Source organism: Hyperolius riggenbachi, chromosome 4 (assembly GCF_040937935.1).
Source record: "Hyperolius riggenbachi isolate aHypRig1 chromosome 4, aHypRig1.pri, whole genome shotgun sequence".
In the NCBI taxonomy this organism is placed as follows: Eukaryota; Metazoa; Chordata; class Amphibia; order Anura; family Hyperoliidae; genus Hyperolius; species Hyperolius riggenbachi.
Genome location: NC_090649.1, coordinates 72377272 through 72521450, shown reverse-complemented (window position 1 = coordinate 72521450; position 144179 = coordinate 72377272). Strand labels below are relative to the sequence as shown.

The following is a 144179-nucleotide window of genomic DNA, read 5'->3' as shown; positions in this document are numbered from 1 at the left end:
TTTACTACAACCCATCTGAAACCTAGCAGTTCAAGAGGATGTTGTCTCAAAGTGGAACTTCCCTATAAGTTTTCGTGCTGGGTCCCCTAAACTAGAAAAGCGCCCTCAATTTGACTAGTCAAGATGCAATTGCAGACATTTGCATGAATTTGCCCTACTGCTGTTCCACCCTCTACACACATTCTGGTCTAGAGATGGTCAGTGAGTAGGGATGATCAAATATATTGATGCACATTTTTATGCAAACATATGCAGCTTGAAAATGGACCGATCAACCTGGGTTTAAATTGATTGGCCCATTTTCAAACTGCATACATTTGAATGAAAATTTGCATAATTTCAGAAGAATTTGCATATCTTTGATCAGCCCCATCAGTGAGATGCTACTAGTGTCAAGTTGATACAAATTTTATGTTCATTTTATGCAAATGTATGCAGATCAAAAATGGACCAGTCAAAAGAATCAACTACTGGAGATGGTCAGTAAGATGCTATTTTAAGTTGATGCAGGATTATTTGAGTTTCTGCTTTGGAGTAGGGATGATCACAGATATGCAAATATTTGCAAATTTGTATGCAAATTTATTCAGCTTGAAAATGGACCAATCAATTTAAACCCAGGTTTAAACTGATTGGTCCTTTTTCAGGCTGCATATATTTGCATAAAAATGTGTATAATTTTGTAAGTATTTGCATCTCACTGATCATCCTTACTTGGGTGATCTATAGCAAAAATCTGCTTCTAATCTAGATTATTATATTGGGCTCTATTCACAATCACACTTGCAGTAAGGCCTCAAACCCACTAGAGCGATTTTCTGAGCGTTTAGGGAGCGATTCAAACCACTAGCGATTTCCCTAAACGCTAAGCTGATAATGGATGGGCTAAATTCCACTGGAGAGATTGCGATTACCAAATTGCAAAACGCAGGACATGCAGCATTTTTAGCGTTAGCGTTTCTGAAATGTAAAGTATATAAACGCTGGCATAATCACTCATCAAAACCTACACAGAGCGATTTCTAGCGTTTTGAAGTTACTGCACACTAACAAAATTGAAAGGACCAAATCAGAATTAAAATCGCAAATTACTACACAACCGCTGGCAAATTGAATACACTTTAAAATCGCTACTGAAAATGCTCATGAAATCGCTTGCAAACCGTTCATACAAAACGCTAGTGATTGTGATTAGCGATAGCGTTTTGTAGTGGGTTCCAGGCCTAAGGCCAGAAACCCACTAGGAGCGATTTCTAATCGCTAGTGATTTGAAAAAGCTCTTGCTAATGCAATGCTATGGGGGATTTTTTTTAAAAATCACATCGCTCAAGTGGGATCACCCCCATAGCTTTACATTAGCAAGAGTTTTCAAATCGCAAAGCACTCAGAAAAATCGCTCAGTGGGTTTCTGACCTAAGGGATTTAAGGGCGCTATATTTTCGGCAGTGATAATTTCCACCTGTTTTCTGCATGTGGAATATATGCAGAAAAAAAATGGGGAAACATGCATAATCAGGTAATTAAACATGCGGAAACCATGATGAAAAAAAAAAAAAGTTGCAGTAAAAAAATTGTCAAAAAAAAAATTAAAGCCCAGCAAACATTGCTCAAGGCTCCAGACTCCATTTAAATCAATGGTAAGCAAAATAGATCACCAAGCAGTGGCATCCCTTTAATAGGGCGCAGGGGGGCGTTGCGCTTCGGGTGACGTCCACTGAGGGGGTGTCAAAAACGTCAGCCAGCCCAATAGCCCATTATTTAAAACACCTGGCTGTCTATTGTCATGCACAGATGGAGGTCCGCGCTCAATTGCAGCCTCTTTCCGTCTAGGTACACAAACCTCCTCCACTCCGGCAATAGGAGTGCTGCGCCTGCGCTGCCTGATTTGTCTGGGAGACTCGGCCCCGCCTCTGCACGTCATGTGACATCGAGACTTCCGCTTAAATTCCGGCTTCCAGTCCCTTGTTGCATGCTGGGAGGGCTGCCGGAGTGGAAGTGGGCGGCAGAGGCGTTGGGCACCGTGCGGACCGGCCTGGCATCATGGAGCCATGAAATGAGGAGGCGGGTAGTAGTGGAGGAACGGAGCGTGGTACTCGGCGGCCATCCGGGACCAGCAGTAAAGTCTGACTGGCAGCAGCACTTCGCTAGCAGCACGCATGTGGTGGACCAAGCCAGTGTGGGCGCACAATGGATGCTGCAGCTTGCTGCATGACGCCAGTGACCAGCCACCCCACCAAGTACCATGCTATCGCTATGCGCCATTTCCCTCTTCTTGACTTCACAGTGACTGCTGGAGTCACTTGAGTTCGGCGGGGCGAGAGAGAGAGAGAGAGAGAGAGGCAAAAATGCGGGCCACCAGTCTGTCAGGAGGAAAGCCTGCCCTGACCTTGCTGGAGAGACACAACTGACTGGACTCTGGCACCATCATGTCTGAGGCCCTTGAAGACTCACCAATCAGCATCCATCACCCGTGTGACCCCACAAGTAAGGTGTGTGTCTGTGTGTGTCTGTGTATAAAATGCCATGTGCAGCCATTGAACCAGTCAGCCAGATGACCCAAGTGCACTAGTATGCAGAGAGCAGACCAGAGTAGCAGTGGATAGAGCCAGCCAGTGCCAGGTTGGTATGAGGTGGGGATGGGCTTGGGCTGCTAGTGCCAGAACATGTTTGCACATGCTGTTTGCATGAATGGTGGTGGTTGATTATTGCATCATGTGATTGTCATGTCACCAGAGCAGTGGTTATAAGATTGATTGTGTGTCTGATAGACCGTGCTTGCAGATGGATCATGATTGCATGTAACCAGACTAGCAGTGTTAGTCCAGAGGCTGCTATGTTGGGTGGAGGGAGCTGGAGCCAGGGCCCGCCCGCCGGTGAGGCGGGTTCCTCAGGCAGCAGGAAGTGGCGGGGCGCCACCCGGCTGCTATCTCTCCGGCCTCCGCTGCCGGAAAAATGTTTTTACTGGCAATGTATCCAGCCGGTAATTTGGACTGTTCCACAAGAACAGAGGGGAGACGCCTGATCTGTTACCTGTGGTCCGTGGCCCACTAGTGGTCCGCAGGACATTTTACAGTGGGCCGCGGCTTCAGACTGATTTTTAACTTTCTCAGTGTCATTTTTAGTTTCTATGCACGGCCGCGGCCGTGCACGTCATAGTTCGCCTGTCCGCCCCCTCAATCTGTGGCCAATCAACCCCCCTGAAGCACTGGCGAAGAACTTCATCTCGGAGGCGCCAGTCCTGCCTCCATCAGTGGGGCAATCATCGCAGCGCTCGGAGGCCTTCAGTCACGCCCCCTCCATACTCGTGGCCAATCACGCTCTTCCTCAAGCGGCATCACTGCGGGCAGCGACTTTGGTCACAGATACAGATGCAATTGGGCGCCATTAGAGGTGTGAGCTGACGCTGGGAGCCTGACTCTGGGACAATGGAAGCCGGTCACTGGGAGCCTGACCCTGGGACACTGGGGTAACTACTTGCTACACTGGGCTAACTGTAGTAGCTATACTGGGCTAACTGTAGTAGCTATACTGGGCTAACTGTAGTAGCTATACTGGGCTAACTGTAGTAGCTATACTGGGCTAACTGTAGTAGCTATACCGGGCTAACTGTAGTAGCTATACCGGGCTAACTGTAGTAGCTATACCGGGCTAACTGTAGTAGCTATACCGGGCTAACTGTAGTAGCTATACCGGGCTAACTGTAGTAGCTATACCGGGCTAACTGTAGTAGCTATACCGGGCTAACTGTACTTGCTATACTGTGGTAACTATACTAACTATATCGGGGTAACTATACTACCTAACTAACTATACTGGGGCAACTATAGTCCTTATACAGGGGCAACTGTGTTAGCTACCTATACTGGGGGCAACTATACCTAGATACCTACTTACCTATATACTACACTCAAAATCTGGGAAAAAATGGGGGGGCTGCAGCCTCCACTAACCACGCCCCCCCCCCCCAAACGTCCCCCCCCCCCCGGGCCCCAGAGAAAAGTTTGGTCGGGATAGTGGGCCCCGGGCTCAAAAAGGTTGGGGACCCCTGTGTTACAGTAATACTTTTCTCCCTCAGGCTCCCTCTACCATGGTGCTGTTCCTGTTGATACGTCCAGCGTACTCTACGTGACGTCTCTGTGGAGCCTGAGGAAGCCTGTCAGGAGGGAGTGCTGAGCAGCCTGCGCGGACTGAGAGCCGAGGAGTTCTCTGTAAGCAAAAGTGATGGCAGAGGCAGCCGAGGAGAGGAGCCTGAGTCTCTCCATCCCCCTCCCCTTGGTTACCGTGACCTCCATGTGTCTGCAGTCAGCCTGGTAAGCTATCAGCTCACATTCCTTTATCTCCTGACTTACTTCTTCCCTCTGCCTGGCTATTCATTCCTTCTCTGCTCTCCTCAGCTTGGCAGATTTATTGCTGATGCTGCCTGTGTGTAAATTTACACCCTTTCCCTGCTGGTTACTTGTTTTATTTGCTGCAGGACAGCCCCTTGTTTTCCTGTATGGATATGTGTATTTTTTTTTATTTTTTTTGTGGTACTACGTCCTGGCTCATTGCTGCTAATGGCATTTAGGACAACTGTAATATAATTAAAAAATAACTTACCTGGGGCTTCTACCAGCTCCTTGCAATCACTGTGTGCCCGCATCGGGACAAAATGATCCTCGGGTCCCCCGCCGCGGCTCACTTTAGTTTTTTCCGGTCAGGCGCGGCCACTGCGCTTGTGCGTTCCTGGCTGCACATGACCTCACTCCCACTCAGGTCCCCGGGAGTGCAGGGCCGTATCTATTAAGAGGCACCCGTGGGCCGGTGCCATGGGCGGGTCCTCGGGGGGGCGGGTGGCCACTAGTTCAAATAATAATACTTTTTTTTATTTTTTTTCCCCTTATGACATTTTTTTTTCTATCATTTACATTTTTTTTTTGGGGGGGGGGGGGGAGCGCCGCTGCAGCAGCCAGCAGTTACAGTTCTTACTGTTTGCAAGCGCTCCCCCCCTGCCGCCACCATCCACAATGGTTTCCTCTGGTCACGTTCTCTGTGCGCTCTGACTGACTCTCATCGCACAGTGATGAGCCAGCCAGAGCAGGTGGAGCCACTTGCACGTACAGGGAGGGGGGCGTGGCTTGACATTGAGTCTGAGACAGCAGGGCAGGCTATGAAATACATTGGCTTCTGATGCTCCGCCCCCCCAGCCGACTAGCCGAGCCCGGGTAAAGTGACTCCTCCTCAGCTCCATTTTACATCACGCAGGAGGAGGACAGCAACACATGAGATGGTCGGGTCGGGAGTCACTCGATCGGGAGCCATGTGAAGCAGCTGCTGCAGCCCAGCCCAGCCCCCAGCTACCCAGCCCAGCCAGCTAGGCAGACAGGTCACCCTCGCCCAGCCCAGGGTCACAGGCAGCAGGCCCCAGCCGCCCAGGCAGCACAGCAGGCCACCACCAGCTACCCCACCCCAGGGTCACTCGCAGGCCCCAGCTGCCCAGGCAGCACAGCAGGCCACCACCAGACCAGGCGGTGGCATGCAGCGTTTCCCTCGCGCACCGGACTAAGTAAGATATTTGTTGTAGTCAAGTTCCTGGACAAATCTGCTGACATTATTGCACGTATTTCTGAATTTGCTGACATTATTGCACGTATTTCTGATCAAATCTGCTGACATTATTGCTCAAATCTGCTGACATTATTGCTCGTATTTCTCATCAAATCTGCTGACGTTATTGCTCGTATTTCTCATCAAATCTGCTGTCGTTATTGCTCGTATTTCTCATCAAATCTGCTGTCGTTATTGCTCGTATTTCTCATCAAATCTGCTGTCGTTATTGCTCGTATTTCTCATCAAATCTGCTGTCGTTATTGCACGTATTTCTGATCAAATCTGCTGACGTTATTGCACGTATTTCTGATCAAATCTGCTGACGTTATTGCACGTATTTCTGATCAAATCTGCTGACGTTATTGCACGTATTTCTGATCAAATCTGCTGACGTTATTGCACGTATTTCTGATCAAATCTGCTGACGTTATTGCACGTATTTCTCATCAAATCTGCTGACGTTATTGCACGTATTTCTGATCAAATCTGCTGACGTTATTGCACGTATTTCTGATCAAATCTGCTGACGTTATTGCACGTATTTCTGATCAAATCTGCTGACGTTATTGCTCGTATTTCTGATCAAATCTGCTGACGTTATTGCACGTATTTCTGATCAAATCTGCTGACGTTATTGCTCGTATTTCTGATCAAATCTGCTGACGTTATTGCACGTATTTCTGATCAAATCTGCTGACGTTATTGCACGTATTTCTGATCAAATCTGCTGACGTTATTGCACGTATTTCTGATCAAATCTGCTGACGTTATTGCTCGTATTTCTGATCAAATCTGCTGACGTTATTGCACGTATTTCTGATCAAATCTGCTGACGTTATTGCTCGTATTTCTGATCAAATCTGCTGACGTTATTGCTCGTATTTCTGATCAAATCTGCTGTCGTTATTGCTCGTATTTCTGATCAAATCTGCTGTCGTTATTGCTCGTATTTCTGATCAAATCTGCTGACGTTATTGCTCGTATTTCTGATCAAATCTGCTGACGTTATTGCTCGTATTTCTGATCAAATCTGCTGACATGATTGGGCAGATATGCCGACATGATTACATGTATTTTCTGGTCAAATCTGCCACGATTGAATATATTTTCTGGGCAAATCTGCTCACATTACGTGTATTTTCTTGAGAAAACCTGCACAATTATGTGAATTTTCTGGGGAAAGGGTCACCAACACTTGGGCCCACTGTCTTTGCGTTGCACTTTTAAAGGGAACCCAAGGTGAGAATAATATTTTAAGCAATACCAGTTGCCTGGCTGCCGTGCTGATCCTCTGCCTCTAATTCTTTCAACCACAGACCCTGAACAAGCATGCAGCAGGTCAGGGGTTTCTGACAATATTGTCCGAACTGACAAGATTAGCTCCATGCTTGTTTCTGGCGTAATTCAGTTCACTACTGCAGCCAAATAGATCAGCAGGGCTGCCAGGCAACTAGTATTGTTTAAAGGGTCACTTAAACCAAATAAAAAAAATGAGTTTTACTCACCTGGAGCTTCTACCAGCCCCCTGAAGCTGTCCGGTGCCCACGTAGACTCGCTCTGATGCTCCTGGCCCTGCCGGCAGCCACTTAAGGTTTCGGCGACAGGAGCAGACAGACCGGAAACGCGAGTGATTCTTCGCATTCCTGGCCGTAATAGCGCCTTCTATGCTGTTATATGATATATGCTATATCAGCATAGAGGGCGCTATTACGGCCAGGAACGCGAAGAATCACTCGCGTTCCCGGCCTGTCGGCTCCTGTCACCAGAACCGGAAGCAGGGCCAGGAGCATCGGAGCGAGTCTACGTGGGCACCGGACAGCTTCAGGGGGCTGGTAGAGGCCCCAGGTGAGTAAAACTTTTTTATTTGGCTTAAGTGTCCCTTTAAAAGGAAATAAATATGGCAGCCTCCATATCACTCTCACCTCGGGTTCACTTTAAATTAGTTAGCTTTACCCTCATCCGGGCATGGCCACGCCCATTTTTGCCGCAGTGCGGTTATAGCCACAAAAATTGGTCCAGCACCTGCATAGCACCCCCCCAAAAAAACCCTGGAGCCACCACTGACTGTACTTATACTAATTATTTATATAGCGCCAACATATTACGCAGTGCTGTACAGAGTATGTATTGTCTTGTCACTAACTGTCCCACAGTGGGGCTCACAATCTAATCCCTACCATAGTCATGTGCATGTAAGTATCGTAGTCTAGGGCCAATTTTTAGGGAAAGCCAATTAACTTATCTGTATTGTATGTTGTTGGGATGTGGGAGGAAACCAGAGTGTCTTAAGGAAACCCACACAGACACAGGGAGAACATACAAACTCCTTGCAGATGTTGACCTGGATGGCATTTGAACCTGGAACCCAGCGCTGCAAGGCGAGAGCGCTAACCACTACGCCACCATGCTGCCATACTACTATACTGTATTGTACTGCCATCTTCAGCAGTACTTCACAGAGTATGTAGTCATGTCACTGACTATCCTCTGAGGAGCTTACAATCTAATTCTGCCATAGTCTAATGTCCTACCATATTATTTGTATTTATATAGCACTGGCATCTTCTGCAGCACTTTGCAGAGAACAGCCATGTTCCTGACTTTTCTCAGGGGAGCTCACAATCTAATACCTTTTTTTTTTGGGGGGGGGGGGGGACTTTTCCTACTTGCTTTTTTAGGGTCACTTTACTCATACCTGGGGAGAAAACATGGCCCCACCGACTTTGGGCTGCACTCTTACTAGGAAATTTTAATTGACCACACCCACTGTTATGGACACGCCCACTGCATTCTGTGGCCACGCCCATTCTTCGCCGCTTCGCGCGCCGCCAACATCCTCCTGGGCGGGGGGGGGGGCGTCGTAGGTTTGGGGTGCCTAGGGGAGCCCAAACCCTAAATACAGCCCTGCGGGAGTGTCCTGCAGAGGTGCAGTACGTTTTCTCGTACTGTGGCGGATGCTCTCGGCTATGTGAGCTGGAGTCAGGAAGCCCGTGGCCAGGGCCGCACAAGCACAGTGGCGGCGCCTGACCGGAAAAACAAAAGTGAGCCACGGCGGGGACCTGAGGGTCGTTTTGTCCCAATGCAGGCACACGGCGATTGCAGGGGGCTGTTTAGAAGCCCCAGGTAAGTTAATTTTTTTTTAATGATATTACAGGTGTTCTTTAACAATTACCATATTTACCACATCTACATTCTATATTTTCAGGGGACATTAGCCCTAATGTCGATCTTTGTACGCCGGCCAATACAACATGCACCATCTTCTTCACGCGACCGGCAGCTTCTGCTCACTTTGTAATTCTTGGCAGTCATGCACATGTGTGCCGCAATGCATGCTGGGAGATGTAGTCCATGGATGCAAGTACAGTGTTGTACTCGCATCCAGGGACCTCATCTCCCAGCATGCATTGTGGCATGCATGTAACTATGCCTGGAATTATAAAAGCTGATAGAACCTGGTGATCAGGTGGAGAAGATGGCACATGTTGTATGGGCTGTAGGTAAGTAATGGTGCTCTACCCAGCGGCACACATTATGAACCTCCCTTATGTTATAGCCACACCATACAATGTTTTGGCAGATTTACCTGCCAGATCGATTATTTCCGGCATGTCCGATCTGAAGATCGATTGATTTTCTGAATATTTACTCCTATGGAAATCGATCAGAAAATCACTCAGAAAAATCGATCTTCAGATCGGACATGCTGGAAATAATCGATCTGGCAAGTAAATCTGCCAAAAAATTGTATGGTGTGGATACAACATTATGGGAAGGTTAGTTTTTAGTAAACACAGAACAGTAAATGCCAGTGCTCCAGTCACTTCTAAGGATACTTGTTATTCTGGGCGGGCTCACTCTTTGAATAACATTGCTACTTTATCTAAAGTACATTTGGGCCTGTCCATGGCCAAATATGACCATGGGCACTTTACATTGTATGGTCACAGCCACTTTTTTTAGTGTGTGGTAATGCATATTTTTTTGCTACGTGTGCATAGGTATCTACATAGCACTGTCACTTAAAAGTTTCTAGAGCTACCCCTGCATAGTCATGTCACTGACTGTCCTCATAATCTAATCCTACCATAGTTACAGTCCAATGTCCTACCATATTATTATTATGTACTTATATAGCAATAACATCTTCTGCAGCACATTACAGAGTACATAGTCATGTCACTGACTGTCCTCAGAGGGGCTCACACTCTAATCCTACCATAGTCCTAGTCTAATGTCCATACCATATTGTGTTGGTTGGGTCAGGTGCACCATGTGGAGAGGAATCGTCACGATTCCTCTCCACACCCAACCAACACACTGTCTCAGCAAACCAACTCGGTCCCACTCCCTGGATTATACATGATTCATTTAAATCCTCTAACACATCCACTTTTAAGATGAGGGTTAAAGCCTGGTACACACTTTCAATTATGGTTGGCCAATCACTGACCAATTTTACCACCTGCATCATGTAGTATGAGGCTGGGCAGCAGATATTGCACACTAAGAGCAGATTATGTAGGTATCCCTTATACTACATGAAGGCAGGTGGTAAAATTGGTCAATGGTTGGCCAATCGTAATTGAAATGGTGTATCAGGCTTAGTTCCGATAAGAAAGACAGGAGGGAGAACAAGCAGATGGAGACAGACCGGGATACACACCAGCAGGTCCAGTGTGAAACTGAAGCCGTCTTCTTTACATTTTGTTTTAAGGAAAGGGGGGGGGGGTATTGGCCAGGTGGGGGGGAGGGATGTGTACCCGGGGGGGGGGGGGGGGGGAGGGGCCTTCACGATCTTTGCCTCAGGCAGCAGAAAGTCCAGGACCGGCCCTGGCTGGGGCTTACCAAACATGCATGAATGGATTGATTGATTACTGAATGTCCTGTCTCAGTCACCTCCAGAGCACTGGTGTGAACCAGAGGCTGATTGATGCTGGGTACACGATGCGATTTCCTGCTCGATTTGTTATTCGATCGATAGCCGCAGTAGTCGATTCGATCAAAAAATGATCGCTCGATCCCGGTTTTCGCCTCCACACGGAAACAATTTCTTGCGTTTTTTCACTTCTAATCCATCGTTTTATGATAGATTTGTATTTAAAGAAATTTGATTTATGCGATCGACCGGAGAGGCGTGTGATTTGGGGGGTGGTGAGGTGATATGATCGAGATTAAATCGTAAAGTGGGCGTGGACAAAACAATTGTAGGAGGATGGGTTGAGGACAGCTTCAGTGCTTTCATTGTCCCAGTGCAGTGTGGATCATTGCTATTTTCTGGGCTAATCATGTCTGATGTAGACCGTCTACGCTGTGCAGTAGCTCTGTTGTGTGTTGCAGAGCACACTAGAGTGGCAAAGTAAAGGAAGGCCAAGAGACAGTGGGCAAAAGAGAAATAATTTTGACCACATGACGTAAATCCAGGAGTTGCGGGAAAATAACCCGGAAGATTTCCGCAACTACATGCGAATGACGGACGAAAGCTACAACCATTTGCTGGAGAGACTGCGTTCAAGGATTACCAAGCAGGACACGGTTATGCAGGCGGCTATCACAGCAGAACAACGCCTGTCTGACTCTGCGATTCCTGGCCACTGGTCGATCCTATGCGGACTTGAAGTTTACTTCAGCCATTTCCCCGCAGGCACTCAGTCACATTCCTGAAACCTGTCAAGCCATTGTATCAGAGAGGATGGGAGAGTACATCAAGGTATGTGTTCACTGTTTTATGATTTTCATCATTTATCTATGCAGCAAACAAAGTATAAGTGCACACCAGTGTAGTGTATAGACTATTGTGTCCCATGATTTTGATGGCAATGTTGGTTGATTGAAAAAGCTGTATAGCAGACTGTCCCTCCACCATTTAGTTGGTGGACAAGCAGCATACATTATAAACAAAATGGTGGTGGGGCAGTAGGCGTGTAGTGTGACCAATCAGCACACACACTGGGTGTGTGTGGTGTGTGTGTGTGGGGGGTGTGGCAACAATAATGGTGTAGTAACTTGGCTGTCCATGGGAGGTAGAGGTATAAAGCAAACATCTTGCCAACTTGGGGAGGCTGTATAAATAAGAATATAGGTGTTGCTTGTTGTGGGTTTAGATTTGGACATTTGCCTAGCGGGGGGTGGGGGGCCGGTAATGAGGCACATGCAAGCAAGTATGGTGGGGGAGGGGGGGGGGGTGGAAGAGAATATGTAGGAACACATCTGTATATCTGGGTGTAATAAGATAATTGTGATAATTTTGGATCAACCTCGACCACATCCACTACAGCCAAGTTACCACTGTGTTACGACAAATGCAAAGAAGCAGTGGAGACCTATATCTGTATACACATCCCTACTTTTTTTTTTTTCCCATTCACGCAGGTGCAGTCTGTGGACACCCGCGAACAAGCTGACATGCCTACCTCAGCCTTTCTGGCTCCTGAACCTTACACATCAGAACCAACCGCTGGAAGTGTGGATAAAAGCAGCACACCTCAAAGAAAAGGAAAGCGGAAACGCGGACCTGCAACCGAAACAGAAGAGTCCCCCTTCATGGCCATGGCCACCAACTTGGCCTAACAGAATGATGTTTCCAACTCTTTCTCAAGGCACATAGCCAATCAGATGAGGAGAATGAGGGAAGATCAAAGACTTATATTTGAGATGCTAGTACAGGACAATATGTATAAGGCGCTGCAATGTTCATTGGTAGATGCACCCGCGAGTGAGGTCGCCACTGCAAACTGTACACGTTGCAATAGACATGGATACTCAGTCTCAGGGCTTAATACCACCATCTCAGACTGCTGGGTACTCTTACCACCAGCTGCACTAAATAGCTGGTCGGCCGTCAAAATTGTTCAAAATTTTCTATTCCTCGTTTTGTTGTTTATTTTTTTAAAGTTATTGTAATGCTACATTATATGGTTGGTAAATAAAGTTTGCTGTTTTGGTATTCTACCACAATATTAATCGCTTAAGTGATATTACATTATAGGGTTCAGCTTGCATACCAATTGTCCATTCACATTCCGCGCGAGCGGGCGCTTCCTGCCAGTTCACGGAGCGGGGCTAAATGTAAACACAGGAGACTAATCTCCATTGTTTACATTTTACGGCGCTGCTGTCACAGCAGCGGCGTGAAGATCGGCCATCCCCGGCCGGGGATCGCCACCATGTGACAGCCGAGAGCCTGTCAGAGGCTGCACAGGACGGATCGCGTCCTGTGCAGCCTGGGAAGAGAGATGAGGGAGAGGGTAATTTCAAAGCGGAGGGGGGCTTTGAGGCGCCCCCCCCCACTACACACTTGTGCGCAGGGGTGATCAGACCCCCCCCTGCACATCATACCCATAGGGGGGGGGGAAAGGTGGGAAGTCTCATCACCCTGCGCGATACCTGGGCTGTGCTGTGGGCTGCAGAGCCCACCCAGCACAGATAAAAAAATCAGGCTGGTTGTTAAGGGGGGTAGGACTGTGGTCCTTAAAGGGTCTCCCAAAAAAAAAAAAACCCAGTTTCTCACCTGGGGCTTCTAACAGCCCCCTGCAGCTTTACCGTTACCTTGATGTCACTCCCGATATCCCTGTTGTCCCCAGCAGATATTTCCGGGCCCGCCATCAGGCTGCTGGTGCGACCTTTTGTGTTGCAGCGCTATTGCAGATGGGAGCTTAAAGACCATCTGAATAGCGCTGGAACGTAAACAAAAGTGACGTTGATGGCAAGGTAAAGCTGCAGGGGCCCTGAAGCTCTGCAGCCCTGCAATCTAACTCACCCCCTTTTATTGGCCCTAGGGGGACATGTCCCGGGGGAGGAGCTGCCACTTGCTCCTCCCCCCCCCCCCTTCTTCCACTCGGCTTCCTGTATTGTACAGGATGGAGATCTGTCCTGCTAGCCGCAATCGCGAAGCTCTGCACAGTTAACTGGCAGGGAATGATGGCGTATGTTCACTGCCGTTCCCTGTAAAAATGCAGCCAATTGCCGTTGATAGGACGTGGGGCTACCGCCGCAAGCACGCCCATGGACGTGGATAGGTCGTACAGTGGTTAAATTAGCGTGACAAAATGTTGCATTATGGATACTGTATGGTAACACATTGCTGGTTACGCTACCTAGTAACGCAGACACTTAGTTCATTTTATATCGCAATGAAAACACTACGTCTCAGTGTGAATATGCCCTACTCAAAAGTATACATAAACATAAAGGTATGACTATATAGGAATGTAGTAGCGCCAGCAATGGTTTTCCTATGGGGAAGTTTCCCATTGCTGCGCTGCAGTCAGTTCCGCTTATTGCTGTACACTCATGATTTTTATAATGAGCGGAGCACAGAAAGCTGAAGTGACAGCCACGCAGCAATGGAAACTACTGTGAACCTGCCCTACCACTTTCCTTGCAGCCCTGCTGTCCTAATTGGCTGCAGTACTGCAGTTGTGTTGAGAACCTAGTAATCATGTGCTAAGGAGGAAGTACTGTTCGTAGTACACTCCCTCTCCAATGATTGACTACTCCCACTATATAGATTACATGTTTAGTAGGTGGGTCCATGGAAATGCCTACTCTACCACTATCGAGCTGCCCGATCGAAATTCGATTTTAATTACGTCGAAAATCCATACAAACGCTCTATTATGCATATTTCGATCGACTATTTCCAACATGTTCGATCAGATTTTGATGGACAATATATTCGATTTGGTGCTTTTGATAAATTATATTCGATTGCCTCCAAAATGTATCTTCGATCAAATGAATAGCAAATCAAATGGGAAATCTCATTGTGTGTACCCAGCATGAGGCTGCTGGTATGAGGGGGGCTTGGGCTATCTGAGCAAGCCAGGCATGAATGGATGATTGATTCCTGGATTCTTTTAATGGCTAATCTTGGTGAGAATGAGATCACTTGCTTGTGCGCAATGCAGCATTGTCACTGTCATCTCAATGTAATGGTAAGGGCTCTTTCACATTAGGGCAGATTTTCTGCGTTTCAACGCAAAGGATAAAGTTTGCGTTACCCAAGGTGAAATGAAAGTCCATAGACTTTCATTTTAGCTTTCACAAAACGTATGCTTTGAGCGTTCTCCAACGCAAGCTCTGATGTGAAAGAGCCCTAAGCCCTGCCATGGTTGTAACAGTGTTATAATATGCTGTAACCTAATGTATTTATATAGAGCAGCACTGACAAATCTTCGGGACTTTGGAGTCGAGTGAAGGCGCGTACATGCCAGATTTTTTAAAACTACGGGTGGTCGTTCTGACAGTTTCCACGTGAGTACAGGCTATGAGCGAATCAGTCTTAGCAGTCTGACGGCCTGTACTCACTTGGAACTGTTGTCAGAATGGTCGCCCTGCGGGCAGGTGTGATGAACCGTAATTTGAAAGTCTGGTGTGTGTATGCACATTTAGTAGCAAAATCCTGGCTCCTCAATTTAGGTTTCCACAGACTGCTAGACTGAATTAGACTGAAGTCTAAGTTGCAAATTACTGTTTTAACATTTAAGGTATATAACATAAAAAGCATCTCTTCACTGCCAGCGCAACCAGTAATTTTAAAGGGAAACTGAAGTGAGAGGCTTCCAAATGTGTTCACTTTTAAACAGTACCAGTTACCTATAGACCCTGAACAAGCATGCAGATCAGGTGTTTCAAGTATGACATTGTCAAATATGAACAGATTACCAAAATGCTTGTTTCTGGTATGTGAATCAGACACTACTGCAGGCAAATAGATCAGCAGGGCTGGCAGGCAACTGGTATTGTTTAGAAGAAAATAAATATGGTATCTTTTTTTTTTCTTCAGTTGTCATATAACGGTTGTGCTGAGGAGGGTCACCTTGAACTACGTCCTCTCTGCTGTAAAGGTTACGCAACAGTATAATATTTTGGTTCTTTTCCGTTAGCCAGGCGCATCCAGTAGGTGGCGACAACTCCACCAGAGTTACACGTTTCCCTAATATCCATGCCGGCCTGGAGGGGGAATAGTAATTAGCGCCACCTGCTGGATGCGCCCGGCTAACAGAATAGTACCAATATTTTAAAGGGAATCTTAAGAGAGAGATTGGTGTATCCTAAACAATGCTGGTTGCTTGGCAGTCCTGCTGATCTTTGGCTGCAGTAGTGGCTGAATCACACCTGAAACAAGCATGCAGCTAATCCATCCAGTCTGACTTAAGTCAGAGCACCTGAACTGCATGCTTGTTGAGGAGCTGTGGCTAAAAGTATTAGACATTGGATCAGCAGGAGAGTCAGGCAACTGGTGGTATTTTAAAAGGAAAAATCAATATCCTCAGTTAGGCTCACTTGAAACAAAAAACCTCTGTTATAGCTGATACAAATCCTACAATCTTCATGGTTTCTAGTACTTCCTAATTCATGGAAGCAGACATTTTGTTAACATCCTGTGGTTTTGAATGAGTTTATCTGCCATCTCTGCAATGGCATGGGACACAGCTGGCAATGTCATGTGACACAGGAGAGATCAAATTACAACTTGTGATTAGACCCAACTGAGGGGGAATTAAACTGGCTAAAACATTGATTTTCCTTATGTTCTGTGCAATAGTTCATGTCCACTTTAAGGACAGAGGAAGGTACACTCAACTAAAGTAGTAGGAACACCATACCAATACAGTGTTTGAACCCCTTTCACCTTCAGAATTGCCTTATTCTACGTGGCATGGATTCAACAAGGTGCTGAAAGCTTTTTTTTTTTTTTTTTTTTTAGAAATGTTGGCCCATATTGATAGGATAGCATCTTGCAGTTGGAGTTTTGTGGGATGCACATCCAGGGCACGAAGCTCCCATTCCATCACATCCAAAAGATGCTCTATTGGGTTGAGATCTGGTGACTGTGGGGGCCATTTTAGTACAGTGAAATTGTCATGTTCAAGAAACCAATTTGAAATGATTTGAGCTTTGTGACACTATTATCCTGCTGGGAGTAGCCATCAGAGGATGGGTACATGGTGGTCATGAAGGGATGGACATGGTCAGAAACAATGCTCAGGTAGCCTGTGGCATTTAAATGATGCCCAATTGGCACTTAGGGGCCTAAAGTGTGCCAAGAAAACATCCACAGTGGTAACAAGGCATGATGGACCCATGTTCTCATTCTGTTTATGCCAAATTCTTACTATCGAGACTCAGACTAGGCAACATTTATCTACTCTTCAACTGTCCAATTTTGGTGAGCTTGTGCAAATTGTAGCTTTTTTTTCCTATTTGTAGTGGAGTTGAGTGGTACCCGGTGGGGTCTTCTGCTGTTGTAGCCCATTCGCCTCAAGGTTGTGCGTGTTGTGGCTTCACAAATGCTTTGCTGCATACCTCGGTTGTAACGAGTGGTTATTTCAGTCAACGTTGCTCTTCTATCAGCTTGAATCAGTCCGGCCATTCTCCTCTGACCTCTAGCATCAACAAGGCATTTTCACCCGTAGGACTGCCGCATACTGTATGTTTTTCCCTTTTAACACCATTCTTTGTAAATCCTAGAAATGGTTGTGTGTGAAAAGACAACTTTACTTACGGTAACGTCTTTTCCAGTAGTCAGAAGGACAGCACCCCTGGATGAGACCTGTCTCCCTCCCCACCGTGGACAGGAACTGCAAGATAAAAGATTTGCATAACAGATAGGCAGCAGTATAAGTAAGAGTAACCTACCCTAAAGCCTCAGTTAATACAATAGATGACACGGACCATAGCCCATTACTTACATGATAGTTACTCCACCCAAGAAAGGGCGGGTTGCAGGGGTGCTGTCCTTCTGACTACTGGAAAAGACGTTACCGTAAGTAAAGTTGTCTTTCCCAGAACGTCATTGGACAGCACCCCTGGATGAGACGATATACAAGATATTAGTCTTAGGGAGGGACCACTGCCTGCAACACCTTCCTTCCAAAAGAAAGGTCTGTTCCCGCCGATACATTCAGGCGATAGTGTTTTACAAAGGTATTCTGATTCGACCAGGTAGCAGCTCTGCAGATCTGATCTATAGAAACCCCTGCCCTCTCTGCCCAGGAAGTTGATATTCCTCTTGTGGAATGTGCTCTGATGGGACATTTCAACTGTTTCCCCTGCGTCTGATATGCTGAAGTAATTGTCTGCTTTATCCATCGTGCCAATGTTGCCTTTGAAGCCTTGTTTCCTCTGAATTTTCCGGCAAATAGAGTAAACATAGTCTCTGTTTTCCTCCAGTGAGCTGTTCTATTCAGGTAATGTAACAGGCATCTCCTGACATCGAGACAATGCAATTTCTTCTCCTTATCATTGGTAGGATTCTCACAGAAGGAAGGTAAGAAAATTTCCTGATTCCTGTGGAAAGAGGAGACTACCTTTGGTAGAAAAGCCGCATCAGGGCGAAGCGTAATTCTATCTTCCGAGATGATACAGTAAGGTTCTTTAATTGATAATGACTGAAGCTCACTTATTCTTCTAGCTGACGTAATTGCCAATAGGAAGGCTGTCTTTAAAGTGAGGAATTTGTCTGAAATTTCCGTTAAAGGTTCAAAAGGGGACTCACATAACCCCTGTAATACAGTATTTAAGTCCCAAGCAGGAACTCTGCTTCTTATTATAGGTTTTAGTCTTTTTAAGGCTTGAAAAAAACGTATCACTAAATCTTCCTGAGCAAGACGTTTTTCTAGATAAACACTGATGGCGGACACCTGAACCTTAAGTGTACTTATACTTAGGCCTTTCTTATATCCGCATTGCAGGAATTCCAAAACTGATGTAAGCGAATCCCTGTCACAAGATCTTTCTAAACACCACTCACTAAATACCCTCCAGGCTTTTTGATATATTGTACGCGCAACTTTCTTCCTACTCTGTATCAAAGTCTCTGATAGGCCATCTGAGAACCCTTTTGCTTTCAGCATGCCCCATTCAAGTTCCAAGCTGAAAGGTGTAGTCTTGCCAGATCCGGATGCTGGACTGGACCCTGCGATATTAGGTGTGGAAGAAGAGGAAAAACAATTGGATCTGAAACTGCTAATTTTTTCAGATATGTGAACCATGGCCGCTTCGGCCAAAGTGGAGCTATTAGGATTACTCGGGCCTGATCCTGGACAATCTTCTTTATCACTCTTGATAAAAGTGGTATTGGCGGAAAGGCATACATCCTTGCAATCCCCCAATCCACCGTAAAGGCGTCCAACTTCCATGGGAGATCCTTTGGAAACAGAGCACAGAACTGATGACACTTTGCATTTCCCCTTCTTGCAAAAAGGTCTACTTCGGGATATCCCCACTGTAATGCCACCTGGTGGAATATCTCCTGATCCAGAGACCACTCGTTCGGATCCAGTTTTTTTCTGCTTAGGTAATCTGCCACCTGGTTCGATGTACCCTTCAAGTGTATTGCTGTTAGAGATCTGAGATTCTTTTCTGCCCAAAAAAGGATTCTCGCTGTCGTTTCCCATAAGCTTTGACTCCTCGTGCCTCCCTGCCTGTTTAAGAAGGCTACCACACTCCTGTTGTCTGTCTCTATTTTGACATGGCAGTCTGTGATCTGATGGTTGAAATGACACAATGCTTGCCATACTGCTTCCAGTTCTCTGCTGTTTGAAGATTGTGACCTCTCTGCAACACTCCATTTCCCCTGAGCTGGTTGAGAGTTGAAGTGGGCTCCCCAACCCCACAAGCTGGCATCGGTTGTAATTGTAACTTGTTGTGGATAATTCCACAGACGACCTGGGGAAAGGTGTACTGCTTTCTGCCACCACAGAAGAGAGGCCTTTATATTCTGTGGAATGATGAGCTTTTTGTCTAGAGACGCTAGAGACCTGTTCCATGACCTTAGAATCCACGACTGGAGAAACCTTGAGTGGAACTGGCCCCATTGTACTGCCGGGAAGGAGGAAGTCAGAATGCCTAGCACTGCCATAGCTTTCCTTAAAGATATGCTCCTTGATTTCTGAAAAGACAAAACATTATTAAAAATAGTATTGATCTTCCTATCAGGTAAAAACAATCTTTCTTCTCTGGTGGAAATACAGAAACCCAGGAATTCTAGTCGCTAAGAAGGGTTTAGGGAAGATTTATTCCAATTAATTATCCACCCTAAGTCCTGGAGAAGGCATATAGTTTTAGAAAGCTGAGAACTAACAGAGCTGGCGGAAGCACCCCATAATAGGAAATCGTCTAGGTAACCAACAATATTAACCCCCTCTAACCTAAGAAGGGCTAGAATTTCAGCTGTAACCTTAGTAAATAACCATGGAGCTGAAGATAATCCAAAAGGTAAGGCAATAAATTGAAAGTGTCTTACCTTCCCTTCCATCCACACGGCAAACCTCAGATACTGTTGAGAAGAGAGGTGGATTGGTAGATGTAGGTAAGCATCCTTTAAGTCTATGGTTGCTAAATAATCGTTGCTCTGTAAGAGATGAATCACAGATCGAATGTTGTCCATTCTGAACTTTCTGTATTTTACAATTAGATTCAGAGTTTTTAGATTTAGAATAAATCGATAATCCCCCTGAGGTTTTTTTACCAGAAAGACTGGGGAGTAAAACCCCTGTTCCCTTTGAACTCTTGGAACCTCTCGTATTACTCTTTTTTGAAGGAGTGACCTCACTTCTGCTTGGAGTGCAATTCTTATGGATTGATTTCTTGGGCAAGGAGTTAGGACAAAGTTGTGAGGGGGGGGGGGGGGGTTGAGTGAATTCTATTCTGTAACCTTCTAGCACGATATTTAGTAGCCACTGGTTCTGAAGAAGTTGTTGCCATTTTTCGAAAAAATGTGACACTCTCCCCCCCACCGGAATGATGGCGTCATTGTTTGTCTGTCTTTTTGGCACTAGTGGTGCCAAAACGCGGTTTTTGTTGTCTATAAGGGGCCCATCTCTTATTTCTGGAAGACTTGTTTTCCGGCTCATTTTTTGAGGGGCCCGAAATGGTCGTCTATTCTGAAATGGCCGCTTCCTAGGAAAATTTTTCTTACTGTCTGCTGTACGATCTAGAGTGTCATCCAATCTAGACCCAAACAAAAGCTTTCCTTCACAAGGGATACCACAAAGTTTAGATTTGGACGAGATATCTCCGTTCCAGGTCTTAACCCATACACCCCTTCTAGCAGAGTTAACTAACGCTGTGGTCCTAGCAGTCAGCTTTACGGTATCATCCGACGCATCAACCATATAATTAGATGCATTCATAATTTTTGGGAAGTCCCCGAGCATTTCTTCTCTAGAGGCTCCATTAGCGATTTTAAATTGTAAGTCTGAAAGCCATGTTTTTAAGGATCTACTAACTGCTGTAGATGCTATTGCTGGTTTGAAGGTTAATGAGGAAGATTCCCAGGCTCGCCTCAAAACGTTATCCATCTTTTTATCTATCGGGTCTTTAAGATTCCCGAAATCCTCAAACAATAAGTCAGATCTTCTAGACACCCTAGAAAAAGATGGATCCAGCTTTGGCGGAGGACCCCAGCATTCCTGGTCTTCAGGAGAAAAGGGATAACGCCTGGATAAGGACTTAGGCCAAAAGGCCCGCTTCTCAGGATTATCCCATTCCTTCTTAATCATAGTTTTTAAAGTAGAATGGACCGGAATATAATGTGACTGGGGGTCCGCCAAACCTTCATACATCTGATCCAGGGGAGTTAATGGTTTCTGTTCAGATTTTATGCCCATAATTTCATGCATGGAGGACAAAAGGTCCTTCATTAAGTCAGGGGAAAAGGCAAACTTCTGAGGCCTATCTGTACCCTCTATTCCTTCCCCTTCAGGTATCTCCTCTAATTCAGAAATTTCTCCTTCTGAAAGTTCTGAACCTTCTGCATCACTATCTCTATTACCGCTTGCCCCTGCCGGCTCTGTATGCGGAGTTGGGACTAGAGGAGGTGCAGCATTGATATTGGGCACAATAGGAAGCATACTGCTGGGGCCAGGCATATCCGCAGAGCTAGGAGCTGTGGTTTGAGCCGAAATAGCAGAATCCTTATTTTCCTTAATGGCAGTAGACATTTCTGCCCTCATCCAGCCCATCAGATCCTTAAATATAACCGGGGATTCATCCTTTACTAGCTTATTAGTACAGTCCTGACAAAGCTTCTTTGAAGATGAGGATGACAAACGACTAAAACAAATGGCACATTTCTTCCCAGATTTGCTAGACCCACTGGATCCATGACTAGATTGCCCAGTAGCTGCTTTATCCGTTTTGTCATGTTTTTCATGTTTTTCAGGCTATAAAAAACAAATAGACAAATACTTCCATTAGTATCCCCTATATATATATATATATATATATATATATATATATATATATATATATATATATATATAATGTCCAGCATGATAACATAAGTACTTGCCAGAGAGGGGTCTTGGGCAGGCCTGGCAGACTGCGCAGGAGCTGACCCAGCTGCGTCCTCCATGCTCACAAACAAACAGAGTGAGAAAGGGATCTTTTAGCATATATAACCCTGAGGGTTCTGACATCACCTGAGGGGCGGTCCTGCTGCTTTACATAATTAATGATCCTTAGCGCCCAGCTGCGGCACCTGCCGACAACAAACATTGCCCCCAATAAAATACCTGAGTGAATCAGCTGCAGCTGATTCACCATCACCGCCGCAGCCTGCCGCGTCTTCTGAGTCACTTGCGTGACTACTTCCGGGTTGACCCGGAACTTCCTCCTTCGCGCGCATGCGCGTATATGTCTGCTGCCTCCGTCGGAGAAGCCTCCCACACGCTGCAGGACTCTGGCTGTTTCACTGCACAGCTTGTTTCCTAGAGTCCTGCTAGCCGCTGCCCCCGAACGCCTGCCGTGGATAGCACCCTGGAGACCTCTCCCTCCGCATCCCGTCCGGGACAGGAAACTGAACTGAGGCTTTAGGGTAGGTTACTCTTACTTATACTGCTGCCTATCTGTTATGCAAATCTTTTATCTTGCAGTTCCTGTCCACGGTGGGGAGGGAGACAGGTCTCATCCAGGGGTGCTGTCCAATGACGTTCTGGGAAATCCCCAGTAACTGAGCAGATTGTGAAATACTCAGACCGGCCCATCTGGCATCAACAACCATGCCACGCTCAAAATTGCTTAAATCACCTTTCTTTCCCATTCTGACATCCAGTTTGGAGTTCAGGAGATTGGGCTCTATTCACTAAGGCCTAGTGCACACCGGAGCGTTTCCGCTGCTGTTTGTGATCTGCTTGCGGGTGCGGATCCGCTAGGGTAATGTATTTCAATGGGCTGGTGCACACCAGAGCGGGAGGCGTTTTGCAGAAACGCATACTCCCGGGCTGCTGCAGATTTGGATTGCGGATGCGTTTCTGCCTCAGTGTTAAGTATAGGAAAACCGCAAACCGCTCTGAAAAACGGCACTTCAGAGCGGTTTGCCAGGCGTTTTTTGTTACAGTAGCTGTTCAGTAACAGCTTTACTGTAACAATACATGAAATCTACTATACCAAAACCGCTACACAAAACCGCAAAACGCTAGCTGAAACGCTGCAGAAAAAGAAAAAGCGTTTCAAAATCTGCTAGCATTTTGCGGATCTGCTAGCGGTTTTTGGTGTGCACTAGGCCTAACAGGCTAAAAAACACAGCAAAATTTTACCGCTATATTTACGCCAGCGGTAAACTCCGCATTTTTTCCACATTCACGAATATTTTCCGCATGTGGGAAAAAAAAGATGCAGAAACAGCCATTATTCATGCGGGAATCATGCAGTAAAAAGGTCGCATGAAAAAGTGTTAAAAACAAAAACAAAAAAATCCACCAAGCACAGCCCTTAAGCCTCCACACTTCATTAAAGTCAATGGGATGCGGAATATATCACCTACTATTTGTAGGTGATAAAAAAAAAATCGTTAAATAACGACGAAATGATGCGCCTGAACATTTGAGAATTGATTTTTTATTACGGAAAATACCCACTGTTGCGGAAATTTTTCCGCATGAATCCCGCACTTTTTCCGCATGCGGAAAAAACATGCGGAACATTGAGAATTTCAACTTGACGGTATTCTGGTCGCAAACTTCCCGCATGTGCTTTACCGCATGCGGGAAGTCTTTGAGAATAGAGCCCATTGTCTTGACCAGGACCACACCCCTAAAGGCATTTAAGCAACTGCCATGTGATTGGTTGATTAGATAATTGCATTAATGAGAAATTGAACAGGTGATCCTTTAGGCGGAGTGCAGAGTTGCATAAAAGGGGATAGTGAAATGATTAAATGCAGATTAAAAATAAGTGTTCTGTTCCCTTTGCCTAGATTTCACTGTTACTACTGAAGGAAATAAGCCACCATTTCGCACAGTTGGGACACTGTCACTACTAAATGGAAATAATAAGACAGGTACTTGTTTTTTACAGCTTTTATTAATCATGGCAGGGGCAAATGTACAGTAAATCATGTGTACCTAGAGATGGGTGGGGGTTGTCCGCTGGACATTAGTGGTTGGAAAAACCTATAAGGGCCTCATTAACATATTTGTGTTCCATACAGCTGTTCGCTACTGTCAAGCAAGACACAAAGGTATTGTATCTATCTTTTAACAATTGGTTTACAAAGGGCCCTGCTAGTAGTCAGATTCCACATACAGCAAAGGCATGCAGACAAATACCACAGGTCCACTGTGTAGCCAAGGGACACCGGGACCCTTTGTCCCTTGGCTGCTCGCTGGCCCTGGCTGGGACAAGAGTGTGCAGCAGAGTGTTTCGTTTGTCTTAAGGTGGCCATAAACTCAGATTTTTTTCCAATTATATTCCCTGCAGATTCAATTAACCTCCTGCTAAGCGTACGAGAGACTTGGGCACAGGACACAGCCAGTATATGGCTGATCCTGCTGCCGCACAAGTCCGAAGTTACTCCCTGTGCCTGCTATAGCCGTAGTTCCTATTATGGCCTATGGTGGTGCCGGCTGCGCCGAAGTCTCCAGCGCTGGATTCGCCGCGTTCGCTTGGTAATTGATTCAATAAAATGTCACTACGAGTTTAACAGATTGGTCTAAAGATCGATTGGTCAGGATGGAATACTTGGGTTGATGTTGGGGGTGGTAGCTCTGGTAGATCCATTTTTGACCCATAGCACTGTATCAAACAGTGCAACACTGTAGTTTGTTTTCAATGGATTCACAACTGGAATCTGTAAGATATTTGATGTGCAGTGTGTGCTAGGAATAGATTCCTTCTGAATCAAATTTTGTCTGAAGAGGAAAGGAATCGGTTGTTCTGGAACATTGGTTGGAATTCTGTTAAGTGTATGGTCATCTTTAGAGTGCTTCTGCTCCAAATGTGTTAAATCTATGCTGGCTATAGCTACGTGTCTGACATCCATCAACCAGGCTGGCACAAGTCACCCGGAAGGATGTCACTGGCGGGATCAGACAGTTTGTCATGTCAGGCCAAGGGGGCTGCAATTTATAATTTAGAAATGTAACTTTAAAATATGTATGTTAATGGGGCAGCATTTAGTGTCGTATGTGTAGTTTGCTATGCATGTTGAGGCAGCATTTCATGTGATATACTGTTTGCTATGCAGGTTACTAGGCCAGACTGCATTTAATGTGCTATGCAGGGATTTTGCAATGCATGTTAAAGGGGAACTTCAGCCTAAACAAACACTGTCATTAAGTTACATTAGTTATGTTAATTAAAATATAATCTTACCCACCCTGTTTTAAAAGAACAGGCACATTTTTGTGATTCATGGGGGCAGCCATCTTTGTCATGGGGCAGCCATCTTTTTGGTTGAAATGAGGTGACAGTGAGCATGAGACAGTTCCAACTGTCCTGTGTCCTGATCACCCCTCCCAGCTGCGTGCGGTAGGCTTCAAATCTCAAATTCAAAAAAAAAAAAAAAAAAAAATTTGCACCAAAACAGCAGAATGAGAACAACATCAGAAATCCCATCATGCTTTGCATAGCATCAGGGGGAAAATGCCCAGGCAGTTTTCTTCTCTGCAGCTAAAAATGAGGCTTGGGTAAGAAAAACAAAGTTCTGATGCTGTGAAACTGTTAAAGAAACACCAAGCCTTTTCAGTGCTGCTGAGTAGATTTTTAGTCTGGAGGTTCACTTTAAACATTTGAGCTCATGTCTAGTGTCAGTGAGGAAGTTACCAATGTTTTTTCATAATGCTTTCCCCATGCTGCTGAGAAATCCAGCTTGGGGGATATTGCCATCCTATTCACTTTGCAAAAACTAAATGGATCCCCTATCCATAGAGTGCATGAAATGCAATTCAGGATGGCTGAAATAATCCCACAAGGTTTCTGTGGACATCAAATCAAAAGCTTGTGCAGTGTAACAAATCAGTAGTTAAAAAATTAAGTCTTTCTACAGAGTTTTTTTGGTTTTTCATCTGACAGGAAAGTCCCTCCACTGTATTTAACGATCTTAAGACCCTCATCAGCATTGCAATATGAAACGGCATCGTCCTAGTGGTGCTCAAAGGAAAAAGATACAAAACAATAAAGAGGCAAATTGCATCTATGTCTGGTTTAATGAGAACATTTTTAGTACATTCCACATTGCTTTTAGATGACAATCCTCAAGACTGCCAAGAAACACATTTGGATGATCAAGGGCCTGAAGGCAGCCAATCATCGCAGCAATCAGATGAGGCATGCCTTGAGAGCGGCCAAGTTTTTCATCATTCAGAACAGCCAGGCCTTGAAGAAAATGTAGCATCAACTTCTGCAGACACTGCCAATGACAAAGATGAAAATATTGGTTCTCTGAGCCCACCACAATCCGATATTATCGAGCACTGACATGCTGATGAGCAAGAGTTTTGAATAGAGATCTGATTTCTGAAATTGGTATGTACTCGGATATTGCTAATTGGCCAACACCTATTTCAGACAATTTGAGAATTGATCTTGTGAAGAGAGGAAGTGAAGTTATTCAGAATAAAGAGGGACTTTTTGCCGTAGTTAATAGGGAAGGAGATAAAGTCAGGGGAAGCAGGCGTCATTTGACAACCTCATGGGTTTATAAACGCTTACCAAATGGTGAAAAAGTTCTTAGAACTTGGATGGTTTATTCCAAAACAAAACCTGCTCTGTTCTGCTTTTGCTGCAGATTGTGTGCTGATAAAGAGGCAACTGGTCAGACATCTAATTTTATGACAGGCTTCAAAACCTGGTGGAAGCGATACCCTAAGGTGCATGAGCATGAAACTTCAGAATTTCATATCATCTGCCTAGAGAAGTGGAAAACATTGGAAACAGGGCTGCAGTGCAAGAAAACTTGATAATCTCCATCAGGGGCGGCGCCAGGGGGGTGCAAGGGGGTGCTCGAGCACCCCCTAGAATTGTCCAAGCACCCCCAAAGCACCCCCTGGAGTGAACTGACTTCAGGCGTCTAAAAGACGCCAAGTCAGTTCACACAGCGGCAGCACTGAGCAGCAGGCAGGGCTACGGTAAGATGGCCGCCCGGAGCCCTGTTCTGCAGACTTCGAGTCTGCAGTGCATGGCTTCGGGCGGCCATTTTCCCGTAGCCCTGCTCTCTGCATGCAGGCAGGAAGTCTCGTCGTGACGTCGGGAAGGAAGAGGATCGTGGGCGCGCGGGCGCTGCGCGCCACAATGAGGTCGGGACTCGGGAAAGAAGGTCGGGAAAGAAGGTCTTCTGGCTGTAGGTGAGTAAATGGGTTTTTCTTTTCTTTTTCAGGTGATGCTGATTGTGCATATTGGGGTCATATCTGCCACCGATTGTGCATATTGGGACCATATCTGCCACCGATTGTGCATATTGGGACCATATCTGCCACCGATTGTGCATATTGGGACCATATCTGCCACCGATTGTGCATATTGGGACCATATCTGCCACCGATTGTGCATATTGGGACCATATCTGCCACCGATTGTGCATATTGGGACCATATCTGCCACCGATTGTGCATATTGGGACCATATCTGCCACCGATTGTGCATATTGGGACCATATCTGCCACCGATTGTGCATATTGGCACCATATCTGCCACCGATTGTGCATATTGGGACCATATCTGCCACCGATTGTGCATATTGGGACCATATCTGCCACCGATTGTGCATATTGGGACCATATCTGCCACCGATTGTGCATATTGGGACCATATCTGCCACCGATTGTGCATATTGGGACCATATCTGCCACCGATTGTGCATATTGGGACCATATCTGCCACCGATTGTGCATATTGGGGTCATTGGACGTGTTTTTTGTTAAAATCTGCTCACATTACGTGTATTTTCTTGAGAAAACCTGCACAATTATGTGAATTTTCTGGGAAAAGGGTCACCAAAACTTGGGCCCTCTGTCTTTGCGTTGCACTTTTAAAGGGAACCCGAGGTGAGAATAATATTGAGGCTGCCATATTTATCTCCCTTTAAGCAATACCAGTTGCCTGGCTGCCGTGCTGGTCCTCTGCCTCTTATTCTTTCAACCATAGACCCTGAACAAGCATGCAGCAGGTCAGGGGTTTCTGACAATATTGTCAGAACTGACAAGATTAGCTGCATGGCTTGTTTCTGGTGTAATTCAGTTCACTACTACAGCCAAATAGATCAGCAGGGCTGCCAGGCAACTAGTGTTTAAAAGGAAATAAATATGGCAGCCACCATATCACTCTCACCCTGGGTTCACTTTAAATTACAGTTAGCCCCGCCCTCATCCGGTCATGACCATGCCCATTTTTCGCCAGGTTGTAGCCACACCCATTTTTTGCCGCAGCGCGCTTCGCGCGCCGCAGGTCGTCAGCTCCCCCGGAAATTGGTCCAGCACCTGCATAGCACCCCCTAAAAAAATTTCCTGGAGCCGCCACTGATCTCCATCAAATTGAAATAAATAGGGAGACGAAAAAATGGAGAGAAATATTACATCTCTCGGGGTCCCCCACCCTAACCTAAGTTTAAAATCGCCCAACGATTTGGGAACATGCTAGCAACATTGACTTAGGAGCAGCAGTTGTGCCTTTGTGAGGCTTATTAGCCCTAAGCAGTGAGTGTTTATCAGGTGCATCTTGGTTAGATGTACGACCATTTCATTGAATCTCTTGTTGCATAGTAATGTCTAGCTTGCTCTGGCTATGCCCTCAATTACCAGTTATAATGCTGGTAACACCATATAATTTCCCATCTGATAAAATGGGTTGAAGCCATTATTTCACAATCTTTTTCAGAGTGTGCTACACCTCTAACAAGATCCTTGCATCTTACACATCTATCCAAATGTCCTGAGATCAGCATCAATCTAGTTAATGTATTTGTCTTCAACCTTCAGAGGGCAGCTTCAGTGCATATACAGTACACCACCACGCCTGCAAGACTGGCCACTCGCCCTTATCCAATGACCCCCTGCCAGATGGGTCAAATGTGCCAATAGGATACTCTCTAGCGATCCCCAGTCTCTAACTACTCTGCTCACTTGAGCTGCAATTTCTTCATTCAGCATTCACCTGAAAATAAAACCACATAGCCCTCCATAGCGTCCCTGTTAAAATTGCATGTTCCCAAACATGTATTCAAGTATAGTTTTACTGGGCTCTCCCCCATGAGGTGGCCACCGGGCTAGGCTTATCGGCAAACCAACATCTCGGGTCCCCAATCTCCTCCGTGTCCACCCACTCCACGCTGGATCACTTCATCAGTAACTCCCTGGCCACCGCATGGGGAGAGCCTAGTAAAACTCCTATACTTGAATTCTAGTTTGCAAACAGGTGAGTGTGCAATTTTAACTTATTAAACAGTTGACTGTTTTGCGCTTTGGACGACTATGTGCTTTTTTTTTTTTTTAGGTGAATTCTTTATGAAGGTATAGCAGCTGAGGTGAGCAGTTTATCTTTAGAGTATCCCACAAGCACATTTGACCTGGCAGGGGGTCATCATTGGATAAAGGTTTACACACTTTTGAAGCTTGAAGACACACATGTACTTTATTAATGCGGATATCAGGACATTTGGTTATGTGTGTGATGCAATGATCTTGCTAGAGGTGTAGTGTGCTATGGAATAATTTTTTTGTTGTTGTGTGTGTGTTTTCTTGCTCATAACCTGAATATTCGCATACCAGCGCATGCTTTTTTGCATGACTAATCTATGTGACCGGTCCAATCTGAATTCAATCTTTTCATGATTATTCAATCTGATTTTAATAGGAGTTCAGAAAAAATCAATCATAATCAAAATCGGACCTGTCTGAAATAGTCTATCGACCCATCTATCTGCTGGAAAATTGTATGGTGTATTCCCAGCAATACAATGCAATGTGTTTCCAGACCGTGATTATTATGCCAAGTACAGACAAATTTTATATCAGATTTACTATCAGATCGATTTCCAATATGTACGGGCTGACTTCAGATCCATTCCCTACGTTCCCATTCACTTATATTGGAAATCAGATGGGACATGTTGGCAATTGATCTCACAGTAAATCCACCAGAAAATCTTAGTGGTGGGTACCTTTGTTTAACAGAGTACTAATCACTCAGCTGGCACTGTCCACTGCTTAGAGTGCTATGAGCAAAACCAGGCAGGAGAATAGCTGCTGGGAGTGAGGAAATTGCTGTCTGGGTGGTTACAGTTCCTGATCAAGGTTATGACTAATATTGGTCAAGGCCTGAAAACAGACAGCAATGCAGCCTAACAGCAGCAAATTTAGAACACAGTGTGAGGCAAAACAAGTGGGTACTGCATTTCACTTAACCACTTGCCGACCGCCCACAGCCGATGAGTGGCAGCAAAGTGGACGCCGAAAGGACCGCAATACGCACATCGGCGGAGGGTCCTTAAAGCGTGTCCGGCCAGCGATCACGTCACTGATGATGAGCGCTGCCCCTGGCAACAGGCTCCGCCCACCCGCGACATCCGCCGGCCGTTAGTAAGCGCCGGCGGGATGATAACCCCTTGATCGCCGCATGCAAAGTGTATAATACACTTTTTTAATGTATACAAATCGAGGGACCACCAGGGCAGGCTGCAGCACTCCATGTCTGCACCCACTGATCTGCCCCCCCCCCCCCCACCCCCTGATCTCCCACAGCATCCCTCAGACCCCCCCCCCCCTGAACACCCCCCAGACCCCTGTTTGCACCCGATCACCCCCCCCCCCCCCCCCTAATCACCCAACAATCACCCCGTCACTGTCAATGCTATTTTTTAGATCAGGTCCTAATCTGCCCCCTGGGGGCTCCTGATCACCCCCCCCCACCCCTCAGAACCTCCCCAGACCCCCCCCATGTACTGTATATATCTATCCTCTCCTATAATCACCCACTAATCACCCATCACCACCTGTCACTGCTACCCATCAGATCAGACCCTAGACTGCCCCCTGCGGGCACCTAAACACCCGCCCACACCCTCAGATTGACCTCCCCAGTGCAATATTTACATCTGTTCTCCCTTCTAATCACTCACTGATCACCCATCAATCACCCCTTGTCAGCACCTGTCACTGCCACCTATCCGTTCAGACCCTAACCTGCCTCTTGCAGGCATCTGATCACCCCAACACCATCAGATTGCCCGCAGACCCACAGTCAGATCACCACCAAAGTGCAATGTTAACATCTGTTCTTCCATCTAATCACCCACTGATCACCCATCAATCACCCCCTGTCACCGCTACCCATCAGATCAGACCCCAATCTGCCCCTTGAGGGCACCCAATCACCCGCCCACACCCTCAGATAACCCCCCAGGTCCCCTCTGATCAACTCGCCAGTGCATTGCTTGCATATATTCCCCCCTCTAATCACACCTTGAGACACCCATCAATCACCTCCTGTCACCCCCTAGCACTCCTAACCATCAGATCAGGCCCTAATCTGCCCCATTTTAGAAAGAAGACACCCCAAGGTATTCCGTTAGGTGTATGATGAGTTCATAGATTTTATTTTTTATCACAAGTTAGTGTAAAATGACACTTTGTAAAAAAAAATATTTCCGCTAACTTGTGACAAAAAACATCTATGAACTCACCATACTCCTAACGGAATATCATGGGGTGTCTTTCTAAAATGGGGTCACTTGTGGGGTTCCTATACTGCCCTGGCATTTTATGGGCCCTAAACTGTGAGGAGTAGTCTTGAAACCAAATGTCTCAAAATGACCTGTGAAATCCTAAAGGTACTCATTGGACTTTGGGCCCCTTAGCACAGTTAGGGTGCAAAAAAGTGCCACACGTGGTACCGCCGTACTCAGGAGAAGTAGTATGTATTGTCAGGAGAAGAAAAGGTGGGCGCTACCATCAGTCCTGTGTCATGCCAACAGTAAAGCATCCGGAGAACATTCATATGTGGGGTTGCTTCTCATCCAAGGGAGTGGGCTCTCACAATTTTGCCAACACAGCCATGAATAAAGAATGGTACCAAAACACCCTCCAACAGCAACTTCTTCCAACAATCCAACAGTTTAGTGAAGAACAATGCATTTTCCAGGACGATTGAGCAAGGTGTCATAAGGCAAAAGTGATAACCAAGTGGCTCGGGGACCAAAACATTGAAATTTTGGGTCAGTGGCCTGGAAACTCCCCAGATCTTAATCCCATTGACATTCCTCAAGAGGCGGGTGGACAAACAAAAACCAACCAACTCTGAGAAACTTAAGTGATTATGAAAGAATGGGTTGCTGTCAGTCAGGATTTGGCTCAGAAGTTGATTGAGAGCATGCCCAGTCGAATTGCAGAGGTCCTGAAAAAGAAGGGCCAACACTGCAAATACTGACTCTTTGCAGAAATCTCATGTAATGGTCAATAAAAGCCCTTGAAACGTGTGAAGTGCTTATAATTATATTTCAGTACATCAAACTGAAACAAAGCTCTAAAAAGCAGTTTAGCAGCAAAAGGAAAATTAATATTTGACAGTCACTTTTGGCCAGGACTGTATTGTTTTGTTTACGAAGCAAGATACTATTTACCTTTATCATTTAACAAAAAACAAATAGCAAGAGGGATATGGAAGCTGCCATATTTTATTTTAATTTAAACAAATGCCTGGCTTCCTATCATCATATCAGTATCTGAATAACACACCTTAAACAAGCATGCAGCTAATCATGTCAGATTTTGATCATAAACCTCTGATCTGCATGCTTGTTCAGGGTCTATGGCTAAACAAGAGGAAGAGGGAGAAGATCAAAAGGGCAGCCAGGCAATGTGCATTGTTCAAAAGGAACTATGGCAGCCTCCATATCCCTCACTTCAGAGTACCTTTAAAAAAAGGTGGCATAGTGGATAAGCCTTTTGCCTTGCAGCGTTTGGTCCCAGGGTCAAAGATTTTTCTGAGGGACAGTTAGTGACATGACTACATACTATATTATGGAGCTGAGGAAGACGTCAGTGCTATATAAAACACAGAATAGCAAGTAATCCACTACTCTCTACGAATAACTATAACAATATATTTTAGGTACACATGTTGACTTGAAATTGGTTAAGAAAACTCAAACCAGTCTGGAGGCTTTCCTCAATTAACGTGGTGTCTATGTTCCTCAGTGGTCATGATGGAATCATTTCCACTCATCCTGGCTACATGGACTCCCTGGACCATTTTGTGTTTACCCAGGAATGGGCACCTGCTGGATCTCTGGACTCCCACCATCCAGCCTGGGGTAAGCAAAGCATACTTCCTAAAGTATCTGGCTTCTGGGTTACCATTGTACTGTTTGGGTTTCCCTTACAATCACGGTGGCCAGTTTTTTTTTCCTTACCTTAGTGTTCAGAATATGGGGGCTGCCAAATCTACACCAAGATACTGAAAAGGATTAACCTTTATCAACTTCAAATATCCACAAATACTTGTCAAAAACATTAACCACTTGAGGACCACAGTCTTTTCGCCCCTTAAAGGGGAACTTCAGCCTATACAAACATACTGTCATCAAGTTACATTAGTTATGTTAATTAGAATAGATAGGTAATATCTCTTACCCACCCTGTTTTAAAACAACAAGCAAATATTTGTGATTCATGGGGGCTGCCATCTTTGTCATGGGGGCAGCCATCTTTTTGGTTGAAAGGAGGAGACAAGGAGCAGGAGACACAGTTCCAACTGTCCTGTGTCCTGATTACCCCTCCCAGCTGCACACGCTAGGCTTTAAATGTCAAATTCAAAATGTAAAAAAAAAAAAAAATTGCACCAAAACAGCAGAACGAGAACAACAAAATCAGAAATCCCATCATGCTTTGTACAGCATCAGGGGAAAAAAGCCCAGGCAGTTTTCTTCTGTGCAGCTAAAAATGAGGCTTGTATAAGAGAAACAAAGTTCTGATGCTGTGAAACACCAAGCCTTTTCAGTGCTGCTGAGTCAATTTTTAGTCCGGAGGTTCACTTTAAGGACCAGAGCCTTTTTTCCCATTCAGACCATTGCAGCTTTCACAGTTTATTGCTCGGTCATACAACCTACCACCTAAATGAATTTTACCTCCTTTTCTTGTCACTAATACAGCTTTCTTTTGGTGCTATTTGATTGCTGCTGCGAGTTTTACTTTTTATTATATTCATCAAAAAAAGACATGAATTTTGTCAAAAATATGACTTTAACTTTCTGTGCTGACGTTTTTCAAATAAAGTAAAATTTCCTATACATTTGAGCGCAAAAGTTATTCTGCTACATGTTTTTGATTAAAAAAAAAAACAAAAACCATTCAGTGTATATTTATTGGATTGGGTAAAAGTTATAGCGTTTACAAACTATGGTGCCAAAAGTGAATTTTCCCATTTTCCAGCATCTCTGCCTTTTCTGACCCCCTGTCATGTTTCATGAGGTGCTAAAAATTCCAGGATAGTATAAATACCCCCCAAATGACCCCATTTTGGAAAGAAGACATCCCAAAGTATTCAGTGAGAGGCATGGTGAGTTCATAGAAGATTTTATTTTTTGTCACAAGTTAGAGGAAAATGACACTTTGTGACAAAAAAAAAAAAATCCTTCTAACTTGCGACAAAAAAAAAATGAAATCTGCCACGGACTCACTATGCTCCTCTCTGAATACCTTGAAGTGTCTACTTTCCAAAATGGGGTCATTTGTGGGGTGTGTTCACTGTCCTGGCATTTTGGGGGGTGCCTAATTGTAAGCACCCCTGTAAAGCCTAAAGATGCTCATTGGACTTTGGGCCCCTTAGCGCAGTTAGGCTGCAAAAAAGTGCCACACATGTGGTATAGCCGTACTCAGGAGAAGTAGTATAATGTGTTTTGGGGTGTATTTTTACACATACCCATGCTGGGTGGGAGAAATATCTCCGTAAATGACAATTTATTTTTTTTTTTTTAATTTTTTTTTTTACACACAATTGTCTATTTACAGAGATATTTCTCCCACTCAGCATGGCTATGTGTAAAAATACACCCCAAAACACATTATACTACTTCTAAGTACGTCGATACCACGTGTGGCACTTTTTTGCACCCTAAGTGCGCTAAGGGGCCCAAAGTCCAATGAGTACCTTTAGGATTTCAGAGGTCATTTTGCGACATTTGGTTTCAAGACTACTCCTCACGGTTTAGGGCCCCTAAAATACCAGGGCAGTATAGGAACCCCACAAATGACCCCATTTTAGAAAGAAGACACCCCAAGGTATTCCATTAGGCGTATGGTGAGTTCATAGAATTTTTTTTTGTCACAAGTTAGCGGAAATTGATTTTAATTGTGTTTTTTCACAAAGTGTCATTTCTCGCTAACTTGTGACAAAATTTAAATCTATGAACTCACCATACTCCTAACGGAATACCTTGGGGTGTCTTTCTAAAATGGGGTCATTTGTGGGGTTCCTATACTGCCCTGGCATTTTAGGGGCCCTAAACCGTGAGGAGTAGTCTTGAAACCAAATGTCGCAAAATGACCTGTGAAATCCTAAAGGTATTCATTGGACTTTGTGCCCCTTAGCGCAGTAAGTGTGCAAAAAAGTGCCACACATGTGGTATCGACGTACTCAGAAGTAGTATAATGTGTTTTGGGGTGTATTTTTACACATACCCATGCTGAGTGGGAGAAATATCTCTGTAAATGACAATTGTTTGATTTTTTTTTTTACACACAATTGTCCATTTACAGAGAGATTTCTCCCACCCAGCATGGGTATGTATAAAAATACACCACAAAACACACATTATACTACTTCTTCTGAGTACGGCGATACCACATGTATGACACTTTTTTGCAGCCTAGGTGCGCTAAGAGGCCCAACGTCCTATTCACAGGTCATTTTGAGGCATTTGGATTCTAGACTACTCCTCACGGTTTAGGGCCCCTAAAATGCCAGGGCAGTATAGGAACCCTACAAGTGACCCCATTTTAGAAAGAAGACACCCCAAGGTATTCTGTTAGGAGTATGGTGAGTTCATAGAAGATTTTTTTTGTCACAAGTTAACGGAAAATGACACTTTGTGAAAAAAAAAACAATACAAATCAATTTCCGCTAACTTGTGACAAAAAATAAAATCTTCTATGAACTCATCATACACCTAACAGAATACCTTGGGGTGTCTTTCTAAAATGGGGTCACTTGTGGGGTTCCTATACTGCAGTGGCATTTTAGGAGCCCTAAACCGTGAGGAGTAGTCTGGAAACCAAATGCCGCAAAATGACCCTTGAAATCCTAAAGGTACTCATTGGACTTTGGGCCCCTTAGCGCACTTAGGGTGCAAAAAAGTGTCACGTGGTATCGCCGTACTCAGGAGAAGTAGTATAAGGTGTTTTGTGGTGTATTTTTACATATAACCATGCTGGGTGGGAGAAATCTCTGTAAATGACACATTTTTGATTTTTTTTTTAAACACAATTGTCCATTTACAGAGAGATTTCTCCCACCCAGCATGGGTATGTGTAAAAATACACCACAAAACATTATACTACTTCTCCTGAGTACGGCGATACCACATGTGTGACACTTTTTTGCAGCCTAGGTGCGCTAAGGGGCCCAACGTCCTATTCACAGGTCATTTTGAGGCATTTGTTTTCTAGACTACTCCTCACGGTTTAGGGCCCCTAAAATGCCAGGGCAGTATAGGAACCCCACAAGTGACCCCATTTTAGAAAGAAGACACTCCAAGGTAATCCGTTAGGTGTATGGTGAGTTCATAGAAGATTTTATTTTTTGTCACAAGTTAGTAAAAAATGACACTTTGTGAAAAAACACAATTAAAATCAATTTCCGCTAACTGTTGACAAAAAATAAAATCTTCTATGAACTCGTCATACACCTAACAGAATACCTTGGGGTGTATTTTTTCTAAAATGGGGTCACTTGTGGGGTTCCTATACTGCCCTGGCATTTTACGGGCCCAAAACCGTGAGTTGCGCAAAAAAAGTGGGATCAGCGCATCACCAGGCCGCCTCTGAATGGCCTCAGCTCAGAGATGCGCTGAGCCCCCCCAGAAACTGCAAACGCACCTTGAACCCAAACAGAGGCTCTGCATATACACGAAAGGAAAACTATTAAGTGGGAGCAGCTGACCAGAAATAAATCAATCAAACATAGCAAAGAAATGAACAGCGCTACTTAAAAACAGATGAGTGCTTACCTGCAAAAAAGTGCACACCCCACTCATGGGATTCAAATACACAATGAGCATACACATGACCTGTCTACCACTTGGAGGATGTTAGTTTCCGCTAACAATTTGCAATTTGTTAGGTACTTGTCCCTCCCACTGTCGAAGAAGTCTTTCCTCCATGGGAGGGGACCTAACACTAACTAAATTCTACCTATGCATATGCATAGCCTGGGCGCGCTACCAGTAAAATTGAGAATTGCGCAAAAAAAGTGGGATCAGCGCATCACCAGGCCGCCTCTGAATGGCCTCAGCTCAGAGATGCGCTGAGCCCCCCCAGAAACTGCAAACGCACCAAAACCGTGAGTAGTCGGGAAACCAAATTTCTCAAAATGACTGTTCAGGGGTATAAGCATCTGCAAATTTTGATGACAGGTGGTCGTCTATGAGGGGGCAAATTTTGTGGAACCAGTCATAAGCAGGGTGACCTCAGATGACAGGTTGTATTGGGCCTGATCTGATGGATAGGAGTGCTAGGGGGGTGACAGGAGGTGATTGATGGGTGTCTCAGTGGGTGGTTAGAGGGGAAAATAGATACAATCAATGCACTGGGGAGGTGATCGGAAGGGGGTCTGAGGGTTTGGCTGAGTGATCAAGAGCCCACACGGGGCAAATTAGGGCCTGATCTGATGGGTAGGTGTGCTAGGGGGTGACAGGTGGTGATTGATGGGTGTCTCAAGGTGTGATTTAGAGGGGGGAAATAGATGCAAGCAATGCACTGGCAAGGTGATCAGGGCTGGGGTCTAAGGGCGTTCTGAGGGTGTGGGCGGGTGATTGGGTGCCCTAGGGGCAGATTAGGGTCTAATCTGATGGGTATCAGTGACAGGGGGTGATTGATGGGTAATTAGTGGGTGTTTAGAGTAGAGAACAGATGTAAACACTGCACTTGGGAGGTGATCTGACGTCGGATCTGCGGGCAATCTATTGGTGTGGGTGGGTGATCAGATTGCCCGCAAGGGGCAGGTTAGGGGCTGATTGATGGGTGATTGACAGGTGATCAGTGGGTTATTACAGGGAAGAACAGATGTAAATATTGCACTGGCGAATTGATAAGGGGGGGTCTGAGGGCAATCTAAGCGTGTAGGCGGGTGATTGGGTGCCTGCAAGGGGCAGATTAGGGTCTGATCTGATGGGTAACAGTGACAGGTGGTGATAGGGGGTGATTGATGGGTGATCAGTGGGTGATTAGATGGCAGGACAGATGTAAACACTGCACTTGGGAGGTGATCTGATGTCGGATCTGCGGGTGATCTATTGGTGTGGGTGGGTGATCAGATTGCCCGCAAGGGGCAGGTTAAGGGCTGATTGATGGGTGGCAGTGACAGGGGGTGATTGATGGGTGATTGACAGGTGATTGGCAGGTGATCAGGGGGGGATAGATGCATACAGTACACAGGAGGGGGGTCTGGGGAGAATCTGAGGGGTGGGGGGTGATCAGGAGGGAGCAGGGGGCAGTTTAGGGTTAAAAAAAAGCGTTTAGATAGTGACAGGGAGTGATTGATGGGTGATTAGGGGGTGATTGGGTGCAAACAGGGGTCTGGGGGGTGGGCAGGGGGGTGCTATGGGCGATCAGAGGAAAGGGGGGGCAGGATCAGTGTGCTTGGTGCAGACTAGGGTGGCTGCAGCCTGCCCTGGTGGTCCCTCGGACACTGGGACCACCAGGGCAGGAGGCAGCCAGTATAATAGGCTTTATATACATTACAAAGCCTATTATACTCTTTACATGCGGCGATCCAGGTGCTAGTAACCCGCCGGCGCTTCCGAACGGCCAGCAGGTTACAGCGCGAGGGGGGGCGGAGCCAGTCGCCGGCGGCTGATCGTGTCATGAATGACGCGATCGCCGCATAACCACGCCTGCCGCCGCCTCCGCCGATGGGCGTATTGTGCTCATTTAGGCCCAGTCTTTGCCACCGCCCATCGGTGTCAGAACTGAAATATATCAGTTGCTATAAGTTATAGCTGAGTGGACAACTAATGTGCCAGGTAATGTCCATGTTTCCCTGTGGCTCAAGTGGACGATGTTACAGTTTAACAGTGTGCTGACCAGAAAGCTGTTATGGGGTAATGGCCATTTTCAAAATGGAGGACGGAAAATTCCCTTGATCAGTGTAGAGAGAGATTGAGGAATAGACTACATGGTAGGCAAGTATGACTTGTGTATGCTTATTTTGACTTTAATCAAGTCTCTTATCTACCTGGTTGAGTTATCAGGGACTAAATTGCCCAACGAGTTCTTCCATATTAAACAAATTCAAGAAAACAAAAAATGTCAACCTTACATAAATTACTCAATATGACAAATGAATACACCCATTGACAATGAAAGGAGTTTTTGTTCTACTTCTATTAGGAAATTTTACAACAAGGTCTGTGACTGGATGTAATGTCAGGGTTAATCCATATGGTCAGATTTTCCCAGTTATGACTAGTGTTGGCTATATTTCAGTTACTATCCTTGTGCAGAAGTGCAACCATGATTTAGCAACTATGGATTCATTTGCATTATTTGTGAACAATACTGTATATAAAAAGTTTACACTTTTCTTACTGTTTCAGACCATTTTATTTTTTTTATTCCAGGTTGGCATCCTGGAGATCATGATAACGTGCTGTGCTCATCAGATCAGCTTGGGTTAAATGCACAATAAAGGGCTGGTGCACAGAGACCTAAAGCCCGATAACATCCTTATGGACAAGCTGTGCTACCATGTAAAGCTGAGTGACTTTGGGTCAACCCAGCTGGCTGGGACACCAGTCCCACCCATGTACCCGGTCAACCTTTTCATGTCCCCCAAAATCAGTGAACTGCAATCTGATGAGCGAATAGTCCTTGGTTCTTTTGTGGACGTGTGGGCCTTTGGCAATCTTTTATACAAACATTATCCGGACTGGTTGTGTTCCGTGGGAAAGGCCTCTTGTTGGCAACCTGTATTTTGAAGACTTTAATGTGGCAAGCTCATGCAGGGATAATTCCACCACCTGAAAGCTGGCAGAGATTCAGCAGACCAGCTCTGGAAATGTTTGACCTGCTCCTCAGAAAGGACCTCACCAGAGGACCGGTGGGAGTGGTTACCACCTTTGTGGACTTTGCCTGGGCTGCCAAAAATGTCCCCCAAGAAGATAATTGGAGTTGTGAAAAAGGTAGAGATTGTGGCTGGCAGGGTGCACTATGCTGGGCAAGTGGTAGTATTAGATGAACATGGGAGTATATTGTGGAGGATGCTGGAGACCGATTGAGTCATTAGGAGCCAATCTGATTCTCGACTCCACAAACAGTGCTGCTTCTAGCAGACAAAGTCACTGTGGATATGGACTTTCATGGGGTTGCAGCAGTCACATAGCCAAATAGTTTCAATTTTTTTTAAAACTAATACTATGTTTACTAACTTTGCATTGATTAAACAATTTTTCTAGTCATTTTTTCTTTCTTGTTTAACACCATCATTGATTAGTGATTGTCACATCCTGTATTAATATTTGTATACACAAAAATCTTAGAAAAATGAGGTGAGGCGTGTGCAGATTGGCAAAGGGTAGGGGTGAGCGAAATAGTCGCTGGCAGTTTTGCAAGAATCTCTCGAATCAGTTTTGCAAAAACAAAAAAAACAAACAAAAAAAAACTTTATAGAAAATTCTTGTGGTATATTTGCCTGGGATTCCTATATAGTCTTATAGTGGCAGTATAGCGATCCCCTGCAAACACATTTACCTTTGTCCCCGGGCCAACAGGAAATCTCAGTAGTAAGTTCAGTTTTGCTGGGGGTATATGTTCTGCTGCAATTACCAATGGGTAAACATACATTTTAGTTTAACAGCAGTAAAAAAAAAAAAAGTTTGGCTGTTTGTGTGTAAAGTTTCCACGGCACCACAAAATGTATTCGTCTCTGTAGATAACTGTATGAGTGTTTAACACCCCCCCCCCCCCCCCAAAAAAAAAACAAAACTTTGTTGTGGCTATATTTTAGGTGCACGCTATCGGCAAAACAAGGTTTAGTTAATGCCATGCTGGAGCTAAGAAAAAAAAATGACAACCATAATTCACTTTTTACATAGACATCACAATCTTTCAGAATTGTATAGCTTTCTGTAGCCACTGGAAAATGTCTTAATATACATTTTCTTGAGTATAAGGTTAATTTTAACACCAGGGATACAGACAAAAAAACGAGCTGGAATATTTCCACTTTCCTCAGTCTTGAACTGGAAATTAACTGGTCTTTGAAATCAAATCTTATATTCTCTTTTGGCCTACTTTACCTCACAGTTATATTGAGCAGTTTTCTGATATTTCTTTATGACAATTTATAGCATTGTTTAATCCTAGAAAGCTACTAAAATGCATTGATCTTATGTAACTCAAGCCACAAAAAAAAAAAAAAATGTTTAGATCTGGGTAAGTGCTGGGATATCTTTCAGACTTTATAACGATTAATGTTGTGCTTCTCATTGTCAGAATCCACTCTGCTGGCCTTGATTCTCTGGACAGTTTGTTGGTTTCCTATGCAGGATGCATATAGTTCAGTCCAGGGAAAAGAGGCCTTTTTGTCAGCTTGCAAGATGTGGGAGGCTTGCTGCTGTGGTGACTAATTTGCATCCACTTATCTTGCAATCTGCTTTTCTGCTTCCTTTGAAGGTTTTCAGTATAAATGTCACTTCCTCCGAGAATTCCTTGCTCTTCATAGTTTGTTTAGTGAGACTAACCTGGGAGCCTCAGCCTCTTGGATCTTGTTGCTAATATTCTAGTGTAGTTAATTCTTGGGGAGTGCATTTTGCACTCCTACTAGTGCAGTCAGGTTTGTGTATTTTTACTGCCTAGTCTTGTCCTTGCACTATCTCCTGCAGTGGCTGATAGTGAATCGTTCAGTCCTGTTCCTAGATCACATTCGCCCTAGCTCTAGAGGTGGTGGATCTCCCTTGTCTGCGTCTGGAGTATAACCAGGGTCGGACTGGGACCCTGGGGGCCCACCAGAGAAATTTCAACCTGGGGCCCACACATCCCATGATTGCGGTGAAAAAGGGGTGTGACCATGCACCAGATGGTGGGCGTGGTCATAATGTATCATGGACATGGCCAAATGTACATGAACTTAGCAGCATTGTAATTCAGAAACACTGCTGCCCAGCAAAACTTTGCATAGAGTCCCCCTCCTTTACTATAAAGTAATGTCCTAGTTACCATGGAGCTGGGAAAAAAGGGCGCATGCCGCTAGTGGACAAAAAGGGCGCCGCCATTCACTCCCATAATAAATAGCGTTTAATGGGCGCCGAGTAGGAAAAAAGGGCGCCGGAGCTAAATAAAGTTTACAAACGGCGCCCGGCGATGTTTAATGATTTATAACTGAACTTGTGGTGATTTACGTTTATAAAATGCACCCGTGCCGAATAACGTTTATGAAAATAATAAACATATTTATCTTATTTAAATAATTAAAACATTATTTAAAGTTTTATCTCTTACTGTTTGTAAAACATTATTATTCACAAAATAAAGCGATCAGTACGTAACGTAAATTGCAAAAAAATTTTTGAATCCACAATTAGTAAAACATTATTATCCACATAATAAAGGGGGGTCTTAGGTTTAGGCACCAACAGGGGGGTCTTAGGTTTAGGCACCAATAGGGGGGTCTAGGGGTTAGGGGTAGGTACAGGGAGGGGTACTTAGGCAACAACAGGGGGGGGTCTTAGGTTTAGGCACCAACATGGGGGTTTTAGGTTTAGGCATTAACAGGGGGGTCCTAGGTTTAGGCACCAAGAGGGGGGTCTAGGGGTTAGGGGTAGGTACAGGGAGGGTTACTTAGGCACCAACAGGGGGGGTCTTAGGTTTAGGCACCAACAGGGGGGTCTTAGGTTTAGGCACCAACAGGGGGGTCTTAGGTTTAGGCACCAACAGGGGGGTCTTAGGTTTAGGCACCAACAGGGGGGTCTTAGGTTTAGGCACCAACAGGGGGGTCTTAGGTTTAGGCACCAACAGGGGGGTCTTAGGTTTAGGCACCAACAGGGGGGTCTTAGGTTTAGGCACCAACAGGGGGGTCTTAGGTTTAGGCACCAACAGGGGGGTCTTAGGTTTAGGCACCAACAGGGGGGTCTTAGGTTTAGGCACCAACAGGGGGGTCTTAGGTTTAGGCACCAACAGGGGGGTCTTAGGTTTAGGCACCAACAGGGGGGTCTTAGGTTTAGGCACCAACAGGGGAGTCTAGGGGTTAGGGATAGGTACAGGTAGGGTTCTGTGTAAGAGTAGGCTTAGGTATAGTTTTAGTAAAATTTTAGTAATAATTACTAATGTATTACAACATTTATTACGAACGTAGTTATATTTATATCATCTTTATAAACAATATTTTCAAATTTTATTATAACAACAAACCATAAATGACGGTTATTCACAATAATATACAATTATAACAATTAAACATATATTATTGGTTTTTTTATAAACGTAATTATAAGTTTAACTTTTGAAACAGGGAAGATTAACGTTTTCACAATTTCCGATTTCATAAACATTATTTAATGATTTATAATTTTGTTAAACATTTGTAAACGAAATATAGCACACTATATTTATAAACCCTATTAATGATTAATTATTATTTAGAGTTTACACCCCGCGCCCTTTTTGTCCAGGCGCCCTTTTTGTACGTACGCAGTTACCATACATATGACATGGATTAGATTGTGAGTTCCTCTGAGGACAGTCAGTGACATGACTATGTACTCTGTAAATTGCTGCAGGAGATGTCAGTGCTGTATAAAAACATAATATGATGGGACATTAGACTATGACTATGGTAGGATTAGATTGTGAGCTCCTAGGGGACAGTCAGTGACATGACTATGTACTCTGTAAAGTGCTGCAGAAGATGACAGTGATGTATAAATACATAATATGGTGGGACATTAGACTATGGTAGGGATTAGATTGTGATCTCCTCTGAGACAGTCAGAGACATGACTATGTACTTTGTAAAGTTCTGCAAAAGAGGTCAATGCTATATATAAAAAAAACAACATGGTGGTAATAATAACAATACCAATCTAGGACATTAGACTAGCTATGCCTTGGAGTTAAGAGATTGCAAGCAAATAAATGCAGCAACCACAAGGCCAACAAGTGACCAATATAGCAACAATGGGTCACTGGGAGGTGAAATAAGAGGGAGAGAGGGTGGTTTGAGAAGCAGATAGTGGTGGTGGTGGGAGGGGCATTTGAGAGAGACAGACAAAGAGAGATGGAAGGTGAGAGAGGACAGAGGCACAAAGAAACAGAGGGTGAGAGAGAGATGGACAGAGGCAGAGAGAGACATGGTGAGAGAGGCAGAGGAGCAGCAAGAGATGGACAGAGAGATACAGAGGGTGGGAGAGAGATGGACAGAGAGAGAGAGATGGACAGAGAGGCAGAGAGAGAAATGGTGAGAGAGGCAGCGAGAGAGGCAGAGGAGCAGCAAGAGATGGACAGAGAGATACAGAGGGTGGGAGAGAGATGGACAGAGAGGCAGAGAGAGAGAGAGATGGACAGAGAGAGAGAGATGGACAGAGAGAGATGGACAGAGAGAGAGAGATGGACAGAGAGAGAGAGAGAGAGATGGACAGAGAGAGAGATGGACAGAGATGGACAGAGAGAGAGATGGGCAGAGAGGAGAGAGATGGGCAGAGGAGAGAGATGGGCAGAGGAGAGAGATGGGCAGAGGAGAGAGATGGGCAGAGAGGCAGAGAGAGAGAGACAGAGGGTGAGAGAGATGGACAGAGAGACAGAGACAGACAGAGGGTGAGACAGATGGGCAGAGAGAGAGAGAGAGAGAGAGAGACACACAGAGGAGCAGACAGGGATGAACAAAGAGACAGGGAGAGATAGGAGCAAAGAGAACCATAGGTGAGAAAGAGATGGATGGGGAGAGGGCAGTAGACAGTCAGTGGGTTGACAGCAAGAGACAGACTGAGTGTTAGAGTTGGTCAGTAGGTGGGCAGCACAGTAAAAGACAGGGTGAGAAGGAGAGGGACAGAGGGAGAGCGAGAGAGGCTGGACATAGAGTGAACAGAGAGAGACAGAGGGTAGGCAGATAGTGTTACAAAAAAAAAAAAAAGATAATGAGTATATGGGCATAAAGAAAATGACAGAGCACTGTACATTACCTCCTCTCCCTCTGTCATGTGACTGGACTGGCTCTCTGTGCACTCTGCTGGGCTGGCTTTGGCAGCTACGTTCTCTGGTTGTCTGTGAGGCCGGTGTGATGCCTGAAAAGGCTACCTCAACACCTGCTGTCACTGGCAGGCTCTGGCTGCAGCTCCTCTCTCTGCTGTCTGCCTGGGCTCTCCCCCTGCTTGTCACGGCTGGCTGCTGAACAGTTCATTCACTCGCTCCATTGCTTTTTCTTCCTCTCTCTGGCTCTTTTATTTCCCGCACTAGTGCCTCACGTGGTGTAGATACAGAGACGTCAGGTCAGCGTGTGTATGCCTGATGTCTCTCTCAGCACAAGGGAGCCAGAGTCTGGGGAGGAGGGGGAAGGAGGAAAAAGGAGGGGTGGGCAAGAATTTCAGCACTGCAGGCTTCTCTTTGCGCCTCAGGGCTCAGGCTCTCTGTGGGACGCTGCTGCAGGTGCTAAAAGGTAGTGAGCAGCAATGAAGGGTCCCCTGATGTCTGTGTCCGCCCCTGCCTCCCTTGTCTCCTCTTCTTGCTTTTCCCTACCTGGCCTCGGCAGCTTTTTTTTGCATTGCTCCGCACTGACTGTGACTGCTTTATCACGCTGGGCTGGAGCCTTTGAACCTTCCCGCCCCAGCCCAGCATCACGGGGGGCGGAGCTATATGACACACAGCCCAGCCTAAGCCTGCAGCAGCCTCTCAGCGTGACTGATCCAAACGCTGAGAGGAGAATCTTTCTGCTGCAGGCAGTGATTCGTTCACCCCAGGCTGGAGGCAGGGCCCACTGGAGATGTGGAGGCGGGGACTACCGAGCAAATCCTCGGTACTTCGGTGGGTCAGTCCGAGGCTGAGTATAACCTTGGCAGCGGTTGCTACTGGTTACTCCTTCAGTCTGTCTTGTCTGGAACAAACGCTTGCTGTTGTCTGGTGTTAGGCAACCGATTAGCAAGTGTTCCCGCTATCTGTCTGTCTTTGTTTTCCGTGTTCATTTGTTAGTCAGAGTTGGTACGTTTTGTCACGGTTGTGCTTAATGTGCGATGACCGCGTTTAGTTCATTTGTTATTTTCCTTGGCATTTGGATTGTAGTTATTTGCCGAGTTTTCCTTTGCTCAATTCATGCTCTGTCTTTGCTCAGTCTTGTGTTGCTGATCGCAATCGCTTTTCTTGCGATTGGCTTTCTCACTCTGGTCTGTTCTGTTTTGATATGTCTACAGTCGCTGGGTGGCGACTAGATTGGTAGACATTCATATAGTCTGTCTCTGTTCTTGCTCTCTTGTGTTTCTACCTTATTTATATTGCCCAGTACTGTTTCACGTCATGCAATTCCAATCTGCCATCTGTGGTTGTACAGAGGACTTGTTTCTCTGTACTCCACAGCTCCACCTGCTGGTTAAAATTCCCCTCTACAAATATATTATATACTGGGTACTCTGCTTCTGTGATTGTGGGGATTCCTATCTGCTTCAGCGCACTTGGTGTGCGCTGACGGTGGATAGTGACCCCAGATCATTACTCATCCTTCAGATCTAAGAACTGAAAATGGCCGCCAGTTTCAATGTAGGAAAAAAAAAAATTATTGTTCCGAGGTCATTCAGTTCCTTAGGAAAGGATCATATGGCGAAGTTGTCTTGGCTCTGGATGGATAAAGCAACAGGTAAAAACCTATTCTTTATTAACACTTTAGTTTTGTAACTTCCAAACCTAATCTTTAAAAATGTAAAAAAAAAAAAAAAAATTAATGGGAAAAAAAAAAGTGTCATTGCTGATCAATTTCTCATTTTATACTATATACTATTCGATTTCCTTTCGTCATACCAATAGGCTATAATCATTCTTGTTCAATGCAACTCAGGCAAACATGGATGATTAGCTGCACAATCCATGTGGATCACTAGCCAGCCATGTTTAGTAAGAGTAGAAGCCTACAGCAGAGACAGTGGTCATACCCATGGTTTTTAGAAGTATTTGAAACAAATTCAAGATTATCTTTTTATTAAGCAAGATTGTGTTTAATTAGCTTTATACTATTTGTTAATTGACAAGCAAGAGCGATATGAAGTTGCTGTATTTTTCTTTTAAACAATATTGGTTGCCTGGCATCCTGTTGGTGATCATTCTAATATCAGTAGTATCTGAATCACACCTGAAACAAGCATGCAGCTAATCTTGCCAGATTGTCTGAAACCTGATCTGTATGCATTGTTCAAAAGGAAATATGGCAGCCTCCATATCCCTCTTACTTCAGGCATCCTTTAAGAAGGTGGCACAGTGAATAGTGGTTGTCACCTTTAAGTTCTGGGTCCAGGCTCCAATAGATTGCACTGAGGGACCGTTCGTGACATGACTATAGTATGTAAAATAGCTGCAGAAGATGTCAGTACTATACAAATACTATTAATAAAGTAATGTCGATTTTTATGTTAGTATTAGAAGCAATCCAATTTAAAAATGGTGCTTTATAGAATTTACCATTACTCAGTAGGACTCCTAATTAGAACTTATTACAGGTACACGTTGCCTTGAAATTGGTTAAGAAAACTGAAACCAGTCCTTTGGGTGTCTTCTTTCTAAAATGGGGTTATTAGTGTGGTTCCTATAATGCCCTGGCATTTTAGGGGCCCTAAACCGTGAGGAGTAGTCTTGAAACAAAGTGTCGCAAAATGACCTGTGAAATCCTAAAGGTACTCATTGGACTTTGGGCCCCTTAGCGCACTTAGGGTGCAAAAAAGTGCCCCACATGTGGTACCGCTGTACTCAGGAGAAGTAGTATAATGTGTTTTGTGGTGTATTTTTACACATACCCATGCTGGGTGGGAGAAATCTCTGTAAATGACAATTTTTTTTTTTTACACACAATTGTCCATTTGCAGAGAGATTTCTCCCACCCAGCATGGGTATGTGTAAAAATACACCCCAAAACACATACTACTTCTGAGTACGGCGATACCACGTGTGACACTTTTGCAACCTAGGTGCGCTAAGGGGCCTAACGTCCTATTCACAGGTAATCTTGAGGCATTTGAATTCTAGACTACTCACGGTTTAGGGCCCCTAAAATGCCAGGGCAGTATAGGAACCCCACAAGTGACCCCATTTTAGAAAGAAGACACCCCAAGGTATTCTGTTAGGTGTATGGTGAGTTCATATATTTTTGTCACAAGTTAGGGGAAATTGACTTTGTGAAAAAAAAAAAAAAAAATCTATGAACTCATACTCCTAACAGAATACCTTGGGGTGTATTTTTTCTAAAATGGGGCCACTTGTGGGGTTCCTATACTGCCCTGACCTTTTAGGGGCCCAAAACCGTGAGTAGTCTGGAAACCAAATGTCTCAAAATGACTGTTCATGGGTATAAGCATCTGCAAATTTTGATGACAGGTGGTCTATGAGGGGGCGAATTTTGTGGAACCGGTCATAAGCAGGGTGGCCTTTTAGATGACAGGTTGTATTGGGCCTGGTCTGATGGATAGGAGTGCTAGGGGGGGTGACAGGAGGTGATTGATGGGTGTCTCAGGGGGTGGTTAGAGGGGAAAATAGATGCAATCAATGCACTGGGGAGGTGATCGGAAGGGGGTCTGAGGGGGATCTGAGGGTTTGGCCGAGTGATCAGGAGCCCACACGGGGCAAATTAGGGCCTAATCTGATGGGTAGGTGTGCTAAGGGGTTACAGGTGGTGACAGGAGGTGATTGATGGGTGTCTCAAGGTGTGATTAGAGGGGGGAATAGATGCAAGCAATGCACTGGCGAGGTTCTGGGGTCTGAGGGTTTTATGAGGGTGTGGGCAGGTGATTGGTGCCCTAGGGGCAGATAGGGGTCTAATCTGATGGGTAGCAGTGACAGGGGGTGATTAGATGGCAGAACAGATGTAAACGATGCACTTTGGAGGTAATCTGAGGGTAGGTCTGCAGGCAATCTGATGGTGTGGGAGGGTGATCAGATGCCCGTAAGAGGCAGGTTAGGGTCTGATCTGATAAGTGGCAGTGACAGGTGGTGATTGACGGGTGATTGACAGGTGATTACAGGGGAGGATAGATGTATATAGTACATGGGTGGGGTCTGGGAGGATCAGAGTGTGGGGGGGGGGGGTGATCAGGAGCCCCCAGGGGGCAGTTTAGGGACTAATGAAAAAAATAGCACTGACTGAGTGATTGATGGGGGGAGAAGATCAGTGTGCTTGGGTGCTTACCTTCATGGCTGCAGCCTGCCCTGGTGATCCCTCGATCACTGGGACCACTAGGTGACTAGGGCAGGAGGCAGCCTGTATAATACGCTTTATATACATTATAAAGTGTATTCTACACTTTGTAGTGGCGATCTGGGAGCCAGTAATCCACCGGCGCTTCCTAACGGCCGGCGGGTTACAGCGCGAGGGGGGCGGAGCCTGATGCCGGCGGCTGATCACGTCACGAATGACGCGATTGCCGCACAGCCACGCCTGCTGCCGCCGCCGATGGGCGTATTGCGGTAGTTTGGGCCCAGCCCTTGCTGCCGCCCATCGGCTTAAGGCAGTCGGCAAGTGGTTAAAGTAGCTGACATACCAAATAGTTCTGGGCCACCTTGAGCTGTTTGGTTTTTCCTTATTATACAGCGGACATTTTTTTTCTCCTTTTCTTTTCATTTACTCGGTTAGAACATTGGTGTTGCCAAATCTACACCTAGATACTGAAAAGGATTAAGGTGAACCTGATGTGAGCATTAGGGCTGGTGCACACCAGAAGAGCTTTTCTTTTTTAAAAGCTCCTGCTAATGTTATCCTATGTGTGTTCTCACTGGAGTGATGTGATCTTGTAAAAATCCCCCATAGCATTACATTAGCAAGAGCTTTTACAATCTAGTGCTTAAAAAGCTCTTGCAGTGTCAATCAGCCCTTATATGGAGGCTGCTACATTTGTTTCCTTTTAAGCTATACCAGTTGCCTGGCTGTCCTGCTGATCTTCTGCCTCTAATACTTTCAGCCAAAGACCCTGAACAAGCATGCAGCAGATCAGATATTTCAGACATTTGTCAGATCTGACAAGATTAGCTGTATGCTTTTTCTAGTGTGATTCAGACACTACTGCAGCCAATTAGATCAGCAGGGCTGCCAGGCAACTGGTATTTAACACAAATATGGCACCCTCCATATCACATCAGGTTCACGTTAACCTTTATGTACTTCAAATGTCCACAAATATATATTTCATAAACCATTAGTAACACTACATGTCGCTTGTCTACCTGGTTCATGAGTTATCACTGACTATTCTATTGCCTAAAGAGTTCTTACATATTGAATAAGCTAAAAGAAAAACAAAATGTAAATACCCTTTGGCAATGAAAGACGTTATACTTCTACTTGGAAATTTTCCAATATAAGGTCTGTGACTGGATGTAATGCCAGGATTGTTAATCCATACTGCCAGCTTTTCCCAGTTATGACTAGTGTTAGCTACATTGCAGTTATTATCCTTGTTCATAACTGACCATGGATTTAGCAACTATGGCTTTGGGTAAATTTGTGGACAGTACAATGTGTATAAAAAAGGTTTATGCTTTTCTAAAAAAAAAAAAATTCAGATTAGTTTTATTTTCCAGGTCGGTATCCCGGAGATGAGGGTAAAGCACTGCGCTCATCAGATCAGTGAGGCCTTGGAGTACATACATAGCAAAGGGCTGGTGCACAGAGACCTAAAGCCTGATATTCTCCTTATGGACAAGCTGTACTACCATGTAAAGCTGAGTGACTTGGTCTAACCAAGCTCACCCATGTTCCCGGTCAATATTTTCATGGGTCCAGAAATCTGAACTGCAACCTGATGCGAATAGTCCTTGGTTCTTTTGTGGCTATGCAGGCCTTTGGCATTGTTATCCTGACTGGTTGTGTTCCCTGGGCAAGGCCTCATGTTGCCAACCCATATTTTGAAAACTTAACGTGGCAAGCTCATGCCGGGGTGATTCCACCTGAAAGCTGGCAGAGATTCAGCAGACCAGATCTGTAAATGTTTGACGTGCTCCTCAGAAGGATCTTGCCAACAGAGGACCAGTGGGAGTGGTTACTCCTTTCTTCAACTTTGCCTGGACTGCAGAAAAGTCACCCAAGAGGACATTGCCCTTCCAGTTGTGGAAACAATAGGATGTGCCTGGCAACGTGCATTATGATGGACAAGTGATAGACACCAGTCCCACCTATGTACCCAGTCAATCCTTTCATGTCCCCAGAGCTCAATTTCAACCCGATGAGCGAATAGTCCTTGGTTCTTTTGTGGAAGTCTGGGCCTTTGGCATTTTTCTACATTATCCTGATGGGTTAGGATTTTCAAAGGGAAAGGCCTCTGGTTGCTGATCCATGTTATTTTTTAGACTTTATAACGTAGAAAGCTCATGCAGGGATGATTAAACCGCCTAAAATCTGGCAAAGATACAGCAGACTAGCTCTGGAAATATTTGACATGCTCCTCAGAAACTACCTCAGAGGACCAGTGGGATTGGTTACCTCTTTCTTGGACTTTGCCTGGACTGCTGAAAATGTCCCCCAAAAAAGAAGGACATTGTAGTGGTGTAGAAGGAAGAGGACATGGCTGGCATGGTGCACTATGCTGGGCAAGTGGTTGTATTAGAAGGAGAACATGAATATATTGTGGAGAATGATGGGGACAGGGTGCATCATTGTGAGCCAATCTGATCCTGACTTCACAATTAACAATTCTGCTTTTAAAAACGGACAATGCCACTGTTGGAGGCTGCAGTAGTCACATAGCCAAAACATTTACTAATTTATTAAATTCTTATGTTTACTTTATTTTGTTCACAATACACTTTTCTAGTCTTTTACATTAGTCAGTATCCCACCCCGTCATTAATAATGGTGTATACAGTATACCTCAAACCAAGGTCAGGTGGGTGCAGATTGGTGATGGCGGGAATGAGCGAAATTGTCCAGTTTTGCAAGCATTTCTCAAATTCAGTTTTCAAAACTGGTGTATTGAATTCAAACATCTTCAAGGTTGTCCATATCTTTCCAGTGGGAATTAGTAACAGGCGAGTTTCCTGTAGTGCAGTTCCCTGAATGGCAGATGCAATTGCAAGTGTTCACCTGTTGAACCGCACCACAAAATGTACCCATCACAGCTTAGCCTCCTGATCCTTGTAAGCACCAGCTCACCCATTCCCTTGTTGGTCACTCACCTTGTAAGGGAAATAGGCTGATGACAATGCAAGGGTAGCAGGGAGCGCTGGATTTGGGGGGGGGGGGGGGTTTGTAGGAAAGTAACTCAGCCAGAGGGCTCCTCCCACACTGCCTATCCTCTTTGGGCTCCCTCTGCACTGGCAGTGACCTCAGCATCTCCTGTGTGAGGTGGGTGAGCAGGCAGGGGAATGGGCAGAGGGGTGCCAGTGGGGATCAGGAGACTGTTTTTCTTCCATAATCTACCTGGCTTATGCACTGAACTGGCTATGCTTACAGCGTTTGGCCTTCTCTTCTGATGGACACAGTAGGAACCATTACAATTGCTTTGGGCTCCACCCACCCGCTTATGCACTATAGTGCCTACACCTATTGTGGTTGCCCTGCACCCCACTATAGGCACTTTCCACACAGGTGGACACAGGAACAGCCCTTGGTATTTCTCCCCGCCACCGTATGCCCTATACTGCACACCCTTACTGCGTTGGGCCTGCACCCTCATTACATACGCTGACCACACAGTGTTAAAAACAAAACAAGCAGAGTGAGGATGTTAAAAGTGGTGTTTTTGTTCCATGTGTGTTACTATGCACGCTCATTGTGCTTTTTGGGGTTGCTGCTGTACCACTGTAAACAGATGTCCCTCATGGTCTGTTTCAACAACTTACACATTCACAATGCTATTACATGTAGACAAAAAACAAAGCAGGTCAAGTAACTCATATGCAAGCTGCAGTTCTTTTCTGAAGGCATCAGATTATGCAGAGCGTTCTTGATTCATGACAAATGGCGTAGCTTTATTACAATGTTTTGTGTGCATAACATTTCTATGAATATGTCCTCATTGGATGTTTTCCCAGTTCCCACATAACAGGGTGACCCAGATGACGCCTCAGAAAAACTGATAAAGTCCTGAATTGCACATTTGTGAAGCAGTACCCCAAACATTTGGTGAAGCGAACAAGCATTACACCACAGAGGAAGGGGAAACAAGAGGGCAGTGGGCACCAGCAGCTGAGCCAGTAGAGTCCCCATTACTGGCTCTGGCATCCACCTTAATGACCCAAAAAGTAGATGTGGTCTTTCACAAGACATATGGTCAACCAGATGCAACAAATAACTTCAGAACAGCTAATTTTTGAAATGCTTGTACAAGAGAACATGTACAGAGGACTGCAGGGTGTGTGTCAGTGCACCTGCATATGAGGTCATGACAGCCAACTGTTTGCGGTGCAATAGACAAACTATCAGTTATACAAATTCACAAGATTGTATGCCCCCTTCACAGGCCTCCGGTTACTCGCACCCTCAGTTACAGTACTTCAAAGTTCATGTTCTAAAAAGCCAAGTTATTGTATTGTCTGTTTTGAAGAGTTTATTTGTTTTGTTCATCGTCGTACACACACAGTGTCATAGCTAAGGAGCTGTGGGCCCTGATGCAAGTTTTACAATAGAGCCCCCCAAGCACTCTATACATAATTGATACAAGGCACCAAAACCTGCCAATAGCAACTACAGTGTCAAGGTGCAAGAAGGGGATGGAGAGCAGTTTATTATTACCACTATTCAAAGCATCTATAGAAGTGATTATTATGAGCACATGACCAATAGAGAGCCAATACTGTAGTTGAGGGAGGGCCTTTTAGGCCCCTCTGGCCCAAGGGCCCCGATGCGGTCGCAACCTCTGCAACACACACACACACACACTAAACACCCATTGTACAGAGTTCTACAATCTATTGTAGAATGCTGCACCTTGAAAAGCAAGTGATGCCGTCACGGTGCTCGCTACAGCACAGGCACAGTGGCCGAATTAAACATGGCCACAGCCAGTTGCCACTTGCCTGCTCTGTACCTTAGCAGGCAGCAAAAGTGTGTTTCCATCAATTTACATTGGGCATAGCATGCGGCACACAACATGCTGCCCCTGTAATCTCTGTACCTAATGCAAATGTTTCACCCTACTTCGAGAGAACCGGGCCTGAGTGCAGACAAGTGGCAACTGTGCGGGGGCTATGCTTCCCTCTGCCACAGAGGGAAGCATAGCCCGCGCACAGTTGCCATTTGTCTGCGCTCAGGGCCGGTTCTCTCGAAGTAGGGTGAAACATTTGCATTAGGTACAGAGATTACAGGGGCAGCATGTTGTGTATACACTAAGCATGCAGTCAGACTTGGAGGAGGAGAAGCGAGAGCAAGGTGAAGAGGTCATCTTTGGGGAAAAGCAGCTTGTTGTGCTGTGTGAGGAGTCTGACAGTGAGTGAGGAGGGGAAGGGGGGGGGGAGGCAGGAGAGCAGCAGTGTTTAATTTGACTTGCACAGCAAAAGGGAGGAGGTGGCCCCAGAGGCGTAGCTAGTGTTTTCAGCGCCCGGGGACAAAGACTATTAATGCGCCCCCTAAGGTGAAGGGTCGTGACCAAATATGGGCGTGGTTATGGGTACTCCACATTTGGTCACGCCCCTTCAAATGTACATGGAGGTTAGCAGGCTCACGCTCACCCACCCTCCCTCAGTATGTACCTTCCAGCATGTTCCAAGACAAATTCAGCAATCATGAGCCCCCCACCCCCATCAAGACAAATTCCGCAATCATGAGCAAACATGAGGCCCCCAACAAGACAAATTTAGCAATCCTGAGGCCCCCAACAAGACAAATTCAGCAATCATGAGGCCCCTAACAAGACAAATTCAGCGATCTTGAGGCCCCCAACAAATCATGAGGCCCCCAACAAGACAAATTCAGTAACCATGAGGCCCCCAACAAGACAAATTCAGCAGTCATGAGGCACATAAATAGACAGCATTTCACATAAATAGGCAGAATGTCCCCTTAATATGGTAGACACCTCTCACCTGGCAGCAGTTCCCCAAAATACACTCAATCTGACAGCAATGCTTGCCCAAAAATAGGTAGCCCCAGGTCTATAGGTGTCCCCAGAATAGGTGGCCAGCAGTATAGATGTCCCCAGAACAGGTAGCCAGGGGTAGAGATGTCCACAGAACAGGTAGCCAGGGGTATATGTGCCCAGTATATGTAGGCAGGGGTATGTGTCCCCAGTATATGTAGCCAGAGGTATATGTGCCCAGTATATGTAGCCAGGGGTATAAATGCCCAGTATATGTAGCCAGGGGTATATGTACCCAGTATATGTAGTTAGGGGTATATGTGCCCAGTATATGTAGGCAGGGGTATATGTGCCCAGTATATGTAGGCAGGGGTATATGTGCCCAGAGTAGGTAGCCAGGGGTATATGTGCCTAGAGTAGGTAGCCAGGGGACCCCTGGCTACCTACTCTGGGCACATATACCCCTGGCTACCTACTCTGGGCACATATACCCCTGCCTACATATACTGGGCATATACCCCTGGCTACCTACTCTGGGCACATATACCCCTGGCTACCTACTCTGGGCACATATACCCCTGCCTACATATACTGGGTACATATACCCCTGGCTACATATACTGGGCATTTATACCCCTGGCTACATATACTGGGCACATATACCTCTGGCTACATATACTGGGGACACATACCCCTGCCTACATATACTGGGCACATATACCCCTGGCTACCTGTTCTGTGGACATCTCTACCCCTGGCTACCTGTTCTGGGGACATCTATACTGCTGGCCACCTATTCTGGGGACACCTATAGACCTGGGGCTACCTATTTTTGGGCAAGCATTGCTGTCAGATTGAGTGTATTTTGGGGAACTGCTGCCAGGTGAGAGGTGTCTACCATATTAAGGGGACATTCTGCCTATTTATGTGAAATGCTGTCTATTTATGTGCCTCATGACTGCTGAATTTGTCTTGTTGGGGGCCTCATGGTTACTGAATTTGTCTTGTTGGGGGCCTCATGATTTGTTGGGGGCCTCAAGATTGCTGAATTTGTCTTGTTAGGGGCTTCATGATTGCTGAATTTGTCTTGTTGGGGGCCTCAGGATTGCTAAATTTGTCTTGTTGGGGGCCTCATGTTTGCTCATGATTGCGGAATTTGTCTTGATGGGGGTGGGGGGCTCATGATTGCTGAATTTGTCTTGGAACATGCTGGAAGGTACATACTGAGGGAGGGTGGGTGAGCGTGAGCCTGCTAACCTCCATGTACATTTGAAGGGGCGTGACCAAATGTGGAGTACCCATAACCACGCCCACATTTGGTCACGACCCTTCACCTTAGGGGGCGCATTAATAGTCTTTGTCCCCGGGCGCTGAAAACCCTAGCTACGCCTCTGCCAGGGGTATATGTGCCCAGAGTAGGTAGCCAGGGGTATATGCCCAGTATATGTAGGCAGGGGTATATGTGCCCAGAGTAGGTAGCCAGGGGTATATGTGCCCAGAGTAGGTAGCCAGGGGTATATGTGCCCAGAGTAGGTAGCCAGGGGTATATGTGCCCAGAGTAGGTAGCCAGGGATATATGTCCAGTATATGTAGCCAGGGGTATATGTGCCCAGAGTAGGTAGCCAGGTCAGGTGTCCCCCTCCCCAGCAGGAGGGGAGCAGCGCAGAGAAGAGCTGCTCTCCCTTCCTTGCTGTCCCCTCCAATGTCCGGGTGGCTCAGGCTGGCAGCGGCGGGCGGAACTTACCTCCGTCTCGTCGCAGTGCCGGATGGATCTGCCACTACTCTGGTCTGGTCCAGACCAGAGCAGCGGCTGCGCACTCGAACTTCCGGCCGGCGCTGGAGCGAGACGTAGGTGAGTTCCGCCCGCCGCTGCCAGGCCAGCCACCCGGACATTGGAGGGGACAGCGAGGGAGAGAGAGAGAGCACCTAAGGTGAGGGAAGGAGGGGGGATATGGCCCCCCTTCCCCACCGTCCGCACAGCTCTCCCTCTTCTCTGCGCTGCTCCCCTCCGCCGCAAAAAAAAAAAAAAAACCCGCAGCTCAGCCAGGCTGAGGGCGCCCTCGGGGACCAGGCGCCCCGGGGCACTTGTCCTACCCCGACCCCCCCCTAGCTCCGCGCCTGGGTGGCCCTGCTGTCCTGACTGAGGAGGAATGGAGTTGCTCAGGGTGAGCAGTTTATAAGTCACAGATTCACAGCCAGCGTGCAATTGTGTAGAGCTGCAGCATGTCATGTGAGAACATTAAGTGAAGCAGAGTAAATTGTTGGGTGCTGTGCGATCACTCCAAATCTGGGGGTGGGGGCACATTCGTCACAAGATTGCCTCAGGCAGCAAAAAAAGAAAAAAAAAAAAAGAAAAAAAAGTCTAGAACCAGCCTTGCCTGCGCTGTACCTTAGCGGACAGTAAGGCTCTGTTCAATTCTAAATCGCCGACGGCAGCGATTTGATTTTGTTTGCGGTTTTATTTTTCCCCCTCCCAGCGCTCCAAATTGTGCAAAGCACTTTAGCCGAGCGACTTTACTTCCTGACGTCAGGAAGTGAACCTTGGCCTTAAAAAAAAATACAATTTATTCTTAAAACCGCAATCACAGCATAAAGCGATTGTGAGCGTTTAGTGCCCTTCCTATTAGAGCAGAATTGCCCCAAAAATGGTACAGGGACCGCTTTGCGAATGAGCAAATATGAATCTTCTCAGAGATTCATTGCACAAGCGTGGGCGATTTTGAAAATTGTCTGCACATGAAAAGCGCAAAAAACGCCCTTAGTGCTAACAAGCCCTAAAAGCGTGTTTCCATCAAACTACATTGGACATGGCATGCGGACATGGCATGCAGTACAGGTGGCAGTGAAGCATGGCACCTGGACAATTGACACTTGTCTGCGCTGAACATTAGCGGGCAATAAACATGCGTTTCCATTACATTATGGTTGACACGGCATGCTGTACAGCACAGGCTTGCCACTTGCCTGGGCTGTATGTTAGGCAACAAAAGTGGTTCCATGGAATTATACTGCGAGTGCTACAGCACAACAGGGCATGCGCTGTTCCTATTTGGTGACATACACACCGCAGTCCTACCAAATGCATGGCTGAACCCCAATGGTTACTATGGAGATGGTAGAATACACAAGGTTTGTGTACGTCAGACAGGAAGTGACATAAGCTGAGAAGTTGAAATCCGTTTTGAAAACTAACACTCCCACATAGCAATGACTCCTGCTGAATACTCCCACTATTGAGAACATGTTTGAGGGCAGGCCTGTGGAACACTATCAGCCACATTATCGGCATAGTTGGTTGAACGGGCATACAAAATGTTTAGATTCATATTTTCTATTTTTCTGTTTTGTTTATGAAGCAAGATACTCGTTACCTTTGTCATTTAAAAACCAATAGCGAGAGGGATATGGAAGCTGCCATATTTATTTTCATTTAAACAAATGCCTGGCATCCTATCATTCATATCAGTATCTGAACACACCTGAAACAAGCATGCGGCTAATCATGTCAGATTTCGATCAGAAACATCTGATCTGCATGCTTGTTCAGGGTCTATGGCTAAAAGAGAGGAAGAGGGAAAAGATCAAAAGGGCAGCCAGGCAATGTGCATTGTTCAAAAGGAACTATGGCAGCCTCCATATCCATCACTTCAGGGTACCTTTTAAAAAAAAAAGGTGGCATAGTGGATAAGCCTTTTGCCTTGCAGCGTTTGGTCCCAGGGTCAAAGATTTTTCTGAGGGACAGTTAGTGACATGACTACATACTATATTATGGAGCTGAGGAAGACGTCAATGCTATAAACACCAAATAGGAAGTAATCCACAGAAAAAAAAAAAAATAAAAAAAAAAAAATAAAAAAAATGTACCACTAAACTATAACATAATATATTTTAGGTACATATGTTGCCTTGAAATTGGTTAAGAAAACTCAAACCAGTCTGGAGGCTTTCCTTGATGAACTGTGTGTCCATGTTCCTCAGTGGTCATGATGGAATCAGTTCCACTCATCCTGGCTACATGGACTCCCCGGACCATTTTATGTTTACCCAGGAATGGGCACCTGCTGGATCTCTGCACTCCCATCATCCAGCCTGGGGTAAGCAAAAACACTTCCTAAAGTAGCTGACTTCTGGGTTACCATTGTACTGTTTGGGTTTCCCTTACAAATTATGGTGGCCAGTTTTTTTCCTTCCCTTAATCAGTGTTCAGAATATGGGCTGCCAAATCTACACCAAGATACTGTAAAAGATTAACCTTTATGAACTTCAAATATCCACAAATACTTGTCAAAAACATTAAGTATCAAGTCTCTTATCTGCCTGGTTGATGAGTTATCAGTGACTAATTGCCCAAAGAGTTCTTGTGTATTGAACAATGTTAAAGAAAACATAAAAATGTCAAAGTTACATAAATAACTCAATATGACAAATGAAAGGAGTTTGTTCTACTTCTGTTAGGAAATTTTACAACATAAGGTCTGACTGGATGTAATGTCAGGGTTGTTAATCCATACTGTCAGATTTTCCCAGTTCTGACTAGTGTTGGCTACTAGAGGTGTAGCGCACGGTTCGCCGGCGAACGGTTCCATGCGCACATTGGGGGTTCGCGTTCGCCTGCGCCAGGTGAACTTTTCCGGAAGTTCGATTCGCCCCATAATGCACTATGAGGGTCAACTTTGACCCTCTGCATCACAGTCAGCAGGCACATTGTAGCCAGCCATTCAGGCTACAGTAAGCCCTGGAGCCCCACCCCCCCTTATATAAGGCAGCCTCCGGCGGCCATTACAGTCACTCGTGTGCCTGCTAGAGAGAGGAAAGGGACAGCTGCTGCAGACTTTCTTCTAGGGACAGATTAGTTAGGTTCTAGGCTGCTTTGCTTGTTCCTGACTGATTATTATTGCTTTTAAAGCACCCAGCAACAGCTCTTTTCAGAGCTCAACCTGTACATTTTTTTTTTCCTGTGTGTCAAACTGACACTTTTGTTGCATGCACAGCCTTGCTAATTGATAGTGTGTGTGCCACTGCCAGCAGCCCAGCACATTCAGTGACTACCTGTGTGTGGGACAGGGAGCTGTACATTGTACTACCCAGTACTGCATATACCCCAGTACCTGTTGTGTTTACTTAACCCACCTCATCACTGCATATACCTAGCTTTGTGTTGAGTGAACCCAGCTCACTGCATCTAAGTCTAACTACCTGTTGTGTTGAGTGAGAACCCACCTCACTGCATATAGCTAGCATACCCCCGAGATGGACAAAATGGACAAACCAGGTAGAGGAAGAGGTAGAGGCAGACCCAGAGGAAGGCCACCAGGCACCGGCAGGTCTGTGGCTGTGCGAGGTGGTGTTGCTGTGATTTCATGCGGACCTGCCCCAAAATACAGTGCTCAGAAGAAGGCACGTGCCATCACTTCCCAAAATCGTGAGGAGGTGATTGAGTATTTAACACAGAACACCTCATCTCCCGCAGCCACCAGCGCTACAACAAGCACCACATCCGCTGCATTTGACACTTCGCAGGAGTTATTTGGTGGTGGTGGAGAAATCACTGATTCCCAGCCACTACTGCAACAACAACAAGAAGGCGCAGGTACACCACCTCATACGTCTGAGTTAGGTGGCGATAGTATGGACGTAACGTGTGCGGATGGGGATGATGGTGGACCACCTGAAGTTGGTGCACTTGAGGTGTCTGAGGAAAGCGCAGCTGGACAGGAGGATTATGACGACGATTATATGGATACCACATATGTTCCCGGTAGAGGAGATGACCAGGGGGACAGTTCAGAGGAGGAGGAGTCAGAGAGGAGTAGGAGGAGACGACTCCATGATAGAAGCAGAGGGAGCTCGTCCTCAGAAACAGCTGGGGGCAGTGTCCGGCGCCATGTATCGCGAGCTATGGCCAGGGAGCACACATGCCCTTCAACGTCAGCTGCTGATGCCACCGTAGCGCCATCACCCCAGGGGGGGGTTAGCGGTTTGGAAATTTTTTCACGTGTGTCTCAGATCGGAGCAAAGCCATCTGTTGTCTCTGCCAGCAAAAATTGAGCCGTGGAAAGGCCAACTGTCACGTAGGGACAAGTGCCTTACGAAGGCACCTGGAGAGAAGGCAAGAACACCTGAGGAAAGGCAGCACCCCTCAAAAGACAAGCCACGGAGAATAACCACGGCAGCAGTCACAGGGGGCTTCTGCTGCTCCACGTTCCCATGGTTACATAGTTACATAGTTATTTTGGCTGAAAAAAGACATACGTCCATCGAGTTCAACCAGTACAAAGTACAACTCCAGCCCGTCCCCCACATACCCCTGTTGATCCAGAGGAAGGCGAAAAAAACCCCACCAGGCATGGTCCAATTAGCCCCAAATGGTAAAAATCCCTTCCTGACTCCAGATGGCAATCAGATAAAATCCCTGGATCAACATCATTAGGCATAACCTAGTAATTGTAGCCGTGGATGTCTTTCAACGCAAGGAAAGCATCTAAGCCCCCTTTAAATGCAGGTATAGGAGTTTGCCATAACGACTTCCTGTGGCAATGCATTCCACATCTTAACCACTCTTACTGTAAAGAACCCTTTCCTAAATAAATGGCTAAAACGTTTTTCCTCCATGCGCAGCTCATGTCCTCTAGTCCTTTGAGAAGGCCTAGGGACAAAAAGCTCATCCGCCAAGCTATTATATTGCCCTCTAATGTATTTATACATGTTAATTAGATCTCCTCTAAGGCGTCTTTTCTCTAGACTAAATAAACCCAGTTTATCTAACCTTTCTTGGTAAGCGAGACCTTCCATCCCACGTATCAATTTTGTAGCTCGTCTCTGCACCTGCTCTAAAACTGCAATATCTTTTTTGTAATGTGGTGCCCAGAACTGAATTCCATATTCCAGATGTGGCCTTACTAGAGAGTTAAACAGGGGCAATATTATGCTAGCATCGAGTTTTTATTTCCTTTTTAATGCATCCCAAAATTTTGTTCGCTTTAGCTGCAGCGGCTTGGCATTGAGTACGATTATTTAACTTGTTGTCGATGAGTACTCCTAAGTCCTTCTCCAAGTTTGATGTTCCCAACTGTATCCCATTTATTTTGTATGGTGCTAGACCATTGGTACGACCAAAATGCATGACTTTACATTTGTCAACATTGAATTTCATCTGCCATGTATGTGCCCATATAGCCATCCTATCCAGATCCTGTTGCAATATGACACTATCTTCCTGAGAGTTGATGATTCTGCACAATTTTGTATCTGCAAAAATAGCAACATTGCTCACTACTGCATCTACTAGGTCATTAATAAATAAATTGAAGAGTACTGGACCCAGTGCAGACCCCTGTGGGACCCCACTGCTAACAGTCTCCCATTTTGAGTACGATCCATTGACCACAACTCTTTGTTTTCTGTCCATTAGCCAGTTCCCTATCCATGCACACAAACCCTTCCCCAGTCCTTGCATCCTCAACTTTTGCACCAGACTTCTGTGGGGAACAGTGTCGAAGGCCTTTGCAAAGTCCAAGTATATCACATCTACAGCATTCCCAATATCCATATTAGCATTCACTACCTCATAAAAGCTGAGCATGTTAGTCAAACAGGACCTGTCTTTAGTAAACCCATGTTGATGCTGAGAAATAAGATTATTTTCTACTATGAAGTCATGTATAGTATCTCTTAGTAACCCCTCAAATAGTTTGCATACAACTGATGTTAAGCTTACAGGTCTATAATTTCCTGGATCAGATTTTTTGCCCTTCTTAAATAATGGGAAACGTGGGCTGTACGCCAATCCACTGGGACTCTGCTAGTTGCAAGAGAGTCACAAGAGAGTCACAAAATATAAGATAAAGGGGCTTAGCTATAACTGAACTTAATTCTCTTAGGACCCGAGGATGCATGCCATCCGGGCCAGGTGCCTTGTCTATTTTTAATTTTAGTCTTGCCTTTACTTCTTCCTGCGTTAAGTATTTAATATTACAGTTAGAAGATTGAGACTCTTCTGCCTCTGTAATTTGCAACAGTGCTGTTTCCTTTGTGAAGACAGAAGCAAAGAAAGCATTTAATAACTCTGCCTTACCTTGGTCGTCCACCATTGAGTTCCCACCCTCATCCTTTAGGATTCCTATACAGTCAACCTTTTTTTAGAGTTGATGTACTTGTAAAACTTTTTTGGGTTAGATTTGATATCCCTAGCGATTTGATTTTCAGCTTCGATCTTTGCCAGCCTAATTTCTTTTTACAATTTGTATTGCACTCCTTATAATTGCTTAGTGCAGCCTCAGTCCCCTCCTGTTTTAGGACCTTATAGGCATTCTTTTCCCCTCTTCATTTTATCCCTAACCTTTCTATTCATCCATAGAGGCCTTTTTTTATTCCTAGACATTGTTTCCATATGGGATATACATACTACAATATTGATTGAGAATACGTTTAAAAGCTTGCCATTTCCCTTCAGTGTCGTCCCCTTGTAGTACATTATCCCAGTTCACCAAACTTAGTGCCTGCCTAATTTGATTGAACTTTGCTTTTCTAAAATTCATAGTTTTAGTGGTCCCGCTGCCCCGTGGCCTATCAGTCACCAGATCAAACGTTATCATGTTGTGATCACTATTTCCCAAATGTTCTTGAACCTGCACATTTGATACATTATCTGGTCTATTAGAAATGATCAGATCCATCCATGGTATTGTTCGTGGCTGGGGGGAGGAAGAATAGATACACTTTTAAACAATTTAAAAATACCACCATCTAAACTTTCAAACAATTTAAAGGAATGGTCACTTTTCAGACCCAACTGACCCTCAGGATGACCTAGAAATAATACTCTGTGATTTCTTTACCAGTACTGGCTTTGAATCTGGTCAGCCACAATAAGAGACACAGACAGTTTGTGGTTGACAAAGCAGATTGATTGTCTTGCCTTTGAACATTATATTTATACACAAATTTGTATAGGCTGGGCAAGACAGAAATTCCAGCACATTTACATGATATTTACATGATAGGAATTTCCCAGCATAACATATGACATATCTATGCAGGTGTTAGTTAGTGACATTCAAAGTTTCCTGTATACTTGAAGAGATAGGCAAAGATAGAACAGAAAAGGAGAAGTAGGAATGCAGTGTTGCATGACAGGTACAGTCTTCAATCTATAGCTTAGACTAGAAGCATAATGCATTATACATGGATTCTAAGATGGCTGCAGAAGGGACAAGATGGCTGACAGTGTATATACTTATGCTTAAAATTCCTTACAGTACACAGCAAGTAGAAAATGTAATTTAACCAGTTCACCCCCAAGGGTTTACTCTAACGGACCAGAGCAATTTTCACTTGTCAGTGCTTCTCCCTTTTATTCCCTAATAACTTTATTACTACTTATCACAAGAAAATGATCTATACCTCGTTTTTTTCACCACCAATTAGGCTTTCTGTGGGTAGTACATTTTGCTAAGAATTTTTTTTTATTCTAAATGCATTTTAATGAGAAAAAAACAAAAAAATAGAAAAAAATCATTTCTCAGTTTTCAGCCATTATAGTTTTAAAATTAAACATTCTCCTGTGGATAAAACACATTGTATTTGCCCAGTTGTCCCGATTATTAAACCATTTAAATTATGTCCCTATCACAATGTATGGCGACAGTATATTATTTTGAAATATAGGTGTTATTTTTCTGTTCTGTTTTTTTTTTTGTTCTGGCCATAATTACAAGCCCCAATGTAATAAATTAAAATTAATTTCCACCATAAAATATAGATTAAAAAAAGCTGAGTCCCTAAGGCAAGTATTTATTTATTTATTTTAAGCTGATTTTTTTTTTTTTTTACAAGTGTTTTCTTTTGGAGGGGGAGTGTTGGAAGTGGAATTTTATTACTCATGTGTATGTACTTGTAAATGTATGTATTTTGTACGTGTCATATACTTTTTGGCCACAAGATGGCGCTAGTGAACACTTGTTATAGTAAGTGTTCAATTTTTTTATTTTTTTTTACACTTTGTTACATTTCCTGTTTTTGTGAATGGACGTAGCCGCTGTTCGCAGTCACGTCCATTCACTCCAGGCACTGCGATTGGGTAGAGGACCGTTTGGTCCTCTTCCCCAATCCCTCAGCACGGGATCCTGACAGAAACGGCGGCCGCAGCGGCGCGCACACGGCGGTAGCAGCGGCGGGAACGCGCGACTTATTAATACGTCATGTTGCCGTTAATAGGGTAAAGCATGACGTATTAATGCGTTAGGATGCCACTAAATGGTTAAAAACAAAACGTAAGCTTTTTAACAATGCCATGGAAAGTTGATAAGGCAGTCACACATTACCTGACATCACCGAGTGAGGAAGAGCAATCTCACCATGTTGCGCAGTAGTCCAGCATGGCCGTCAATACACAAACAGCTGTTTGCGGTGCGTTACACAGTGAGTTTGGTGTGTCAGTGTGAAGCAGTACTCTAATTACACTCCCTGATTGATGTATACACATGCAAGATGTTTGAAAGCACGTTAGGCCTGCAATTTAGCATTCAATGCGATTTCTGCCATTAAAAAACACTGCTTTGCGTCACATCCAGATTTTTCCCCGGGACTTTTGGCATGTATCCCACTCCGCCATGCCCCCCTCCAGGTGTTAGACCCCTTTAAACATCTTTTACATCACTTTTGTGGCCAGCATATTTTTTTCTATTTTTCAAAGTTCGCCTCCCCATTGAAATCTATTGCGGTTCGCGAACTTTTCCGCGAACTGAACCTTCCGCGAAAGTTTGCGAACCCGGTTCGCGAACCGAAAATCAGAGGTTCGCGACATCTCTATTGGCTACATTTCAGTTAGTATCCTTGTGCAGAACTACAACTATGATTTAGCAACTATGGATTCATTTGCATTTGTGGACAATACTGTATATAATGGTTGAACTCGTATAATGTTGTACTGGTTGAACTCGATGGACGTATGTCTTTTTTCAACCAAAGTAACTATGTAACTATGAATACACTCAGGCAGGGAACACACTACATGCGTTTTTGCGCGTTTTGCCGCGAACGGCAAAACGCGCACGATTTTAGAGGCTATTGAAAATAATAGCCTAGCTCGGGAAACGCTGCGCCGCATGCGTTTGTGCGCGTTTGCGTTCGCGTTTGCGTTTTTTTCCGCGTTTTGTAGCCGCACAGTTTTCTGCTTTTTTCCGCACATTGCATGACACTACATGCCATGCAAACGCAGAAACGCACGCGGAAAAACGCACGCGTTAGACGCGACCGCAAAACACGACGGAAACCTGGGAAACGCAGGGGAAAACGGCCCTGCAAGTGTGTTCCCTGCCTCAATGTTTCAGACAATTTTATTCCAGGTTGGCATCCTGGAGATCATGGTAAAGTGTTGTGCTCATCAGATCAGCTTGGGTTAAACGCACAATAAAGGGCTGGTGCACAGAGACCTAAAGCCCGATAACATCCTCCTTATGGACAAGCTGTGCTACCATGTAAAGCTGAGTGACTTTGGGTCAACCCAGCTGGCTGGGACACCAGTCCCACCTTTTCATGTCCCCCAAAATCTGTGAACTACAACCTGATGAGCGAATAGTCCTTGGTTCTTTTGTGGACGTGTGAGCCTTTGGCAATCTTTTATACAAATATTATCCAGACTGGTTGTGTTCCGTGGGAAAGATATCTGGTTGGCAACCTGTATTTTGAAGACTAATGTAGCAAAGCTCATGCAGGGATAATTCCACCACCTGAAAGCTGGCAGATATTCAGCAGACCAGCTCTGGAAATGTTTGACCTGCTCCTCAGAAAGGCCCTCACCAGAGGACCGGTGGGAGTAATTACCACCTTTGTGGACTTTGCCTGGGCTGCCAAAAATGTCCCCCAAGGAGATAATTGGAGTTGTTAAGGTAGGAAAAAGGAAGAGGTTGTGGCTGGCCTGGTGCACTATGCTGGGCAAGTGGTGGTAGTATTAGGAGAACATGGAGTATATTGTGGAGAATGCTGGAGACAGATTGCGTCATTAGGAGCCAATCTGATTCTGACTCCACAATCACAGTGCTGCTTCTAACAGAATGTCACTGTGGATATGGACTCATGGGGCTGCAGCAGTCACTTTTCGTTGTGGCTATATTTTAGGTGCACGCCATCAGCAAAACAATGTTTAGTTAATGCCATACTGAAGCTAAGAATAGACAACCATAATTCACTTTTTACATAGACATCACAATCTTTTAGAATTGTATAGCTTTCTGTAGCCACTTGAAAATGTCTTAATATCCATTTTCTTGAGTATAAGGTAAATTTTCACACCAGGGATACAGGAAAAACAAAAACAAAAAACAGCTGGAATAATTTCCATTCTTTCCTCAGTCTTGAATTGGAAATTAGCTGGTCTGAAATCAAATCTTATATTCTATTTTGGCCCATTTTACCTCACATTTATATTGACCAGTTTTCTGACATTTCTTTATGACAATTTGTAGCATTCTTTAATCCTAGAAAGCTATTAAAATGCATTGATCTTATGTAACTCGCCCCCCCCCCCCCCAAAAAGTGTTTAGATCTGGATAAGTGCTGGGATATCTTTCGGGCTTTATAATAAATATTGTTGTGCTTCTCATGCTTCAGATCTAAGAACTGAAAATGGCCACCAGTTTCAATGTAGAAAAAAAAAAAAAACAAAAAACAAAAAAAAAACTTCTGATCGTTCTGACATTCAGTTCCTTAGGAAAGGATATTATGGCGAAGTTGCCTTGGCTCTGGATGGATAAAGCAACAGGTAAAGACCTATTCTTTAATACTTCAGTTTTGTAACTTCCAAACCTAATCTATAAAATGTAAAAAAAAAAAAAAATAATAATGTAAAGTGTCATTGCTGATCAATCTCCCATTTTATTATATACTATTTTATTCCCTTTTGTCACACCAATAGGCTATAATTCTTGTTCAATGCAACTCAGGCAAACATGGATGATTAGCTGCACAATCCATGTGGATCACTACATGGCCATGTTTGGTAAGAGTAGAAGACTACAGCAGAGACAACAATGGTCACACCCTTGTTTTTTAGAAGTATTTGAAACAAATTCAAGATTTTTATTAAGTAAGATAGTGTTTAATTATCTTTATACTATTTGTTAAAGTGGATCTAAGGTGAACCTTTAGGCTGGTTTCACACCAGGACGTTGCGTTTTAGGGGACGTTATGGTCACATAACGTGCCCCTAACACAACGCCTGGTGCTCCCTGCTTTGGACGTCAGAGTGAGCCGCGTTGTGCAGCTCACTCTGGCGTCCGTGATGCGTACTCTTGTGCGCATGCGGCATCACGTGGTCCCGCCGGCCAATCGCCGCATAGAGCGGCCGCTCCAGGAAGTAAACACTGCACGTCACTGAGTGCAGTGAATATTAATTAGCCATGTGCCTGGCCGCTCTCCGCTCCTCCCCAACGTTACTGAGCATGTGCAAGCAGTCTAACGCGGCTCTGCCGCTTAACCACCTTAGCGGTATGGACGAGCTCAGCTCGTCCATTACCGCCAGAGGGTGCCGCTCAGGCCCTGCTGGGCCGATTTACATGAAATAAAGAGCAGCACACGCAGCCGGCACTTTGCCAGCCGCGTGTGCTGCCCGATCGCCGCCGCTCTGCGGCGATCCGCCGCGAGCAGCGGCGAAAGAGGGTCCCCCCAGCCGCCTGAGCCCTGCGCAGCCGGAACAAATAGTTCCGGCCAGCGCTAAGGGCTGGATCGGAGGCGGCAGACGTCAGGACGTCGGCTGACGTCCATGACGTCACTCCGCTCGTCGCTATGGCGACGATCTAAGCAAAACAAGGAAGGCCGCTCATTGCGGCCTTCCTTGTTTATTCTGGGCGCCGGAGGCGATCAGAAGAACGCCTCCGGAGCGCCATCTAGTGGGCTTTCATGCAGCCAACTTTCAGTTGGCTGCATGAAATATTTTTTTTTTTATTTAAAAAAAACCCTCATGCAGCTGCCCTGGCGATCTTAATAGAACGCCAGGGTGGTTAAAAAGTACTACGTGCAGTATGTTGTCTGGTGGCGCAGCGTTACTATGTAACGCAACGTGGGCACTGTGAACAGCCCATTGATTTTTCATTGCTGTGAGGTGCGTTACAGGCTGCTCTAACGTGCGCCTGTAACGTCCCACTGTGAAACCAACCTTACTCATTGCATAATTGTGCTCCTTTCCTATTGTTTATAGGGCATTCCTCAAGCCAAACTTGTTTGTTTTAATACTCTAATTCCCTATAAACTAAACAAGCCACGCCCACAGGTTTTCAGAGAGCCAAGGCACTTTCAGACAGTAGCAAGGGCTCTTGGGAGCTCAGTCTGGGCAGGAGGAGGTGGAGGTATTACTAGCCAGAGATTTCAGAGGCAGAGGGGAGGAGGAGGGGGGGGATTAGTTTTTTGTTCAAGATGCAGATAAGCTTGCCTCTGTGTAATGTTTACAAACATGGCTGCTGTCATTGTATCACAGGAAGAAATCATTCTATTAAAGCTGCAGATAGATTTGCTGTGTAAACTAGCCAAACTTTACATAAGATATATAGACAAGTTACGTGTTGTAGTTTTTCATCTCTGATCCGCTTTAATGGACAACTGAAGTAAGAGCGATATGAAGTTGTTGTATTTTTCTTTAAACAATATTGGTTGCCTGGCATCCTGTTGATGATCATTCTAATATCAGTAGTATCTGAATCACACCTGAAACAAGCATGCAGCTAATCTTGCCAGATTGTCCGAAACCTGATCTATATGCATTGTTCAAAAGGAAATATGGCAGCCTCCATATTCCTCTTACTTCAGGCATCCTTTAAGAAGGTGGCACAGTGAATATTGGTTGTCACCTTTAAGCTCTGGGTCCAGGCTACAATAGATTGCACTGAGGGACAGTTAGTGACATAGTACGTAAAATAGCTGCAGAAGATGTCAGTACTATATAAATACTATTATTAATAAAGTAATGTCTATTTTTATGTTAGGATTAGAAGCAATCCAATTTAAAAATCGTGCTTTATAGAATTTACCATTACTCAGTATGACTCCTAATTAGAACTTATTACAGGTACACATTGCCTTGAAATTTGTTAAGAAAACTGAAACCAGTCGGGAGGCTTTTCTTGATGAACTTGGTGTCCATGTTCCTCAGTGGTCATGATGGAATCATTTCTACTCATCCTGGCTACATGGACTCCCTGGACCATTGTGTGTTTACCCGGGAATGGGCACCTGCTGGATCTCTGGACTCCATCATTCAGCCTGGGGTAAGCAAAGCAGACTTCTTATAGCTGACATACCAAATGGTTCTGGTTCACCTTGAGCCGTTTGGTTTTTCCTAATTATACAATTGCCATTTTTTCTCCTTTTCAGTTACTCGGTGGTTAGAACATTGGTGTTGCCAAATCTACACCAAGATACTGAAAAGGAATAAAGTGAACATGATGTGGGCATAAGGGCTGGTGCACACCAGAAGAGCTTTTCTGAGCACTTTGTGATTTTAAAAGCTCCTAATGTTATCCTATGTGTGTGTGCACACTGGAGTGATGAGATTTTGTAAAAATCCCCCATAGCATTGCATTAGCAAGCTCTTAAAATCTAGCGCTTAAAAAGCTCTTGCAGTGTGAATCGGCCCTCATATGGAGGCTGTTATGTTTCCTTTCAAGCTATACCAGTTGCTCGGCTGTCCTGCTGATCTTCTGCCTCTAATACTTTCAGCTAAAGACCCTGATTAGATCTGACAAGATTAGCTGTATGCTTTTTCTAGTGTGATTCAGACACTAATGCAGACAAATAGTTCAGCAGGGCTGCCAGGCAACTTGTATTTAAACACAAATATGGCAGCCTCCATATCAGTCACATCAGGTTCACTTTAACCTTTATGTACTTCAAATATCCACAAATATATTTCATAAACCTTTAGTAACACTACATGTTGCTTATCTACCTGGTTCATGTGTTATTGACTATTCTATTGCCTAAAGAGTTTACATATTAAATAAGCTAAGAGAACAAATGTAGATACCCTTTGGCAAAGAAAGAAGTTTGTTATACTTCTACTTGGAAATTTTCCAATATAAGGTCTGTGACTGGATGTAATGCCAGGATTGTTAATCCATACTGCCAGCTTTTCCCAGTTATGACTAGTGTTAGCTACATTACAGTTACTATCCTTGTTCAGAACTGACCATGGATTTAGCAACTATGGCTTTGGTTAGATTTGTGGACAGTACAATGTGTATAAAAGTTTATGCTTTTCAAAAAAAAAAAAAACAACAATTTGCTTCGTTTTATTTTCCAGGTCGGTATCCCAGAGATCGTGGTAAAGCGCTGCACTCATCAGATCAGTGAGGCCTTGGAGTACATACATAGCAAAGGGCTGGTGCACAGAGACCTAAAGCCTGATAACATTCTCCTTATGGACAATCTGTGCTACCATGTAAAGCTGAGTGACTTGGGCTAACCCAGCTCACCCATGTTCCCGGTCAATATTTTCATGTCTCCAGAAATCTGAACTGCAACCTGATGCGAGTAGTCATTGGTTCTTTTGGGGCTATGCAGGCCTTTGGCATTATGTTATCCTGACTGGTTGTGTTCCCTGGGCAAGGCCTCAGGTTAGCAACCCATATTTTGAAAAAAACTTAACGTGGCAAGCTCATGCAGGGATGATTCCACCTGAAAGCTGGCAGAGATTCAGCAGACCAGATCTGGAAATGTTTGATGTGCTCCTCAGAAGAGGACCAGTGGGAGTGGTTACCCCTTTCTTCGACTTTGCCTGGACTGTAGGAAAAAAAAAAAAAAAGTCACCCAAGAGGACATTGCACTTGCGGAAACAATAGGTTGTGGTTGGCAACGTGCATTATGATGGACAAGTGATAGACACCAGTCCTACCTATGTACCCAGTCAATCTTCTCATGTCCCCAGAGCTCTTAATTTCAACCTGATGAGCGAATAGTCCTTGGTTCTTTTGTGGACGTCTGGGCCTTTGGCGTTTTTATACATTATCCTGATGGGTTATGATTTTCAAGGGAAAGGCCTCTGGTTGGTGACCCATGTTTTTTTTAGACTATGTGGCAAGCTCATGCAGGGATGATTTCACCACCTGAAATCTAGCAAAGACTCAGCGGACCAGCTCTGGAAATATTTGACATGCTCCTCAGAAACTACCTCAGAGGACCAGTGGGATTGGTTACCTCTTTCTTGGACTTTGCCTGGATTGCTGAAAATGTCCCCCTAGGTGGAGAAGGAAGAGGATGTGGCTGGCATGGTGCACTATGCTGGGCTAGTGGTTGTATTAGGAGGAGAACCAGAATATATTGTGGAGAATGCTGGAGACAGGGTGCATCATTGTGAGCCAATCTGATCCTGACTTCACAAACAGTTCTGCTTTTAATGGACAATGCCACTGTGGGAGGCTGCAGCAGTCACATAGCCAAAACATTTACTAATTTATTAAATTATGTTTACTTTATTTTGTTGACTTACACTTTTCTAGTCTTTTACATTAGTCAATATCCCACCCTGTATTGATCATGTTGTATACAGTATACCTCAAACCAAGGTCAGGTGTGTGCAGATTGGTGATGGCAGGAATGAGCGAAATGGTCCCCGGCAGTTCTGCAAGCATTTCTCAAATTTATATTTTTCAAAACTGGTGTATTGAATTCAAACATCTTCAAAGATGTCCATATCTTTCCAGTGGGAATTAGTAACAGGCGAGCTTCCTGCAGTGCAGTTCCCTGAATGGCAGATGCAATTGCAAGTGTTCACCTGTTGAACCACCACACAAAAAATGTACCCATCACAGCTCAGCCTCCTGATCCTTGTAAGCACCACCTCACCCATTCCCTTGTCGATCACTCCCCTTGTAAGGGAAATAGGCTGACGACAATGCAAGTGTAGCAGGGAGCGCTGGATTTGGGGGGGCTTCAGCCATTGTGATTAATTTGGGCTCCACCCACCTACTTATGCACTATAGTGCCCACACCTATTGTGGTTGCCCTGCACCCCACTAGACACTTTCCATGCAGGTGGACACAAGAGCAGCCCTTGGTATTCCTTCCCACCACCGTATGCCCTATACTGCGCACCCTTACTGCGTTGGGCCTGCACCCTCATTACATACACTGACCACGCAGTGTTCAAACGAGCACAGAGTGAGGACGTTAAAAATAGTGTTTTTGTTCCATGTGTTACTATGTACGCTCCTTGTGCTTTTTGGAGTTGCTGCTTGCTGTACCACTGTATGTAAACAGATGTCCTTCATGGCCAGTTTCAACAACTTACACATTCACAATGCTATTATATGAAGACAAAAAACAAAGCAGGTCAAGTAACTCCTATGCAAGCTGCTGATCTTTTCTGAAGGCATCAGATTATGCAGAGCGTTCCTGATGCATCACAAATGGTGTAGCTTTATTACAATGTTTTGTGTGCATAACATTTCTATGAATTTGTCCTCATTGGATGTTTTCCCAGTTCCCACATATCAACAGGGTGAACCAGATGACGCCTCAGAAACACTGAAAGTAAAATTGCAAATGTGTGAAGCAGTACCCCAAACATTTGGAGAAGCTGATGACAAGCATTACACCAGAGGAAGGGGAAACAGGAGGGCAACAGCAGCTGAGCCAGTAGAGTCCCCTTACTGGCCCTGGCATCCACTTTAATGACCCAAAAAGTAGATGTGGTCTTTCACAAGACATGGCAACCTGATGCAACAAATGACTTCAGAACAGCTAACTTTTGAAATGCTTGTACAAGAGAACATGTACAGAGGACTGCAGGGTGTGTGTCAGTGCACCTGCAAATGAGGTCATGACAGCAAACTGTTTGTGGTGCAATAGACTCAAACTATCAGTTCTATCAATTCACAGGATTGTATGCCCCCTTCACAGGCCTCCGGTTATTCGCACCCTCAGTTACAGTACTTCAAAGTTCATGTTCTAAAAAGCCAAGTTATTGTATTGTCTGTTTTGAAGGGTTTATTTGTTTTGTACACCGTCACTGTACACAGTGGCATAGCTAAGGAGCTGTGGGCCCTGATGCAAGTTTAATGCCCCCCCCCCCCCCAAGCACGCTACACATAATTGATACAACGCACCAAAACCTGCCAATGGCAACTACAGTGTCAGAGGTGCAAGAAGGGGATGGGGAGCAGTTTGTTATTACCACTATTTAAAGCATCTATAGAAGTGATTATTATGAGCACATGACCAACAGAGCTAATACTGTAGTTGAGGGAGGGCCTTTCAGGCCCCTCTGGCCCAAGGGCCCCGATGCGGTCGCAACCTCTGCAACCCCTATTGCTATGCCCCCACACACAAACACCCATTGTACAGAGTTCTACAAACTATTGTATAATGCTGCACCTTGAAAAGAAAGTGATGCCGTCACGGTGCTCGCTACAGCACAGGCAGTGGCAGAGTTAAACATGGCCCACAGCCAGTTGCCACTTGCCTGCTCTGTACCTTAGCAGGCAGCAAAAGTGTGTTTCCATCAATTTATATTGGGCATAGCATGCGGTACAGCAGGCACAGTGGCAGAGTGAAGCATAGCCCCACACAGTTGCCACTTGTCTGCGCTCAGGGCCGGTTCGCTCATGAAGTAGGGTGAAACATTTGCATTAGGTACAGAGATTACAGGGGCAGCATGTTTGTTCTGTGTATACAGTAAGCATGCAGTCAAGACTTGGAGGAGGATAAGCGAGAGCAAGGTGAAGAGGTCTTCATTGGGGAAAAGTAGCTTGTTGTGCTGTGTGAGGAGTCTGACAGTGAGTGAGGATGGGGAGGCAGGAGAGCACCAGCGTTTCATTTGACTTGCACAGCATAAGGAAGGAGGTTGCACTGCTGTCCTGACTGAGGAATGGAGTGGCTCAGGTTGAGCAGTTTGTAAGTCAGATTCACAGCCAGCCAGTGTGCAATTGTGTAGAGCTGCAGCATGTCATGTGAGAACATTAAAGCAGTATCGTCACCATAAAAATCAAATTTCAACAGCAACTGGTCTGAGTGTATTAACCACCCTGGCGTTCTGATTAAATCGCCAGGGTGGCTGCGGGAGGGTTTTTTTTAAATTAAAAAAAAACTATTTCATGCAGCCAACTGAAAGTTGGCTGCATGAAAGCCCACTAGAGGGCGCTCCGGAGGCGATCTTCCGATCGCCTCCGGCGGCAAGGAATAACACGGAAGGCCGCAATGAGCGGCCCTCCGTGTTTCGCTTCCCTCGTCGCCATGGCGACGAGCGGAGTGACGTCATGGACGTCAGCCGACGTCCTGACATCAGCCGCCTCCGATCCAGCCCTTAGCGCTGGCCGGAACTGTTTGTTCCGGCTACGCTGGGCTCGGGCGGCTGGGGGGACCCTCTTTCGCCGCTGCACGTGGCGGATCGCCGCGCTGCAGCGGCGATCAGGCAGCACACGCGGCTGGCAAAGTGCCGGCTGCGTGTGCTGCTTTTTATTTGGTGGAAATCGGCCCAGCAGGGCCTGAGCGGCAGCCTCTGGCGGTGTTGGACGAGCTGAGCTCGTCCAGACCGCTCAGCAGGTTAAGTGATAAAGATGCTAAGCCTGCATTCAAAAAAACTCAAAACTTTTTCTGCTGTTATGATTTGGAGTCATCACATACTTAAGGAGCACTGACCCTTTAGTAGTCGTGCCAAAGAATTGCATGCTGGGGGTTCTTTTTATCTATAATCTATTCCTCCTCTTCCCTTTATTTCCCTGCCAGCTTCTTATCTGAAACCTAATCCCCTACTCTCTTGTGTTTACAAGCAAGGCTGAGGCGACTCAGCGATTGGAGACCGGAAAAAAAAGTAAAGGGCAGAAATGACATCACGAGTTAGCCTTAACTGTGAGCAAAAGACATGGCCCCCACCAGGAACAGAATTCTCGTAATTTACTATATAACATTTACTGAAATCAAAACGTGGACAGTATAATACATGTGTTAGGTAAGTAGATCAAGTATTTATCTACTTCTATGTTTTTTTTCCCTGGCATAGTATGGCTGATCCTACTGCTTTAAGTGAAGCAGAGTAAATTGTTGGGTGCTGTGCGATCACTCCAAATCTGGGGGGTGGTGCACATCCTCACAAGATTGCCTCAGAGAACAAAAAAAAAAAAAAAAAAGTCTAGAACCGGCCTTGCCTGCGCTGTACCTTAGCGGACAGCAAGTCTCTGTTCAATTCTAAAATAGAAATAGCTGACGGCAGCGATTTGATTTTGTTTGTGCTTTTACTTTTCCCCCTCCCCGCACTCCACAAATTGTGCAAAGCGCTTTTGCCGAGTGACTTCCTTCCTTTCATCAGGAAGTGAACGTTGCCCTGAAAAATACAATGTATTTATTCATAAAACCGCAATCACAGCATAAAGCGATTGTGAGCGTTTAGTGCTTTTCCTATACCTTCCATTAGAGCAAAATTGCCCCAAAAATGGTACAGGGACCGCTTTGCGAATGCGCAAATATGAACCTTCTCAGAGAATCATTGCACAAGCGTGGGCGATTTTGAAAATTGCCTACGCTTGAAAAAAAAGCACAAAAAACGCCCTTAGTGTTAACAAGCCCTAAAAGCATGTGTTTCCATCAAACTACATTGGACATGGCATGCAGTACAGGTGACAGTGAAGCATGGCACCTGGACAGTTGACACTTGTCTGCGCTTAACATTAGCAGGCAACAAACAAGTGCTTCCATTACACTGACTATGGTTGACACGGCATGCTGTACAGCACAGGCTTGCCACTTGCCTGGGCTGTATGTTAGGCAACAAAAGTGGTTCCATGGAATTATACTGCGAGTGCTACAGCACAACAGGGCATGCGCTGTTCCTATTTGGTGACATACACATCAATACAAAAAAGGACCTTCCACTAGTTACAGAGTCGTTTTGACCGCAGTCCTACCAAATGCATGGCTGAACCCCAATGGTTACCATGGTGATGGTAGAATACACAAGGTTTGTGTACGTCAGACAGGAAGTGACATAAGCTGAGAAGTTAAAATTCATTTGAAAACTACCAACACTCCCACATAGCAATGACTCCTGCTGAGTACTCCCACTATTGAGGACATGTTTGAGGGCAGGCCTGTGGAACACTATCAGCCACATTATCGGCGTAGTTGGCCGAACGGGCATACAAAATGTTTAGATCCATATTTTCTATTTTTCTGGTTTTGTTTATGAAGCAAGATACTAGTTACCTGTGTCATATAAAAAACAATAGCGAGAGGGATATGGAAGCTGCCATATTTATTTTCATTAAGGGCTCGTTTCCACTATCGCGAATCCGCATGCGTCCAATGCATGCGGATTCGCTCATGTAATGCAAGCGGATGGGCCTGTTTCCACTAGCGTTGAGGTGCGTTTTTCAGCGGTAAAAAAAACGCACAAAAGAGCCACAGAATTCGCCTGCAAGTGGAATGCATGCGAATCACATGCAATGTATTTAAAAAGGGGGGCCGCATGCGTATTTTATGCGAATTTGCATGTGAAAACGCGTACAAATAAAGGTCCCCCCCCCCCCAAATGTCTGTTTTCCTGCTTCCTGTGTCTTTATTAACAAACGCCTGGCAGGCATGGAGTATACAACAGAGAGCCTGGTAGCATTGGTGCAGGAAAATCCTCTCATTTATGATAAAAGCCTTCCAGGCTATAAGGACAAAGCACTGATTAGGAGGACCTGGCAAAACATAACAGAGGAATTCACTCTGGATTGGGAGCACTTGTCATCTACACAGAGAAAGTTGGAAGGCGAGTGCTGATCTGTGCACTTGTGATATGCTTTGTGTGGATTGTTTGAGAACTTTTAATTTGCATAACGGACCATAATTTGAATGCCACAGCCCACTGTACAGTCACACAGCAGTTAGTACCCAGGGTGTTAAATTCCCCCCCCCCCCCCCATATGTAGGGGACTCATGTATAGCTGCTAGTGTTGGGCGAACAGTGTTCGCCACTGTTCGGGTTCTGCAGAACATCACCCTGTTCGGGTGAGGTTAGAGTTCGGCCGAACACCTGATGGTGTTCGGCCATATGGCCGAACTAAGAGCGCATGGCCGAACGTTCCCCGAACGTTCGGCTAGCGCTGTGATTGGCCGAACGGGTCACGTGGTTCGGACCCGAACGTGCTCTGATTGGCCGAACAGGTCACGTGGTTCGGGTAAATAAATACCCGAACCACGTCATTTCTCCGCCATTTATCTGTGGGTTTAGCTTTGGGTAGGCAGGCAGGGTAGTTCTCTCTCCAGCCAGGCTAGCCAGGGTCCCCCCAGTCATTGTGTCGCTGCTGGGAACAGTAGTACACCGCTCACCCACACTATATAGCATTGTGTTTACTGCCACTGTGTACACCGCTCACCCACCACTGTATAGCATTGTGCTCTGTGTCGCTGCTGGGAACAGTAGTACACCGCTCACCCGCCACTGTATAGCATTGTGCTCTGTGTCACTGCTGGGAATAGTTGTACACCGCTCACCCACCACTGTATAGCATTTCTGTACTGCCACTGTACTGCTGCCAGTCAGCGTGTACTTTAAGGATAAGTAAAATGAGGAAGAAATCCGGTGAAAGAGGGAGGGGCAAGGGAAGAGGTGTTTCCCCTGACGGTTCACGTACAGGCCACAGGGGAGCACCCAAGAAAACCCACTCAATACCGCCCATGTTGTCCAGGACAACAACCCTCACAAATCCAAAAGAACAGGACCAGATAATTACTTGGATGACCACTCAAGCGTCCAGCAGTGGGTTAAGCAGCACCAGCACATCACGCACGAGGTCAGAGTCCTCAGCCAGTTACAAGGAGCCAGTGGGCACAAAGCTGACACAACCGGCAGCGACACCATGCACACAACTGCCAGATAACCCGTCCCAAGAATTACCTCAGGACACAATGGGGTATTCGCAGGAGCTATTCCCAACCATTAACTGTGGGAAATGCACCGTGCACTGAAATACAAGGCGAGTCCGAGGACTTTGAAACCCAAATCCCAGAGCAAGTTGGGCAGGAGGGGTTGCAATTGCAGGAGGTCGGCCGAGAAGATTTGGAAGACGACGTTGGAGTGAGCTGCACAGAGGTTGTTCTGGGGAGCTCTACTCCACGGCGGCGGCCCCCCACAATGACATATGATGAGTTTGAGGAGATGGAAGAGGAGGGTATGGACAATGTGGACACAGACCCAGATTTTGTATGTGAAGGAGAACATCACCGTCGTAGCAGCACAGATGAGTATGTTGAAGAACCCACTTCTGCACGAGTTCGCCTTGTGCCACAAGGTAGGCGGCGCGAAATTTCAGGCACCACAAGCGTGGAAGTTCCTTTGAGACGCAAAAGAGGAGCAAACAGAAATCGCCAGTAAGGCAGGTGCTCCAAAGTCTGGGCTTTCTTTGAAGACTGCACTGAGGATGGTACCATGGCGATTTGCAAGGTGTGCAAGACCCGCCTGAGCAGGGGGAAAAGTATTAACAACCTCTCCACCACCAGCATGAGCCGCCACATGCTATCCAAACATCCCACTCTGTGGGCAAACGCGGCAGGACAGCGTACCATCAACACTGCCTCCCTTGGGGTCACCAGACTCACCACCAGACCCGCCTCAGCAGCAGCAGTAGCCCAGCCATTGCGTGGTTCACAACATTCACAAACATCAGACGACGCTGACACTGTCACTTTCCGGACTAGTGCTCTTGAGGTCTCCCAGTGTTCATCAAACACAACAACCAACAGCCCTTCAGTGTGCATCCCTACGGTTCAGTTGTCTGTCTCGGAGATGTTTGAGCGCAAGAGGAAATTTCCAGCAAATGACCCCCGGGCCGTGGCAGTAACAGCCAGCATAGCCAAGCTTCTGGCCTGCGAAATGCTGCCATATCGAGTGGTGGAGACAAACAGCTTCAAGGGCATGATGTCAGTGGCCATCCCACGTTACGTGGTTCCCAGCCTCTACCACTTTGCGCGCTCTGCAGTGCCTGAGTTGCATGAGCACGTGGTCAGCAAAATAACCCGAAGCTTGAAGAATGCCGTTGCCTGCAAGGTTCACCTCACCACTGACACCTGGACGAGTGCGTTCGGCCAGGGTCGATACATCTCCCTTACCGCGCACTGGGTGAACCTTGGAGCCTGGCAGCGATTCCTCACCTGCTACGCCGCGGGTGTTGCCCACGCCGCAAACAGCTGCACCGCCGTCCCTCCCACTGGATAACAGCAGCACCTACCTCTGACTCCTCCTCCAATGCATCTCAAAGCTGTACCTCATCCGGAAACGCTAACCCAGCAGCAGTAGGATCGTGGAAGCAGTGCAGCACAGCTGTTGGCATGCGTCAGCAAGCGTTGCTGAAGCTGATCTGCCTTGGGGATAAGCAGCACACAGGGGAGGAAATTTGGAGGGGAATAAAGGAACAGACGGATTTGTGGCTGGCACCGCTGGACCTGAAACCGGGCATGGTTGTGTGTGATAATGGGAGTAATCTCATTCACGCTTTAAGGTTGGCTAAGCTGACACACATCCCTTGCCTGGCGCACGTGATGAACCTAGTAGTTCAGCGGTTCCTGAGGACATACCCAGGCGTGGCCGATCTTCTGTTGAAGGTGCGACGAGTGGCCAAACATTGTAGAAATTCCAGTACTGCTTCGGGGGCACTCGCCAAGATGCAGGAGCGCTTCAATCTCCCCCACCATCGCTTGCTGTGTGATGTCCCTACGCACTGGAATTCTACGCTGCACATGCTAGCCCGCTTTTGCGAGCAGAAGAGTGCAGTGGTCCAGTACATGACGGCGCAGTACCGAGGGCGCATCCGGCCAGCTGCCAAGCTTCTGTGGATCCGATTGGGGCAACATGTTGGACCTCTGCCAAGTCCTCCAAAATTTTTAGCAATCCACGTTGCTTGTGAGCAGTGACAACTCTTCAGTCAGCATTACCATACCACTGCTGTGTTTACTGAAGAGGTCAATGTTGAAAATCAAGGAAACAGCTGTCATGATGCAACTGGGGGAATCTGAAGGAGAAAACGATCAGCGTGATGGTACCAACATCAGGCCATCTGCCTCAGGAAACGCTGGCCCCAGCAGCTATGATGAAGAAGAGGAGGAGGAACAGCTGGAGTTGGAGCAGGAATTTCATGCCACCACTGACGAGGGCCAGAGCGGTGCACGTTGGACTTCCCACAATTCAGCGCGAATGGTCAGCAGAAGCAAACCAGGAAGAAGGTGACGACTATGATGCATCACAACAATCACAACGCCCACAAGGGGATGATGGTTCTGGCAGGACTCTGGCACACATGGCTCAATTCATGCTAGACTGCATTGAACGCGACCCACGCATTGTGCGCATTCTGGACAACGCCAATTACTGGGTTTATACCCTTCTGGATCCACGGTACAAACAATGTTCCAAAACTGCTTGAAGAAAGAGAGTCAGACAGGTCAAAATGGAAGAATACCAGCAGGCCCTTGTGGAGACTTTAGAGAGGAGATTGACATCCTCCCCCTTCTCTAGCCAGTTGTACGCCGACAGACTGACTTCCGCAAACCCAGGACGACCAGGAGAGCAGCAAACACCACAAGCCGCAGCTAGTGCCCAAAAGGTAATGGTATCGGCAGTGTCCTTGGAGTGGGAACATTTTCTGACACCCATGCAGCAGCCCACAGAACAGCAAGCGTGCAGATCCACCTCCAACACCGATCGCCTGGAGAAGATGGTCAAGGACTACATGTCAGATGGCGTAGCTGTGTTGAACAATCCATCTGCACCCTTCAACTATTGGGTATCGAAGCTAGACACCTGGCACGAACTGGCAATGTACGCAATAGAGGTGCTGGCTTGCCCGGCAGCCAGCGTTATGTCGGAACGCTGTTTCAGTGCTGCCGGAGGCATCGTCACAGATCGGCGTATCCGCCTCTCCACAGAAAATGCAGACCGTCTGACTCAAATTAAAATGAATCAATCCTGTATTGGAAACGACTACGCAACACTCCCGGACCCCAACCAAGTAACATGAACAATGAACATCTGTGATGGGTTAGCGTTTCCGGTCCCTGTTTATTGAACCTCTCATCTGTGTTACATTTATGACTGCATGGCAGAAAAAAGCATTGCTATATCCGCACGCTTTTTGTCCTCATGCAAGGCCTGGGTTGGGGTATGTAGCATGTAAGGAAGCTTTAGAAAGCACGAAAGTTCGGGTCCCCATTGACTTCCATTATGTTCGGAGTTCGGCGCGAACACCCGAACATCGCGGCCATGTTCGGTGAACCCGAACATCCAGGTGTTCAACCAACACTAATAGCTGCCTGCAAAATTGGTTAGGTTTGAGATCAACTGCACAACCTAGCGGTTGTGCAGTTGATAACCGGGGGATCATCCTGCACCGCGTGTGCCGCCCGTTGCCAAAGCAATACACGCAGTTCAGGGCGGTGTCATGTATGCCTAGCATTTGTGAGGTGTGCTTACAGTTTGTATAGGTAGGTCAATGTCATGCCGATGCAAATGTACAGTAATGTAATGTGAAAACCATAGCACCCAGAAGGCTGCTGTATATGACTGTTAGTACTTACAGTAAATAATTCAACATTGTAAACGTTTCACATTTTATTTTTATAATGCATGACAGAACTATGTATAGGTCTACAATCTGCCAGCTGCGCTTTGGAAAATATGAGACATACAGTCACGATTACGGAGTGCTTCATTAGTGTGCTGACCTCCACTCCATGTTATGCCACTTAGCGGCGGAACGTCAAGTGCATTAACTTCCTCCAGAGATTCCTTCTTTTTCTATAATTAAATTGTGAAGGATGCATGCGGCTTTAACCACTGCCACCACATTTTCGACTTTCACATTGATCCTCAGTAGTGTAGGTTCTATATGTCACATCAAACCGCCCACTTCCGGTAAAGTGACAGGTACCACGCCCCTTTCCCCGCCCCTATAGGCATGTTACATCAAGCCGCCCACATCCGGTTTAGTTACAGATGTTCCGCCCCTTTTCACCACCCTCTTCCGGTGTAAGGTACCGCCCCTTGATGTTTTGCACTTAGTGATGCTGGCCACACCCCCTCCCCCTTTTGCCCCTACAGGAAATGTCATCTTTCATCCGGTCTAAGCCTCACCCCATCCCACTGGCTAATTGCCCTTACTGAGGCCGGATTCAACCCATTATAATGCCCAAAGTGTCCATTTTGTGTTGCGAACCATTTTGCCTGATGCGTGAGCCTTAATGAGCCCAGACCATGCCATATATTCCGGCCCATTGTTTGATACGCATCCCTTTATGTGTTATAGCACTTAATATTGTGTAAGCTTTTATTAATAAGGACACGGTAGCAAGTTATGTGCTTTATTAAATTATAAAGATACAAATTAACAGTGGATGAATTTAAAACCGCTGTAAAAGATCAGCTTCATTGGTATATACACATGGTGTTTGCTACTCAATTATTTGAGACTTATCCCTTTAATTTTTATAACTGCATATTCTGTGTTCTTTATTAATAAGGAAGTTGTAATGAATACAGATTTCTCTGCCAGACTGTTAGAGAATGTGACTCCCAGGTTGCTCTTGTTTTTAAATTAACAACCAGCATATGTGGCCGGGTCATGTTTCTGTGTGACCTCTGCATTGCTTTGGGTTGTGAAACAGGAATCATTAGACCCATTACAGACGGACAGCCTGTATTTTTAATTGCAAGCACATGGCCTGACACATAACAAGTATGCCTTTTAAGTTTAAATCCATATGACGTTGCCATGTGCTGGATTTCCAATTATTAAAGGATGACATTTCAATGTAAAATACATATTGAATGTGGTTGACACAGCAGCAGGCAGTACTGGGATACTATGTCTTCTATCAAAGAAATTTTGAGAAAGCATTATTACAATTTAAAATCAGCCGCTTCTTATGGCGGAGTGGACAGCTTGTATAGAGCTGTTCAGAAATATGGATTAAGCAGAAAAGCGGTCCAAGACTGGCTGAATAAACAAGATACATACACTTTATACAAGCCTGTTAAGAAGATTAAAAGAAATAAAATTGTCTCCGATAGACGCGCAACGGCAGGCAGACCTGGTGTCTATGATAGATTTTTCAAGCTACAACCGCGGTGTGAAATACATATTAACGGTCATAGATGTCCTATCTAAATATGCATGGTGTGTTGGCCTGTGCAATAAAGCTGGGGAAACTGTGGCTAGGGCTTTTGAGTACATATTTCGCACTAGCGATCCAATACCCAGAAAACTAGAAACCGACAGAGGTCGAGAATTTATGAATAAACCTATGAAAAAGCTTTGTGCAGAGCGTGGAATAAAACATTTTTTTTTTTACAACAAACACAGTCAAGGCCGCCATCGTAGAACGTTTTAATCGCACTTTGAAAACCAAGCTGTGGCGCTATCTCAGACACCAAAATACATACCGATACATCGGTAATTTACAAAACATCTTAAGTTATAATAACACATACCACTCCTCTATATGCTGCAGGCCGGTGTCCGTTACAAAAAACAATTTTGTTAATCTGGAAAAATCTGTACCAAAATTATACATCTATTAAAAAGATTAAGCCGGCGCTTGCAGTTGGTGACCACGTGAGAATTTCCTGTTATAAAAGTATATTTACAAAAGGTTATGAACAAAGCTACACGGAAGAGATCTTTACAATACAATCTAACACCAGAGGTCTCAGGCCTCTTTATAAGTTGAGAGATCTGGCTGGGGAAGTCATTGAGGGGTCGTTCTATGATGAGCTGCAAAAAGTGACGCTTCATAAAAACAGAATTTATCGAATAGAAAAAATTAAGAAAAAAAACGTGTGAAGGGTAAAACTTTGTACCTAGTTAAGTGGCTCGGATACCCTGAAAAATTCAACGAGTGGATTCCAGAAAACCAGCTGACCGAAATATAAAATATGCAGACTGATTCCTTTATTACGTTACCTTGCAATGCCTCATCAAAAATTTACCCAGAGAATACCATCTCAAGCTATACAACTAAATTGGCTAAATCTGTGGACCTTCGCGGAGCGTGGGAAGTAGCAATCACCGAAATACAGTACCCGCATTCATGGTACACCTTTGAAGGGCCCGAGGGTATTTTTCACGCCAGGAAACGTGGAGAGCCGTTAAGAGATTATTATGTTAGAGCCGGGTATTACCACACTATTGATGATCTTATCAAAGGAGTTAATCATAGACTCGAAAGAGCAAAGCTACCCCTGGATCAGATTAAAATTGATCTATGATGGAGGCGGAAAGAACTGTTAGCGTGTATAATTCGCCCACACACTTTCATACCGGGTAAAAAAATTGGGCCATATATTAGGCTTACCTGTACCAACACCTGATCAACTGAAACTTCTAAAAGCGGGTTACCATCCTTACTACCCACCAGATCCGAGCCAAACACCCCAAAACAACAAAATATTCTACTACGTTCAATTACTAAGGACCGTTGAAATCAGCGGGAAAGGTGGTGGGATAAGCACACAAAGATACAGCAGACCCGACTATATACCACTCTGCAAGCACCACTTTGATTCAGTAACCATTTCAATTCAAACCGATCAAGGGAAACCTGTTAGGTTTAAGTACGGAAAATCCATTGTGAGACTTCATTTCAGACAACGGAGTGCAACAGCGAATCGAAATGTCGCAGAAGTTGTATGGAGACCCGCATATCTACACGCGATATTACCTTGCGCAAGCGGGCTATGGATTGGAAGGTTTCCAGGGAGAGGAATTTATGCATGGTTCAGGCCTAGCGGGGCTATTCAGAGGCTTATTCCGTAGGGTTGTTTCACTGTTTAGAAAAAAGCATTGAGCTTGTAAAGCCGCATGTAAAAAACAGCAGACAAAAACATCGCTAAAGATGCTGTAGCGTCAGTGTCAACGGCTGTCATGGATAGAATCAGTCGTTCAAAACAAGCAGGACGGGTCAGGCGTTGTGTATATACGCAAAAAACAGCGTAAACAAAAAAAAACACATTGACAGCATAGTTCTTCCACCTTTTCACAATAAAACCAATGGTCGCAAGAAGCGCAGAAGACAGAAATCACCAGATCATTCACCAGGCGACATCTGGCTTTCGTGCACGACTGCTCAACTGAGTATGCCAAATCAGAATTGGATAGCTTTCAAATACCACCGACAAACAAGTATAGAAAAATCTATTTATGTAGAAATACATCCTATCGCCGCAATAGCTGACGGCACCCCCTTGGAATTCTTTATATCCAGTAGCGGCGAATATTATTACGACTTAAATAATACCTTGCTACATATCACTTGCCGAATACTTAAAGCGGACAACACGCTCCTGCAAGATGGCGCTCATGTAGCATTGATTAATTACCCTATAGCCAGTCTTTTCAGTCAGCTAGATATATCACTCGGCGATCGATTAAGATCTATAAGTGATAATCTGTATACCTACAGAGCCTATATAGAAACACTTCTAAACTATAACGCACAGACGTTGGCGATAGTTTACAGCCGGGTTATTCTATAAGGATACAGCGGGGCATTTTGATGACCGTGCGCTGGACGGTAACAATGCAGGCTTCATCAAAAGAGCGCAATTTACAGCACGGTCCAGAAGCGTCGAACTAGTGGGCCCTATCTACGCCGACATCTTTAATCAGCCAAAGCTGGTCCTGAATGGGCTAGACCTGAAGATTAAACTTACCAGGAATAAAGACTTTTTGCCTTATGAGTGCTGAAGCTGAGGCGTTTAAAGTGCAGATACAAACAGCGTCGTTATATATTAAAAGGGTTCAAGTCTCACCAGCCGTGAGGATCGGTCACAGCCAGGCGCTGTTAACCGCTAAACGCAAAGTACGCCTTTGACCGGGCGTGTCTCAAAGTATACCGGCCGGGACACGAATTTCCAACCATGAAAATCTATTTCTCGGCAATATACCAAAAATCGTGATACTCGCTCTTGTAGGAAATGAAGAATTTTCTGGAAGCTACCCGAGAAACCCGTTGCAGTTCGGTCACTATAATGTAAATTATGCCTGCCTGTATTTAGACGGTCAACAGATACCTGCAAAACCTTTCCAGCCTAACTTTCAGGCAGAAACGGCCATACGCGAGTATATGGCGCTTGCACACATCACAGGCAAACAAAAAGCTGACAATGCACTATCGTTTGACAGGTCGGAATACATGAATGGTTACACACTGTTCGCGTTTGACAACGCCGGATCAAGAAGCTGGGTCAGGGCACTTTTCGCTAGTAAAAACTGGTAACCTGAGGGCAGAACTACGTTTTTCCGACCCCACCCAAACAACCCTGAACATGATTGTGTACTCTAAACGATAACGTTCTTGAAATTAACCATAAAAGAGAAGTTCTATATGATTATTAACAATAATGAATAATTTTGAAATAGAGAACGCTGTGAAAGCCGATTCTTGCGCAAGACGAGTCTTTAGAGGTGTAATACCCTGTGATTTTTTTACCGACATATAAGGTCGTTCACAGACCCGCGGCGTATATTGTGAATACAGATCCTTCGCGCCGGGGGCAGCACTGGATTTTAATAATGTTATTGAACGAGGATACATCACTTTTTTTTGACAGTTATGGACTGCCGCCTGAAAATATTTTATTCCCCAAGGAGTTCATACAGTTCTTAAACAGGAACTCTGACTGTATTACCTATCAAAATAAGCAGTTGCAAGCTGCTGAAAGCTTTGTGTGCGGCCATTACTGTATTTATATGTTGCATTATCTCTCTAGGGGTAACAGATTCGAAGATTAAAACAATTCAGCGATTTTAAACAAAATGATTCTTGTTATAATTTAAGTAGGCCTCAGTTACTTGGCCTGAGTTTTATGTAAAAGGCTTGTCCGCAGTGTATGCCTTTAAAATCAATAGAGGTTTTGTGATGCAGGCAGAGGCATCTCAGGGTCTGCGTGTAGCAGAGGATACACGCAGATACTGAGAACATGTTCCTAAAAGAAGGCCATCGGCCTACTCTGACCTCCACATACACCACAGGAACAGTAAACATCGGCCATATTTACTAAACATCCACATTCCTGCATTTAGGTCAAATGCCTCATTGATTATTAATCAAGTAGGTGGGTATGACACCACGAGTGGGTCCACCAATAATCTGATCTAGGGGGTGGCGAAGATGATGTCATATTTAACTCTTTCCTAGTCGGTATTAAACCCGGAGTGAGCGATGGAGAGAGCATTCTGCTTCTTCCTTCCGCACTAGCTCGCAAGGCCGACTGGGACCTCTAAGCATGTTCTTCCTTTCTGTAATCTGATATAATGTATGCTGTACATAGGTAGTTTAGTGTAACGTAGTTAGGAAGAAGGTACCTGATTGACTTCAGCAGGGAGTCTAATCACGAGCTTGTAACGCAACATGAAGATTGGCATGGCTAGGATATGATGAATGTATCTGTATTCCTGTTTCCTGAATAAATAACGTAAACATTGAAGAAGCCTGAGAAAGTCTATCTCCTGTTTGCTGTGTGGAGAGTCAAGTGATCTCACAGTCTGAGACGGTGGTGTCGAAGCAAGGTGATATAAGAACAGTTTATAACAATTCTCTTGTACAAAGATTTATAGACAGTAGATTCACAAATACATGTAATTGTTATTACAGCCAAGCATGCGGCAGATATTGTGATAATGTACAATAAGTACTGTTTTGTTTAAGGCTGGGGGTTGATAAACATGATTAATAAACTATGTTTTCTATTTAAAATATACCTCGTGTCTGTGTGAGTTCTTTTGCACAAACATTTTATTCAGGGGAAAAAAAAAGTCTGTTTTTAAATGAACAACCAGCATGTGTGCCCGGGTCATGTTTATGCGTGACCTCTGCAGAGCTTGGGTGTCTGGGACAACATTCATGATTAGACACGCATTACAGACGGACAGACTGTATTTTGAATTAGAATACATGTCTCAACATGTTCTAACCCTAAAAAATAGTCATGTGACACGTCTTGTCATGTGACACTCCTGGCTGTGTTTGGGCAATTCAGAGGAGAGACAACACCGGCATTAGCTAACGCAGAGGAGGTTTTTTGTCGCATTCTTCTACATCCAAGGAAATACACAAAGGTTAGTAAATTGACTTATTTACACATATGTTATATTGTCACCAGCCCTGTATATGCAATATAATATATGCAGATGTAATGGTAAACATTTTTTGCTATTTGTAGAATGTGTATCTCACATTGAAATGCAGCACTACCAGTAGTGTGGTGTTTTATATAATTATTCTTTATTATGTTTAAGAGGTGGCTACACAGCGCAGTTATATTATAGAATAATTATAGTTTGCAAATCTTGTATTTACAGATGGCACAATACATTTGACGGCCTGTGGAACTGTGATGACTTTCAAGATGCACAGACATGTGAGTTTACATATTAAATAATAATATTTCTCTAGTAAAAGCAACATCAAAGTATAGAAAAGTATCATTAAATCTTAGGTCTTAAAGGTATAAAACTTTTCTGTATGTCTCAGTGATAGAGGAAGACGCATTATACGCAGCCCTTTATGATGAATCTGCCAATCAAACACCTGAGACACAAAATGATAGTAAGTATGCACCCTTCTGTAACAATGGTTTTACTGTGTAGAATAACAGTGATACAGTGCTAAATATGTACGCATTGTTCTCTAAAACAGAGTAGAGATAGAGATATAGAGATAGATATATTTTTATATTTTTCAAACACAGGTAATTACAGCGCTGTAGCAGCTGATGAAGTCGATTTAAACCTTTTACAGATGAGTCCACAGATGCTAAACCGTATTAGTGTAGGAGGGACCGCTTCGTGCACAATTGACTTAACGGATGCATCACAGACATCGGGCGGTGACGTGAATTACGTTAATGCTTGTAAGTGTTTGTTCATGTAACCTTTGTTAATTAAATCAACAAATATGTTGGGGGAAAATGGTCAGTACATAAAAAACAACTGTTTTTCTTTATTTTTCAGGCCCAGGTAAAAGAAAAGCTCTCAACAGCTTTAACAGTCGGACAGACACTGTTGATCACAGCAGGAGAATACACAAAAAGACAAGAAACTGTTCCGTTTTTACAGCATCCTGACGTGGAAAACGTGGACCCCGACACTTGACTTAACTAAGTCGTCGCCACCGCCTGCTAAGGTCAAAAATGCCCTGGTGCCCGTAAGTGCTCTTTTTTAAAGCTTGTCCTATTTAATGTAGTGTATAGCTTGAAAAAAAAAAAAAAAAAAAAAAAAGTGTATTGCAAATAAAACTGCGTTTACTGTGTTGTTTATAATTCCTTATGTTTTATTTTTTATACGCAGCAAAAAGGACAACTAGCTCATTGAGACGGTTTAATGTACAGTGGTGTGAAAAACTATTTGCCCCCTTCCTGATTTCTTATGCTTTTGCATGTTTGTCACACTTAAATGTTTCTGATCATCAAAAACCGTTAACTATTAGTCAAAGATAACATAATTGAACACAAAATGCAGTTTTAAATGATGGTTTTTATTATTTAGTGAGAAAAAAAAAACTCAAAACCTACATGGCCCTGTGTGAAAAAGAAATTGCCCCTTGAACCTAATAACTGGTTGGGCCACCCTTAGCAGCAATAACTGCAATCAAGCGTTTGCGATAACTTGCAACGAGTCTTTTACAGCGCTCGAGGAATTTTGGCCCACTCATCCTTGCAGAATTGACGTAATTCAGCTTTGAGGGTTTTCTAGCATGAACCACCTTTTTAAGGTCATGCCACAACATCTCAATAGGATTCAGGTCAGGACTTTGACTAGGCCACTCCAAAGTCTTCATTTTGTTTTTCTTCAGCCATTCAGAGGTGGATTTGCTGGTGTGTTTTGGGTCATTGTCCTGCTGCAGCACCCAAGATCGCTTGAGTTGACGAACAGATGGCCGGACATTCTTCAGGATTTTTTGGTAGACAGGAGAATTCATGGTTCCATCTATCACAGCAAGCCTTCCAGGTCCTGAAGCAGCAAAACAACCCTAGACCATCACACTACCAGCACCATATTTTACTGTTGCTATGATGTTCTTTTGCTGAATTGCTGTGTTACTTCTACGCCAGATGTAACGGGACATGCATCTTCCAAAAAGTTCAACTTTTGTCTCGTTGGTCCACAAGGTATTTTCCCAAAAGTCTTGGCAATCATTGAGATGTTTTTTTAGAAAAATTGAGACGAGCCTTCATGTTCTTTTTGCTTAAAAGTGGTTTGCGCCTTGGATATCAGCCATGCAGACCGTGTTTACCCAGTCTCTTTCTTATGGTGGAGTCGAGAACACTGACCTTAATTGAGGCAAGTGAGGCCTGCAGTTCTTTAGGTGTAGTCCTGGGGTCTTTTGTGGCCTCTCGGATGAGTTTTCTCTGTGCTCTTGGGGTAATTTTGGTCGGCCGGCCACTCCTGGGAAGGTTCATCACTGTTCCATGTTTTTGCCATTTGTGGATAATGGCTCTCACTGTGGTTCACTGGAGTCCCAAAGCTTTAGAAATGGCTTTATAACCTTTACCAGACTGATAGATCTCAATTACAGTACTTTTGTTCTCATTTGTTCCTGAATTTCTTTGGATCTTGGCATGATGTCTAGCTTTTGAGGTGCTTTTGGTCTACTTATCTGTGTCAGATAGCTCCTATTTAAGTGATTTCTTGATTGAAACAGGTGTGGCAGTAATCAGGCCTGGGGGTGACTACAGAAATTTAACGCAGGTGTGATAAACCACAGTTAAGTTATTTTTTAATAAGGGGGGCAATCACTTTTTCACACAGGGCCATGTAGATTGAGTTTTTTTCCCTCACTAAATAAAAACCATCATTTAAAACTGCATTTTGTGTTAAATTATGTTATCTTTGACTAATAGTTAACGCTTTTTGATGAGTAGAAACATTTAAGTGTGACAAACATGCAAAAGAATAAGAAATCAGGAATGGGGCAAATAGTTTTTCACACCACTGTAATTCAAGAGGCTGCTGTTCAACCCACAACATCAACCGATAGGATGCCAGCAGGAACACGTAGACCCCGTAATGGGTCTATAAGAAAAACACCTTTATCCAGGATCCCAGCAGGAACACGTAGACCCCGTAATGGGTCTATAAGAAGAACACCTTTATCACCAATTTGCGAGGATATACCAACGTCACAGAATTTCAGGCATGGTGGTGAGTCAACCAGCATAATACCAAACAATACTTCAGGCGCTGTTCAGGATACACCTACATGCTCTCTTGATATAAACAGTTTAAAGAGGCGTATCATGCTTGACACCTATGCACGATCACCAAAGTCCAGAAAATGAATCTACAGAAATAGGGACAACAGCACCAACCTCTATAATAGCACATACACATAGTCCGGCAGACCCGCCACAACTCGTAGCCTACGGTATATGGGGGAGAAAAGCGTAAGTAGCACTGGCACGTTTGGGTAGCAGGCAGCATAAACTGTATAGAATGGCTAATTTACTATGTATTCTTAGGAGTAATTATGTTTTACAAGCTGCATTACCATCCCCCTCAAATGACGCTGCTGTAATAGCAGAAGATGAAAAATTTGAAAAAAATATTCAAAAATGTGGTGACATTTGAGGGATCTAGGGATTGATGATTGACTAGTCATGGTGGGTGGTGGTGGTGTTAGCTGCTATACCCTAAGAACAATTAATATAACAACTCGGCGTATAAAATCTAGATCTTTAAAATGGGCTATAAAAATGTTATATTCAGCTAGGCGTTCTCTGCGCTCTAGAGAAAAAAGAAAACAACGTTTTAACAAACAGGTCACGACTTCTGGCCCATCAAACAGTCAAACGCAATCTGCACAAAATACCATTCAACAACAAGCACCACAAACGACCATTACAGCTGACAACCAACAGCATGACGCAGCTCAGGGAGAACCAGCTGATAGTTCATTGCAGCGTGACAGTTCCATAACAGACAACTACACCCCAGACACAGACAGTGGGCAGTGTAATGATTCTGGACAATCTGATGATAGTTCTGTGTATTTAGATCATGTTTTTCACCAGCAGCAGGAACTAGTGCGTTTTAACGGTTTTGAGTATATTGATCACTTTAGGTTTGTGAACCTTAATAGAATACGCTCGTTCGTTGAATCAATTAATGTTATACATTCTGCTATTCAGACGCTGCTGTCCCGCATAGTTACTGAAGTAGATCCTGGTGATTTTGTCCAGCTGAGGTTGCATGGTGGGGACACATTTGATCCTGTTGTGTCAGCTAAACAGTCTAGAGATGATTTTAGACGATTAAAGCGCACATGCGCAGTACTTTCACGCCGGCCGCCGTGATGACGCAAGGCGGCTGGCGTGTGACGTCATCCGCGTCATACGCGGAAGGAGCAGCCCAACACTCGGACGAGTGTTGCCCGGGCTGCGGCCTGTCAGCCATTCCAGATCGGGGTGTTGGAGAGGAGCCAGGACGCCGTCGTGGGACCTCCCGACCAGCACTGGGCTGAAGAAAGCCCCAGGTGAGTACAACTTTCAGTTTTATTGTGAGCTCGGAGTCCCTTTAAAACGTAAGAAGCAGTGGTTGTATGATTGCAACAATTACAGCTCTAATGTTTGTCTTGCTGCTAGTCTTCATGCTCTTTTGATAGGTGTTGATGTAGCTGATCATGTTTTGTTAGAAAAAGCCTGTCAGACGCACAGAGATTTGGGAATACCTGAGAATCAAATGGTGTCATTTAGTGATGTTATGTTTGAGAACTATTTAGATGTCACAAGTATATCACGATCGTGGCAAGTGGCAGTATTATCATACAGGCCAGACACCTAAAGAGAACACTGTATGTTTTACATCATGAAAAACATTATGGTATTAAAAATGTGAAAGCTTTTATTGGTGCCGATTACTTTTGTGAGAGATGTTGTTCGGTGTACACACACAAGTATAATCACGGTTGTGTACAGTTTTGCAAAAGTTGTCAGAGATCAGATTGCAGAGAGGTGTCAGGTGAGCAGCCTAGGTGTCCCCGCTGTCGTGTGTTTTGCAGATCAAATGCTTGTTTTGAAGAACATAAACGTTTAGCTGTTAATCATGTAGAAATCTACAGGATGAAATAGTTTTGGGACTCGTTTCAGTTTTGTCAGTAATGGTGATGAGCATAAGTGCAACGGTCTGAGATGCCGCATTTGTGGCGGCCGTGTATTCAGATTTGATGACCATGTTTGCTTCATGCAGACATACAGTAATAAACAAATGACAGAAAAGTACATTTTCTATGACTGAGTGTATGCAGGAGACAGGCACGCACATACCGAATTACATTTATGCAACAACATTATACGGTCCAACATCCTGGGAATTCAGCAGTAAGACATGCACCCGAGACTTTGTACTGTTTTTCACCAGCGGTAAATTTACTGGATATACCTTCATAGCGCATAATGCCGGGAGGTAGGATGTCTATTTTGTTGTTCAAGAATTTATCAGGGAAAAACTAGAAATGCGCATAGTGAAATCAAGGGGGTCGTCTAATGTGCGTGACCCTGGTAGATTTAAAAATGAGATTCATAGATTCTTTAAAATTTCATACTTATGAAGCTCAGTAAAATGCCAGAAGCCCTGGGGTTTTCAGGGGCTAAAGGCCATTTCCCACATTTCTTCAACACAGAAGCAAATCAGAGCTATGTAGGCCCCATGCCCCATATACAGTACTATGGTGCGGAATACATGATGGCAGGTGAGAAAAAAAGAAATCTTGGAGTGGTATGAGGAACATAAAAATGACACATTTAATTTTCAAGAACAGTTGAAAGCTTATTGCAAGCAGGATGTGGAAATTTTGAGAAAGGCCTGTGAGTGTTACAGAGAGTGGGTCATGCAAATGACTAGAAAAGAAGTGAGAGACAGTACTGCAAACGTAAGAAGGAGCCCTTTATAGTGACTAAATGCATTAACCCCTTTCAGCTCATTACTCTGGCCTCTGTCTGCATGGCTATGTACAGATTTAAGTTTTTCCCAACAGACACTATAGCCATTCTACCAGCTGATAACTATCATAAAAAACACAAAACGTTATTCCACACCGGCTATACAATGGCTTATGTATGTACAGCATTCAGAGGGAATCTCTATAAAACACGCTGTAAGCGGTGGTAAAAAGCAGGTAGGGAAGTACTTTTTGGACGGATATGCTTTTGTTAATGACACACACATAGCTTTTGAGTTTCAGGGCTGTTTTTATAATGGCTGCCCCGTGTGTTACAATGAGAGTGATAACAACGATGTTACCAAGTCTACATACGGCCAGTTGTACAACACATTCTTAGCAAAGAAAAGTTACCTCTTAAAATGTGGTTTTACACTGCGCATAATGTGGGAACATGAGTGGAATGAAATGGTTGCAAAAGATGATAGGGTCAAAGATTAGCTCCTTAAAATGGGAGTTCCCAGTACCGCTGGACCCCCGTGATGCTCTTTATGGTGGGAGAACAAATGCTATCAAACTGTATCACAAAACACAAGTCGATGAAAACATTCATTATGATTTCACAAGTCTTTACCCTTTTGTAAACAAAACCAAAACATACCCTGTAGGTCATCCAGAAATCATTTTTGACAACTTTGGGTACATAAAAAAAATACTTTGGCATTGCTAAAGTGAACCCACCTAGAGATTTATTTTTTCCAATCCTCCCTGTAAAACTGAACAAAAAACTCATGTTCCCCCATGCTACACATGTGCTCTGAATACACTGACAGACAGCTGCAATCACACGGATGAACAACGCTCACTGACAGGTACCTGGTGCACTATAGAACTCACTTTAGCTGTAGAGAAGGGCTATAGGATTGCAGAAGTTTATGAGATCTGGCACTTCCCAAACACCACAGATGAGCTGTTTGCGCCTTATATTAAACTACACCTCAGGGATAAACAAGAGGCTTCTGGTTACCCCAGCTGGTGTAAAAACGATGACAAAAAACATAGACTCATTTTACAAAAAAGAGGGCATCCACCTACGAGCTGACAAAATAGCTGTGAACCCTGCTAAACGACAGATATCCAAACTTTTCCTGAATTCCCTGTGGGGTAAGTTTGGTCAAAGATCAAACTTACCACACACCAGCATAGTTTCAGACCCAGATGAACTTTTCAAACTGGCCTTTTTACCATACCACGAGCTTTCCGAGGTTAATTTCATTAGTGATGAGACGGTTGTAGCTAATTGGAAATATACCAAAGAATGTTATACGGTAAACAAAAAACAAACATCTTTATAGCCTTTTTTACCACCGCTTATGCCAGATTGGAATTGTATCAATTACTGGATTGTTTGCAAGAACGTGTCCTTTACCACGACAGACTCATCTTTGTGAGTAAAGAGGGTGATTGGAATCCGTTGGGTGATTCTTGGTGAGCTGACAAGTGAGGTACTTGATGGCACATACATTACAGAGTTTGTCTCTGCGGGGCCCAAGACATATGGTTACAAATTAAATACTGGTAAAACCACCTTAAAAAAGTTAAGGGTATAACTCAATGTGGCTAATTAGGCTTATTAATTTTGACAGCTTGAAAGACATTGTGCTGGATTACCCCCGAAATTCAGATTCTAAGACACAGAAGACAATAGGCATAGAACAGCCGGGCATTGTCAGAAATAAGAAGCTTTGGCGCATAGAAACGAGACCTCTAGGCAAAACACAGAAGTGCGTTTACACTAAGACAATTGGTAAATTACTTTCCCACACTGCCTTCTGGCTACTGAAACAGTTATGGACCCACGGTTTCAACACCCTTTTTCTTGTATTTTGGCGGGGCCCTCCAACTCTGGAAAGAGTTATTTTGTAAAACAGCTCTTACTACACTGGACACTTATGTCGCACAAGCCTGAAAATGTTGTTTGGTTTTATGCTTGTTGGCAAAAACTGTATGATGACCTCTCTCGTTTCTTTTCACACATAAAATTTGTCGAGGGGTTACCGCATACTTTTACAGACGAAGATCTGTTCCCACCTGACAAGGTAAATTTGGCAATTGATGATCTCATGGAGGCGGCTTGTGAAAACCTTGAAATACAGCAGGCATTTACCAAGTATGTCCATCACAGAAACCTGAGCATAATGTATCTTGTTCAAAATGTTTTTTGCCAGGGTAAGAAAAGCAGAACCATAAATCTGAACACTAAATATATGGTGCTTTTTAAAAATCCACGTGATAAGTTACAAATCACCACGTTGGCTAGACAAATGTACCCTGGTAAAACACGTTTCTTTTTAGAGGCTTTTGAATATGCAACACAAGTGCCTTATGGCTATTTACTGGTAGATTTACGTTCGGATACTCCAGACGCGCTCCGCTTGAGAACGGGTCTGTTCCCTCCGGACCTACCGGCTGTGTATGTGTACAAAAATCAAAGCTCTAAAAAGTGATTTTCTCCATCTTGTCATTCTCAAACATGCATACACATCTGTAAAGGATGTCTAACAGACTGAGGCGCAATTGGGCCATTTTAAAAGTTCTAGTGAAAGCAAAGCCGTCTGTCCGGAAATCAATTTTACGAAATACCAGTAACGATTTGATTTCGGCTATTGGTGAGATCGCTCTCAACATTATAAAAGGGATGATACCCCTGAAAGAATGGCAAAAGAAACTACTTAAAAAGGTGGCGAAAAGCTATAAAGAAACTGAGCGATAAAACGTTTCCCATTAAAACCAAGAAACGACTTGTGAATCAGTCTGGTGGGTTTATAGGCTCCCTCCTTGGGTTTGCCATCCCCTTAATAACGAGCCTGATTGCTAGCCGTGTTGGTGGCTCATGATGGATCATACTGAGAAAAATGTTCTTGGTGTCCAAACAAGAACTTGACAAAATAAAGATGCCATCTCCAACAGCACCCGACATACGTCAGACTGTTACACAACGTCTAGATGCAGAAATTAGTGAAATTTTGCATAGGAATGACATGTCTGATGATGAAAAAATTAAGAGATACACTGCTGTGTTACAGAGATACTTAATGTTTGCTAGACAGACTGGAAAACAAACAACTTCTTTAACTTTGATAATGCCATCCTCATCTGATCAGCTGCAATTGACAAATGTTAATGGTAACAAATACGATATTGCTGAAATACTTAATCATGTTAATGAACGTTTTAAGAAAAATGCAGCACTGTTAAATAGACTGGTTCAGGCTGATGATACAGTTACTTGGAATGCAAGAGGGGAATTTGTTTACAGAGGCCATATTGTTCCTGGATCCAACATGGTTGATTTGGTTCGCAGCGCTACGCAAAACCACGCCATGACAGCGAGTAAAGCGCCTCCTGGTTGGAAAATATTTATGGATGCCATGGCTGAATTAAATGTACCATCTACTGTGGTTGGTAATACAAGGACAAGAGACATGCTTGACCATCTAAAAGCACAATTGCCCGAGGAATCAACGGCGACACCTAGCACACCTGTCAGTCGACGAATGCTCTCTCCATCACCAGGACTAACACAGGGGACTTTGCTTCCTAAAAAAAAAAAAAAGAACTCTTCCTTTGCTGCAAACACACTGGTTAACTCTCTAATTATTTTCATACAAGGACTTAAAAGGTTTGCCGGGAGCCGTAATTGAACCCGTGTCAGATACGTAACCGTTTACAACGAAAACGCCACCTGTGGATTAGACCGCTAGGCTATTCCGACAAACCGAAAAGTGTTGTTTTCTGATCATGTATGAAAATACAACCTGTTTTTTTTCTGTTCAGTATATCATGCTCTGTAATAAAGCTATTTTATGTACATACAATGAAAACAATATTTTACAATGGTTTTTAATTCAGATACTGTTAATTTGTGTCTCTATGTATATACCAATGAAAATTATCTTTTACAGCGGTTTTAAAATTTATCCGCTGTTAATTTGTATCTTTATAATTTAATAAAAAAGCACATAAAACTTGCTACCGCGTCCTTAATAAAAGCTTACACAATATTAAGTGCTATAACACATAAAGGGATGCGTATCAAACAATGGGCCCGAATATATGGCATGGTCTGGGCTAATTAAGGGTCACGTATCAGGCAAAATGGTTCGCAACACAAAATGGACACTTTGGGCATTATAATGGGTTGAATCCGGCCTCAGTAAGGGCAATTAGCCAGTGGGATGGGGTGAGGCTTAGACCGGATGAAAGATGATATTTCCTGTAGGGGCAAAAGGGGGGGGGGGTGGTGGCCAGCATCACTAAGTGCAAAACATCAAGGGTGCGGTACCTTACACCGGAAGAGGGCGGTGAAAAGGGGCGGAACATCTGTCACTAAACCAGATGTGGGCGGCTTGACGTAACATGCCTATAGGGGCGGGGAAAGGGCGGGGAAAGAGGCATGGTACCTTGTCACTTTACCGGAAGTGGGCGGTTTGATGTGACATATAGAACCTACACTACTATCCTCTCCATGCTGAACTGCAAACTGCTCAGCATGGACATCAGCAAAATCTCCTCCAAATCAAATATTCTCAGAACTCCACAAACCACAACCAACTCAATCGCCTTCTCAAAACCCACATGCCCACACCTTTTATGCTAATTAAGGGAAATCCTCTTCCTGTGCTGACAACTTCCTTCTATTGTTTTTACAGGCATTGATAGTGTTAAAAATCGCATATTAAAAAACGCATGTGAATTCGAATGAAAATACGCATGCGAATTCGCATGCTGATGCGAATTCGCATGCCTGTGTACATTCCATACGCATGCGAATTCGCATCGCACTAGTGGAAACGAGCCCTTAAACAAATGCCTGGCATCCTATCGATCATATCAGTATCTGAACACCACACCTTAAACAATGCAGCTAATTATGTCAGATTTTGATCAGAAACATCTGATCTGCTTGCTTGTTCAGTGTCTATGGCTAAAAGAGAGAAAGAGGGAAAAGATCAAAAGGGCAGCCAGGCAATGTGCATTGTTCAAAAGGAACAATGGCAGCCTCCATATCCCTCACTTCAGGGTACCTTTAAAAAAAAAAAAAAAAAAAAAAAAAGGTGGTATAGTGGATAAGCCTTTTGCCTTGCAGCGTTTGGTCCCAGGGTCAAAGATTTTTCAGAGGGACAGTTAGTGACATGACTACATACTATATTGAGCTGAGGAAGAAGTCCGTGCTATATAAACACCAAATAGGAACTAATCCACAAAAACAAAACAAAAAAAAGTTTAATAAAAATGTACCACTACTCTATAACAATATATTTTAGGTACATATGTTGCCTTGAAATTGGTTAAGAAAACTCAAATCAGTCTGGAGGCTTTCCTCAATGAACTTGGTGTCCATGTTCCTCAGTGGTCATGATGGAATCATTTCCACTCATCCTGGCTACATGGACTCCCCGGACCATTTTGTGATTACCCAGGAATGGGCACCTGCTGGATCTCTGGACTCCCACCATCCAGCCTGGGGTAAGCAAAGCATACTTCCTAAAGTAGCTGACTTCTGGGTTACCATTGTACTGTTTGGGTTTCCCTTACAATTATGGTGGCCAGTTTTTTTTCCTTCCCTTACTCAGTGTTCAGAATATGGGCTGCCAAATCTACACTAAGATACTGTAAAGGATTAACCTTTATGAACTTCAAATATCCACGAATACTTGTCAAAAACATTAAGTATCAAGTCTCTTATCTACCTGGTTGATGAGTTATCAGTGACTAATTGCCCAAAGAGTTCTTGCGTATTGAACAATGTTAAACAAAACAAAAATGTCAACCTTACATAAATAACTCAATATGACAAATGAATACACCAATTGACAATGAAAGGAGTTTGTTCTACTTCTATTAGGACATTTTACAACATAAGGTCTGACTGGATGTAAAGTCAGGATTAATCTATACTGTCAGATTTTACCAGTTCGGACTAGTGTTGGCTACATTTAAGTTACTATCCTTGTGCAGAAGTACACCATGATTTAGCAACTATGGATTCATTTGCATTTGTGGACAATACTGTATATAATGGTTTACACTTTTAATGTGACAATTATTTCTTTTATTCCAGATTGGCATCCTGGAGATCATCATAACGTGCTGTGCTCATCAGATCAGCTTGGGTTAAATGCACAATAAAGGGCTGGTGCACAGAGACCTAAAGCCCGATAACATCCTTATGGACAAGCTGTGCTACCATGTAAAGCTGAGTGACTTTGGCTCAACCCAGCTGGCTGGGACACCAGTCCCACCTTTTCATGTCCCCCAAAATCTGTGAACTGCAACCTGATGAGCGAATAGTCCTTGGTTCTTTTGTGGATGTGTGGGCCTTTGACAATCTTTTATACAAACATTATCCGGACTGGTTGTGTTCCGTGGGAAAGGCCTCTGGCTGGCAACCTGTATTTTGAAGACTTTAATGTGGCAAGCTCATGCAGGGATAATTCCACCACCTGTAAGCTGGCAGAGATTCAGAAGACCAGCTCTGGAAATGTTTGACCTGCTCCTCAGAAAGGACCTCACTAGGGGACCGGTGGGAGTGATTCCCACCTTCGTGGCCTTTGCCTGGGCTGCCAAAAATGTCCCCCCAAGGAGATAATTGGAGTTGTGAAAAAGGAAGAGGATGTGGCTGGCATGGTGCACTATGCTGGGCAAGTGGTAGTATTAGGAGAACATGGAGTATATTGTGGAGAATGCTGGAGACAGATTGCGTCATTAGGAGCCAATCTGATTCTGACTCCACAATCACAGTGCTGCTTCTAGAAGACAATGTCACTGTGGATATGGACTCATGGGGCTGCAGCAGTCACTTCATTGTGGCTATATTTTAGGTGCACGCCATCAGCAAAACAATGTTTAGTTAATGCCATAAAAAAGTGTTTAGATCTGAATAAGTGCTGGGATATCTCAGGCTTTATGATTAATGTTGTGCTTCTCATGCTTCAGATCTAAGAACTGAAAATGGCCGCCAGTTTCAATCTAGAAAAAAAAAAAAAAGCTGATTGTTCTGACATTCAGTTCCTTAGGAAAGGATCATATGGCGAAGTTGTCTTGGCTCTGGATGGATAAGGCAAAAAGGTAAAGACCTATTCTCTAATACTTCAGTTTTATAACTTCCAAACCTAATCTATAAAATGTTAAAAAAATGTAATGAAAAAAAAAAAAAAAAAAGTCTGCTGATCAATCTCCTATTTTATATTATATACTATTTGATTTCCTTTCGTCATACCAATAGGCTATAATCAATCATTCTTGTTCGATGCAACTCAGGCAAACATGGATGATTAGCTGTACAATCCATGTGGATCACTAGCCGACCATGTTTAGTAAGAGTAGAAGCCTACAGCAGTGACAGTGGTTACACCCATCCATGGTTTTTAGAAGTATTTGAAACAAATTAAAGATCTTTTTATTAAGCAAGATAGTGTTTAAATTAGATTTATACAATTTGTTAATGGACAACTGAAGCAAAAGCGATATGAAGTTGCTGTATTTTTGTTTTAAACAATATTGGTTGCCTGGCATCCTGTTGATTATCATTCTAATATCAGTAGTATCTGAATCACACCTGAAACAAGCATGCAGCTAATCTTGCCAGATTGTCAGAAACCTGATCTATATGCATTGTTCAAAAGGAAATAAATATGGCAGCCTCCATATCCCTCTTACTTCAGGCATCCTTTAAGGTGGCACAGTGAATATTGGTTGTCACCTTTAAGTTCTTGGTCCAGGCTCCAATAGATTGCACTGAGGACCGTTCGTGACATGACTATATAGTATGTAAAATAGCTGCAGAAGATGTCAGTACTATATAAATAATAATATTAATAAATAAATAAAGTAGTCGATTTTTATGTTAGGATTAGAAGCAATCCAATTTAAAAATCGTGATTTATAGAATTTACCATTACTCAGTATAACGCCTAATTAGAACTTTTATTACAGGTACACGTTGCCTTCAAATTGGTTAAGAAAACTGAAACTAGTCTGGGAGGCTTTTCTTGATGAACTTGGTGTCCATGTTCCTCAGCGGTCACGATGGAATCATTTCTACTCATCCTGGCTACATGGGACTCCCCGGACCATTTTGTGTTTACCCCGGAATGGGCACCTGCTGGATCTCTGCACTCCATTCAGCCTGGGGTAAGCAAAAACACACTTAAAGTAGCTGACATACCAAATGGTTCTGGGCCACCTTGAGATGTTTGGTTTTTCCTTATTACAGTGGCCATTTTTTCTCCTTTCCTTTTCATTTACTCAGTGGTTAGAACATTGGTGTTGCCAAATCTACACCAAGATACTGATAAGGATTAACGTGAACCTGATGTGAGCATAAGGGCTGGTGCACACCAGAAGCGCTTTTCTGAGCGCTTTGTGATTTTAAAAGCACCTGCTAATGTTATCCTATGCAGTGGCGTATCTGGGTAAAATAGCGCCTATGGCAAACACTAAAATGGTGCCCCCCTCCCCCCCCCCCCAGTCGCCTGTGCAGTAGAGCAGACAATTGGGCTCAGCTATTTCGGTCTGAGCACATTGGAAAGCCGCTATTACACCTGCACTGGAGCCGGGGAAGGAAAATATTTTTTGCAGGTACTACTGCGTCTGCGCCCCAGCCCACTGGAGCAGAGGGTGGAGGAAGCCTTAATAGGATCCAGAGGCTTTCCCCTTCTGAGGTAAGTATACCCCAGAGAATATTTTTTTAAGTTATAGTGTCTAAGATTCCCGACGACTCCGTGCAAAGTACAGCAAACGCTTGACTTTGTAATGTCCCCCGTGTAATATCGGCCACAGGAAGATGGATTGGGGAACAGGTGTCCTCAGGAGTCTTTCCTGGATCCATCTTCCCATGTTGTGCTTTAGGGCGCGTTTCCACTTGAGCGGAAACCGCCGCAAATGCGCAGTTTCCCCGCAGGCGAATAGTGCGGGAAACTGCCATAGGGTGAAATGGTAACGCCGGCCAAACCGCTACCGATTCGGCTGGCTTTTCCATACAAATTGGCGCGGGAGGCTGCGGATCCAATAGCCTGGCATGGCACGGCTGATGGGATTCGTCTGCTTTCCCCGCAGACCCAGAAGAGTCGGCGCGCGTCTCGCAGACGCACACTGCTCAAGTGGAATCGCACCCTGAGACTTGGACTGAAGAGCTGTGTGTGAAGAAAGTGACTTGACCTAAGGCCCATACACACGGGCTACAACTGTTGCTGGAAACACATGGCACGCACATGTTGCGGCAACAGGTCCTCCATGTGTATGAGGCGCACGCAAGCAACTGTTGCTAATCAGAGCTGTCTCCAGGCGATTGACTTGTCCCTAGTCTCAAGTCGGTGCAGTCGTGTGTATGCTAGTCTCTAGCAACTCTTGTGAGTCCGACAGTTCATTGAACCTGCGACAAGTTGCTGAGCAACAGTTTCCGCTATGTTGCAGACAGGTTGTTGCCGTGTGTATACAATCGTTGCTTGTATACAACTGTCGTTGCTGGAGACTCAACTGTTGCTTGTCTCCATGCAACTGCAGACATCCGTGCCTCATGTGTATGTAGCTTAAGAATTTTTAATACCCTCCCCCTACCCCAGCATCTACTTCCTTATCCACTCATTGCTGGTCATTGCTCTTATCAGGATGACCTCCTGCAGCAGGTCTTATAAAAGCAAAGGACCTGTGAATCATCTGATCTGCTGCTGTGTACAGTGAGCCTGCTAAGAGCAATGTATGGGCAGTGTAGGCTGTAAAACTCAATGTTTATATAGCAGCTCTCCCCAGGCTTACAGAACACAGAAGATGCTGGTGAGAAAATTCACATGTCCTTTGCTTTTATAAGCACTGCTGCAGGAGTTGCCCCTGAAAATACAGAGCAGAGTGATGAGCTCTGTCCCTTCCTGCCGCCCTCACAGTTCTCACTTTCTGCTACTTGTGTGTCACCACTTGGCTGCCTGCTACACTCACGATCCTCTCCTCTCCCAGCCCCAGTGACACAGACAGCTCCATGCGGCCAATCAGGAGGGGATGCCGGGGCAACGACGGAAGCTGGCAGCAGGGAGGTGGACGGGGCACAGACAGTCCTCTCCCTCCTACTAATGTACTGTACGTATGGCTGCTGCTGGGCTTGCTGGGGGGGGGGAGAAGTGATTTGCTGATGCGCCCCCTGGGAGGTGCAGCCCTAGTTGCACGGCTCCAGATACGTGTCAGATCCTATGTGTGTTCCAGTGTTGCCAACTCGTCCCTTTAATTACTGACACATCTAAGTTATACAGGTTCTGGGGCTACTTACACATAATCAGTGCCTTAACTGAATCTACCTAGCCACAAAATCTGTATAATTCATATGTGTTAGTAATTAAAGGGATGAGTTGGCAACACTGGTGTGTTCTCACTGGAGTGATGTGATCTTGTAAAAATCCCCCATAGCATTGCATTAGCAAGAGTTTTTACAATCTAGTGCTTAAAGAGAAACTCCAACCTAGAATTGAACTTTATCCCAATCAGTAGCTGATACCCCCTTTTACATGACAAATCTATTGCATTTCACAAACAGACCATCAGGGGGCGCTGTATGACTGATTTTGTGCTGAAACCCCTCCCACAAGAAGCTCTGAGTACCGCGGTACTCTGGGCAAACTGCCACAATGTAACAATGTTCACAGACAGGAATTAGCTGTTTACAGCTGTCTCTAACAGCCAAAACAGCTAGGAGCAGCTACATAACCTGCCCACAGTAACAATGTCACCATGTAATACATGTCAGAATGTGAATCTGGGAGAGGAAAGATTTTACAATGAGCAAACACTGACTAAATCATTTATACATAATGGTAAAAAAATGAAGCACTTTTTTTACTACATTATTTTCACTGGAGTTCCTCTTTAACCACTTGAGGACCGTGGGCTTTACCCCCCTTAAGGACCAGGCACTTTTTTTCCATTCAGATCACTGCAGCTTTCACGGTTTATTGCTCGCTCATACAACCTACCACCTAAATGAATTTTGGCTCCTTTGTCACTAATAAAGCTTTCTTTTGGTGCCATTTGATTGCTGCTGCAATTTTTACTTATTATATTCATCAAAAAATGATTTTTTTAACTTTCTGTGCTAACCTTTTTCAAATAAAGTAAAATTTCTGTATACATGCAGCACGAAAAATGTGGACAAACATGTTTTTGATGAAAAAAAACAACAAAACATTCAGCCTATATTTATTGGTTTGGGTAAAAGTTATAGCGTTTACAAACTATGGTGCAAAAAGTGTATTTTCCCATTTTCCAGCATCTGACTTTTCTGACCACCTAACATGTTTCATGAGGGGCTAGAATTCCAGGATAGTATAAATACCCCCTAAATTACCCCATTTTGGAAAGAAGACATCCCAAAGTATTCACTGAGAGGCATAGTGAGTTCATAGAAGATATTTTTTGTCACAAGTAAGCAGAAAATTACACTTTGTGACCAAAAAAAAAAAAAAAAAAAGTTTCCATTTCTTCTAACTTGCGACAAAAAAAATAAAATCTGCCATGGACTCACCATGCCCCTCTCTGAATACCTTGAAGTGTCTACTTTCCAAAATGGGGTCATTTGTGGGGTGTGTTTACTGTCTTGACATTTTGGGGGGTGCTAAATTGTAAGCACCCCTGTAAAGCCTAAAAGGTGCTCATTGGACTTTGGGCCCCTTAGCGCAGTTAGGCTGCAAAAAAGTGCCACACATGTGGTACCGCCGTACTCAGGAGAAGTAGTATAATGTGTTTTGGGGTGTATTTTTACACATACCCATGCTGGGTGGGAGAAATCTCTGTAAATGACAATTGTTTGATTTTTTTTACACACAATTGTCCATTTACAGAGATATTTCTCCCACTCAGCATGGGTATGTGTAAAAATACACCCCAAAACACATACTACTTTTCCTGAGTATGGCGGTACCACATGTGACACTTTTGCAGCCTAGGTGCGCTAAGGGGCCCAACGTCCAATTCACAGGTCATTTTGAGGCATTTGTTTTCTAGACTACTCATGGTTTAGGGCCCCTAAAATGCCAGGGCAGTATAGGAACCCCACAAGTGACCCTATTTTAGAAAGAAGACACCCCGAGGTATTCCGTTAGGTGTATGGCGAGTTCATAGAAGATTTTATTTTTTGTCACAAGTTAGTGAAAAATGACACTGAAAAAATAAAAATCAATTTCCGCTAACTTGACAAAAAATAAAATCTTCTATGAACTCGTCATACACCTAACAGAATACCTTGGGGTCTTTTCTAAAATGGGGTCACTTGTGGGGTTCCTATACCACCCTGGCATTTTACTGGCCCAAAACCGTGAGTAGTCTGGAAACCAAATGTCTCAAAATGACTGTTCAGGGGTATAAGCATCTGCAAATTTTGATGACAGGGGGTCTATTAGGGGGCAAATTTTGTGGAACCGGTCATAAGCAGGGTGGCCTTTTAGATGACAGGTTGTATTGGGCCTGATCTGATGGATAGGAGTGCTAGGGGGGTGACAGGAGGTGATTGATGGGTGTCTCAGGGGGTGGTTAGAGGGGAAAATAGAAGCAATCAATGCACTGGGGAGGTGATCGGAAGGGGGTCTGAGGGGGATCTGAAGGTTTGGCCGAGTGATCAGGAGCCCACACGGGGCAAATTAGGGCCTGCTCTGATGGGTAGGTGTGCTAGGGGGTGACAGGAGGGGATTGATGGGTGTCTCAAGGTGTGATTAGAGGGGGGGAATAGATGCAAGCAATGCACTGGCGAGGTGATCAGGGCTGGGGTCTGAGAGCGTTCTGAGGGTGTGGGCGGGTGATTGAGTGCCCTAGGGGCAGATCGGGGTCTAATCTGATGGGTAGCAGTGACAGGGGGTGATTGATGGCTAATTAGTGGGTGTTTAGGGTAGAGAACAGATGTAAACAATGCACTTGGGAGGTGATCGGACGTCGGATCTGCAGGCGATCTATTGGTGTAGGTGGGTGATCAGATTGCCCGCAAGGGGCAGGTTAGGGGCTGATTGATGGGTGGCAGTGACAGGGGGTGATTGATGAGTGATTTACAGGTGATCAGGGGGATAGATGCACACAGTACACGGGGGGGGGGGGTGATCAGGAGGGAGCAGGGGGCAGTTTAGGGCATAAAAAAATAGCGTTGACAGATAGTGACAGGGAGTGATTGATGGGTGATTAGGGGGGGGGGGGTGATTGGGTGCAAACAGGGGTCTGGGGGTTGGGCAGGGGGGGGTCTGAGGGGTGCTGTGGGCGATCAGGGGGCAGGGGGGGGGGAATCAGTGTGCTTGGGTGCAGACTAGGGTGGCTGCAGCCTGCCCTGGTGGTCCCTCGGACACTGGGACCACCAGGGCAGGAGGCAGCCTGTATAATACACTTTGTATACATTACAAAGTGTATTATACACTTTGTATGCGGCGATCCGGGTGCTAGTAATCCGCCGGCGCTTCCGAACGGCCGGTGGGTTACAGCGAGGGGGCGGAGCCAGTCACCGGCAACCGATCGCGTCACGGACGCGATCGCGCCGCCCATGCCCGTACAAGGACCGCCGCCTCTGTGCATGTGGCGGTCCTTGCGGGATCCACTTTCCGGCCACCCCTGTGCAGTGGGCGGTCGGCAAGTGGTTAAAAAGCTCTTATATGTGAATCAGCCCTTATATGGAGGCTGTTACTTTTTTCCTTTTAAGCTATACCAGTTGCCTGGCTGTCCTGCTGATCATCTGCCTCTAATACTTTCAGCCAAAGACCCTGAACAAGCATGCAGCAGATCACCTATTCAGTAGGAGACCTTAGGCAAGTCTTCCTGCTACTGCCTATAGAGCGTGCCCTAGTGGCTGCAGCTCTGCTGCTTTGAGTCTGCCAGGAGAAAAGTGTGATATGTTATTTGTCTTGTCTAATTTTTCTCTTGACAACTGTTGAACACGAAAGGCAAGGCCATGCCTGGCTACATATCCTTAAGCAGTGGCCGGATGGTGTAATGGTTAAGGGCTCTGCCTCTGACACAGGAGACCAGGGTTCAAATCTCGGCTCTGTCTCCTCAGTAAGCCAGCACCTATTCAGTAGGAGACCTTAGGCAAGTCTTCCTAACACTGCTACTGCCTATAGAGCATGCCCTAGTGGCTGCAGCTCTGGCGCTTTGAGTCCGCCAGGAGAAAAGCATGATAAATGTTTTTTTTCTTTTGGATTGAGCATAAATTGTACATGCTAGGCTAGCTTCAGCTAGCCTCAGCTAGAAGTGGTGGTGGTATAATGGATATGTTAGTTACCTACCATACACTGAGACCTCGGTTCAATCTCCAGCCACGGTATGTAAGCTGGCTTTTAAAATACTGGAATTCCCTGGCCGATGAGACCCCCCTCCCTCCGGTAGGAGGGAATAGGTAGAAGGGTAGGAGGGAGGAGGTAGGAGGGTGGAGGGTGGAGGACCTCCAGGTATTAGAACCCATGAAACATGTTTTCTATCATTTTTTTAGCCAGTAGAAATTTTTGTAAATTTTGAAGTTCGCATCCCCATTGAAGTCTATTACAGTTCATGAACTTTTTCGCGAACCGAACTTTCTGCGGAGGTTCGCGACACCACTAGTACCCAGTCAATCCTTTCGTGTCCCCAGAGCTCTTAATTTCAACCTGATGAGCAAATAGTCCTTGGTTCTTTTGTGGACGTCTGGGCCTTTGGCGTTTTTATACATTATCCTGATGGGTTATTATTTTCAAGGGAAAGGCCTCTAGTTGCTGACCCATTTTTTTTAGAATTTATAATGTGGCAAGCTCATGCAGGGATGATTTCACCACCTAAAATCTGGCAAGGACTCAGCAGACCAGCTCTGGAAATATTTGACATGCTCCTCAGAAACTACCTCAGAGGACCAGTGGGATTGGTTACCTCTTTCTTGAACTTTGCCTGGACTGCTGAAAATGTCCCCCAAAAAGGACATTGTAGTTGTGGAGAAGAGGACATGGCTGGCATGGTGCACTATGCTGGGCAAGTGGTTGTATTAGGAGAACAGGAATATATTGTGGAGAATGCTGGAGACAGGGTGCATCATTGTGAGCCAATCTGATCCTGACTTCAAACAGTTCTGCTTTTAATGGACAATGCCACTGTTGGAGGCTGCAGCAGTCACATAGCCAAAACATTTACTAAATTTATTAAATTGTTTATTTTGTTGACTTAATACACCTAGTCTTTTACATTCGTCAATATCCCACCCTGTATTAATCATGGTGTATACAGTATACCTCAAACCAAGGTCAGGTGTGTGCAGATTGGTGAAGGTAGAATTGAGCGAAAATGGTCCCCGGCAGTTCTGCAAGCATTTCTCAAATTCGTTTTTCAAAACTGGTGTATTGAATTCAAACATCTTCAAGGATGTCCATATCTTTCCAGTGGGAATTAGTAACAGGCGAGCTTCCTGTAGTGTGGTTCCCTGAATGACAGATGCAATATCAAGTGTTCACCTGTTGAACCACCCCACAAAAGGTTTGTAGGAAAGCAACTCAGCCAGAGGGCTCCTCTTCCACACTGCCTATCCCCTGTGCTCCCTTTGCACTGGCAGTGACATCAGCATCTCCTGTGTGAGGTGGGTGAGCAGGCAGGGGAATGGGCAGAGGGGTGCCAGTGGGGATCAGAAGTCATTGTTTTTCTTCCTTATACACTGAACTGGCTGCGCTTACAGCATTTGGCCTTCTCCCGATGGACACAGCAGTAACCATTACAATTGGTTTGGGCTTCAGCCATTGTGATTCATTTGGGCTCCACCCACCTGCTTATGCACTATAGTGCCCACGCCTAGTGTGGTTGCCCTGCACCCCAGTATAGGACACTTTCCATGCAGGTGGACACAGGAGCAGCCCTTGGTATTCCTTCCCACCACCGTATGCCCTATACTGCGCACCCTTACTGTGTTGGGCCTGCAACCTCATTACACACACTGACCACGCAGTGTTCAAACAAGCACAGAGTGAGGATGTTAAAAGTGGGGTTTTTGTTCCATGTGTGTTGCTATGCAAGCTCATTGTGCTTTTTGGAGTTGCTGCTGTACCACTGTATGTAAACAGATGTCCCTCATGGCCTGTTCCCACAACTTACACATTCACAATGCTATTATATGAAGACAAAAAACAAAGCAGGTCAAGTAACTCATATGCAAGCTGCAGTTCTTTGCTGAAGGCATCAGATTATGCAGAGCGTTCCTGATGCATCACAAATGGCGTAGCTTTATTACAATGTTGTGTGCATAACATTTCTATGAATTTGTCCTCATTGGATGTTTTCCCAGTTCCCACATATCAACAGGGTGACCCAGATGACACCTCAGAAAAGCTGATAAAGTCCTGAATTGCACATGTGTGAAGCAGTACCCCAAACATTTGGAGAAGCAGACAAGCAGTACACCACAAATGCTTGTACAAGAGAACATGTACAAAGTGTGTGGGTGGTGTGTGGTGTGTGTGTGTGTGTAGTGTGTGGTGTGCGGTGTGTGGTGTGTGGTGTGTGGTGTGTGGTGTGTGGTGTGTGTGGTGTGTGGTGTGGGGTGTGGGGTGTGTGTGGTGTGGGGTGTGTGTGTGTGTCACAAGATTGTATGCCCCTTCACAGGCCTCCAGTTATTCGCACCCTCAGTTACAGTACTTCAAAGTTAATGTTCTAAATAGTCAGGCTATTTTTTTTTCTGTTTAAGGTTTTTTTTTTTTTTTTATTTGTTTTGTTCACTCATTGTAGAAAGAAAAAAAAACCCCACACGCACACACACACTTAAAAACCCATTGTACAGAGTTCTGCAATCTATTGTAGAACGATGCACCTTGAAAAGCAAGTGATGCCGTCACAGTGCTCGCTACAGCACAGGCCGAGTTAAACATGGCCCCCAGCCAGTTGCCACTTGTCATGAAGTAGGGTGAAACATTTGCATTAGGTACAGATATTACAGGGGCAGCATGTTCTGTGTATACACTAAGCATACAGTCAGACTGAGGAGGAGAAGAGAGAGCAAGGTGAAGAGGTCATCTTTGGGGGAAAAGCAGCATTTTGTGCTGTGTGAGGAGTCTGACAGTGAGTGAGGAGGGGGAGGTAGGAGAGCAGCAGTGTTTCATTTGGCACAGCAAAAGGGACTAGCACTGCTGTCCTGACTGAGGAGGAATGGAGTGGCTCAGGGTGAGCAGTTTGTAAGTCACAGATTCACAGCCAGTGTGCAATTGTGTAAAGCTGCAGCATGTCATGTGAGAACATTAAGTGAAGCAGAGTAAATTTTTGGGTGCTGTGCGATCACTCCAAATCTGGGGGTAGGGGCACATCCCTCACAAGATTGCCTCAGGCAGCAAAAAAAAAAAAAAAAAAAGTCTAGAACCGGCCTTGCCTGCGCTGTACCCTAGCGGACAGTAAGGCTCTGTTCAAATCTAAAATCAAAATCACTGACGGCAGCCATTTGATTTTGTTTGTGTTTTATTTTTCCCCCTCCAGGCGCTCACAAATTTGTGCAAAGCGCTTTTGCCGAGCGACTTTTTTTACTTCCTGACATCAGGAAGTGAACTTTGCCCTGAAAAATACAATGTATTTATTCTTAAAACCGCAATCACAGCATAAAGCGATTGTGAGCGTTTAGTGCTCTTCCTATACCTTCCATTAGAGCAAAATTACCCCAAAAATGGTACAGGGACCGCTTTGCGAATGCGCAAATATGAACCTTCTCAGAGAATCATTGCACAAGCGTGGGCGATTTTGAAAATTGCCTGCGCTTGAAAAGCTAAAAAAAAAAAAACCGTGTTAACAAGCCCTAAAAGCGTGTTTCCATCAAACTACATTGGACATGGCATGCAGTACAGGTGACAGAAGCATGGCACCTGGACATTTGACACTTGTCTGCGCTGATTAGCGGGCAAGAAACACGCTTCCATTACATTATGGTTGACATGGCATAGTGTACAGCACAGGCTTGCCACTTGCCTGGGCTGTATGTTAGGCAACAAAAGTGGTTCCATGGAATTATACTGCGAGTGCTACAGCACAACAGGGCATGCGCTGTTCCTATTTGGTGACATACACATCAATGCAAAAAAAAAAGGGACCTTCCACTATTTACATAATCATTTTGACCGCAGTCCTACCAAATGCATGGCTGTACCCCAATGGTTACTATGGAGATGGTAGAATACACAAGGTTTGTGTACGTCAGACAGGAAGTGACATAAGCTGAGAAGTTGAAATCCGTTTGAAAACTACCAACACTCCCACATTGCAATGACTCCTGCTGAGTACTCCCACTATTGAGGACATGTTTGAGGGCAGGCCTGTGGAACACTATCAGCCACATTATCGGCTTAGTTGGTCGAACGGGCATACAAAATGTTTAGATTCATATTTTCTATTTTTCTGTTTTGTTTATGAAGCAAGATACTAGTTACCTTTGTCATTTAAAAACCAACAATAGCGAGAGGGATATGGAAGCTGCCATATTTTCATTTAACCTCCTTGCCGTTCTGATTCTTTCCAGATTTTAGGGTCTAAAAGCGGTGCAATTTTTTTCCACTCTTTCAGACCCTAAAACCTGAAAAAAAATCATTCTGGCAGGGAGATCTGCAGCAAAATAAAATTTTTTTACCATTCTGGGCTCCTGTGCTGCAGTTTTCTCTTTGCCCACAAGATGGCGCTAATATACATATAAACGAACTTCTCTATATTTCTAATATAGAGAAGTTCGTTTTCAATATTAGCCCCGCCCCCGATGACGTCACGCTGCCACCACCGCTCTGCTGCCACCACCACGGCTGCGCTGCTCCAACTGGCTGCCGGGTCCCCGGAAGAATAGCGGGGACATGGGGGATCCCGGCGGCCAGGGAAAGACCCCACACTGCCGGGGAGAGAGGCTGGAGTCCCGCTGCGCAGCGAGATCGCGTGCGGGACTCCACAACTAAAGGTAAAGCTCTGCAATGCCTACCCCGACCTGAGCTCGGGATCACAGCTAATAGCTTCTTTTTTCTACCCCGAGCTCAGGTCGGGAAAACCGGCAAGGAGGTTAAACAAATGCCTGGCATCCTATCATTCATATCAGTATCTGAACACACCTGAAACAAGCATGCGGCTAATCATGTCAGATTTTGATCATAAACATCTGATCTGCATGCTTGTTCAGGGTCTATGGCTAAACAAGAGGAAGAGGGAAAATATCAAAAGGGCAGCCAGGCAATGTGCATTGTTCAAAAGGAACTATGGCAGCCTCCATATCCATCACTTCAGGGTACCCTTTAAAAAAAGGTGGCATAGTGGATAAGCCTTTTGCCTTGCAGCGTTTGGTCCCAGGGTCAAAGATTTTTCTGAGGGAAAGTTAGTGACATGACTACATACTATATTATGGAGCTGAGGAAGACGTCAGTGCTATAAACACCAAATAGGAAGTAATCCACACAAAAAAAAAAAAAAAAAAAAAAAAAAAAAAAAAGTTTAAAAATAAACAAAATGTACCACTACTCTAACTATAACCTAATATATCTTAGGTACATATGTTGCCTTGAAATTGGTTAAGAAAACTCAAACCAGTCTGGAGGCTTTCCTCAATGGACTTGGTGTCCATGTTCCTCAGTGGTCATGATGGATTAATTTCCACTCATCCTGGCTACATGGACTCCCCGGACCATTTTATGTTTACCCAGGAATGGGCACCTGCTGGATCTCTGCACTCCCATCATCCAGCCTGGGCTAAGCAAAGCATACTTCCTAAAGTAGCTGACTTCTGGGTTACCATTGTACTGTTTGGGTTTCCCTTACAAATTATGGTGGCCAGTTTTTTTCCCTTCCCTTACTCAGTGTTCAGAATATGGGCTGCCAAAGCTACACCAAGATACTGTAAAAGATTAACCTTTATGAACTTCAAATATCCACGAATACTTGTCAAAAACATTAAGTATCAAGTCTCTTATCTACCTGGTTGATGAGTTATCAGTGACTAATTGCCCAAAGAGTTCTTGCGTATTGAACAATGTTAAACAAAAACAAAAATGTCAACCTTACATAAATAACTCAATATGACAAATTAATACACCAATTGACAATGAAAGGAGTTTGTTCTACTTCTATTAGGAAATTTTACAACATAAGGTCTGACTGGATGTAATGTCAGGGTTAATCTATACTGTCAGATTTTACCAGTTCTGACTAGTGTTGGCTACATTTCAGTTACTATCCTTGTGCAGAAGTACACCATGATTTAGCAACTATGGATTCATTTGCATTTGTGGACAATACTGTATATAATGGTTTACACTTTTAATGTGACAATATTTTTTATTCCAGGTTGGCATCCTGGAGATCATGGTAAAGTGTTGTGCTCATCAGATCAGCTTGGGTTAAACGCACAATAAAGGGCTGGTGCACAGAGACCTAAAGCCCGATAACATCCTCCTTATGGACAAGCTGTGCTACCATGTAAAGCTGAGTGACTTTGGGTCAACCCAGCTGGCTGGGACACCAGTCCCACCTTTTCATGTCCCCCAAAATCTGTGAACTGCAACCTGATGAGTGAATAGTCCTTGGTTCTTTTGTGGATGTGTGGGCCTTTGGCAATCTTTTATACAAACATAATCCGGACTGGTTGTGTTCCGTGGGAAAGGCCTCTGGCTGGCAACCTGTATTTTGAAGACTTTAATGTGGCAAGCTCATGCAGGGATAATTCCACCACCTGTAAGCTGGCAGAGATTCAGAAGACCAGCTCTGGAAATGTTTGACCTGCTCCTCAGAAAGGACCTCACCAGAGGACCGGTGGGAGTGGTTACCACCTTTGTGAACTTTGCCTGGGCTGCCAAAAATGTCCCCCCAAGGAGATAATTGGAGTTGTGAAAAAGGAAGGGGATGTGGCTGGCATGGTGCACTATGCTGGGCAAGTGGTAGTATTAGGAGAACCTGGAGTATATTGTGGAGAATGCTGGAGACCGATTGCGTCATTAGGAGCCAATCTGATTCTGACTCCACAATCACAGTGCTGCTTCTAGCAGACAATGTCACTGTGGATATGGACTCATGGGGCTGCAGCAGTCACTTCATTGTGGCTATATTTTAGGTGCACGCCATCAGCAAAACAATGTTTAGTTAATGCCATAAAAAAAAGTGTTTACATCTGGATAAGTGCTGGGATCTCAGGCTTTATGATTAATGTTGTGCTTCTCATGCTTCAGATCTAAGAACTGAAAATGGCCGCCAGTTTCAATCTAGAAAAAAAAAAAAAAAGGCTGATCGTTCTGACATTCAGTTCCTTAGGAAAGGATCATATGGCGAAGTTGTCTTGGCTCTGGATGGATAAGGCAAAAAGGTAAAGACCTATTCTTTAATACTTCAGTTTTGTAACTTCCAAACCTAATCTATAAAATGTTAAAAAATTTAATGAAAAAAAAAAAAAAAAGTCTGCTGATCAATCTCCCATTTTATATTATATACGATTCGATTTCCTTTCGTCATACCAATAGGCTATAATCATTCTTGTTCGATGCAACTCAGGCAAACATGGATCACTAGCCGGCCATGTTTAGTAAGAGTAGAAGCCTACAGCAGTGACAACAGTCGTCACACCCATCCATGGTTTTTAGAAGTATTTGAAACAAATTAAAGATCTTTTTATTAAGCAAGATAGTGTTTAATTAGATTTATACAATTTGTTAATGGACAACTGAAGCAAAAGCGATATGAAGTTGCTGTATTTTTGTTTTAAACAATATTGGTTGCCTGGCATCCTGTTGATCATTCTAATATCAGTTGTATCTGAATCACACCTGAAACAAGCATGCAGCGAATCTTGCCAGATTGTCCGAAACCTGATCTATATGCATTGTTCAAAAGGAAATAAATATGGCAGCCTCTATATCCCTCTTACTTCAGGCATCCTTTAAGAAGGTGGCACAGTGAATATTGGTTGTCACCTTTAAGTTCTGGGTCCAGGCTCCAATAGATTGCACTGAGGGACCGTTCGTGACATGACTATAGTATGTAAAATAGCTGCAGAAGATGTCAGTACTATATAAATACTAATTATAAATAAAGTAGTCGATTTTTATGTTAGGATTAGAAGCAATCCAATTTAAAAATCATGATTTATAGAATTTACCATTACTCAGTATGATGCCTAATTAGAACTTATTATAGGTACACGTTGCCTTGAAATTGGTTAAGAAAACAAACTAGTCTGGGAGGCTTTTCTTGATGAACTTGGTGTCCATGTTCCTCAGCGGTCACGATGGAATCATTTCTACTCATCCTGGCCACATGGACTCTCCGGACCATTTTGTGTTTACCCCGGAATGGGCACCAGCTGGATCTCATGCACATCATTCAGCCTGGGGTAAGCAAAAACACACTTAAAGTAGCTGACATACCAAATGGTTCTGGGCCACCTTGAGATGTTTGGTTTTTCCTTATTACAGTGGCCATTTTTTCTCCTTTCCTTTTCATTTACTCGGTGGTTACAACATTGGTGTTGCCAAATCTACACCAAGATACTGAAAAGGATTAACGTGAACCTGATGTGGGCATAAGGGCTGGTGCACACCAGAAGCGCTTTTCTGAGCGCTTTGTGATTTTAAAAGCACCTGCTAATGTTATCCTATGCAGTGGCGTATCTGGGTAAAATAGCGCCTATGGCAAACACTAAAATGGTGCCCCCCTCCCCCCCCCAGTCGCCTGTGCAGTAGAGCAGACAATTGGGCTCTGCTATTTCGATCTGAGCACATTGGAAAGCCGCTACTGCACCTGCACTGGAGCCGGGGAAGGAAAAAATATTGCAGGTACTACTGCGTCTGCGCCCCAGCCCACTGGAGCAGAGGGTGGAGGAAGCCTTAATAGGATCCAGAGGCTTTCCCCTTCTGAAGTAAGTATACCCCAGAGATATTTTTTTTAAGTTATAGTGTCTCTAAGATTCCCGACGACTCCGTGCAAAGTACAGCAAACGCTTGACTTTGTAATGTCCCCCGTGTAATATCGGCCACAGGAAGATGGATTGGGGAACAGGTGTCCTCAGGAGTCTTTCCTGGATCCATCTTCCCATGTTGTGCTTTAGGGCGCGTTTCCACTTGAGCGGAAACCGCCGCAAATGCGCAGTTTCCCCGCAGGCGAATAGTGCGGGAAACTGCCATAGGGTGAAATGGTAACGCCGGCCGAACCGCTACCGATTCGGCTGGCTTTTCCATACAAATTGGCGCGGGAGGCTGCGGATCCAATAGCCTGGCATGGCACGGCTGATGGGATTCGTCTGCTTTCCCCGCAGACCCAGAAGAGTCGGCGCGCGTCTCGCAGACGCACACCGCTCAAGTGGAATCGCACCCTGAGACTTGGACTGAAGAGCTGTGTGTGAAGAAAGTGACTTGACCTAAGAATGTTTAATACCCTCCCCCTACCCCAGCATCTACTTCCTTATCCACTCATTGCTGGTCATTGCTCTTATCAGGATGACCTCCTGCAGCAGGTCTTATAAAAGCAAAGGACCTTTGAATCATCTGACCTGCTGCTGTGTACAGTGAGCCTGCTAAGAGCAATGCATGGGCAGTGTAGGCTGTAAAACTCAATGTTTATATAGCAGCTCTCCCCAGGCTCACAGTACACAGAAGATGCTGGTGAGAAAATTCACATGTCCTTTGCTTTTATAAGCACTGCTGCAGGAGATGCACCTGAAAAGAATACAGAGCAGAGTGATGAGCTCTGTCCCTTCCTGCCGCCCTCAACACAGTTCTCACTTTCTGCTACTTGTGTGTCACCACGTGGCTGCCTGCTACACTCACGCTCCTCTCCTCTCCCAGTGACAGACAGCTCCATGCGGCCAATCAGGAGGGGATGCCGGGGCAACGACGGAAGCTGGCAGCAGGGAGGTGGACGGGCACAGACAGTCCTCTCCCTCCTACTAATGTACTGTACGTATGGCTGCTGCTGGGCTTGCTGGGGGGGGGGGGGGGGGGGCGCTACTTACACATAATCAGTGCCTTAACTGAATCTACCTAGCCACGAAATCTGTATAATTCATATGTGTCAGTAATTAAAGGGATGAGTTGGCAACACTGGTGTGTTCTCACTGGAGTGATGTGATCTTGTAAAAATCCCCCATAGCATTGCATTAGCAAGAGCTTTTACAATCTAGTGCTTAAAAAGCTCTTATATGTGAATCAGCCCTTATATGGAGGCTGCTACTTTTTTTTCCTTTTAAGCTATACCAGTTGCCTGGCTGTCCTGCTGACCTTCTGCCTCTACTTTCAGCCAAAGACCCTGAACAAGCATGCAGCAGATCACCTATTCAGTAGGAGACCTTAGGCAAGTCTTCCTGCTACTGCCTATAGAGCGTGCCCTAGTGGCTGCAGCTCTGCTGCTTTGAGTCTGCCAGGAGAAAAGTGTGATATAAATGTTTTGTCTTGTCTAATTTTTCTCTTGACAACTGTTGAACACGAAAGGCAAGGCCATGCCTGGCTACATATTCTTAAGCAGTGGCTGGATGGTGTAATGGTTAAGAGCTCTGCCTCTGACACAGGAGACCAGGGTTCAAATCTCGGCTCTGTCTGCTCAGTAAGCCAGCACCTATTCAGTAGGAGACCTTAGGCAAGTCTTCCTAACACTGCTACTGCCTATAGAGCGTGCCCTAGTGGCTGCAGCTCTGGCGCTTTGAGTCCTCCAGGAGAAAAAGCATGATATAAATGTTATTTTTCTTTTGGATTGAGCATACATTGTACATGCTAGGCTAGCTTCAGCTAGAAGTGGTGGTATAATGGATATGTTAGTTAACTACCATACACTGAGACCTCGGTTCAATCTCCAGCCACGGTATGTAAGCTGGCTTTTGAAATACTGAAATTCCCTGGCCGATAAGACCCCCCTCCCTCCGGTAGGAGGGAATAGGTAGAAGGGTAGGAGGGAGGAGGGTGGAGGACCTCCAGGTATTAGAACCCATGAAACATGTTTTCTATCATTTAGCCAGTAGAAATATTTGTACATTTTGAAGTTCGCATCCCCATTGAAGTCTATTGCGGTTCACAAACTTTTTCGCGAACCGAACTTTCTGCGGAGGTTCGCGAACCGAAAATCGGAGGTTCGCGACATCACTAGTACCCAGTCAATCCTTTCGTGTCCCCAGAGCTCTTAATTTCAACCTGATGAGCAAATAGTCCTTGGTTCTTTTGTGGACGTCTGGGCCTTTGGCGTTTTTATATATTATCCTGATGGGTTATGATTTTCAAGGGAAAGGCCTCTGGTTGCTGACTTTTTTTTAGACTTTATAATGTGGCAAGCTCATGCAGGAATGATTTCACCGCCTAAAATCTGGCAAGGACTCAGCAGACCAGCTCTGGAAATATTGGACATGCTCCTCAGAAACTACCCCAGAGGACCAGTTGGATTGGTTACCTCTTTCTTGAACTTTGCCTGGACTGCTGAAAATGTTCCCCAAAAACGACATTGTAGTTGGAGAAGGAAGAGGACGTGGCTGGCATGGTGCACTATGCTGGGCAAGTGGTTGTATTAGAACAGGAATATATTGTGGAGAATGCTGGAGACAGGGTGCATCATTGTCAGCCAATCTGATCCTGACTTCAAACAGTTCTGCTTTTAACGGACAATGCCACTGTTGGAGGCTGCAGCAGTCACATAGCCAAAACATTTACTAATTTATTAAATTATGTTTATTTTGTTGACTTAATACACCTAGTTTTTTACATTCGTCAATATCCCACCCTGTATTAATCATGGTGTATACAGTATACCTCAAACCAAGGTCAGGTGTGTGCAGATTGGTGATGGTAGGAATTAGAGTTGGGCCGAACCTCCGATTTTAGGTTCGCGAACTTCCGCGGAAGGTTCGGTTCGCGTTAAAGTTCGCGAACCGCAATAGACTTCAATGGGGATGCGAACTTTGAAAAAAAAAATAATTATGCTGGCCACAAAAGTGATGGAAAAGATGTTTCAAGGGGTCTAACACCTGGAGGGGGGCATGGCGGAGTGGGATACATGCCAAAAGTCCCCGGGAAAAATCTGGATTTGACGCAAAGCAGCGTTTTAAGGGCAGAAATCACATTGAATGCTAAATGACAGGCCTAAAGTGCTTTCAAACATCTTGCATGTGTATACATCAATCAGGTAGTGTAATTAAGGTACTGCTTCACACTGACACACCAAACTCACCGTGTAACGCAGCGCAAACAGCTGTTTGTGTAGCGACGGCCGTGCTGGACTGGTGCGCACCATGGCGAGAGTGCAGGTTATGGTGGCTTTACAGCCCATATGGTCGCCTGGCTGATGTAGCTGAATGACAGAACAGTGACTGTCCAGCTGATCAAATTTGGTCTGACCACAATGAGGCAACGACCTTATTATCGTGGGTGTGCCCCCCGAGACACTCATCTAGGCGCCGGTCATTGCTTCATTGTGATACGCAAGCCCCTTCACCACGGCAAGGTAATTATCACGAAGGGGAATGGGCGCATGTACATGCCTTTTCTTTTGTTGTTGCAGCTGCCCGCAGTGCAGCCAGAAAAATTAGGCAGTCATGTACACGCACCAGAAAAATTATTACAGCGGCCGCTGCTAGCAGCGGCCTAAAAAATTCAGCAATCCGCCTGGAGTCCCGGACCCTGTTGGTGGTGGCGGAGAAGGTAGTGAAGCGGCCTGCAGGCAGACATGCTGTGTGGAGGGACTGGGAGCGACTTAGTCTTCTTGGGGCAGGCCAGGCAGCCAGTCACACGGCGTGCAGGCAGAGATGCTGTGTGTGCGGGGACTGACTTAGTCTTGGGGCGGGCAGCAGCCCTCCGGGATCCATGCCTCATTCATTTTGATAAAGGTGAGGTACTTAACAGTTTTGTGACTTAGGCGACTTCTCTTCTCTGTGACAATGCCTCCAGCTGTGCTGAAGGTCCTTTCTGACAGGACGCTTGCGGCAGGGCAGGAGAGAAGTTGGATGGCAAATTGGGACAGTTCTGGCCACAGGTCAAGCCTGCGCACCCAGTAGTTCAAGGGTTCCTCATCGCTGTTCACAGCAGTGTCTACATCCACACACTTAAGGCCAGGTAGTCGGCTACCTGCCGTTCCAGGCGTTGGTGGAGGGTGGATCTGGAAGGGCTACGGCGAGGCGTTGGACTAAAGAACGTCCGCATGTCCGACATCACCATGAGATCGCTGGAGCGTCCTGTCTTTGACTGCGTGGACACGGGAGGAGGATTAGTGGCAGTGGTACCTTGCTGGCTTTGTGCCGTCACATCACCCTTAAAGGCATTGTAAAGCATAGTTGACAGCTGGTTCTGCATGTGCTGCATCCTTTCCACCTTCCGGTGAGTTGGTAACAGGTCCGCCACTTTGTGCCTGTACCGAGGGTCTAGTAGTGTGGCCACCCAGTACAGCTCATTCCCCTTGAGGTTTTTTATACGGGGGTCCCTCAACAGGCAGGACAGCATAAAAGACGACATCTGCACAAAGTCGGATCCAGTACCCTCCATCTCCTCTTGCTCTTCCTCAGTGACGTCAGGTAAGTCAACCTCCTCCCCCCAGCCGCGAACAATACCACGGGAAGGTTGAGCAGCACAAGCCCCTTGCGATGCCTGCTGAGGTTGTTCTCCTGCCGCTGTCCCCTCCTCCTCCTCCCCCAAAGAAACACCTTGCTCATCATCCTCTGAGTCTGACTCGTCTTCTGCACACGACTTCTCTTCTTCCTCCTCCTCCCCCCTCTGTGCTGCCGCAGGTGTTGAGGAAACAGCTGGGTCTGATGAAAATTGGTCCCATGCCTGTTCCTGCCGTAACGGTTCCTGGTCACGCTCATTCACAGCTTCATCCGCCACTCTACGCACAGCACGCTCCAAGAAGTAAGCGTAGGGAATTAAGTCGCTGATGGTGCCCTCACTGCGGCTCACCAGGTTGGTCACCTCCTCAAACGGCCGCATGAGCCTGCATGCATTTTCCATCAGTGTCCAGTTGTCGGGCCAGAACATCCCCATCTTCCCAGACTGTTTCATTATACTGTAGTTGTAGAGGTAGTGGGTCACGGCTTTCTTCTGTTCTAGCAGGCGGGAGAACATGAGCAGGGTCGAGTTCCAGCGAGTCGGGCTATCGCAAATAAGGCGTCTCACCGGCATGTTTTTGCGCTGAATTTCCGCAAAGCGTGCCATGGCTGTGTAAGACCGCCTCAAATGCCCACAGAACTTCCTGGCCTGCTTCAGGACATTCGCTAAGCCAGGGTACTTTGCCACAAATCTTTGAACCACTAGATTCATGACATGTGCCATGCAGGGTATGTGTGTCAGCTTCCCCATATGCAAAGCGGCAAGCAGATTGCTGCCGTTGTCGCACACCACGTTGCCTATCTCCAGGTGGTGCGGGGTCAGCCACTCATCCACCTGTTTCTTAAGAGCAGCCAGGAGAGCTGCTCCAGTGTGACTCTCCGCTTTGAGACAAGACATGTCTAAGATGGCGTGACAGCGTCGTACCTGGCATGCAGCATAGGCCCTGCGGAGCTGGGGCTGTGTAGCTGGAGAGGAGAACTGCCACTCAGCCAAGGAGGAGGAGGACAGCGAAGAGCATGTAGCAGGAGGAGAGGAGGTGGCAGGAGGCCTGCCTGCAAGCCGTGGAGGTGTCGCAATTTGGTCCGCTGCGCCCTGCTTGCCATCGTTCACCACCAGGTTCACCCAATGGGCTGTGTAGGTAATGTAGCGGCCCTGCCCGTGCTTGGCAGACCAGGCATCCGTGGTCAGGTGTACCCTTGACCCAACGCTCTTCGCAAGAGATGACACCACTTGCCTCAACTTCACGGTGCAGTTGGGGTATGGCCTTTCTCGAAAAATAAGTGCGGCCTGGCATCTTCCACTGCGGTGTTCCGATGGCCACAAATTTACGGAAGGCCTCAGAGTCCACCAGCCGGTATGGTAACAGCTGCCGAGCTAACAGTTCCGCCACGCCAGCTGTCAGACGCCGGGCAAGGGGGTGACTGGCCGAAATTGGCTTCTTCCGCTCAAACATTTCCTTCACGGACACCTGACTGCTGCTGTGGGCAGAGGAGCAGGAACCGCTCAAGGGCAGAGGCGGAGTGGAGGAGGGTGCCTGTGAAGGTGGAAGGGAGAAAGCGGCAGAAGCAGATAATGCACCTGATGGAGGAGGAAGAGGAGAAGGAGGGTGGCTTTGCTTTTGTGTGCTGCTGCTGCTTTTGCTCAGGTGGCCATCCCATTGCTGTTTGTGCCTTTTCTCCAGGTGCCTTCGTAAGGCACTTGTCCCTACGTGAGTGTTGGCCTTTCCACGGCTCAATTTTTGTTGGCAGAGCGAACAGATGGCTTTGGTCCGATCTGAGGCACACACATTAAAAAATTTCCACACCGCTGAGCCACCCTGGGATATGGGCACTATGGGGACCTCAGCAGCTGATGCTGAAGGGCAAGTTGGCTGGCTGTACATAGGTGGCGATACATGGTGCCGGACTCTGCCACCAGCTGTTTCTGACGAAGAGCTGCCCCAGCTTCTTTCAGCAACTTCTCTCCTCCTCCTACTCTCTGACTCCCCCTCTGAACTGTCCCCCTCTTCATCTCCTCTATTGGGAACATACAGAGGATCCCTATTACCGTCATCGTAGTCATCCTGCCCAGCTTCGCTTGCCTCAGACAAATCCAAACTTGCACCATCAGTAGGTCCTTCATCCTCCTGACACGTTACATCCATAGTGTTGCCGCGTAACTCAGACATATTAGCTGGTGAAAATTTATCTGGCTGTAACAACAATGGCTGTGCATCAGTGATTTCAACACTAAATAATTCTTGCGAAGTGTCAAATGCAGCGGAAGTGGTGCTAGTAGTAGCGCTGGTGGCTGAGCAAGATGAGGTGTTCTGTGTCGCTAAATACTCAACCACGTCCTGACAATCTTGGGAGGTGATGGGACGTGCCTTCTTCCGAGCACTGTACTGTGGGCCAGGTCCACACGAAATTACATTTACACGACCTCGCGCAGACCTGCCGGGTGGCCTTCCTCTGGCTCTGGCACTACCTCTTCCTCTACCTGTTTTGTCCATATCGGGTATGCACGGAGTGGTATATCACACTGCGTGCACTCACGTAGGTAGGTGGGTTCACTTAACTGCACAGGTATGCGCACTGATGCAGTGGGTTCACTGAACAGAACAGGTATACAGTGGCGGGTTCACAGAACAGGTATACAGTGGCGGGTTCACTAAACAGAACAGGTATACAGTGGCGGGTTCACAGAACAGGTATGCAGTGGCAGGTTCACTGAACACAACAGGTATGCAGTGGCGGGTTCACTGAACAGGTATACAGTGGCGGGTCCACTGAACAGAACAGGTATGCAGTGGCGGGTTCACTAAACAGAACAGGTATACAGTGGCCGGTTCACAGAACAGGTATGCAGTGGCGGGTTCACAGAACAGGTATACAGTGGCGGGTTCACTAAACAGAACAGGTATACAGTGGCGGGTTCACAGAACAGGTATGCAGTGGCAGGTTCACTGAACACAACAGGTATGCAGTGGCGGGTTCACAGAACAGGTATACAGTGGCGGGTCCACTGAACAGAACAGGTATGCAGTGGCGGGTTCACTAAACAGAACAGGTATACAGTGGCGGGTTCACTAAACAGAACAGGTATACAGTGGCGGGTTCACAGAACAGGTATGCAGTGGCAGGTTCACTGAACACAACAGGTATGCAGTGGCGGGTTCACTGAACAGGTATACAGTGGCGGGTCCACTGAACAGAACAGGTATGCAGTGGCGGGTTCACTGAACAGGTATGCAGTGGTGGGTTCACAGCACAGGTATGCAGTGGTGGGTTCACAGCACAGGTATGCAGTGGTGGGTTCACAGCACAGGTATGCAGTGGTGGGTTCACAGCACAGGTATGCAGTGGTGGGTTCACAGCACAGGTATGCAGTGGTGGGTTCACAGCACAGGTATGCAGTGGTGGGTTCACAGAACAGGTATGCAGCCAGACAGGAACAAGTTAAGCCTAACTAATCTTTCCCTGAGAGACAGTCTGCAGCAGCTCGCCCTACTCTCACTAACGCAGGCAGCACACGAGTGACCGTAATGGCCGCCGCTGCCTGCCTTATATAAGGGGGGGTGGGGCTCCAGGGGCTAGTGTAGCCTAATTGGCTACACTGGGCCTGCTGACTGTGATGTAGAGGGTCAAAGTTGACCCTCCATGTGCATTATGGGGCGAACCGAACTTCCGCAAAGGTTCGCCTGCGGGACGCGAACGCAAACCACTGAAGTTCGCATGGAACCGTTCGCAGGCGAACCGTTCGGCAGTTTTACAAGCATTTCTCAAATTCGTTTTTCAAAACTGGTGTATTGAATTCAAACATCTTCAAGGATGTCCATATCTTTCCAGTGGGAATTAGTAACAGGCGAGCTTCCTGTAGTGCGGTTCCCTGAATGACAGATGCAATATCAAGTGTTCACCTGTTGAACCACCCCACAAAAAAGGTTTGTAGGAAAGCAACTCAGCCAGAGGGCTCCTCCCACACTGCCTATCCCCTGTGCTCCCTCTGCACTGGCAGTGACATCAGCATCTCCTGTGTGAGGTGGGTGAGCAGGCAGGGGAATGGGCAGAGGGGTGCCAGTGGGGATCAGGAGTCTTCCTTAATCCACCTGCCTTATACACTGAACTGGCTGCGCTTACAGCGTTTGGCCTTCTCCCCTGACACAACAGTAACCATTACAATTGCTTTGGGCTTCAGCCATTGTGATTAATTTGGGCTCCACACCTGCTTATGCACTATAGTGCCTACACCTATTGTGGTTGTCCTGCACCCCACTATAGACACTTTCCATACAGGTGGACACAGGAGCAGCCCTTGGTATTCCTTCCTGCCACCGTACACCCTATACTGCCCACCCTTACTGTGTTGGGCCTACAACCTCATTACATATGCTGACCACACAGTGTTCAAACAAGCACAGAGTGAGGATGTTAAAAGTAGTGTTTTGTTCCATGCGTTACTATGTACGCTCCTTGTGCTTTTTGGAGTTGCTGCTTGCCGTACCACTGTATGTAAACAGATGTCCCTCATGGCCAGTTTCAACAACTTACACATTCACAATGCTATTATATGAAGACAAAAAAAACAAAGCAGGTCAAGTAACTCCTATGCAAGCTGCAGATCTTTTCTGAAGGCATCAGATTATGCAGAGCGTTCCTGATGCATCACAAATAGCGTAGCTTTATTACAATGTTGTGTGCATAACATTTCTATGAATTTGTTCTCATTGGATGTTTTCCCAGTTCCCACATACCAACAGGGTGACCCAGATGACACCTCAGAAACACTGATAAAGTCCTGAATTGCACATGTGTGAAGCAGTACCCCAAACATTCGGAGAAGCCGACAAGCAGTACACCACAAATGCTTGTACAAGAGAACATGTACAAAGGACCACAGGTGTGTGGTGTGTGGTGTGTATAAACGGGGTCATGACAGCAAACTGTTTGCGGACAGTGCAATAGACTCAAACTATCAGTTATACCAATTCACAAGATTCTATGCCCCTTCACAGGCCTCCAGTTATTCGCACCCTCAGTTACAGTACTTCAAAGTTCATGTTCTAAATAGTCAGGTTATTTTGTTCACTCCTTGTAGAAAGAAAAAAGCCCACACCCTTAAACACCCATTGTACAGAGTTCTACAATCTATTGTAGAACGATGCACCTTGAAAAGCAAGTGATGCCGTCACGGTGCTCGCTACAGCACAGGCCAAGTTAAACATGGCCCCCAGACAGTTGCCACTTGTCTGCTCTCCGGGCCGGTTCTCATTAAGTAGGGTGAAACATTTGCATTAGGTACAGATATTACAGGGGCAGCATGTTCTGTGTATACACTAAGCATACAGTCAGACTGAGGAGGAGAAGAGAGAGCAAGGTGAAGAGGTCATCTTTGGGGGAAAAGCAGCATCTTGTGCTGTGTGAGGAGTCTGACAGTGAGTGAGGAGGGGGAGGCAGGAGAGCAGCAGTGTTTCATTTGGCACAGCAAAAGGGACTAGCACTGCTGTCCTGACTGAGGAATGGAGTGGCTCAGGGTAAGCAGTTTGTAAGTCACAGATTCACAGCCAGTGTGCAATTGTGTAAAGCTGCAGCATGTCATGTGAGAACATTAAGTGAAGCAGAGTAAATTTTTGGGTGCTGTGCGATCACTCCAAATCTGGGGGTAGGGGCACATCCCTTACAAGATTGCCTCAGGCAGCAAAAAAAAAAAAAAAAAAAATAAGTCTAGAACTGGCCTTGCCTACGCTGTACCTTAGCGGACAGTAAGGCTCTGTTCAAATCTAAAATCAAAATCACTGACGGCAGCCATTTGATTTTGTTTGTGTTTTTTTATTTTTCCCCCTCCAGGCGCTCACAAATTTGTGCAAAGCGCTTTTGCCGAGCGACTTTTTTTACTTCCTGACATCAGGAAGTGAACTTTGCCCTGAAAAATACAATGTATTTATTCTTAAAACCGCAATCACAGCATAAAGCGATTGTGATCATTTAGTGCTCTTCCTATACCTTCCATTAGAGCAACATTGCCCCAAAAATGGTACAGGGACCGCTTTGCGAATGCGCAAATATGAACCTTCTCAGAGAATCATTGCACAAGTGTGGGCGATTTTGAAAATTGCCTGCGCTTGAAAAGCTCAAAAAAAACCCTTCGTGTTAACAAGCCCTAAAAGCATGTGTTTCCATCAAACTACATTGGACATGGCATGCAGTACAGGTGACAGTGAAGCATGGCACCTGGACAGTTGACACTTGTCTGCGCTGATTAGCGGGCAAGAAACACACGCTTCCATTACATTATGGTTGACACGGCATGCTGTACAGCACAGGCTTGCCACTTGCCTGGGCTGTATGTTAGGCAACAAAAGTGGTTCCATGGAATTATACTGCGATTGCTACAGCACAAGAACAGGGCATGCGCTGTTCCTATTTGGTGACATACACATCAATGCAAAAAAAGGACCTTCCACTATTTACATAATCATTTTGACCGCAGTCCTACCAAATGCATGGCTGAATCACAATGGTTACTACGGTGATGGTAGAATACACAAGGTTTGTGTACGTCAGACAGGAAGTGACATAAGCTGAGAAGTTGAAATCCATTTTGAAAACTAACAACACTCCCACATAGCAATGACTCCTGCTGAATACTCCCACTATTGAGGACATGTTTGAGGGCAGGCCTGTGGAACACTATCAGCCACATTACCGGCGTAGTTGGTCGAACGGGCATACAAAATGTTTAGATTCATTTTTTCTATTTTTCTGGTTTGTTCATGAAGTAAGATACTCATTACCTTTGTCATTTAAAAACCAACAATAGCAAGAGGGATATGGAAGCTGCCATATTTATTTTCATTTCAACAAATGCCTGGCATCCTATCATTCATATCAGTATCTGAACACACCTGAAACAAGCATGCAGCTAATCATGTCAGATTTTGATCAGAAACATCTGATCTGCATGCTTGTTCAGGGTCTATGGCTAAAAGAGAGGAAGAGGGAAAAGATCAAAAGGGCAGCCAGGCAATGTGCATTGTTCAAAAGGAACTATGGCAGCCTCCATATCCATCACTTCAGGGTACCTTTTAAAAAAAGGTGGCATAGTGGATAAGCCTTTTGCCTTGCAGCGTTTGGTCCCAGGGTCAAAGATTTTTCTGAGGGACAGTTAGTGACATGACTACATACTATATTATGGAGCTGAGGAAGACGTCAATGCTATAAACACCAAATAGGAAGTAATCCACACAAAAAAAAAAAAAAGGTTTAAAAATAAACAAAATGTACCACTACTCTAACTATAACCTAATATATTTTAGGTACATATGTTGCCTTAAAATTGGTTAAGAAAACTCAAACCAGTCTGGAGGCTTTCCTCAATGGACTTGGTGTCCATGTTCCTCAGTGGTCATGATGGATTCATTTCTACTCATCCTGGCTACATGGACTCCCCGAACCATTTTATGTTTACCCAGGAATGGGCACCTGCTGGATCTCTGCACTCCCATCATCCAGCCTGGGGTAAGCAAAAACACTTCCTAAAGTAGCTGACTTCTGGGTTACCATTGTACTGTTTGGGTTTCCCTTACAATTATGGTGGCCAGTTTTTGTTCCTTCCCTTAATCAGTGTTCAGAATATGGGCTGCCAAAAACACCAAGATACTGTAAAAGATTAACCTTTATGAACTTCAAATATCCACGAATACTTGTCAAAAACATTAAGTATCAAGTCTCTTATCTGCCTGGTTGATGAGTTATCAGTTACTTATTGCCCAAAGAGTTCTTGCATATTGGACAATGTTAAACAAAACAAAAATGTCAACCTTACATTAATAACTCAATATGACAAATGAATACGCCCATTGACAATGAAAGGAGTTTTGTTCTACTTCTGTTAGGGAATTTTACAACATAAGGTCTGACTGGATGTAATGTCAGGGTTGTTAATCCATACTGTCAGATTTTCCCAGTTCTGACTAGTGTTGGCTACATTTCAGTTACTATCCTTGTGTAGAAGTACACCATGATTTAGCAACTATGGATTCATTTGCATTTGTGGACAATACTGTATATAACGTTTTACACTTAATGTTTCAATTATTTCTTTTATTCCAGATTGGCATCCTGGAGATCATGGTAAAGTGCTGTGCTCATCAGATCAGCTTGGGTTAAATGCACAATAAAGGGCTGGTGCACAGAGACCTAAAGCCCGATAACATCCTCCTTATGGACAAGCTGTGCTACCATGTAAAGCTGAGTGACTATGGGTCAACCCAGCTGGCTGGGACACCAGTCCCACCTTTTCATGTCCCCCCAAAATCTGTGAACTGCAACCTGATAAGCGAATAGTCCTTGGTTCTTTTGTGGATGTGTGGGCCTTTGGCAATCTTTTATACAAACATTATCCGGACTGGTTGTGTTAATGTTGTGATGTGTTGTGTTGTGATAATTCCACCACCTGAAAGCTGGCAGAGATTCAGCAGACCAGCTCTGGAAATGTTTGACCTGCTCCTCAGAAAGGACCTCACCAGAGGACCGGTGGGAGTGGTTACCACCTTTGTGGACTATGCCTGGGCTGCCAAAAATGTCCCCCAAGGAGATAATTGGAGTTGTGAAAAAAAGGTAGAGGTTGTGGATGGCATGGTGCACTATGCTGTGGTAGTATTAGGAGAACATGGAGTATATTATGGAGAATGCTGGAGACAGATTGTGTCATTAGGAGCCAATCTGATTCTGACTCCACAATCGCAGTGCTGCTTCTAGAAGACAATGTCACTGTGGATATGGACTCATGGGGCTGCAGCAGTCACTTTTCGTTGTGGCTATATTTTAGGTGCACGCCATCAGCAAAACAATGTTTAGTTAATGCCATACTGAAGCTAACAAAAATAGACAACCAGAATTCACTTTTTACATACACAATCCAGAATTGTATAGCTTTCTGTAGCCACTGGAAAATGTCTTAATATCCATTTTCTAGAGTATAAAGGTACATTTTCACACCAGGGACAAAAAAAAAACAAAAAAAAAAAACTAGCTGGAATATTTCCATTCTTTCCTCAGTCTTGAACTGGAAATTAACTGGTCTTTGAAATCAAATCTTATATTCTCTTTTGGCCTACTTTACCTCACATTTATATTGACCAGTTTTCTGATATTTCTTTATGGACTTTGTAGCATTGTTTAATCCTAGAAAGCCATTAAAATGCTTGATCTTCTGTAACTCAAGCCAAAAAAAAGTGTTTAGATCCGGATAAGTGCTGGGATATATTTCAGGCTTTATAATGATTAATGTTGTGCTTCTCATGCTTCAGATCTAAGAACTGAAAATGGCTGCCAGTTTCAATGTAGAAAAACAAAAACAAAAAAAAAAAAAAACTTCTGATCGTTCTGACATTCAGTTCCTTAGGAAAGGATCATATGGCGAAGTTGTCTTGGCTCTGGATGGATAAGGCAAACAGTTTTGTAACTTCCAAACCCAATCTATAAAATGTAAAAAAATATATATATTTAAGTGTCATTCTGATCATTCTCCCATTTTATAGTCTATACTATTCTATTCCCTTTCGTCATACCAATAGGCTATAATCATTCTTGTTCGATGCAACTCAGGCAAACATGGATGATTAGCTGCACAATCCAAGTGGATCGCTAGACGGCCATGTTTAGTAAGAGTAGAAGCCTAGCAGCTGAGACAGTGGTCACACCCATGGTTTTTAGAAGTATTTGAAACAAATTCAAGATTTTTATTAAGCAAGATTGTGTTTATATTTATATATATTTGTAATGGACAACTGAAGCAAGAGCGATATGAAGTTGTTGTATTTTTCTTTAAACAATATTGGTTGCCTGGCATCCTGTTGATAATCATTCTAATATCAGTAGTATGTGAATCACACCTGAAACAAGCATGCAGCTAATCTTGCCAGATTGTCAGAAACCTGATCTGTATGCATTGTTCAAAAGGAAATATGGCAGCCTCCATATCCCTCTTACTTCAGGCATCCTTTAAGGTGGTGGCAGTGAATATTGGTTTTCACCTTTAAGTTCTGGGTCCAGTCTCCAATAGATTGTACTGAGGGACCGTTAGTGACATGACTATATAGTATGTAAAATAGCTGCAGAAGAAGAGGTCAGTACTATATAAATACTAATATATTAATAAAGTAATGTCGATTTTTATGTTAGGATTAGAAGCAATACAATTTAAAAATCATGCTTTATAGAATTTACCATTACTCATTATGACTCCTAATTAGAACTTTTATTACAGGTACACGTTGCCTTGAAATTGGTTAAGAAAACTGAAACCAGTCTGAAGGCTTTTCTTGATGAACTTGGTGTCCATGTTCCTCAGTGGTCATGATGGAATCATTTCTACTCATCCTGGCTACATGGACTCCCCAGACCATTTTGTGTTTACCCAGGAATGGGCACCTGCTGGATCTCTGCACTCCATTCAGCCTGGGGTAAACAAAAACACACTTCTTAAAGTAGCTGACATGCCAAATGGTTCTGGGTCACCTTGAGCGGTTTGGTTTTTTCTTTTTATACAGTGGCCATTTTCTCCTTTCCTTTTCATTTACTCGGTGGTTAGAACATTGGTGTTGCCTAATCTACACCAAGATACTGAAAAGGATTAAAGTGAACCTGATGTGAGCATAAGGGCTGGTGCACACCAGAAGAAGAGCTTTTCTGAGCGCTTTGTGATTTTAAAAGCTCCTGCTAATGTTATCCTGTGTGTTTTCACTGGAGTGATGTGATTTTGTAAAAATCCACCATAGCATTGCATTAGCAAGTGCTTTTAAAATCTAGCGCTTAAAAAGCTCTTGCAGTGTGAATCAGCCCTTATATGGTGGCTGCTACATTTGTTTCCTTTTAAGCTATACCAGTTGCCTGGATGTCCTGCTGATCTTCTGCCTCTAATACTGTCAGCCAAAGACACTGAACAAGCATGCAGCAGATCAGGTATTTGACATTCGGCAGATCTGACAAGATTAGCTGTATGCTTTTTATAGCGTGTTTCAGACACTACTGCAGCCAAATAGATCAGCAGGGCTGCCAGGCAACTGGTATTTAACAAATATGGCAGCCTCCATATCCAGTTCACTTTAACCTTTATGTACTTCAAATATATTTCATAAACCTTTAGTAATACTACATGTTGCTTGTCTACCTGGTTCATAAGTTAATGACTATTCTATTGCCTAAAGAGTTCTTACATATTAAATAAGCTAAAAAGAAAAAACGATGTAAATACCCATTGGCAATGAAAAGTTTGTTACTTCTACTTGGAAATTTTCCAATATAAGGTCTGTGACTGGATGTAATGCCAGGATTGTTAATCCATACTGCCAGCTTTTCCCAGTTATGACTAGTGTTAGCTACATTGCAGTTATTATCCTTGTTCAGAACTGACCATGGATTTAGCAACTTTGGCTTTGGGTAGATTTGTGGACAGTACAATGTGTATAAAAAAGGTTTATGCTTTTGTAAAAATTAAAAAAAGTGTTTGATTAGTTTTATTTTCCAGGTCGGTATCCCGGAGATCATGGTAAAGTGCTGCGCTCAGATCAGTGAGGCCTTGGAGTACAGACATATCAAAGGGCTGGTGCACATAGACCTAAAGCCTGATAATATTCTCCTTATGGACAAGCTGTACTACCATGTAAAGCTGAGTGACTTGGGCTAACCAAGCTAACCCATGTTCCCGGTCAATATTTTCATGTCTCCAGAAATCTGAACTGCAACCTGATGCGAGTAGTCATTGGTTCTTTTGGGGCTATGCAGGCCTTTGGCATTATGTTATCCTGACTGATTGTGTTCTCTGGGCAAGGACTCAGGTTGCCAACCCATATTTTGAAAACTTAACATGGCAAGCTCATGCAGGGATGATTCCACCTCCTGAAAGCTGGCAGAGATTCAGCAAACCAGAGCTGGAAATCTTCGTGCTCTTCAGAAGGATCTTGCCAACAGAGGACCAGTGGGAGTGGTTACCCCTTTCTTCAACTTTGCCTGGACTGCAGAAAAAAAAAAAAAGTCACCCAAGAGGGCAATGCAGTTGTGCAAACAATAGGATGTGGCTGGCAACGTGCATTATGATGGACAAGTGATAAACACCAGTCCCACCTATGTACCCAGTCAATCCTCTCATGTCCCCAGAGCTCTTAACTTCAACCTGATGAGCAAATAGTCCTTGGTTCTTTTGTGGACATCTGGGCCTTTGGCGTTTACACATTATACTGATGGGTTATGATTTTCAAGGGAAAGGCCTCTGGTTGCTGACCCCCTTTTTTTTTTTTTTTTTTTTTTTTTTTTTTAGACTTTATAACGTGGCAAGCTCATGCAGGGATGATTTCAATGCCTAAAAACTGGCAAAGATACAGCAGACCAGTTCTGGCAATATTTGACATGCTCCTCAAACTACAGAGGACCAGTGGGATTGGTTACCGCTTAGACTTTGCCTTGACTGCTGAAAAGGTCCCCCAAAAAAGGACATTGTAGTGGTGGAGAAGGAAGAGGATGTGGCTGGCATGGTGCACTATGCTGGGCAAGTGGTTGTATTAGAAGGAGAACATTAATGTATTGTGGAGAATGCTGGAGAAAGGGTGCATTATTGTGAGCCAATCTGATACTGACTTCACATTTCAAACAGTTCTGCTTTGAACTGACAATGCCACTGTTGGAGGCTGCAGCAGTCACATAGCCAAAACATTAAATTGTATTATGTTTACTTTATTTTGTTGACTTTACACCTTTCTAGTCTTCTACATTAGTCAATTTCCCACCCTGTATTAATCATGGTGTATACAGTATACCTCAAACCAAGGTCAGGTGTGTGCAGATTGGTGATGGTAGGAATGAGCGAAATGGTCCCTGGCAGTTTTGCAAGCATTTCTCAAATTAGTTTTTCAAAACTTGGTGTATTGAATTCATACATCTTCAAGGATGTCCATATCTTTCCAGTGGGAATTAGTAACAGGCGAGCTTCCTGTAGTGCAGTTCCTTGAATGGCAGATGCAATAGCAAGTGTTCACCTGTTGAACCGCACCACAAAATTTACCCATCACAGCTCAGCCTCCTGATCCTTTTAAGCACCACCTCACCCATTCCCTTATTGGTCACTCACCTTGTAAGGGAAATAGGCTGATGACAATGCAAGGGTAGCAGAGACTGCTGGATGGGAGGGGGGAATGTTTGTAGGAAAGCAACTCAGCCAGAGGGCTCCTCTTCCACACTGCCTATCCTACTCTGTGCTCCCTCTGCACTGGCAGTGACATCAGCATCTCCTGTGTGATGTGGGTGAGCAGGCAGGGGAATGGGCAGAGGGGTGCCAGTGGGGAGCAGGAGCCATTGTTTTTCCTCCTTAATCCACCTGCCTTATGCACTGAACTGGCTATGCTTACAGCATTTGGCCTTCTCCCCTGATGGACACAGTAGTAACTATTACAATTGCTTTGAGCTTCAACCATTGTGATTTGGGCTCCACCCACCTGCTTATGCACTATAGTGCCCACGCCTATTGTGGTTGCCCTGCACCCCACTATAGACACTTTCCATGCAGGTGGACACAGGAGCAGCCCTTGGTATTTCTTCCCACCACCGTACGCCCTATACTGCCCACCCTTACTGTGTTGGGCCTGCACCCTCAGTACATACACTGACCACACAATGTTCAAACAAGCACAGAGTGAGGATGTTAAAAGTAGTGTTTTGTTCCATGCGTTACTATGTACGCTCCTTGTGCTTTTTGGAGTTGCTGCTTGCTTTACCACTGTATGTTAGATGTCTCATGGCCAGTTTCAACAACTTACACATTCACAATGCTATTATATGAAGACAAAAAAAACAAAGCAGGTCAAGTAACTCCTATGCAAGCTGCTGATCTTTTCTGAAGGCATCAGATTATGCAGAGCGTTCTTGATTCATCACAAATGGCGTAGCTTTATTACAATGTTGTGTGCATAACATTTCTATGAATTTGTCCTCATTGGATGTTTTCCCAGTTCCCACATAACAGGGTGACCCAGATGACACCTCAGAAAAACTGATAAAGTCCTGAATTGCACGTGTGTGAAGCAGTACCCCAAATATTTGGAGAAGCTGACAAGCAGTACACCACAAATGCTTGTACAAGAGAACATGTACAAAGGACTGCAGGGTGTGTGTCAGTGCACCTGCAAATAAGGTCATGACAGCCAACTGTTTGCGGTGCAATAGACTCAGTTATACCAATTCGCAAGATTGTATGCCCCTTTCACAGGCCTCCGGTTATTCGCACCCTCAGTTACAGTACTTCCAAAGTTCATGCTCTAAAAAGCCAAGGTATTTTTTTCTGTCTAAGGGGTTTTTTTTTACATTTGTTTTGTTCACTGTCATTGTAGAAAGAACCCCCACCACACACACACACACACACACTTTAAACACCCATTATACAGAGTTCTACAATCTATTGTAGAACGCTGCACCTTGAAAAGCAAGTGATGCAGTCACGGTCCTCGCTACAGCACAGGCACAGTGGCCGAGTTAAACATGGCCCCCAGCCAGTTGTCACTTGCCTGCTCTGTACCTTAGCAGGCAGCAAAAGTGTGTTTCCATCAATTTACATTGGGCATGGCATGCGGTACAGCAGGCACAGTGGCAGAGTGAAGCATAGCCCACGCACAGTTGCCACTTGTCTGCGCTCGGGGCCGGTTCTCTCATGACGTAGGGTGAAATGTTTGCATTAGTTAGAGATTACAGTGGCAGCATGTTTGTGTTTACACTAAGCATGCAGTCAGACTTGGAGGAGGAGAAGCGAGAGCAAGGTTAAGAGGTCATCTTTGGGGGAAAAGCAGCTTGTTGTACTGTGTGAGGAGTATGACAGTGAGTGAGGAGGGGAGGCAGGAGAGCAGCAGTGTTTCATTTGACTTGCACAGCAAAAAAGGGAGGAGGTGGCACTGCTGTCCTGACTGAGGAGGAATGGCTCAGGGTGAGCAGTTTGTAAGTCAGATTCACAGCCAGAGTGCAATTGTGTAAAGCTGCAGCATGTCATGTGAGAACATTAAGGGAAGCAGAATTGTTGGGTGCTGTGCGATCACTCCAAATCTGGGGGGTGGAGGCACATCCTCACATGATTGCCTCAGGCAGCAAAAAAAAAAAAAGTCTAGAACCGCCTTGCCTGCGCTGTACCTTAGCGGACAGTAAGGCTCTATTCAAATCTAAAACTGAAATAGCTGACGGCAGAGATTTGATTTTGTTTGCGTTTTTATTTTTTCCCCCTCCCGGCGCTCCACAAATTTTGTGCAAAGCGCTTTTGCCGAGCGACTTACTTCCTGACATCAGGAAGTGAACTTTGCCCTGAAAAATACAATGCATTTATTCATAAAACCGCAATCACAGCATAAAGCGATTTTGTGAGCATTTAGTGCTCTTCCTATACCTTCCATTAGAGCAAAGTTGCCTCAAAAATGGCACAGGGACCGCTTTGCGAATGCGCAAATATGAATCTTCTCAGAATCATTGCACAAGCGTGGGAGATTTTGAAAAGCGTGTGATTCCATCAAACTACATTGGACATGGCATGCAGTACAGGTGACAGTGAAGCATGGCACCTGGACATTTGACACTTGGCTGCGCTGAACATTAGCGGGCAATAAACATGCGTTTCCATTACATTATGGTTGACATGGCATGCTGTACAGCACAGGCTTGCCACTTGCCTGGGCTGTATGTTAGGCAACAAAAGTGTGGTTCCATGGAATTATACTGCGATTATAGGGCATGCGCTGTTCCTATTTAGTGACATACACATCAATACAAAAAAAAAAAAAAGGGACCTTCCACTATTTAGCCATTTTGACCGCAGTCCTACCAAATGCATGGCTGAACCACAATGGTTACTATGGAGATGGTAGAATACACAAGGTTTGTGTACGTCCGACAGGAAGTGACATAAGCTGAGAAGTTGAAATCCATTTGAAAACTACCAACACTCCCACATGGCAATGACTCCTGCTGAGTACTCCCACTATTGAGGACGGTTGAGGGCAAGCCTTTGGAACACTACTTTATCAGCCACATTATCGGCGTACTTGGTCGAATGGGCATACAAATGTTTAGATTTTCATTTTTCTATTATATTTAACGTCTGATTGCTCTTCAATTGCGAAATCCACCAATACTGTCCTCAGAAGTGCTCAAATGCATTTAATAGCTTCATGAAATTAGTTTCAGATTTTTTTTATCAATTGAAAAAAAAATAATAAATCGGAATTGCAAATTTGATTTGGAATCGTAAAATCAGACTTAGTGTGCAGGGAACCTTAGGCCTCTTTTCACAGACTGTTGAGCTGTGTGCTCAGCAAGCAGTTAGGCCCAGTGCACACCAAAACCGCTAGCAGATCCGCAATACGCTAGCAGTTTTGGGAGCCGATTTCAGAGCAATTCTAGATAAGTTTAGAGAGGTTTTCTAAACATGCCTAGCGGTTTTGGGTGCGTTTTTGTGTAGCAGATTACACATATTACAGTAAAAGCTGTTACTAAACAGCTTCTGTAACAAAACCGCCTGGCAAACCGCTCTGAAGTAGCGTTTCAGAGCGGTTTGCGTTTTTCCTAAACTTTACATTGACAAAACGCTTCAGAAAACCGCAAACGTGCAGCAGGAGGCACGTTTGCGGCTGGGCAAAAACCTCAAACCGCCGGTGTGCACCATCCCATTGCAATACATTAGCCAAGCGTTTTTACAGGTGGATGCGGCCGGCGGATTGCTCCAAAAACCGCTGTGTGCACTAGGCCTTAGACAGCAGTGAGCAGTTGTGAGTTTGAGAGGCATTTCACTGCCAGTCAGTGGAAAAGAGGCCTATAAGCTCATACACACGTCGGGTTTCCGCGGACGGGTCGTTTGAACGTTCCGTCGTTCGCCCGCTAAAAATCGGGCGTGTGTACAGACTATCGTTCGTATCAAACGAAGAGAAACTCCGACCAAGAATTGAACTTCATCCCAATCAGTAGCTGATACCCCTTTTACATGAGAAATCTTCCTTTTCACAGACCATCAGGGGGTGCTGTATGGCTGATAGTGGTGAATCCCAATCCCACAAATTCTGAGTAAGTACTCTTGGCAGTTTCCAGTCTCTGAACCTTGCTGCATTGTGGGAAATAGCTGTTCACAGCTGTTTCCAACTGCCAAAAAAGCATGCAGCAACTACATCACCTGCCCACAGTAAACATGTCACCGTGTCATAAATGTCAGAATGTAAATCAGGGATTTAAAAGATTTTACAAATTGGCAAACACTGACTAAATCATTTATACAAAATTGTAAAAATGAAGCACTTTATTACATTATTTTCACTGGAGTTCCTCTTTAAGGCCTGGAAACCCACTAGAGGGAGAGCGTTTAGGGACCACTTTCAATTGCTAGCGATTTCCCTAAAAGCTCTACCAATGTAAATGGATAGGACAAATTCCACTACAGCAGGGGTGTCAAACTCAAATACAAAGTGGGCCGAAATTGAACACGGATGACTATTCTAGCTGCAGGCAAACCATATCTACTGGCCACCTTCCTCCCTTATAAAAAAAAAAAGTTCCCTGGTGTCTAGTGGTCCTCCCTCCCCAATACAGTTCCCTGGTGATTAGGGGCTCCCACCCTCCCCAATACAATTCTAGTGTTTAGTTCTTCCCCATATGGCTTCTCTGGAGTTCTGGCGCTTTACCTGCAATTTAGCTTCTCTGGTGGTCTAGAGTAGGCCAATCGTAATGCAAAGTGGGGAAACCACTTAGGGGCCAAATTTAAAATAGCTCCAAGGGTCAGATTTGGCCGGCAGGCCAGAGTTTGACATGTATGCACTACAGCAATTGTGATTAAGCAAATTGCAATCAAAGGACATGCAGCATTTTGGGGAGCGTTTCGATTCTAATGAATTGGATAGGAGCAGGGAAATTGCTCCCAAAATGCCATCACAAATCGCTAGTGATTGTGTTTTGCGCTTTCTGGTGGGTTCCTGGCCTGAAATTGTATGGTGTATTTTTAGCATAAAATCACACCTGAAACAAGCAGGCAGCTAATCTCGTCAGATTTGTCGGACATCTGATCTGCATGCTTATTCAGGATCTATGGCATTAAAGAGAAACCACGACCAAGAATTGATCATCCCAATCAGTAGCAGATACCCCTTTTACATGATAAATCGAATCTATTCCTTTTCACAAATAGAACAGGGGGCTCTGTATGGCTGATATTGTGGTGAAACCCCTCCCAGTGTGGTCCTGGCAGTTTCCTGTCTGAATATTGTTGCATTGTGGGAAAAAGCTGTTTACAGGTGTTCCAACTGCCAAAAAAGCATGCAGCATCTACATCACCTGCAAGCAGTAAAAATGTCACCATATGATAAATGTCAGAATGTAAATCACACAGGGAGAGGATAGATTTTTACAGTGAGCAAACACTGACTACATCATTTATACATAATTATGGTAAAGTATGGTTCCTCTAAGTATTAGAGGTAGAAGATCAGCAGGACAGCCAGGCAATGGACATTTCAAAGGAAGGCAAACCTGTCAACTTCCATATTCCTCACTTTGGGTTCCCTAAATTAAAGGAAAAAAAAGTGGTAAAAGATTGCTGGTATTGCCTCCCTCAGCCATTTTGGAACACTGGGAAATTTTTGAACACAGTTCCTTGGGCTCTCCGGCAGTGAGAATCTCCAGTTTTTCCAGTTGGGGATTCATACAACCACATCACCACAATTCCCTCAGTAACCCCATTATCTCATATGATCCAGGTAAGGGTGGCACATGAACCACTAAATCCCCACACTAGATGAAACATGGTCGGAGGCCAATAACTACTGCCCCTGCTGGGAATCGTGTGTACAGTGGCCTCCAATGCTCAAATGCCTTGGCCAGCCATCAGCCTGGTAGATCTGTTCTGCAGATCGGCCAGGAACAGCATTGTTCCCCCACTTACTCCTCCCACTGCTTCATCTGCCCTCCACCCTCTTCCAGCGACAAAACACTGTACAGATTCTGTACAGGCTTAACCCCGTAATGTCACCATTGTTACTGACCAAGCACTATGCCTCATATGGCACTGAAAGTGGACCTGAACTCTGGTACATGACAGAAATGCACCCTGAATGTATTTAGTGAGTTCAGCCTGTTAAATTCCCCCTCATTTGTGTCTAATCACAAATTATAATTTAATCGTCCCCATGTCACATGATTGCCTATGGCAGATGAGCTCAATTGAAAGCACAGCCTGTAAATAATCTGTCGGCTTCCATGAATCAGGAAGTGGCACATTTTAGGATTAATAGCGGCTGTAACAAATACATTTTTTTTTTGTTTAAAGATTATGCTGTTGTGTATCTTTTAGAGAAGAGGATTTTAGGTCCACTTTGGGCTCTATTCATAAAAGGCTTTGTGGTAAAAAAATATATCTTGGCGGGAAAATACCACATTCGGTATTTTAGAATTGTGTGCCAATTCATAAAATGTTTACAGTTGCAAAGTTCGGCATTTTCCTGAACTAGGCTGGCGGTAACATGAGAAGCTGCCTGAGTTGATAAATTCTCTCCTGCAGAGACAGTGTTACAATAAAAGAGGCAGCACCAACTTCCCTTTAGAGGTGCTTTTTATTTGCCTCTCCTTGCCCTTACTCTGCAATGAATCTGTCTATTAGTTGTTCTAAACCTATTTAATTGCCACAGCTTAGAACTTCATGAAATGTTACACATGCAGGCTTTCTGATGTGAAATTTATCTGAAAACAGGTACCCAAGAGGTTAAAAAAACAGCCTGGGGTATTCTGGGAAGCCTTTTTTGTACTGCTCTGACTGCTGCTGCCTGGGAAATCTGTCCCCATTTAACTTTGCTGTTATCGCTCTTATCACCTTTTCTAAACACAGTATTCTCCATCCTAATACCGCCTGCTCTAATCTTTATGAATTGACATTTAGTGACATGTGTTGAGATAATTACTGCACAGGGCGGTAATTTATCGCTCTGCTTAGGAATGTCAGCTTTTCATGCAGAAACAGCTTTTATGAATTGACATTTTGCTAAGTGGTCGGTATAATCATCTGTTTTGAGCATTACCACATGCGGGAATGCTTCATGCATAGAGCCCCATAAAGGACAAATTGCCTGGCAGTCCTGATCCTCTGCCTCAGATACTTTTGCCCATAGACCCTGAACAAGCATGCACATTAGAAGTTCTGACTTAAGTCAGGCCATATTAGCTACATACAATACTTGTTTCAGGTGTGATTCAGACACTACTGCAGTACACATGTAAGGCCCAGTGCACACCAAAACCTCTAGCAGAGCCACAAAACACGAAGTTTTTGGAGCAGATTTTAGAGCTATTCTAGGCATGTTTAGAGACATTTTCTAAACATGCCTTGTGTTTTCTGGAGCTTTTGTGTAGCAGATTACACATATTGTTACAGTAAAAGCTGTTAGTGAACAGCTACTGTTACAAAAACGCCTGGCAAACTACTGATCTAGTGTTTTACAGAGCGGTTTGAGCTTTCCCTATACTTTACATTGAGGCAGAATCACTTCTGCAAACTGCAAAAGTGCAGCAGAACCCACATTTGCAGTACAAAAAAAAAAAAAAAAAAAAAAAAAAAAAAAAAAAAAAAAAAAAAAAAAAATTGTAATCCTTCAATGATATATATACACTTCTACTTAACCCACTACAAATCTCTAGCACAATCACTCACATTTTTATTTAGCATTTTGTAACCCATTTCATGAGCATTTTCTGGCAATTTTGGTAGCAATTTAAAAAAAAAGTGTAAGCTTTTTGCCAGCAATTGTGATTGCAATTTACAATTAGCTAATTTAAATTTTAATTGAGCCCTTCAATTTTAGTTTTCCCAATTTACAGTACCAGCAATTTAAAAAAAATCACACACATCACTATGTGACGCAATTCATCAATTTGTCATTGCTTCAATAATTACATTGAAGCACAAACACTCCTAAAATGCTGCATGCCCTGTAATTGCTACTATGGAATTTGTTACATTTATTACATTGGCAGAGCATTTAGGAAAATCACTCACTAGAGATTTTATGTGTTCCCTAAAATGCTCAAATAAGCGCTCTAGTAGATACTAGCCCTGAGACTGTTCTGGGAGAGGCAACTCTAGTTTTCAGGCTAAACAGGTGGCTGTATCAGTTTCTATCTGCCTACAGTCTGTCCTCTAAGCCAGAATAAACTATTTGCTATTACTAACACATCACCCCACAACAGGTTTCAACCCCCTAAAAAGAAGTTGCATATAGTGCTATACAATATAAATACTACAAATGACAGAATAATAGCAAACCCTGCACTGTAGCCTCACAGCTACCTTTGCAGGCTAACCTGCTGTGATGTCTGTCTGACCCTTTTATGGGCTAGAGGACCTTTGGGCGTCGCCTTGCTGCTGGTAGGAGTCCCCTGGGTCCTAGCGCCTCTCTCATCATTTGCACACAGGCAGCCATTTAGTTATAACCAAAAGTGGCCGTGCACAATTCAATTTTTTATTTATTTTTTATAAATAAGATTTTGATCTATTAGATTTTTACCAAGCCTACCCTACAC

The 144179-nt window shown here is 44.7% G+C and overlaps 2 pseudogenes; both read left to right on the top strand.

Annotated features, from left to right (window-relative positions):
• The first annotated feature begins 54524 nt into the window (after positions 1 to 54524).
• On the top strand, positions 54525 to 101750 carry LOC137504669 (serine/threonine-protein kinase SBK1-like; annotated as a pseudogene).
• An 8334-nt stretch (positions 101751 to 110084) lies between these two features.
• Positions 110085 to 115942, top strand: LOC137504668 (serine/threonine-protein kinase SBK1-like; annotated as a pseudogene).
• Positions 115943 to 144179: the final 28237 nt, after the last annotated feature.